The sequence below is a fragment of the Pan troglodytes genome, chromosome 1 (assembly GCF_028858775.2).
Source record: "Pan troglodytes isolate AG18354 chromosome 1, NHGRI_mPanTro3-v2.0_pri, whole genome shotgun sequence".
NCBI lineage: Eukaryota > Metazoa > Chordata > Mammalia > Primates > Hominidae > Pan > Pan troglodytes.
In genome coordinates this window covers 26077-169878 of record NC_072398.2, presented here as the reverse complement: position 1 = coordinate 169878, position 143802 = coordinate 26077, and the positions used below count along the sequence as shown (strand labels likewise).

The 143802-nt window shown below is 43.9% G+C and overlaps 1 protein-coding gene across 3 annotated transcripts; it reads left to right on the top strand.

Moving 5' to 3' along the window:
- Nucleotides 1–61054: 61054 nt before the first annotated feature.
- LOC134807900 (putative protein FAM157B) lies at nucleotides 61055–138468 on the top strand. 3 transcript variants are annotated; one of them, XR_010149491.1, is made up of 5 exons: nucleotides 61055–66201; nucleotides 70713–70814; nucleotides 75636–75831; nucleotides 136305–136392; nucleotides 137048–138468. XR_010149491.1 is itself a non-coding variant. In XM_063789781.1 (4 exons), the coding sequence occupies exons 1-3, from the start codon at nucleotides 66175–66177 to the stop codon at nucleotides 136370–136372; spliced, it is 291 nt and encodes a 96-aa protein (XP_063645851.1). In that variant the 5' UTR covers nucleotides 61602–66174; the 3' UTR covers nucleotides 136373–136392; nucleotides 137048–138468. The 3 variants fall into 3 exon arrangements, 1 of the variants encoding a protein (XP_063645851.1); XR_010149487.1 differs by lacking the exon at nucleotides 70713–70814 and having other exon boundaries at nucleotides 61601–66201; nucleotides 137048–137130; nucleotides 137886–138468; XM_063789781.1 differs by lacking the exon at nucleotides 70713–70814 and having other exon boundaries at nucleotides 61602–66201.
- The last annotated feature ends 5334 nt before the right edge of the window (nucleotides 138469–143802 follow it).

Genomic DNA, 143802 nt, shown 5'->3' with positions numbered 1-143802 from the left:
TGTTGGCTCAGAAATAACCTCTTTAAAATATTCTACGGAGTCTGGTTTTTCCATCAGCAAGTTTTACTCTAAAGTGGACATTGTTTTCCTTTCACAAAGGGCTGGGGCTTCCCAGATGATAATGAAAAAATTAAATTTAAATGTTATTTAAAATACATTTCTTCTTTCATTATGAAAGTAACAAATGGAAGAACATGTTTCCAAAGCCATCATGGTTTGTTAGTTAATTTTTAAAACCAATGAAGATAGGTTAAAAAAGTGAGCAAACATATTTTACATATATTTTTAACTTGAAAACTTATACATATTTACTCATTAATTTCTATAGTAAACTTATTGAGGTATAATTTTCATACAATTGAGAAAAGGAAAGAAATTGTGCTGAGGGATGATGCAAGTCCTTTTAAACGATCAGGCCCAGAGAGGCAGTCAAGTGAGGCGGCAGTGACTTCCCACTCCCCGCCTTGGAGCTGTGTATTCGTCTCTTGAAATGCTGGCTGTTGCCTCAGGTTAACCTAGTGCAGCAGCAGACACTGCAACTCACACCCTACGGCTTAACAATATAGAGCCAAGCAATAGATTATGTTACCTTAACATAAATCCTTGGTCAACAACTTGGAACAGCCTCTTCTTTCCCTTGAAAAACCCACCTGTAACAGCTGCTAATAGGAGGTGTATTCAGGGCAACTTGAATCTACGCTTCCGGGCAGCAGTCCTCAAGCTTCGCCCAAACTCCCTCCTTACATGAATTTTGCCTCAGGTCTTGCCTTTGAGTCCAATTCAATGTGATGTTCAGTTTTCAGTCATACAAGTTGACAAGTTGTGACCAATGTAAGCCATGCATCCACCGTCCTGGTCAAGATGCATGAGGCTTCTGTGACTCCAGAGAGGCCCTCCCACCCCTTCCTAGCCAATGCCCCAGTCCCATGCCTCCAACCCTCCCTCTGGTCGTCATCACCATCTGGCCACTTCTCCATTCATGAATATTCCCACCCCTTCCTAGCCAAAGCCCCAGTCCCAGGCCTCCAACCCTCCCTCTGGTCGTCTTCACCATCTGGCCACTTCTCCATTCATGAATATTCCCACCCCTTCCTAGCCAACGCCCCAGTCCCAGGCCTCCAACCCTCCCTCTGGTCGTCTTCACCATCTGGCCACTTCTCCATTCATGAATATTCCCACCCCTTCCTAGCCAACGCCCCAGTCCCAGGCCTCCAACCCTCCCTCTAGTCATCTTCACCATCTGGCCACTTCTCCATTCATGAATATTCCCACCCCTTCCTAGCCAACGCCCCAGTCCCAGGCCTCCAACCCACCCTCTAGTCGACATCACCATCTGGCCACTTCTGGCTCCATTCATGAATCTAGATATTTCCATATAGGGACAAGCTTGTATTTAGCATTGGTCTGCTGATTGAAGTTCTTCTTCTTCTTTAGTATAAACCCCAGGCTTAACTCTCCTTCCTAGCCATCCAATTTCATATTTTTTAAAGTGGACCAAGAAGTTGGGCACATTTTAAGACAATCTAAGACCAGAATTTCTCCAAACGTTCACCAATTAGTTTTCATTTTTAAGAGTCATCTTGTCTATACCTAATTCAAAAGCAATTTTTACAGCAGCCTCAAGTTACCTTGATCTTGATTTCCCAAATCACTTATCTAGGTTTATGTAGAAACAACTTTCTGTCATTTTGCACTGATATGTAATAGGTTACATAATGTTGAATTACGTTTCATGGTGTTACTGGAACAGGGTCTCAATCCAGACCCCAAGAAGGGGATCTTAAACCTCGTGCAAGAAAGAATTCGGGGCTAGTCCATAAAGTGAAAGCAAGTTTGTTAAGAAAGTAAAGGAATGAAAGAATGGCTACTCCGTAGGAAAAGCAGTGATGTCGGCTGCTCGACTGAATATACTTATGGTTATTTCTTGATGATATGCTAAACAAGGGGTGGATCATTCAAGATTTTGCCGGGAAAGGGGTGGGCAATTCCTGTAACTGAGGGTTCCTCCCCTTTTTAGACCACATGGGGTAGCTTCCTGACATTGCCATGGCATCTGTAAACTGTCATGCACTGGTGGGAGTGTCTCTTAGCATGCTAGTGCATTATAATTAGTGTATAGCGAGGAGTGAGGGTGACTAGAGGTCACTTTCGTTGCCGTCTTGGTTTCAGCCAGCTTCGTTACCATATTCTGTTTTATCAGCAGGGTCTTTGTGACTTGTACCTTGTGCAGACCTCCTACTTATCCTGTGACTAAGAACACTGAACTTCCTGGGGTTACAGCCCACAGGTCTCAGCCTCATTTCATCCAGCCCCTATTCAAGATGGAGTCGCTCTGGTTCAAATGCCTCTGACACTAGTAAGGATCACAGGTAGCATCAACAGGTTTGGAGCAAACCTGAGTGTCTCCTGGTTGGTCATATCTCAACTGACGAAATCCACAACCAGCAGAGAGCAACCTCCTTGCCCCCTGTGCTCACTGAGTCATCCAGCCCATTTTGACCAAGATTATGTGAGTTGCTGGAGCAGAGGTTGGTTGAGGGAGCTCCCACTGTATGTAATCACAGTGTCTTGCACAAAATAAATAGAAAACACAAGAATACACTCTTATGCATGATCCTACAGCCCAGAGGCATCCACTTCCTACATTTTGCATATCAGTTTCCAGTGTCTAACAAATACTTTAATGTACTTACAGTCAACATCATTGCAGGGCTAGAGGGAACCGTAATCTACAAAACTGTCCTCAATTCTGCACCAGTTACAAGGGTAGCGGTCTCCAAGACCACCCTCAGGTTTGATAATTCGATAGAAAAACTCACTGAAAGCTGATATACTCATGGTCATGACTTAGCACAAGGGTAGGACACAGATGACTATCAACCCAGGGAAAGGCGCTCAGGCCGGAGTCCAGGAAGTTCCCACCTGCAGAGGGTCCTTCCCCACAGAGCTGTGGGCAGTGTCACTTGGGGCATCCAGGTGGGATCCCCCGAGTTTAGTGTCCCAGAGCCTTTGCTGGGGCCCCATGGTTGACTTCCCATGCGGATGGAGGTCTCCAGCTCACTCGAGGGTGAGCTCATCGCAACCCCTACCTGAATCACACTTTAGGCCTCCTGGTGTGGTCCAAAGGCCCAGGCAAACCAAGACCATCCCATGTGGCTTAGAGACCACCTCTCAGAAGCTGGGAGAAGAGGCCAGGTCTCTCTGGGCAAGGTTCAATTCTTTATTACACCGTCATATATAAAGGATTTATTTTTCTTTCCAAAAGTTGGATTGCACTACACGCTTTGCTTTGCAATCTGCTCTCAGGCTCTTGGCATGACCGTGTGCCACATGCCACTTTGTTCACTGAGGCGGACTCAGAATTCCTGTCATCGTCCTCTGCGGCTCACCTGGCCGTCCTCAGCACCTGGGTGGGAATGGAATTTGAACACTGGCATGATTGTGGGTTGGTATCTCAGTCTGGGGTTCTAGAAGCAGACCCCAAGACGAGGATTTGTGTGGAAGCAGTGTAAATGATGTGTTCCCTGGAAAACCCCATTGTGGGAATGGGGGGTGGTACTGGGTGGGGAGGAGGCCGCACGCTGTGGGGGTCACTCCGGCTCCATCTCATGGAGGAACTGGGAGGCTGCTTGTCAGTGCTCACAGGTGTGCCCTTTGGTTTGGGGGGTGCTCAGGTGCTCTATGTCTTATCTGTCATTCACTGTCTGAGGGTTATAAATTCCCAGACAGCGTAGCCCTCCAGGAGCTCAGCGAACCCCAGGGAAGAGGTTCCTGTGGCCAGAGGGCAGCCCCTGCAAGATTCAGAAGCCGGATGCTGGGACTGAGAGACCTGGGGCTCGGGGGCCTGCAAGATTCAGAAGCCGGATGCTGGGACTGAGAGACCTGGGGCTCGGGGGCATAAAAATGGTCAGTGGATACAGAGAAATGTGGGCAGAGTCCTCACGGCATCTGCTACGAATAAAGTCTGAAGGCGCCACAGCACTCAGAAGGGCCGGGTGTGATTCTCTCCTGGGTAAGTGTGTGCTCTCGGTGGGGTCAGCTGACGGAGACCGGGACAGAAGCTTAGTGGCCGCTCACCACGGTTTCGTCCCAGCCGCGTTCACCTGGGTGTCAGCTCCAGCAACCTGGGCAAGGATGGGGGAAGAGCATTCTGTCCCGTGGGTGCCGCATATGCTCAGGCCATCAGCTCTACCCCAGTGGGTGCAGGCTCCCTCCTCTGCACTGAGCACCTCGCCCCGTCGTCCTGAGCCCTCCATCATCTCCACTTTGGGCAAAGGCCAGGGGCTGCTTGGCAGGGTCTTGAGCAATGGAAAGGGACCAGCAGGCTGATCGCTTTCCCTCCTCCCTACCTTAGACCAACTCAAGGTGCAGGGGCCCCCACGGCCTCCCTGAGACACCCTCATGAGCCATCATTGGCTGTTTTCTTTGTGATCTGTGATAGCTCAAAATAAATGCATAAATAAATAACACATAAACAGAGCATCACTCTGAATTTGTCCCGTTTCTTCCCTATCTCCGTGCCTAACCCCACTCCTGCTTCCCTGGGCTTGCGGGCCACCCCCCATCCCCACCCTCACCCTCACCCCCACCCCTAACCCCCGACCCCCACCCCCACCACCCTCACCCCCACCCATAACCCCCGACCCCCACCCCCACCACCACCCTCACCCCCACCCGTAACCCCCGACCCCCACCCCCACCACCACCCTCACCCCCACCCCTAGCCCCCAACCCCCACCCCCACCACCACCCTCACCCCCAACCCTAGCCCCCGACCCCAACCCCCACCCTCACCCTCACCCCCACCCCTAACCCCCGACCCCCACCCCCACCACCACCCTCACCCCCACCCGTAACCCCCGACCCCCACCCCCACCACCACCCTCACCCCCACCCGTAACCCCCGACCCCCACCCCTACCACCACCCTCACCCCCACCCCTAACCCCCGACCCCCACCCCCACCACCACCCTCACCCCCACCCCTAGCCCCCGACCCCCACCCCCACCACCACCCTCACCCCCACCCCTAACCCCCGACCCCCACCCCCACCACCACCCTCACCCCCACCCCAACCCCCGCGCCCCACCCGTTGTGCAGATCTGGCTTCTGGACTTCCTTCTGCTGTCCAGCCCACCACTGCCCAGCTCCTCAAGAAAAAGGGCTCCAGGTCTGAATCCTTCCCTCGGGGGCGAGATGTGTGGCTGGACCTGAGGTCAGAAGCGCGGCTGAGGCTGCAGACGTGTGCACAGAGTAAATGTGTTGAAATACTTTACTGCACGTGTTCCCTTTATACTCTCTTTTCACACTAATTTCAGGCCTGCAGTCTTTGTGCATCTTTGCTTACAGGATTTTGCCGTATTGTAAATCAGAATTACCCTGAAGTTTACAGCTAAGCCAGACTCTTATGGAAGAAAAAGCTAGGTGTCAGAGATGGTGGGGGTGGGGGATGCAGGGAGAGGGCTTTTGGGAAGCGCTGGTCTGAAAATCTTTCCAGACACAACCATTTCTTACCTCCACCATCAGCACTCTGATGGAGCCACTGTCACCTGTGACTTCTGTACCTGTTTTGTATGGCTGCCATGCCCCTCCCACCCACCTCCAGTCTACAGACAGAAAGGCACATGGATAGATAGACAGAAGGATAGATAGATAGACAGAGACACATAGATAGATGATAAATAGATAGATAGATAGATAGATAGATAGATAGATAGACAGAGACACATAGATAGATGATAGATAGATAGATAGATGATAGATAGATAGATAGATAGATAGAGATGATAGAGACAGATAGTTGATAGATAAATAGATGGATGATAGATGATAGAGGATAGGTGATAGATGATAGAGACAGATAGATGACAGATAGATAGATAGATGATAGATGATAGATAGATAGGTGATAGATGATAGATAGATAGGTGATAGATAGATAGTGACAGATAGATAGATGATAGATAGATGATAGAGACAGATAGAGACAGATAGATGATAGATAGATAGAGACAGATAGATGATAGATAGATAGATGATAGATGATAGACAGATGATAGAGACAGAGACAGATAGATGATAGATAGATAGATGATAGGTAGATAGGTTAGATAGATAGATAGGTGATAGATGATAGGTAGATAGATAGATAGATAGATGATAGATGATAGATAGATGATAGATGGATAGATAGACAGAAAGATGATGATATAGCTCTCCTTCTCCCGCTTTCTGTTCTGAGGTAGCAGGCCACACTCAGGAATGCTGGAATGTGGGTGTTTGGTGAAAGTGCTCTGTGAATGAACAATATACATGAGCTGTATCTATATCCAGTCTAGTCTCAACACAGCAGCCAGAGGTTTCTTCCAAAAATACATGTCAGCTCAGACCCCTCTCAGCTCCCGTCTCTCCAGCAGGTCCCCATCCAGCTAGGTCAGGAAAAGCCATCTTCACGATGGCTATGGAGGCCCCCAGGGATGTCCCGCTCTCACCCCCAGAAGCTTGAGTGTGATGAGAGGCCGCCCTGAGGCACATTGTTCTCTGGACAGTTGGCCTTAAACGAGGGAGGTTATCCTGGGTTCTGGGGGAGCCCTGACAGCAGAGAGCGTCCTCTGGATGCAGGCGGAAGAGGGTGGCAGAGAGGACTCGGCGTGAGGAGGACTCAGGGTGCCCTTGCTGGCTTTGAGAAGGCGGAAGCAGCCAGCCTTGAGCTGACAGCCCACAGGGGAGTGGGGCCTCTGTCCCTCAGCCACAGGGAGAAGTCCTGTAGCCCCCAGTGAGCCTGAAGCATGTTCTTTCCTCGAGCCCCAGACAAGAGCACGGCCCACTGGCACCTTGACTTTGGCCTATGAGAGCAGAGTACCCCGCTGAGCCAACCCTCTCTGACTGTGATAATACATGGGTGTTGTTCAAGCTGCCACATTGTCCAGGGGCTGTAAGAAATGAATACTGTGGTCTGCAAGTCCCCCTGACAGTCTCCCACCCTCCTCCCTGGTCCCTCAGACACCCTTGTTCCTCCCGTCAGAACCACAGGCCTCATACTCCCTCTGCCAGAGGCCCTTCCCCAAAACAGAGGAGTGAGTGGAGCAGACAGCTGCCAGCTGGGTGTGTTCCAAGCCTCGGCGGATGCTTCAGAATAGAAGCGCCCACGCCGCTTTGCAAAGTGTAAGTGACCGCGTGGCTCACAGACAAGCCTGTTTTCTGTGAGTCCTGGCCCTTCCTGGAAATGGTGGGGAGGGTGGCTTGGTGAGCTGCCCACATGGTGTGTGCAGGAGGTGAGCTGATCACTGGGCCACAGGTGGCTGATGGGGGGCAGCCATTGAGTGGGACAGGAGTAGGTGACCAGCAACTGCAATAGTCAGGAGTGTTTGGCGAGGGCCTTCCTTTGGCTGAGAAAGGAGGCAGATGCTGAGTGTTCAGCAGTTTGGGAGCAAGGAGAGTCCCTTCTCCTCGTCCCCTCCCCTCCCTTTCCCTCCTGGGCCATGCAGTAGGACTGTGAACAGCATAGGAAATGCACACAGAGGAGCTCAGGACGCCCAGGAGGACCTCGAGGGGTACCCAAGCAGAGGAAGCTTGCACCCTGAGTCTGCAGTCGGCTGGGGTGGGGCCCCTGCACTGGAAGGAAGGCTGGGCCCCCGACCCAGTGGTGGCTTCAGGGCCTGGTGAGGGTCACTTTCAGGCTGGTTAGACCTGCAGCCTCCCCAGGTGGTGTGCTCAGGCAGTGCCTCTGGGCCGGCACAAACGGGAAGGTGCTGAGGCCGCATCTACCTGTGGCTTTAAACACTGGCTTCCACCTGCTGGCCTCCGCGTCCCTCCAGCCGGCCGCCTGGAGCTCATTTTGTGAAGCTGGTTGTGTGTGAATTAGGTGATTCCCACTGTGAACAGTGGAACTCTTGCACATTCCTTGTGTAATTTTGTCCTTAGCATTGTGTTCACCTCGTGCGCCAGCTGCAGACCCTCTCAGGACCGCCCCAGAAATGCTGGCAGCTGGTAAGTGAGCATCTTCAGGCAGCTGTGAGCTGTGTGAGATGATTTTACCAATGCCAGCCTCATATCCACGCTCTGAGCATGTCTGAGGTGAGAGGGCTCAGCTATGATGCCCGGAAGATGAGGTGCATTAAATGCATTTTGACCTGGGGTATTTTTTTTCTATTATTATACTTTTAAGTTCTAGGGTACATGTGCACAACGTGCAGGTTTGTTACATATGTATACATGTGCCATGTTGGTGTGCTGCACCCATTAACTCATCATTTACATTAGGTATATCTCCTAATGCTATCCCTCCCCTCTCCCCACCCCACAACAGGCCCTGGTGTATGATGTTCCCCTTCCTGTGTCCAAGTGTTCTCATTGTTCAGTTCCCACCTATGAGTGAGAACATGCAGTGTTTGGTTTTCTGTCCTTGTGATAGTTTGCTCAGAATGATGGTTTCCAGCTTCATCCATGTCCCTGGGGTATATTAAACTTACGATGGGTTGTCAGGATGTGGCCCCACCAGTCCAGGAGCATCTGGGCTATGATTATTTATTTTGTTCCTAGAATTTCTCCAGCTTGGGCATTGGGAGCTCTTGCAGACCCCGTCGACATTCACTCCCTGAAGCCTCCAAAGCCACCGCCCTTCCCTGACATCTTGTGCAAGGCAGGAGGTGTGCGGCCAGTTTCCACAAGGAACAGGGTCTCCTCCAGGCTGTTGGTCCCTGGAGAAGTAACTTTTGCAACTTTTGTAACTTTTCTGTAAGCCTAAAATTATCTCAAAATACACAGTTAAAAAATGAGTCAAGCGATTTCACCCTGGAATCTGCAGACGAACACTAATGATAGCAGCAACAATAATAACAGTGGCCTTTGTTGAGTGTGGCAGGCAGTGTGCTAGCACCTCCTGTGCGTTTTCTCATCAAATCCTCCTTAGGAACCCAGGGTCTTCCCATCAGCATCCTGACCTTGTGCATGAGGCAGCGGAGCCTGGGAGTGCGGCGGGGCAGCCGGGGAAGCGGAGGCGTTCCAGGGACGCCCATCTCTGCCGCTGGCTGGCAGCCTTCGCTCTGTTAGCTCAATGTTTGCCTTAATGCACCCTTTAGAATCGCACTCCATCCTTGGAGCCTTCAGCAGCTGATAAAAAAAGAACCCTTCTGTGTACACATTGGCAACTCTACCACCCTATTCCCAGTGGAGCTCCGGGAGCTGAAAATAACCACGTGCTTTCTGTTTCATGCAGAAAAGAGGACGTGTGCACTTTATTTCGTAACACTTGCCATTTTTGAAACTCTGATTTTTCCCACATGTATTTTTAAAATGTCCTTGGAGGAAAAGACACACTGCGGATTTTGCCAGCTTCCTCTTTTTTTGTAATCCAGCCCAGGTCTATGGGCAGGTCCAGATCTTCAGGGAAGAACTCCTGGCCACCAGATGTGAAGAACGACGGGAAAGAAAGCCTTGAGCCAACACAGATGGCCATGGGGTGGACTTGCCAAGAAGTGCCAGGAGACAGCTCCCTGGGGGTCTGAGGCCGAGGGCCATAGGAGGAATGCCATCCTCAAGGGCCCCCTGTCCCTTGCAACCCAGGCCAGGGAGGAGCAGTGGCCTGCCAGGGTCTCTGCATGGCCTGTTTCCTGTGCAAGGAAAGGCCACTGGCTAAGACAATCCAGGGCTCTGTGTACTGAGACAGGAGCAAGGGTGGTCGTCCAGGGCTCTGCCTTCCCTGAGCTTTCAGCACTGTCCTCACCCCGGCCAAGCACGGCCAACGGAGGGAGGTGTTTGTGTCAGCCTTCCATCTGCGTGATGCTCACTTGCTCCCTTTTAACTGAGTGAGCCCCACAGAGATGCATTTTGGGGAATTTCCAGTGAGCACAGAGCAGGTGGGTCATGGGAGGGTCAGGGCTGAGCACGGCATCAGAGGACGACCCTGCCCTCCGAGGAACACCCTCCTCCAAGGCCACCGGCAGGTTTTCCGGGTCAGCTCTCTCCTGAGGCTGCCAGGCCGTGCCCTTTCCCATCTTGCTGCACTCACCCTGGACCAAGGATCCCAGACTTACCACCGGGCTGATGCTTGGCTGTGAGTGAAATTCCTAGGATTCAGGGCCAGGCTAGAAGGGCAGTGGGAGTGGTGTCTGTGGCTGGAAAAGACCCATGCCTGCCTCCCACAAGGCCACACAGCCAGGAGGTTAGGCAGAGAGGTGGGACATGCCCTTCGACCCCAGTGAATCTGCGCAGTGCTGGAAATACGGCTTGGACTGCACAAACGTACACAGTCGGTCAGCCCTAGTCCTCCCAACTGGGACTGAGAGGAGACCCTCCCAACACCTGCTGTTACGTCGAGGGGAGCCTCTTGCCTTGTGCAGTCACTAGGGCTAGGCTGGTCTCATCTCCTTCAGTGATGCACCCAGCGGGTCGCACTGCAATACGACAGGAAAAGGAAATACACGGTAAAAACAATGACAACATAAATGCATAAAGTGAACACATTTCCTCTATAAAGTCAGTAACAAATTAGAAAATGTAATACGGACAAACTTAGTTCTGTTCTCAATACTAACAACCCACACATGATCTTAGCCGGGAACTGTATTAAGAACAGTATTAAAGCAGAGGCTTCATGTGGGGAAAGGTCCCAGGCTTGCTGAGGTTAAGACAATTTACCTGTGTAGAGACATGTCATCACCCTGGAGACAAAGGCTGATGAGCAAATAGACTAATCCTCCCCTGACTTAAGAACTTATAAAGTTGAAACAAAATTATATTTGGCCCTCTTAAAACATGCTAATGGGATTCAAAAGCTTATCTGGAAAGCAACTGAGCTTGAAGAAGCACGAGCCATTTTAAGAGAAGAATATTAGGAGGGGCATTCCCTGTCAGAAATTAAACCACGGTGTGAAGCTATGATCACTGAAAACATGTGGCACAACTGCAATCATCAATTATATCAGGGAAAACATAGATTACTCTTGAAAGAATTGGAATTTATGAAATAATTGTATATGTTTGCAGCAGGGGTTAATGGTATCACATATCTCTAGAGAAAGATGTATTCAACCAGTGATCTGTGATAAAAATAAAATATGTACAATAAATTAGATCTTCTCATATCATCTTAAAATATGACAAACTCCGGAGGTGCCCAGAAAACAACTCCAATGAATGGTCTCCCCCAGCCCCAGATGAAGGCAGTGCCCTTGGGTGGCCCCAGGGAAGAGCTCTCTGCCCAGGGCCACTCTGTGTGGGTCGTGTGAAGGACTCTGGGTCTGGAGCTGTGTCACCAACTACCCTTTGGACCGGTCACTTTCTAAAGGATCAACATCCACAGATTCAGCAGGGCTGGGTGAGGAGACCCAGGTGCCCACCCAGATGGACGACCTGCAGCGGCACACACCCAGGTGCCCACTCCTCTTGGGGGGAGTCCCCATCACTGGATCTTGTCAGCCCTGTGCCACAGAGAGGCTGTGCTGCTATTGTGCGTTTTGGCAGCAGAGGGTGGACACGTCCAGGGAGGGTGGATTAGCTGAGGAGCAGAGCTGGGGCCGGTGCCTCGGCAGTTCACCCACTCCCAGTCTAGAGCAAGAACAGGGTGGACCCTGCGATCCTCGAAATGAGAGTGTTTCCCTTCCTCAGACACATGAGCCAGGCAGTGGAGTTGGGATGTGTCCCTGGATGGTGGCAGGTTAGAGGGGTCCCCAGGCTCCCACAGGAGCCCAGGCTCGAGGAGGAACCCTCTGCCCCTGGCAGAATGGGCACCTGCATCTTTTATAGTGGGAGCTGGGCCCAGGGAGGGACACACTTCCTTGTCAGATCTAAGACCCAGTTTCTGGGGGGACAGGGGTCTCCAGGCACCCAGGGAAGCTCTCCCAGGCAGAGCCGGGCCCAGAGCTTGCACTCAGGGATGCAGAAGGGATACAGGTAAGGACGTAACTGGATGGAAATTTGTGACTTCAATGCAAAAATTAGAATGTCAGAAAACCTAATAATTAGTAAGCTAAGCATTTGCTGTGAATCAGGTAATAACTAGGAAAATTAATATAATGCACAATGAACAGAATGACTACAGGTAGAAGATTGAGAATAGCAGGTGGTGGCAGAGATGTGGATCAACCAAAACTCCTTCTGTTGGTCAGAGTGGATGTGAACTGTGAGGCTGTAGAATGATTTGGGAAAATTGTCTCTTCATATCTGTTAAAGCTAAATGTACGCCTAGCCTATGACTCAACAATTCTGCTCCTAGGTATATAACCAAGAAAAATCCACAAACAAGTTCACCAAAAGGCATGTGCAATACGCAGAGTGACACTATTCATGACAGTCTCCAAACTGGAAACAACCCACATGTCCACCAATGGATAAACCGTGGTCTGGTCACACCATCAAATACAACAATGGGAGTAAATGAGAAGAATGAATGAATCTCACAAACACAATGTTGAGTGAAAGAAATCAGACGCCAAAGAATGCACACCAAGTGATTCCATTAAAAACAGATCATGGAGGCCGGGCACGGTGGCTCATGCCTGTAATCCCAGCACTTTGGGAGGCCGAGATGGGCGGATCACGAGGTCAGGAGATCAAGACCATCCTGGCTAACACAGTGAAACCCCATCTCTACTAAAAATACAAAAAAATCAGCCGGGCACGGTGGCGGGCGCCTGTAGTCCCAGCTACTCGGCAGGCTGAGGCAGGAGAATGGCGTGAATCTGGGAGGCGGAGCTTGCAGTGAGCCGAGATCGTGCCACTGCACTCCAGCCTGGGTGACAGAGCCAGATTCTGTCTCAAAAAAAAAAAAAAAAAAAAAAAAGATGTTATAATGTCATAATGCCAAAGCTCTGATCTCAGAGGTTATGGTGCCAGAAGCCATGATGCCTGAAGACCTGATGTCAGAAGTCATGATGTCAGAAGTTACGATGTCGTGATGTCAGAAGTTATGATGTAGGAAGTTACGATGTCGTGATGTAGGAAGTTATGATGTCATGATGTAGGAAGTTACAATGTCATGAGGTCAAGAGCCATGATGCCAGAGCCCTGATGTCAGAATTGATGATGTCATGTTCTCAGAAGTGGGGACAGTGGTTATTCTTTGGGGAATGGTGATGAGAAGAGGCACTTGAGGGACTTCCAGGGGCCTGTAGCTTTTTATTTCTTGATCTGAGTATGGCTTACACCAGTGTTTTCAGTTTATGAAGCTCTACATTTATAATATCTGTGTTTTATAATCCCTGGGTATGCCACACACTTTAATTTAAAAGTATGTTTAGAGAAAAGGGTTGCAGTCCTGGCCCTGTGAGGCTCCTCATGTGATCTTTGACAGCCCCCTTCTCCCTCTGGGCCTCAGTTTTCACATCTGCAAAGTGACGATCTGCGTGCAGCTGAAGGAGCATGGAGACTTTACGTCTCGTCCTGATGTCCAGGAGGGTGGAGGCCCTCTTTCCACCGTGTCTCTTTAAGAGGGGTTACCAATGCACTCTGCCAGGAGCCTGGAGGGGAGCAGGGTCTCTTCGAAGCCCACCCCTGGGACAGTGGCCCACACATGCAGGATGCAGACCTTGGTGGATGCCAGCACAGGGTGGAGGGGCCAGGGAGGGAGAGTCAGAGAGGCCACGGGGCCCACCGCCAGTATTAATATTAAAGGCGGTTCTGCACAAATGATCGCATCAGGCCTGGAAAACAGAGCAGCCAGCTTACATGGGAATGTTCTCACCACAGTCAGCCGTGCAGAACTCTCGTCTAGTCAGTACTATTGAAACCTTTAATTTCCCTTATTTTGTGCAAGGCGAGAACTGGATATCAGAGGGATTTCTCCCAGAATCACATCCGCTCTTGCCAGTGTCTCCCCTGGGAGGCCTGATGGCCCCGGTGTGTGAGTGGGAACAGCAGCCCTATCCTCAGCGTTTATTTCCCCTGTGGCCAGTGAGAAAGGATCACCAGCAAGCCTGAGCCCAACCGTCTGCAGGCTGACCTTGACTTTGACCTTGGACCTCAAGGGGCAGGCATGGGAAGCTCATATTCCAGGCATGGGGCTAAGAGTGGAGGCCTGCTGAGCCCCAGAGCTGAGGCCCCTGTCTTTACTGGACCAGCCCGCACTGCCCAGAGGCTCTCTTGGTGCCAACAGTGAGAAGCTGGGTGCCAAAGGCTGCACCACTGCTGCCCTGGGAAAAAGCAGCTAATTTAGCTGAAGGACACCCTGGCCCCTCTTTTCCCACGCTGCTGAGCCCACTCTCTCGCAAGCTGCCTCCTCCGGGCATCACCAGTGATCCCCATCTCCTGAGGCCTCCTCCCAGCCTCAGGGGGGCGGCTGCCTCAAGTCATATTATAAACTAGCACAAAGCCTGTGTAGGACCCAGGAAGCAGGTCCCTGAGCCGGGAGTCCCCATCCCTGCACAGCATGGCCCTGCTGAACCCCAGCTAGCAGGGGCTGTTCCCGCCTGCGCCTGCCCCTTCCCACCGGAGGACACACCTGACAGTGGGACCTGAGCTGCGGTTTCCTGGCGCCCGCCAGGTGGGGCTCTTCATGCGTGTGCACCTGTCCTCAGGCCACGAAGGAGTTACCATCACTGTGTCCATTTCACAGAGGAGGAGACTGAGGCTCAGAGATGGGAAAAGGATCAGGCCAGGAGGTGGGGGAGAAGGATCCTGTGACTTGAGGCCCGCCCGGCACTAGAGTCTGCCTGAAATCATCAGCTGTAAGATTTCGCCTCTCATAACAGTAATAATGATAATAATAGTAACTCATTGAAAATAACTTTATGGTCCTTTTCCATGTATAGAAATACAGATGCTCAATGAAAAAAAAAAAATCCAGTCTTCCCAACTCTGCAATGTGCGTTTTCTAGTCTAAAATCTAAGTCTCCATTTATTGCTTCTAAAATGCTCCTCAGGAGAGTTTTGCCGTTTCCTTCAACAACTCTACCTTTCTCACTGAATTCCCCACCATCAGGATTTTATGTGTCTTTCTGCTATTGTGAATGAGATTTTTCCCGCTTTATTTTCCTGTTTTCTAAGTGGATATCGGTGACTATTGACTAGTGTTCATTTTGTTATGCTAAGTGCTCCTGTTTCTTACAGCCTTGCAGTTGATCCTCTGTGTTTTCCAGATCAATCTCAAACCATCTGCAAAATATGGGAATTTTGCCTCTTTCCCATCTTTGTAGCTCTTATTTCATGATTTTTTGGTCTTCTGCGGAAAGGAACAGGCTCAGGTAAACAGCCAGGCTGGGGCACCCTCAGGGCAGCTGCGGATCACCCTATGCCGTCCCTCCAACCCTGGTACCCACCCCTCTGGGAGTGAAGGCTGCCAGCCGAGATGCACGGTTGCTGGGAAGTGCATGGATGAGGCCCACCCAGGTCTGAGGCATCTCACCCTCCAAGGAGCGGATACTGCCCGCCCCCAGCAGGGGAATGCTGGCTGCTGCCATGGTGGCTGTGGGTGTGTGGTGACCGTCCAGGCCTCCCTGGGCGCTGCTGGGATGGGTGGGCCTGGTTTAGGGTTTATTTCTGGGGTTCTGGGGTCCCCCAGGGGCAGAAGTGTGATGGCACATGGTTCCGTCATGGCTGGCTGCTCTGTGGCTCACGCTGTCTGCCTTTCCTGCCCTGGTGAAGTGGTTGTTTTGTGATGTTTTATTTCATTGAATTATATTGGTAGATTTCCTAATATTGAGCTTGTTTTAAAGTGCTTGGAAACCTCAACTGAAGCCGAGAGGTGGTCGTTACACATGTGAGTCTTTAATCTGCCACATGAAGTAATGTGTGAGGACGTTATTACCGTAGCTGGTATGTTTCATTTCATGTGTATGTGCAACTTTTCAATGTTTTGGTGCAAATATTATGCTGGAATCCTAAGAAGAACACAGGGTTTTCTTTCTTTATGCTCATGAATAGGAAATTTTAATCATATTGTAAAGATTGGTGCACCAGCATTTTGAATTAGTGAATTTGTGATTTATCTGGGCGTAGAATTTCGGAGGTGAGTGGGCTGGGTTTTAATAGATTTCTCAATTTCTTCTGCAGTTAATAATAGTCTGCTTACTTTTCTGTTTCCTTTTGGTCAGTTGGGGCAATTCATATTTGCCTGGGATAATCACCCATATTATTTAGAATTTAAAGTATTTGCATGGAATCTGTAAATTATGCACTTGTGTGTGCTTCTGTCGTAACTGTTTCCCATGTTGTTACACTCGTGTGCATGTGTGTGTCCGTGCCGTCCCCATGGTTCCTGAATTAGGGTAGACACAGGCTCATTCACTGGTGAATTTCAAAGGCCCACCACACGAGCATGATTTGAGTCTCCTGCTTCAAATCACACACTTTTACCATCTTATTTTCTTCTTCTTGGTTCTTACATTTTTCCTGTTCTTTTTATTTTCTTGAGTCTAATTTTGTCAGTTGAATGAATAATTTACTTGTTTGTATTTGGTTGTTGCTAACGTAATTGTTATCGCTGTGAATTTTTCTCTGAGACTGTTTTAGTCACATTGTTCGGGTTCTGATAGATCATATTCCATAATTGTTATTTGTGGTGGTTCTGAAATTTGGACTCTGTTGTCCCACTTGACCCAAGAATTGTTCAAGAGGCATTTTGTTTGCTTACTTGTTATTCAGGATGTTAGGGTTTCTGCTTCTACAATTGCTGTTATTTTCTTCCTTTTGTGGATTTTGGCTGGAGAATATGGTCTAAGTGTTCTTGGGATTTGACATAAGTTCAAGTTAAAGAAGAGGTTTCACGGCTTCTTGAAGAGAGAGGCATTTCCCACTCCAGGTGTGATGTACCTGTCAGGATCCACTCCTGGGTCTCCCGATGCGTGTTTGGGACCCTGGGTTCACAGAGGGCCACTGAGGTCCCCACTGCTGCAGGCCGCCTGGTCATCTTCAAATGATGCTGGAATCTCCACTCACGTACTTACCTCCATTCCTAAAATAGTATCGTGTTTTTCTTCTTTATTGTTTGTGCTATTGGGGAGGAGCCTATTATCAGAGGAAATGGATGCACATCGGACACCCTGGTCTGGCTTTATCAGGTTCGCATGCCCTTTCTTATCACCCCCTTTCCCTGCCCTTCCCCTGCCCCTCTCCACCCCTTTCCCTCCCTCCTTCTCCTTTTCTCCTCCCTTTTACTCCGTCCTCTCTCCTTCCCTACTCCTTCTCCTTCCTTCCTTCCTTTCCTCCCCCCTCCTTCCCTCCTGCCTCTCCTTCCCTCCTCCCTGTCTTTTCCACCCTCTTCCCTCCCTCGGTTTCTCTCCTTCCCTCCTCCCTCCTCCCTTCCTCTCCCCCTCCCACTCCCTCCCTACTCCTCCCTCCCTCTTTCCCATCTTCCCTCCTCTGCTCCCCCAGCCCTTAGCTTCAGAGATCTGAGGTCCTGTTCCTTAGCACCTGGGAAAGCTGGCCCCACAGACCCTCAGGTTCTCTCCACTCACCGACTGGTCCCCTTTCCTGCCAGTGCCTCTCTTGGTTCCCACCCTTCTCCATGGGCAGCCAATTTGCTGTGTTTGACATCTTTTAGTTTGTATGTTTTCTTGAAGAATCGGCCTGACTGTTACCGGTACGGGAGTCACCGTGCTGGAGAGGACCCTCTGTGTGGCCGCGTGCTCGTCCAGGGCAGGGCCTGCCCCACTGCGGAGCCCAGCCTTGAAGCTGCCATCTTTCCACGCTCACACCGAGGGCATTCAGGTTGCCTCCCAGTAATGCTTGGTCCAAGGAGTCCCGGACCGAACAGGAAACTTTAATGCTGATTATACCACATTCATCTTTTTAAAACTTGGTTCTCACTTGCCTCTGATTTGTGCTGTTGACATGTTGTTTAAAAAGCCTTGCCTCGCTCCTTGGCCATGGTTATATTCCCTTATATGAGGTTAAATTTGTAGCTTCACCTGTAGGTGACGGCCGTGCCTGGTGTGGCTGGCTGTTGAGGTGCAGGGCGCCGCTGTCCAGCAGAGGCCAGTCCAGGAGCAGAGTCCAGAGGCAGCCTGCAGCCCCTGTCCAGAGGCCCTGAGGGGTCCGGGCCAGGGAGGTGGCCTGGCTGCAAGCCCAGCAGAGCAGCCACGTGGGCAGGACCTGGCCGCAGTCTCACGGGGCGGGCCCCTCCTTCTTCCCTGACGCTCCCCGCTCCCTCCCCACACAGGCGTGCGGGGCTGAGCCCCCGGTGAGTGTAGTGTTTCCAGCCTATGTGCCGGAGTCACCTAGGAACAAGCTCCTGAACTTGCAGCAGAATGTCGCTGCGGACGTTTTGAACACACCGGGGAACAAGCTCCTGAATTCACAGCGGAATGTCGCTGCGGACATTTTGAACACACCGTGCAATGTTCTCTTTCTTCATTCATCCTTTTGCCAATTTACTTAAAAAATATTGAATTTCCACCATGACTCAGGCACTCCAGAGTGAACCAGGCCAGACCCTGTGCCCAGGTGCCTGTGCCAGAAATAATTGGGCTCTCCTGGGCCTCTAGGTCAGTTTAAAGTTAAGGGTCCGTGCATCATTGCTGTTAGAAAATTCCTAGAAAAAGTATTTGCATGTCTTTGGGGAAGAGAACCGGAGGAAAGGAATGGGTTTTCTCCCTGGACAGTGAGTGCCCTTCCCTGCGAGTGACCAGGACCAATGTGATGTGGCTGGGGCAGTGGGGCTGGAAGAGGAGTGGCAGCTGTGTTTGTCACAGGCCTGGCTGAGGAATTCTCTGAGGCTCTGAGCCCTCGCTCCTGCTCCTCAGGGGCTCCTGGCCCCTCTCCTGCTCAAAGCTTGCTCCCCCAGAGGGTCCAGGCAGCGAGACCTGGGTGTGGGCCGGCCTTCCCTGCCCTGCCAATGATGGCTGGGTGGTGGCAGAACCCCCTAAGGCCCAAGGAGTTCTACTCAGTGCAAGACTCATCATCTGGCCACACTGCAGGTCCGCAGGGGACAAGGCTCCAGGCACAGGAAGACCCAGCTCCCATGGCCTGGCACCCGAAGGCTCGACCCCGGGGACAGACTCTGGGAAACTCTCTCAGCTGGAGGCTTTCCGTGCAGCTGGAGTTTAAACAGCCCAAGGCTCTGGGCTGTCATCTCCGCCCAGGATTAGCTGCTGCTGGAGACTTCCTCTCGTGGGCCCTGTGCTGAGGCTGTACAGCTTCCTACCTCACGCCATCTCTGTGGTCACAGGACGCTGAGTGGAGAAAATAAAACCCACGCAGGGACAGCAACCATCGTGGGGATACATGGGGCTGCGCTCAGGTCTGCAGAGGCCGAGGCCGGACGGGGTGGGCCCTGCTTCCTCGTCAGCAGCGGGAGCCCCGTGACCCCCAGCACGCGGTTCAGAGTGGAGAAACTGCCGGGTGACCACGCTGAGCTTCCCCTTCCTTCCCCTTGTCCAGGCTCAGCAGGGGCTCTGGGCTGATCCTACTCTTCCCACTGGAGGGAGCCGTGGGTGCTGGGGGCTCTGGGGGCCTCCTGGCCTCTGGGTGGTGGTGGGCTGCTGGCTTAGGGTGAGGGCACCCAATGGCCCTTCGAGCTGCCCTCCTGGCCCCCGTGGGGCCACCAGGATCCGGGCTCAGGGACGTCTGTGCCCACCGTTCCCACTTCCCTTCGACCTCCCCCACCTGATTTCTTCTCTGCCCTCCCCTCCCTGCCGCTAAGGAGTCTTTGGCCTCTGCTGATCTTCTTTAAACTCCCTGCTGCAGCGGTTCACGGAAACTTCCCAATTACCACATGATGACACTGGCAATGGCTTCTCACATTCTCTGTGGCCAGACTGTGCTCAACACTCCAACTATTATCTCGTTTACCTCAGAAACATCCCTAAGCTGGGGGCAGGGGCAGTGTCGTGGTGACCGTTCCTCCCTTTTCCAGGCGACTAACCTGGGGTTCCAGAGGTCGGCCCTTCTTTGTCCTGGTGGACGGCCTAAGGCCGAGGTGTACGACCCAGGACCGAGTGTCCCTGTCACAGGAGACTGGCTGACACCTGCATGCAGTTTATTCCAACCAAGACAGCCACGCCAAAGGACCACGCTGACGGGAGGAGAGGTGGGTTGAGGTGTGCCAGTCAGGTGAGACTCAGGTGGCAACTCCACAAAACGCTGGAGTTAACAGCGTGACTCACAGATCCAGAGAGAAGAGGGCAGCCCCCTTGCAGGGCTCGTGGTGGGAACGGGGCGCTGTCTTGGACGCACACAGCCAGAGGGACAGGGGCTGTGGTCAAAGCCTTCACTGGGGTCCAGGGTATTGCCCAAGCAGGTTCCCACAGGAAGCTCTGGTGGGTGCACTCAGCCAGTGGGCCACAGCCCCACGAGGTCACACTGGAACTGGGAGGGGTCTGCTGTGGGACAGCTACACAGTCCTTGCAGGGTGTGGGGTCTGGGCGAGTCCTGTGGGCTGTCCCATAGTGGGGTGGTCACCAGGAGACGTCTGAGTAAGGCAGGTGTCTGGAGGGACCACCCTGAGATACTGGGGGGAGGCAGAGAACTGGAAACTGTGTTAAGGGTGACTGAGCCCCGATTCTGGGAGGACAAAGCCCCAAATGGGTGTTGAGGGAACACGACATCGTAAGAATTCCGCACAGACGCTTCAGTGCTGCTGATGAGAGAGGGCGTCAGGCTGTGAGCGTGTCAGAGTCTGGGGGGTGTAAAATTATTGCACGTAAATAATCAGGAAACAGCTGCCTAGAATAACCTTTATATTGGAAAGTGTGCTTTGAGGTCATTATGCCGGATTTTATGGCCATTTCTTGGCTGAGCCCTGGGATGGCTTATGTCTTTGCAGAAAGGCATCATCACATTTTATGAATGACAGATGGCTTTTATCACACCTTTGCATGATCACTTATGGTAATAGGACTGCGGTACCCTGAGACGTGGGGATCTGCGTGAGTGCCCCCGGCAAAGTCTGCTCTTCCGGCCTCGAATCTGGATCCCAGGTGAGGCCTGAGGATTTTATTTCTTCCTCTGATCTCCCTGCTGGCGGGGCCACTGTGGCAGGACAATTTGGGGCCCCGCCCCCCAGATGTGCAGGTGCAGGCCAGTCTCGGGGGGATCGGCGGCTGCCGGGGGGCTGTGGGATGGTGCCCCGTCCCAGGGCTCCCGCACGGGAGGGCTTTGCACGTCCACCCCTCCTTTCCTTGACCAAACCCGGTTCTTATCCAGTCTTGTCTTTTCCTTTCTTTTTTTCTAAGCCCCCATGACCCAAGTCCGGGCTCTAGGGTGAGGGCTGCGTGTTCTGCTCCATGCAGCTGTCTGGACACTGCTGGACGAGGGTCTGTCTCCTGTGGGCTCCCACCCATTGTGGCGCAGGTTTACCCAGCCCTGCTTCACCAAAACATGACTTTATAAAGAAGAGTTATTTCTCAAACTGGGAGAAATCACTGCATTTGGTCAAACAATGATATATATATATATATATATATATATATTTTTTTTTTTTTTAAGACAGAGTCTTGCTCTGTGGCCCAGGCTTTTTTTTTTTTTTTTTTTTTTTTTTTTAAGACAGAGTCTTGCTCTGTGGCCCAGGCTGGAGTACAATGGCATGATCTCAGCTCACTGCAACCTCCGCCTCCTGGATTCAAGTGATTCTCCTGCCTCAGCCTCCTGAGTAGCTGGGATTATAGGCGTGCGCCACCACGCCTGGCTAATTTTTGTATTTTTAGTAGAGACAGTGTTTCACCATGTTGGTCAGGCTGGTCTCGAACTCCTGACCTCATGATCCACCCATCTCGGCCTCCGGAAGTGCTGGGATTACAGGGGTGAGCCAGCATGCCCGGCCGATTTATATTTGTAAAATCAGCTCTGCTCTGCTAAACAAATAATTAAAGAAAAGGTGAACACAAGACAGTGTAGACTGTTTAGGTGGCACCAAGAGAACCAGGGCCAGGGGTTGAGCCAGGATGAACACCAGGGGTCAAGGCCACAGCCAGGAGGGCCAAGGTGGGTGCCAGCTGTTGTGGGTGAGGCCAAGCCGGAGTGGGATCAGGGGTGACACTAATCCCTGGAGGAGAGACAAAGAGGGGGATGGGGGCTCAGGGAGTTGGGCCTTGAGGGACTTGCTATCTGATGAAAGGACGGACACGACCCACCAGATGAGGTGGACGGGCCTGGTAAGTGTCTGTCAAGGGTGGTGTGGAACAGAGAGGGGGCTCCTATCTCACAGTGGGCAGCAGCCCAGCATCTTTGAGGCGGCGTGGAGATGGGCCTAGATCCTAGATGCTGAGAGGAGGCATCCACACGGCTGAGGCAGGCCAGGCAGAGGCCATAGTGTGGGTGAAGGCCAGAGAATGGGCGAGCTCAGGGAACTGGGGGCCTCTGGGCAGAGCCTGGAGCAGAATGATGGGTGTGGGTGCAGGTGGGGCACAGGCTGGAGGTCTTGGGAAGAAGCCTGCGAGGCTGGTGCTGAGTGCCTGGCCAGCACCGAGTTCACCCGAGGAGCTCCTGAGTGTGGAGGGGAGATGGGGCTGGACTGGGACACTGGTGAGTCCATTCCTGGATGGGCAGAACTCAGCCACAGAGACCAGCCAGCAGGTTATGGGAAAGAGCCCCTGTGGAGGGCAAGGAGGGTGAGGGAGGGAAAAGGGTCTGCTTCGCTTTTTCCCGAGGATGTTGAAGGAAGGGAGAGGGCTTATGGAGAAGAGCAGGCCTCCATGTCCAGAGCAGGAATCCGAAAGTGGAATGCGTTTGCCAGATGTTCTCTCTCCTCTGTCTCTCCCACTTCTCTCTGCCTGTATCTCTGTCTCCTCTTTGTCTCTCCCTCTCCCTCTCTGTCTCCTCTTTGTCTCTCCCTCTCCCTCTCTGTCTCCTCTTTGTCTCTCCCTCTCCCTCTCTGTCCCTCTTTGTCTCTCCATCTCCCTCTCTGTCTCTGTTCTCGCTGCAGGAGCCCGTCCATATCCTGCATCCAGCAAACTCCATGGCCATGCAGGGCTCCTCAGGACACTGCAGTTGTGCCCTGTTTAAAACAATAACTGTTTCTCAAGTTTCTTGGAGTGAAGCCACCATGACCTTTGCAACAGACGAAGCCTACACTTTTTCCAAGTGTGACTCAAAGGACAAAAGGTTCATGCACAAGGCAGTTCTAAAAGTGGATGGGTAATTGCTGTTTCTGCTTCCTGTAAGGATTTTGTAAGATCACACCAAACCCACTCCCTTACAGAAAACAGCTTCAAAATCTGTACACAATGCAAACAGGATGCTTGTGGGTGTTGGAGAGTGAACAGCAAGACGGACCTGGGGTGTACACGGGGGATAAAGGAGTTGCAGGAAGCACATTCTCTTTGACCGTGGCTGTTAGCCTGGGCACTATGTAGTTAGGGCATGAGGAGCTGGGGGTCCTCAGGGAAGACCACAGTCTTCATGGCCTGGAACAGGAGCAGAACGAAATTGGGGAAGCTGTGGCCAGTGGAAGGGGGGAGCGTCCAGAAGGGGAAACTTGGCAGACTCTACTCATGTTTCCGACTGGCCCTGAACTGCACACACCCAAAGCAGATAAAAGAAGCCCAGCTAAAGGCTGGTACAAAATGACCTTCTTTATAATGCTGGTTGTGTTCATTGTTCAATATTAATATAGCTGTTCCCCCCCCTTTTTTTTTGACTACTGTTAGTACAGTGTATCTTTTAAAATCCCATTAGTTTTCATGTATTTGTGAATTTATATTTAAAGTGCGTTTTGGGTAGGCAGCAATTAGTTGGGTCTTGCTTTATTATTAAGTCTGACGAACTGCCACTGAATTAGACCAATGGTTATAGATCATTTTCATCTACCATCACTGTTGATAATGGTTGGACTTAAACCACCATCTTGCTATTTGCGTTTTATTTATCCTGTCTACTTTTTGTTTCCTGTTCCTCTTAGCCAACCTTCTTCTGGACTGGGTATTTTTTAATCATCCCATTTAATCACTTCTGTTGACTTATTCCCCATAACTCTGTTTGTACATATGTATGTGTGCGTGTGTGTGTATACATTTTCGGGTTTATAGTGTGCACCTTCAACTTAATCATAATCTATCTTCAAATAATATTACACTACATCATGATGGTTTAATAACCTTACAGCAGCACACTTCCATTCCCTGCCCTCCTTCATGTCCTTGTGGGCACATATTTTATTTCTCTACATGTTCTATACCCAGCAAAACATGCTTTTCCTTCCTGTGCTTCTATCGGGTCTCCTATAATGTCATTTTCCTCTTGTCCAAAGGACTTTCTTTAATATCTCTTAGTGCTTATCTGCTGGTATGATTAATATTTTATCTTTTATATGTCTGAAAAACTTGATATCTCACCCTGTTTCTACCTTTGTTGCCAGGTACAGAATCACAAATCAACAGGCTTTTCCCGGCAGTACTTTGCAGAGCTTGTTCCACTGTCCTCTAGCTCGCCTCATTTTCAAGGAGAAACCTGTCGTCATCCTTGTCTTTGTTCCTCTGTACCCAGCACGTCTCTTTTCTTCTGCCTGCTGTTAAGATTGTCTCGTTCTTACCCAGTTTAAGCAGTTTGGTTAAGATGTGCCTTCTTCGTACTTCATACTTTTTGGACTGGGATATGTAGCTTTTAAAAAGCAAATTTCAAAAGATTTCAGTCATTATGTCTTCCTTTTTTTTCTGTTTTTTTTTCTTTGTTTTCTTTCTGGGACTCTAAATGTATGAATTTTAGGCCAATTGAAGTTGCCCCCCAATTAGCTTTCTGCTCCTTTTGAAGGGGTCTATTTTCTGTCTGTGTTTCACTTTGGATGGTTTCTATTATATACCTTTAAGTTCATTAATCTTTCCTTTTGTAGTGTCTGTCTAATCTCATCATCTCATCCAGTGAATTTTCTTTATCTCAGAAATGGTTTCATCTCTAAAAGTTAGAATTCAGACTTTTTAATGTCTTTCATATCTCTACTTAACGTTATCATGTGGAATAGAGTGATAATAACTACAGTTCATCTGTGTCTAGGAATGCCCTCATCTGTGCCATTTGTGAATTAGTTTCAATTTGTTGATATTCCTCATGACATGATGTGTTTTCCTGCCTCTTTGCATACTTGGTGATTTTTTACTGTATGCTAGACATCATGTACTTTTCCTTGTTAGATCCTGGATAGTTTTGCACTCCTAAAATTATTTTAAAACTTTTCAGGGATGAAGTTACTTTACTTGGAAACAATTTGATATATTTGAGGCTTGATTTTAAGCTTTTTTGGGTGGGGCCTAAATTAGTCTAGGACTGATTATGCTCTACTACTGAGGTGATACCATGCTGAAAAAGCTTAATAAGGAGAAAAATCAATCAATAAATATTCACGTATATTCACAAAATATAATGAGGAGAAAAATCAATCACTAAATATTCACATAACCCTAAAAAAAAGTTAAGAAATGAGAAACAAAGGGGAAACTGGAGGATATGTATAGAGAGCAAGGCATAAAATTACAGACCCAAACATAACCATGTCAATACTTATTTAAATACGAGTGGACCAAAGATTTCAGGTAAAATGCAGAGGTTGTCAGAATAGATATGAAAACAAGACCCACACACATGCTGTCTTCCAAAATTGCACTTGAAGAACAGAGACACAGGTAGCTTTAAATGACATTAAAGTTAAAGCATAAACATTGGAAAAGGAGAAGACGAACTGCCTCTTTATGCAGATATCATGAATCATGTATGAGGAAGTATCTTAAGAAACTTACAAACAACTAGCATAGGCACTGAGAAAGTGTGGTCTACTCATCAACCACAAACAGGAATGAAGCCCTAACATGCCACAATATGGATGAACCTTGAAATTGAAAACATGATGAGTGAAAGAAGACGGACACAAAGGGCCGCATGTTATGTGATTCCAGTTATACGAAATGGGCAGATCTAAAGAGGCAGAACGCGGATTAGTGGTGCCAGGAGCTGGGGGAAGGGAGGAACAGAGAGTGACACCTTGATTGATGTGGTGTCTCCTTTCGTGGTGATGCGAATGTCCTGGAGCTGACAACGTGGTGAACGCACTGGATGCCACTGAATTGTGCACTTCAAAATTGTGAAAATAATGAATTTTATAATATGTGAATTTTACCACCATAAAAACCAAACTATTAGTACAAATAAAATTAGTTTAGCCAAGTTGCAGCATTTAACTTTCATAGAAAAATCGATTGTATGTCTTTGCTCATCAATATACTACTGTGCCACTTATGGTCCTTTTGAAGAAATGAGACAGCTGATGCTAAGATTTACATGGAAAGACAAAAGGGTTAAAATATCCAGAAACAACTTTGAAAAATAAGAACAAGGTTGTGGGGCCCACGCTACTTGATTTCAAAAATTACTATACAGGTATGGTAATCACGACAGTGTGGTTTTGGCATCAGGAAAGACACAGAGGCCAATTGAGCCGAAGGGGAAGTCAGAAAGACCCACATTTATATAGTCCTTTGATTGCTGGTAAAGGTAAAAATTTAATTCTTTCAGAACTAGCTGTTTCAATAAATGGTGCCAGAATAAGTTGATATCTATATGGAAAAACAAAATAACCTTCAAGCCTTACCTCCCACCACATGCAAAATTATCTTGAGATGGATCATGGACTGAAAATTATTAGAACTTTTAAAGTTCTAGAAGAAAACATACAGAAGAATTTTTATGACTTGGGCTAGAATAAACATTTTTTAGAAACAAGATGTGAAAGCACAGATGATAAAAAATGATAAAACAAATTCAGCAAAATTGAAAAGGTTGCTCAAAATTAAACAGAGATAAGGGAATGCAAAAGCAGACTACAAACTGGCAGAATAATTTTACAAAATTCACATCTGACAATGGGCTTGTACTCAGAATATATGAAGATATCTTATAAATCAATAATTTGAAAACTGCAGTTAAAAATTGAAAAGGACTTGGACGAATACATGATAAAAAAGATATATGACCCATAGGCACATGAAAAAATGATCAACATCACTTGCCATCAGAAGAGTACACATTAAAAGCAGTCTAAAGTTAAAAAGATTGACAATACTAAGTGTTGACAAGGATATAGAACAATGGGAATTTACATACAATTTAAATTGGAATGCATGAAATTTGGTTGGAATTTTAAATGGAAATAATTTGGAAAATGGACTGACACTGTCTAAGAGGTAAAACATTCACTTACCACATGACCCAGCAATTCCAATCCTAAATATTTACCCCAGGAAAATGAAAACATATGTCCACACAAAGACGTGGACACAAGTGCTCACACCAATGTTATTTGTAATACATCCAAACTGCAAACAGCCCAAATGCCCATCAACAGGCAAGTTGGTAACCTACGGTACATGCATATTATGAGATACTACCCATTAATAAAAAATGAACAAAATATTAAGCCTACATGACATGGATGAGTCTTGAAATCATCAAGTTAAGTGGAAGAGATAGAGTACTGTTCCATGTCTATGAGCTTCCAGGAAAGGCAAAGTTACAGGGACAGGAACCAGATCACTGTCTGCCTGGGGCTGGGAGCTGGAGGAGGGAATCTAAAGGGGCAGGAGAACACTTTTTAGGAGAATGAAATGTTCCACATCTTGACTGTGGTAGATGTTACATGACTGTATACAATTGTCACATGAATGGGCTTTACTGTTTGTGAATGAAACCTAAACAAGCTAGGGAAAGAAACAGAAGGAGCATGGGCCGGCTGAAGCCGTGTCTGCAGGTGGGTGCTGGAGGCCCTGGAGCCGCGTGGCACAAGCCACAAACCTCAGGTGTCTCCCGTGGGTGGCTGGGGAAGATTAAGGCAACCCTCAAGAAGCCCACCAAGGCGCCACTGGGGGGCTCCTGTCTTGGGGCTGTGTGGGGCCAGCCTGGGGAGGCGGGAGCCTCATAAGAGTCCCCTGAAAGCTACTTCATTTCCAAGTAGAGAAGGGGGTGGGGGTGGGGGGTGCAACACAGAAGGGTCTTGATGGAGAGGGTGTCTGCACAGCACAGTGATTACAGCCCAATCAGGGGTCAGACTTCCTTCGTGGACAGCCTGGTTCTCACCTGCATTCGCTGTGTGACCTTCAGAAAGTGACCTACCGTCTCTGTGCCTAGTCTGCTCTTTAGTAAAAGATGGCTAATGAAGTGGCTACCTTACTGGGCCCTTGAGAGAATGAGGTGAGAGAATACAGGTACAGCACTGAGAGCAGCACTGGGATACAGTAGGTGTTCATAAATGGCATCTGCTATCATTATTGGTGATCTAGGAATAGGACCTTAGCTTAAACCCCACTGTGGGAAAAAGGGAAAAGCAAGGAGGAGAGGCTTGTCCAAGGCAGCAATCCCATCTTCCAGACACCAGGCCAAGAGTTCTGGAGCCCGAACACAGGCGTGGCAGAGAGCCTTTGCTGCCCTTTCCCTGCCCACGGGGCGGAGGGGAGATCTTGGGCCCCACAGCTCCTGAGCAGGGCTCGGGGGTCACCCTCAGTGCTGGCAGGGAGTGCGGAGTTGCTTTGACTCACTCAGGAGTAGGTTTGAGCCCTGGTTCCTTTCCTTATCACTCAGAGGCCGATGGCGCAGTAGCTGCCTGAGGAACACACAGCCTTTGCAAGTCTTTGGGAAACAGGAGAACTGTCTTCCTTTGTCCGAGAAGCACTCAAGCTGACGGGCAGTGGTGCTGCTACTTGCTGCTATTTCTCTCCAAACTTCGGGACTGCGGCCACAGCGGCGGCCACAGCTGTTATTCCTTGTGTCTGCCAAGGGTCTGAGAGTGGCCTGGCGATTCAGCTGTTCCCTGCCCACAGCCCACCCTACGGGATGGGGCCAGTGATGTCGGATCCCTGGTGGTCCTGGTTCTGGCTATCGCTGGAGGGGACACAGACTCCACCTGCGTTGAGCGTGCTGCTCCCTGTGTTCTCCATCTCCATGTTCCCATCTCTTCCTGCTCTTTTCCCCGTGCTTTCAGCTACCTAAGGGTCGCCACTTACCGTCCCTGCAGAGTGCAGAGATTTCTCTTTGAAGAAAAGGTTCTGGAGCAATCAGAGGGGTGAGTGTGGATGCAGCCAGCCCCAGCCCTATGCTGCTCCTCAGACTAATGGTGCTGAAGGCTAAGAGAACGAATAAATGGTAGTGAGCGTTTTTCTCATTAGGGTTTTAAAATCCTCTAAGTAATAGATCATTTTGTAGCATCTTACATGTCCTGCTTATCCTAATAATGTGTTATTACTGAATCTCAATAATTTTAATGGGGAAATTCTTTATCTTAAAAAATGTGAAGTGGCTATCCATTTAAAAAGTGTTAACGAGGTAACTCCAAGGGTTTCAATGAACCAGGAGGCCCATAGCTGTAGTGACCCAGTGCCCTCATGTTTTAGACACTAGCTGAGATCTGCACACTGGAGCCATGGCCGTGGAGGGAGCAGTGACCAGGACCTGCCTCCCGCAGTGGGGGGCCTTTGGTGCTCAGCCCAGGCTTCTGTGCTGGGATGCAGGGCCAGTCTGTTCATACAGACCAGGATAGGCCCTGGACGCGTGCACAGACAAACCCCCACAGGGGTTCATTTTATCTGGGGTGTGGCAGGAAATCATGAGCTGAACAGAGATGCTGGATGCTGAAAACAGCCTCTGTCCCTGCCTCTCTCTGCCAGGGCTTGCTGTTTGCCTGGAAACAATCCCTCTCCTTCCTTGGCTGCAGTTTTCTCACCCATGAAGACGTGTTCGATGCAGATGTACCGAGTTTCCTCTGGGTCTTCCTGGTTGCCTGGTGTCTCCAAGTGCTCATTTCTCTTCCTTGCCTTGCCCACCCCACTGGCCCTTCCCCCGTGAGCGAGCTTCACAGACACACACAGACACTAGTGGTTTGGGGTCCTTAGTTGAGGCCATCTTAACTGGCTTCCCTCACCTCCCGAGTGGCAGGCTAGGAGGAAGCGGTGGTTTATTACAGGCACAGATCACACTGTGCCAGGGAATGCCAGGAAAATATATTCCCATTTTACTTCCTCTAATAATCTCCTATTTTCATCAGTGGGTGAGTGAACATGGCTTGTTCTTCCCAATGATGGTGCAAATGTATAATTTCTCCCAATGAAATCTGATTTTAATGAGAGACTAAATCAGAGGAAAGAGTAATTATTTAGATAGTATATGCACATGTCAGGTTAATTTAAAATCAGCTTTTAGGTCAATCTATCTTAATTATTCTATTAACCGTTTTTGAGTAGCAATTCCGATAATTGTGTTTGCGTAATACTTGGCAGTGTAATTGCTTTTTGGATTCTCTTCATTGTTTTGTCAGAGTCTGTTCCTGGGCCTCTGTCCCTGGTGAGCTGTGCTTGGGTTGAGTATGTATGCATGGGTGTGCCTGTGTGCACGTGCTTGGGTTGAGTGTGTGCTTGGGTTGTGTGTGTGCACATTCGTGCAACTACACATGTGCTTGGGTTGAGTGTGTGTGTACAAGTGTGCGTGTGTGCACATGCTTGGGTTGAGTGTGCAGATGGACGTGCATGTGCATGCATACCTGGGTTGAGTGTGTGTGCACATGTATGTATCTGCTTATGTGCTCGAGTTGAGCATGCATGGGTGTCTATGTGCACATGTGCTTGGATGGAGTGCATGTGTACATGCACATATGTGCAGAAGTGCTTGCATAGTGTCTGTGCATGGGTATCATGTGCATGTGTGCTTGGGTTGAGTGTGTGTGCACATGTGTGCATGGGTGCATGTGCTCAGGTTGAGTATGTGCATGTGCACACGTGTTTGGGTTGACTGCATGGGCATGGGCATGCAATGCATATGTGTTTGCATCATGTGTGTGCACAGAAGTGCATGTGCTTGCATTGTGTGTGCATGGGTATGCATGTGTGCACATGCTTGTGTTGAGCATGTGTGCATGTGCTCAGGTTGGGTGTGTCATGGGTGTAAGGTGCACACGTGTTTGGGTTGACTGTGGGCACAGATGCACACATGCATGCATGCTTGGGTTGAGTGTGTGTGCACAGGTGTGCATGTGCACATGTGCTTGGGTTGAGTGTGTGCATGGGTGTCATATGCACATGTGCTGGGGGAGGTGCTTCCCTGATTATTAATGAATGTGTTTTCATGGGGTTTATTGATATCAAGGACCCCTGTCTTTATTTTTTATTTTTAAAATAAACTTCATTTTAGAACATTGTTAGATATAAAGAAAAATTGTGATGATAGCACAGAGTTCCTGTATACTCCACACCCAGGTTTCCCTACTCTTACCCTGTCACATTATACTGTACCTTTGTCACAGTGAATTAGCCCATGTCGATACAGTAGTAGGAACTAAAGTCCATACTTTATTCACATTCCCTCAGTTTTCCCTTAATATCCATTTTCTACCTCAGAATCCAAAGTATGATGTTACAGTTGGCCCTCATGTCTCCTTAGGGCCCTCGCAGCTGTGACAGATTCTCAGACTTTCCTTATTTTTAGTGATCCTGACAGTTTTGAGGAGGACTGGTTGGGTATTTTGTAGAATGTCCCTCATTTGGGACTTGTCTGATCTTTTTCCTGTTATTAGTTTGGGGTCACAGGTTGTGGGGAGGATGGAAAGTGACCTTCCCACAGCATCACACCAAGGTCCTTGCTGTCTGCGTGACTTGTCACCGGTGATGTCAACCTCGGCGATGTGGCTGAGGCAGAGGTTTCCAGTTTTCTCCACTGTAAAGTTGCTCTTTTTCCCTTTTCATACTGTATTATTTGGCAGGAAGACACTCTGCAATGCTTATACCTTTAATTGTTTATTGATGCATAACATTTTACATATTTATGGGGTGCATGAGATGTTTGGATATGCGCATGCCATGTGTAATGATGGAATTGGGGTATTTAGGACGTTCATCACCTCGAACGTCTATCCTTTCTTCATGTTGGGAACATTTCAAATCTTTTCTTCTCGCTATTTCAAAATATACAGTATGTTGTTGTTAACTATAATCCCCTCACTGTGCTATCAACACTAGAACTCACCCCTCCTACCAAACTGTTTATTCGTACCCATTAACCACCTTCTCTTCATTCCCTCCACCCGCCCCCCACTATTTTTTAAACAGCTTTACTGGGTTATAATTCACATACCATGCAATTCACCCATTTAAAGTGTACAATGGTTTTCAGTATATTCACAGAGTTCTACAGCCATTACTACAGTCAATTTTAGAAAATTTTCACCACCTCAAAAAGAAACTCCACACCCTTTAGCTACTCTCAGCCACCAGCCCTGCCCCCATCCCCAGCCCTAAAGAACCACAAATCCACTTTCTGTATCTGTGGGTTCTGCACGTTTCTCAAAATGTAAACATATAGTGAGTGGTCTTTTGCGACTGGCTTCTTTCACTTCGCATAATGTTTTCAGGCTCATCCCCCTTGTAGCCTGTGTCAGCACTTCATTTCTTTTTTCTTTTTCTTTTTTTTTTTATAAGTACTTCATTCTTTTTCATGGCCAAATAACATCCTGTTGTACGGATACACCACATCTTCTGTAGCCATTCGCCAGTCACGTGTATCGGGGCTGTTTCCATTGTTTGGCTTTATGAGTGGTGCTGCTACAAACGTTTGTGTTCAAGTTTTTATTTGGATGTACTTTTTTGTTGTTTGGTTGTTTGTTTTGAGACAGTCTCGCTCTGTCGCCCAGGCTGGAATGCAGTGGTGCGATTTCGGCTCACTGCAACCCCTGCCTCCCGGGTTCAAGCAATTCTTCTGCCTCAGCCTCCCGAGTAGCTGGGACTGCAGGCATGTGCCATCACGCCCAGATAATTTTGTATTTTTAGTAGAGATGGGGTTTCTTCATGTTGGTCAGGCTGGTCTCGAACTCCTGACCTCATGATCTGCCTGCCTCGGCCTCCGAAAGTGCTGGGATTACAGGCATGAGCCCCTTAGCCTGGCTGGATGTATGGTTTTAATTATCTGGGATGCACACCTAGGAGGGGATTGCTGGGCCATGTGGTCACTCTATGTTGAACTCATTTTCAGCGCCTTTTCATTGTTTTTTTCTGCACTATTTTCTTTCCCAAAGAAGGTTCCTATTTCTTAAGTCCTTGTCAAGACTATTTTCTGTCTTTTTGAGAATCACCCTCCTAGTGTATGAGGTAGCATCGCCCTGTGGTCTTGATTTGCGTCTTCCTAATAACTAATGATGTTGAGCATCTTTTCTTGCACTTACTGGCCATTCGTACATCTTCTTTTGAGAAGTGCCTATTCAAATCCTTTGCCCATTTTAAAATGGGGTTAATAACCCTTATTTTATTTGAGTTTTAAGTGTTCCTTACATATTCTGGATATGAGTCCCTTATCAGATACAGCAGGTCCCATTTACCTGGTGTCTTGGTTTCCACAGTTTCAGTTACCTGTGGTCAGCCATGGCTTGAAAATACGACATGGAACTGTGCATTGTTCTGAGTAGCACAGTGAGACCTTGCGCCAGCCCAAGCTATCCCTCCCAGCTGTGAACCATCCCTTTGTCCAGTGTATCCACACTGTATAGACTGCTCCTTCCTTAGTCGTTACACTGTCTGCTCCTGACATCCAGCCATTGCTCATCATGGCTTGGTGATCCTCCTTCCGATCATTCATCGGAAGGTCAACAGCATCCTAAGACAATGTCACAATGCCTGCGTGATTCACCTCACCTCACCTCACCTCCTCCCGGAGGCAATTCCGTCATCTCACATGATCACAACAAAGAGGGGTGAGAACAGTACAATAAGGTATTTAGAGGGGTGAGTACAGTACAATAAGGTATTGAGAAAGAGAGATAGAGAGAGGTCACATTCACATAAGTCTTATTACGGCATATTTTTATCATTGTTCAATTTTATTATAGTTATCCTTGATAATCTCTTCCTGTGCCTAATTTATAAATTAAACTTTATCACAGGTATATATATATGGGAAAAAACAGTATATACAGTGTTTGGTAATCTCTGTGGTCTCAGCCATCTACTGGGGGCCTTGAGATGTATTGCCTGCAGATAAGAGGGGATTACTCTAGAAGATTTGCTAATATTTTCTCCTTTTATGTGGGTTATCTTTGCACTTTCTTAATGGCATTGGTTGTAGCACAGAAGTTTTTAATTTTAGTGAAGTGTCATTTATCTCTTTTTTCTTTTATCACTTGTGCTTTTGGTGCCATATTGAAGAAATCATTGCCAAACTCAGGCCATAAGGATTTCCTCCTATGTTTTCTTCTAAGAGTGGTTTTGTATGAATCCATTAATATGCTGTATTACATTGATTGGCTTTTGGATATCAAATCAACCTTGTGTTCCTGGGATAAATCTCATCTGGTTTTGCACATAATTCTTTTTATATGTTGCTGGATTTGATTTGCTAGTATTTTGTGGAGGATTTTTGCATTTATATTCTTAAGGATAATGGTCTGTGGTTTTCTTGTAATGTCTTTCATCTCAAAGTATTTTCTACTTTCCGTTGTGATTTCTTCTTTGATCTGTTGGTTATATAACAGTGTGTTGTTTATTTTACACATTTTGGTGAATTTCTCAAATTTCCTTCTGTTATTGATTTCTAACTTAATTCCATTGTGGTTATGGAGCCCACTTTGTATGATTTCAGTCCTTTGAAATTTATTGAGACTTTCTCTGTGGCCCAACATGTGGTTCTTCCTGGAGCAAGCTCCAGCACACTTGAGAAGTGTGTGTGCTCTGCGGTTGCTGGGTGAAGTGCTCTGCGGATGCGGTTGCTGGGTGGAGTGCTCTGCAGATGCCGTTGCTGGGTGGAGTGCTCTGCAGATGCGGTTGCTGGGTGGAGTGCTCTGCAGATGCCATTGCTGGGTGGAGTGCTCTGCGGTTGCTGGGTGGAGTGCTCTGCAGATGCCGTTGCTGGGTGGAGTGCTCTACGGATGCGGTTGCTGGGTGGAGTGCTCTACGGAAGCGGTTGCTGGGTGGAGTGCTCTGCGGATGCGGTTGCTGGGTGGAGTGCTCTGCGGATGCGGTTGCTGGGTGGAGTGCTCTGTGGTTGCTGGGTGGAGTGCTCTGCACATGCCGTTGCTGGGTGGAGTGTTCTGCGGATACGGTTGCTGGGTGGAGTGCTCTGCGGATACGGTTGCTGGGTGGAGTGCTCTGCGGATGCGGTTGCTGGGTGGAGTGCTCTGCGGATGCGGTTGCTGGGTGGAGTGCTCTGCGGTTGCTGGGTGGAGTGCTCTGCGGATGCGGTTGCTGGGTGGAGTGCTCTACGGATGCGGTTGCTGGGTGGAGTGCTCTGTGGTTGCTGAGTGGAGTGCTCTGCAGATGCCGTTGCTGGGTGGAGTGCTCTACGGAAGCGGTTGCTGGGTGGAGTGCTCTGCAGATGCCGTTGCTGGGTGGAGTGCTCTACGGAAGCGGTTGCTGGGTGGAGTGCTCTGCGGATGCGGTTGCTGGGTGGAGTGCTCTGTGGTTGCTGGGTGGAGTGCTCTGCACATGCCGTTGCTGGGTGGAGTGTTCTGCGGATAAGGTTGCTGGGTGGAGTGCTCTGCGGATGCGGTTGCTGGGTGGAGTGCTCTGCGGATGCGGTTGCTGGGTGGAGTGCTCTGCGGATGCGGTTGCTGGGTGGAGTGCTCTGCACATGCCGTTGCTGGGTGGAGTGTTCTGCGGATACGGTTGCTGGGTGGAGTGCTCTGCGGATGCGGTTGCTGGGTGGAGTGCTCTGCGGTTGCTGGGTGGAGTGCTCTGCGGATGTGGTTGCTGGATGGCGTGCTCTGCGGATGCGGTTGCTGGGTGGAGTGCTCTGCAGATGTGGTTGCTGGGTGGAGTGCCCTGCGGTTGCTGGTGGCGTGCTCTCATGCTCTGCAGATGCCGGCCAACTGATCCAATCTCACATTTCTTTGTTGATCTTTTGCCTACTTGTTCTACTCATAACGAAAGTGTGTTATTGAAGTCCCCAGTTTGTTGCTGAACTGTAGTCTTGCCTTTTTCCTCAGACTTAGAATCTGTGTCGAAACTTCTTGATGGGAAACATGTGATTGGCTCTCAGGTCTCAGCCTCTGCTCTCTCCATTACATGCCTAGAACATCCTGAGGGAGCTCAGAGCAGACAAGGCCCCGGCTTCACGCTTCAGATATGCTTCCATTACTCCCACCTTATAAATGAGGAACTGAAGGGCAGAGGGGTCCAGAGCACTGCTGAGGACAGCTGGCTGGCTCAGAGCTGGACTCGAACCTAAGGCAGCTCAGTCTCAAATTTATGCCCAGCTCCATGTTGGTGCATGCCCTCCTGGGGTAGCCAGAGAGTGTCATGATTACACCAGAGATGAAGTAGTCGGAATATGGACCCACTCCTAAGCTGCTGTGTGGGGAGTTCCAGAAGCGCACTCACCAATGGAAAAATTAAATGTGGATTTTTATGGTATCCCATCTGGCTTCTGCCACCTCCCAGGTGTGGATCTGCTCACAGCCAAGTGACCTCCCATCTGCAGGCTTCTGCCAACGCGGCTCAGTGGTGCCTCATCTGGACCACGAGTCCTCTCCACCCCAGGTGCCCTTCCATGGATGCCCTTGGACTCTCCTGCCTGGTCTTCCCACCGTTCACCCTGGCCTCTCTCCAAAATCCCCCATGGCTGCCTTTCTCTATCATCTGGCCTCAAAACCTCAGTCATTCATTCAAAGCCCTTTGTAATCCAGACCTGACATGGGTCACAAATCAGCAAGTGTATCCATGACACCAGTGACCCTCAGGCCCCACTCTGCGACTTTGGTGAGTGACAGATGACTGTTGAGTGACTAAGCAATGGTGCAATTGAAATTCCAGGGAATGAGACCCATTTGGAATTTCCTGAAGAAACAAACCCCCAGGCACAGGAAAGAGGCATCCGTGCATGTTTGGCTCCCTTTTGCCTTGAAATCCACGGAGCTCCGAGGCTCTTTCCGGCATGCTGGCTGTACACAGGGCCTTTCAAGGGCAAGGAGTCCTCAGCTTTCTGGGCCTGCTTAATGAGCCTGAGGCCTGCTGCCTCCAAGTGCGGCCCCTCTGTGCTTTTGCTGGCTGTTTGTGAAGTCAGCCCTGCCTTTAATAGGCCTGCTTGCAATTAACATGGAATATAATACTGAAGAAAATGCTGTAAAGCACTTGGCCTCTCAGGAGCATAACACTAAATGTTGATGCGCAAAGGCACTAAACAACGTGCATAATTAGGCAAATAACTCTCCCCTAGTTTCCAATGCAGAGAAAGGAGGGAAGTTAAGGAGGGTGTGTGTTCAAGCCTGTTGGATCAGTGATGCTTGGGAGAGGCCTGGAGCTGGCTTCCTAGGGCCCAGGGTCCCGTGAATGACTGGGGTGAAGCAGCCTTGCCATGTGCCTTTGGAACACCCTCAGGGAAGGGTCACAGGGAAAGGGCACACCTCAGTTCCTCAGGCAGGTGCAGCTTACAGCTTTCTAGGCTGATCTCTATCCCTGGTCAGAAGGGAACGGCAGACCCAGAGAGGGAACAGACCTGCCCAGGCCCGCGGAGATGGAAGAGACTCGATTCTCCTGCAGATGAGGCTTGAATCTGTTGGGTCCTTTGGGAAAGTAGGTCTGGAGAACTTCAGGGTGCAAACAGGACACAACCATGCAGAGTTACAGTTTTTCTCATAACAGGGTGTTGAATTTTCTCAAGTCCTTTTTCTCTATCAATTGAGACAGTCCTGTAGTTTTTGTCCTTCATTATGACAGTATGGCAGATTATCTTGATTGATGTTCATATTTTGAGCCATCCTTCAAATCCCACTTGGTCAGTGAGTGTAATCCTTTAATGTGCTACGGAATATGGTTTGCTAGTATTTTGTTGGGGATTTGGCATCAACAGTTATCGGGGAAATCGGTCTGTAGTTTTCTTTTCCTGTAGCTTTCTTGTCTGGGCTTGGTATCAGGATAATGCTGGCCTTATACATTGAGGTTGGAAGTGTTCCTCTTGTTTAGCTTTTCAGAAGAATGTGAGGAGGATTGCTGTTAATTATTTAAATCCTTGGTAGAATTCTCCGGTAAAGCCATCTGGTCCTGGGCTTTTCTTTTTTGGGAGATTTTTGATGACTAATTCAATCTCTTACTAGTTATAGGTCTTTTCAGATAATTGTTTGTTCATGATTCAATCTTGGTAGGTCGTATATTTCTAGGAATTTTTCCATTTCTTCCAGATTACCCAATTTGTTGGTGTATAGCCGTTGTTCATGACATTCTCTTATAATATTTTTTATTTATGTGGCATCAGTTGTGAGGGGCCTCTTTCATTTCTGATTTAATTGAGTCTTCTCTCTTTTTTTCTTAGCTAATCTAGCTAAGAGTTTCTGTTAATTTTGTTGATCTTTTCAAAAATCCAGCTCTTCAGTTTGTTGATTTTTCTATTGTTTTCTATTCTCTATTGTGTTTATCTCTGTTCTAATCATTACCATTTCCTTCTTTCTGCTAATTCGTGTTTAACTTGTTCTTCTTTTTCTAGTTCCTTGAGATGTAAAGTTAGGTTGTTTATTTGAGATCCATCTTCTTTTTAAATGTAAGTTTTCACCGCTATGAATTTCCCTCTTAATACTGCTCTCATTGCATCCTATAAGTTTTGGTATGTTGCATTTTTGTTTTCATTTGTCTTGAGATATTCTCTATTTTTCCCTGTGGTATCTTCCTTGATCCTTTGGTTTCTTAAGAGTCTGTTTTTAAATATTCACTAATTGTGAAGTTTCCAGTTTTCCTTCTGCTGTTGATTTCTAGTTTCATTTCTTTGTGATCAGAACATATATTTTCTATAATTTCAAACTCTTACATTTGTTAAGACTTGTTTCATGGCCGATCATATGGTCTCTCTTGGAAGATATTCCACGTGCCCTTGGGAAGAATGTGTTATATATTCTGCTGTTGTTGTGTAGAGTGTTCTATATACGTCCGTTAGGTCCAATTGGTCTATAGTGCTGTTCAAGTCCTTTGTTTCCTTACTGGTCTTCTATCTGTTTCTTCTATCCATTGTTGAAAGGCGAGTATCGAGGTCTCTTTCCATTGTTGCGTTCCTGTTTATTTCTTGTAGACAGCATATAGTTGGATCTTGTTTTTTTTTTTCTTTTCATTTTTAATCAACTCAATCTGTCTTTTGATTGGGGAGTTTAATTAATTTACATTTAAAGAAATTACTGGTAAGGAAGACTTACTACTGCCAATTTGTTAATTGTTCTCTGTATGTTTTATAGCTATTTTGTCTCCCTTTTTCCTCCTTACTCCTTTCCTTTGTACTTTCAAAATTTTTTATAGGCCAGGTGTGGTGGCTCACACCTGTAATCCCAGCACTTTGGGAGGCTGAGGCAGGCAGATCACGAGGTCAGGAGTTTGAGACCAGCCTGACCAACATGGTGAAAACCCATCTCTACTAAAAATACAAAAATTAGCCAGGCATGCTGGTGCACACCTGTAATCCCAGCTACTCAGGAGGCTGAGGCAGGAGAATCACTTGAACCTGGGAAGCAGAGGTTGCAGTGAGCCGAGATTGCACCACTGTGCTCCAGCCTGGGTGACAGAGCAAGACTCTGTCTCAAAAAAAAAAAAAATTATAGTGACATGCTTTGATTTCTTATTTCCTTTTGTATGTCTTCTATAAAATTTTTTTATAGTCACCATGGGATTACATAAAATATCTTAAAGTTATAATGATCCATTTTAAACTGATAGCAGTTTAACCTCAATTGCACTCAAAAACTGTACTCTTTTACATCTTCATTCCCCTACACTTGGCTATTGATGTCGCAGATTATCTCTTTTATATTGTGTAACCACTGACAGAGTTCTATGATTATTTTAAAATGTTTTCATCTTTTAAATTCTATACAAGAGTTAAAAGTGATTTATATACTAACATTATGATAGTACAGGATTCTACATTTGTCTATATATTTACCTTTTCTAGAGAGTTTTATATTTTCATGTAGTTTGGGATTGCTGTCTAGTGTCCTTTTATTTCAACTCAAAGAACTCCTTTTAGCATTTCTTGTAGGAAATATCTCGTGGTGTTGAATTCTCTCAGCTTTTGTTTATTTGGGATGATTTTTGAAGGATAATTTTGCTGGATATAGTGTTCTTGGCTGACAGTTTTTACTCTGGTAGCACTTTGAATATATCATTCTACTCCCTTCTGGCCTACAAAGTTTCTGCTCAGAAACACACTTATAATCTTATGGGAGCTCCCTTGTACTGATGAGTTGCTTTTCTCTTGCTGTTTTCAAGATTCTTATTTTGTCTTTGACTTCTGACAGTTTGATGATAATGGGTCTCTTTGGATTTATTCTAGTTGAATTTCTTGAACGCTTATGTCCATTCTTTTGCTCAAATTTGGGAAGTTTTCAGCCATGATTTCTTCAAATAGGCCTTCACCTCTTTCTCTCTCTATTCTGGAACTCCCATAATGTGTGCACAGGCATATCTTTTATTATTGTGCTTTGCTTTATTGCACTTCACAGACATTGTGGGTTTTTTTGTTTGTTTGTTTTTTTGAGATGAGGTCTTGCTCTGTCTCCCAGGCTGGCGTGCAGTGGCATGATCTTGGCTTACTGTAACCTCCACCTACCGGGCTCAGGAAATCCTCCCACCTCAGCCTCCCAAGTAGCTGGGACTGCAGGTGTGCACCACCACGCTTGGCTGATTTTTTTTTTATTTTTTGTAGAGACATTGTTTTGCCATGTTGCCCAGGCCGGTCTCAAACTCCTGGACTCCCACAATCTGCCTGCCTCGGCCTCCCAAAGTGCTGGGATTACAGGCATGAGCCACCGTGCACAACTGACATTGTGTTTTTCTTTTGCAGATGGAAAGTCTGTGGCAACTCTGCATCCAGCAAGTCCACCAGTGCCATTTTTCCAACAGCATGTGCTCACTTCTTGTCTCTGTGTCACATTTTAGTACAATTTATAATAATAATTTTAATTTTCATTATTGTTATATATGTTATAGTGACCTGTGATTGGTGATCTTTAATGTTACTATTACAATTGTTTTGGAGTGCCATGCGCCTTGCCCATACCATATCAGATGGTGAACTGAATCGATAAATGTTATGTATGTTCTGACTGCTCCACCAGCTGGCCATTCCTTCACCTTTCTCCCTCTCCTTGAGCCTCCCTATCACCTGAGACACAATAATATTGAAATTAGGTTAATAGCCCTACAATGACCTAAGTGTTCAAGTGAAAGCAAGAGTCACACATCTCTCACCTTAGGTCAAAAGCTGGAAGTGACCTTAGTGAGCTTAGTGAGGAAGGTGTGTCAATAACCAAGATAGGCTGAAAGCTAGGCCTCTTGCTCCAAGTAGTTAGCCATGTTATAAATGCAAAGGAAAAGTTATTTAAGAAAATTAAAAGTGCTCTTCTAGTGGACACATAAATAAGAAAGTAAAACAGCCTTGTTGCTGATACGAAGATAGTTGTAGTGGTCTGTGTAGAAGATCTAATCAACCACAATATTCCATTAAGCCAAAGCCCAATCCAGAGCAAGGTCTTAACGCTCTTCAATTCTGTGAAGGCTGAGAGAGGTAAGGAAACCACAGGAGAAAAGTTTGAAGTTAGCTGTTCATGATGCTTAAGAAAAGAAGCCATTTCCATAACATAAAAGCACAAGGTGAAGCAGCAAATGCTAATGTAGAGGCTTCAGCAAGTTCTCCGAAAGATCTAGCTGAGCTGCTTGATGAAGGCGGCTACACTAAACAACAGATTTGCAATGTAGATGAAACGGCATTCTATTGAAATAAGATGCCATCTCGAACTTTTAGAGCTGAAGAGGAGACGTTAATACCTGGCATCAATTCTGCAAAGGACAGACTGACTGTCTTGTTAATTACTAATGCAGTTGGTGATTTTAAGTCGAAGCCAATGCTTATTTACCATATTGAACATTCTAAGGCCCTTAAGAATTATGCCACATCTACTCTGTTTGCACTCTATAAATGGCACATAAAGCTTTGATGACAGCACATTTGTTATAGCACGGTTTACTGAATATTTTAAGCCCCCTGTTGAGAACTATGCACAGGAAAAAAATGTCTTTCAAAATATTACTGGTTATTTATAATGCAGCTGGTCACCCAAGAGCTCTGATGAAGATGTACTAAATTAATACTGTTTTCATGCCTGCTAACACACTATCCATTTGCAGCCCATAGATCAAGGAGTAATTTTTACTTTCAGTTTTATTATTTAAGAAGTACATTTCTGGCTGGGCACAGTGGCTCACGCCTGTAATCCCAGCACTTTGGGAGGCCGAGTCGGGCGGATCACGAGGTCAGGAGATCGAGACCATCCTGGCTCACACGGTGAAACCCCATCTCTACTAAAAATACAAAAAATTAGCTGGGCGTGATGGCGGGTGCCTGTAGTCCCAGCTACTCGGGAGGCCGAGGCAGGAGAATGGCGTGAACCCGGGAGGCAGAGCTTGCAGTGAGTGGAGATTGCTCTACTGCACTCCAGCCTGGGCGGCAGAGCAAGACTCCGTCTCAAAAAAAAAGAAAGAAATACATTTCTTAAGGCTATAGCTGCCGTAGATAGTGATTGCTCTGCTGGATCCGAACAAAGCGAATGGAATGCCTTCTGGAAGTAGTTCACCACTCTACATGCCATTAAGAACGTTCCTGTTTCATGGGAGGAGGCAAAATATCAACATGAACAGGAGTCTGCAGGGATTTAATCCCAACCCTCACAGGTGACTCTGAGTGGTTCAAGACTTTAATGGAGGCAGGAACTGCAGATGGTGGAAACGGTGAGACAACTGGAATGAGAAGAGGAGCCTGACGATGTGGCTGAATTGCTGCAATCTCAGGGTAAAACTTTAATGAATGAGGAGTTTCTCCTTACGAATGAGCAAAGAAGGTTGTTTTTTGAGATGGAATCTACTGGTAGAGACAAACATTCTTGAAGTGACAGCAAGGTATTCAGAATATTACATAAAGCAGCAGCAGGGTTTGAGAGGACTGGCTCCAAATTTGAAAGAGGTTCTACTGTGGGTGAAATGCTGTGAAACGACATCACATACCGCAGATAAGTCTTTTGTGAAAGAAAGAGTCCATTGAAGAGCAAAATTCATTGTTGTCTTAAGAAATTGTCACGGTTACCCCAGTCTTCAGCAACTGCCACGCTGATCAGTTAGCAGACATCAACACTGAGGTAAGAGCCCCCATCATGAAAAAATTATGACTTGTTGAAGGCTCAGATGATCATTAGCATTTTTAGCCAAAGAAAGTATTTTCATTAAGGTATATACTTTTTTATACATAATGCTATTGCACAATTAACAGGCTACAGTATAGTATAATCATGACTTTTATATGCGCCGGGAAACCAAAATATTTTGTGACTCACCTTACTGTGGTATTCACATTATGGCAGTGGCCTGGGATCAAACCCACAGCGTCTCTGGGGTAAAAAACCTCCATTGTTCTGCCTGATGGTTTCCCGTAAGTCTCACAGGCTCTCATTACTTTCTTTATGCTTTTTTTCCCTCCTCTCACTCAATAATTTCAGATAATTTTTCTTCAAATTTGATGGTTCTTTCTCCGTGATCAACTCTGCTGTTGAACTCCTCTATTGATTTTAAAATTCAGTTATTCTTCAGTTTCCGAATTTCTGTTTTGTTCGGTTTTTATAATTTCTATCTCTGTTGATATCTCATTTTTGTTCATAAGTCGTATTCTGAATTCGTTCAGTTGTCTCTGTTCTTGTTTAGCTCACTGGGCATCTTTAAGATGGTTACCTTGAATGATCAGTTAATTCATCTCTGTGTCTTTACGGTCATTTCCTGAGATATATTTTGTTCCTTTGACTGGGCCTTGGTTTCCTGTTTCTTTGTATGCCTTGTGACCTTGTATTGATATTTGGGCATTTCAAATACATTGTGCTTCCCGCAGTCTTTGTTAACTTGCTTTGTACTTTCACTAATCAGCCCAGGTAGAGATTCTGGAACTTCTCAGCCTTTTCTGGGGATGCATCTTCTTTGGGCTTGCGTAAGTAGTTTCCCAGTTAGAGTTTTGCCCGTGTTTTTCAGGAGGCCTCTGTCCTCTGGTGTCTGTGGCTCCGCAGGATCCTTTGTGCTGAGCGAAGGTGCTTGTCTTTGCTCTCAGCAGCCCCTCACCTGACATTCAAGCTCCGCAAGTTCCCCTCAGTGCTCTGAGTCAGGTGAGGCAGATACCAGTCCCATGGGCAGCCCCCTGAAAAGCGAGAATATTGGATGCATGTTCCACTCTTCACTCTCCCTCTCTAGAGAGCAGCCAAGCATTGAGGGCATTGAGGGTTCCTATCATGCCAGGGAGCAGTAGGCACGAGGGCACAAAATGCTGTGACTTTTTTTCTTATCTGCTCAGATGTGGCCCTTCTGGGCTTTGCACTCACAGGGGGTGCTGCAACCTCCTAATTGGATTCTGGGGTTCTCACACCGGCTGTTCTGTCCATAGATTATTGCTAACCAGTGTCTTGGTGGGGGAACGAGGACTCCTTGGGGCTTCCTAGTTCTCCATCTTGCTGGTGTCCCTGTATTTAATTTGTTCTTAGATTATCTATATTGATTTATAAATTCTAGCTCATTCATTTTAATATTCCATTTAATTAGACCGTATACCATGATTTAGGCATCTATTCTGTGGAGGAATCCACATTCATAACGACAGGTTTTCATGTTTGCTGCATTCTGGGTGTGAGATCGTAACATTCACATAACAAGGCGAAGGAACCTCCAGGTCACACTGAGAGAAGGACAGACCAAGATGGGTCCTAGGCAGCTGGATTTCCTACTTTTAAGTGGCTGAGCTGTCAGAAACCTAGGGCCTAGCAGCGGTGTTCCTGCAGGAAAGTGGGAGGAGAAATAGCCGCTGGACTAGGTGAGAACTGAGTCATGTTTGAGAAGCGCTGATTGCTTCCTGCAGGACGGGAACGGACTGTGTTCCTTTAGCTCGCACGGCTCCTCTCCTGGGTGTGAATTTCAGTGCCTCTTGCTCCTTTACTATAAATCAACCTTGTGTTTTAAGGCAGCCGTCCCCAACCATTTTGGTACCAGTTTCATGGGAGACAATTTTTCCACAGACTGTGGGATGAGGGTGGGGTTGGGGGGATGGTTTTGGGATGAAACTGTTCCACCTCATATCCTCAGGCATTAGTTAGATTCTCATAAGGAGCACGCAACCTGGATCCCTCTCACACGCACAGCTCACGACAGGGTTCATGCTCCTGTGAGAATCGAATGCCGCCGCTGATCCAACGGGAGGCTGTGCGGCCCAGTTCCTGACAGGCCACGGACCAGTACCTGTCCACACTTGGGGTCGGGCACCCCTGTTTAAAGGTACCTTGTTAATCTGCCCAGTCTAGTCCCAGACAGCGCCAAACGCATGTGTTCATGCCGAATTGTGTGTGTTCATACCTGGAGACGTGCCGTGGACACCCCATCCCTGGAGGCAGGGATCAGAATCCTCTGATCTACAGGATGCTTCCAGCAGTCTGAGGGGCACAGAGCTGGCAGTGTTGCGTTCGTGAGGAGCCAGGCCAGCACCGGCCCAGAGCAGCGATGGTCCTGCCAGTTCCCAGGGAATGAGAAGGAGTGAGGGCACAGGATCCTGACCACCCCCGCCGTGCCTGGTGTGGGTGGCCCTTCAGGAGGCAGCCCGCTCTGCAGGGTGCTCGTACCCTGCTGTCCTAGGCATGTCCTGCCCTCAGAGTCCCAGGTTACTGGATGATAAAATCTGTAGTTACTGCATATATTTTCTTGCAGTTCTAACGTACCATTTCCTTCTTACTATCAGATTTTAAATGTAAAAATTAATTCAAGTGAAGACAGTACCTCTGTTTTCTCATCGAGTTCCAAGAAATGAACCGAGGTGGATTTTCCTGTTCTCCCCGGAAGACCAAGAACCTTACGAGGGCCCTGGCTTTCTTCCCTTCTCTTTTCTTTCTTTCTCTTTTATTTTCTCATTTTTGTGCCTTTCTTTCAAGCTCAGTTTCATGATTTAAGACCTCAGTGCTTTCAGGTTCCAAAAATCTGGGCTGGTTCCTTGCTGAACCAACAGGGCTGTCCAGCCAGGTTCCTTCTCTTGGGGCCCACATAATCCCATTGTATGGTCCTGGCAGGTGGCCAGACACTTTTCCTGCCCTGGGGTCTGCTAGTGAGAGGATCCTCAATACAATTAATTCCCTAATCTCTTCATTCCAGCACTTTCCATCTACGTTATTGAAAGATGGGCATTCAAGATGCTTGTTTTTAATGACTTGCTATTTTCACCCACTTGGTCACAGCTCTGTTGGGTTTTATTGTCAGCGGGTAAAACACCTGCCTCTGGGCTGTGCAGATAAACTATGGAAAACTGCGTGCTCCCACTCCCTCATCCAGCAATGAGCCCAGGCAGGCAGGGGAATTAACATGCACAACTTAATTGGATTTTCATCGTGTCCTGCTGGCTGACAGAGGAGCTCCCCTCTCTTCATGATTGCATTCAAATGCCAGGTTTAATTCTAAGACTGCAGCTTGGAAGGTGAAAGGCATTTCGCAGTAAACAGTTCATTAAGAGACACTTCCAGCCTCTCCGCCTCCTCTGAGTGTGGAGAGGGGCTTTCTGTGGAAGGGGGTTTTGATTTAATTGAGAACTCAGTGAATGCCTGGGACTGTGCTGTGGGCCCAGGACCGTTGCCACAGACGTACCGTTGCTCCCAGGACCATTGCCACAGACGCACTGTTGCTCTGCCCCATTTGCACTGGGGTTTCCGAGTGCAGCCAGTTCAGATGCCCAGGACCCAGGAGCCCTCCCCAGTGACTCACTCCACGGCCACCCTGGGCCGCCACCCTGCGCACTGGGTGCTGTTGCCCCACTGAGAGAGGTGGGATCAGAGGCTGGGAGATTCATGAACGTGACTAGGGTCACCTGGCCGAAGTGGTGGAGCTGCACTCCGCTCTGAGGGTGGCTGATGGCCGGGGCCCTTCTAAATGAATGAATGAACTAGTAGCCACAAATGGGGACTCTCCTGCCTGAAGTGATGGTTGGGGTGAGCCCAGGGCTGGAGGTGGGGCGTGCCTGGGAGGACAGAAGAGTTAGGAGCAGGGAAGGTGGGAGCCACAGTCCCTGATGCGCATCCGAACCTGCAGGGTCCTGGCAGAGAATGGGGTGAGGCAGGCACCACATCTGCACGAGACAGATGTGTTACTTGTTGTGTTACTTGCACAACAAGGCTGTTGTTTCCTTGCTAAAACAGTAAGTTGTTTTCCCCAGCAATTCTAACAGGCAGAAAACCCCATCTCAGCACATCAGCATCCCTTCCCTTCCCCAGGAAGGTAAGAGAGGGCTGCAGGAGGAGGAAGGAAATGCTGGAAAGTGGCTCTTCCCCGGGTAGCAGTGGTCAGTCGGTCTGCATCCTCCTGGGAGCCTGGTTCCTGCAGTTCCCACGGCCACGCTGGGTAAAGCTGGCAGGGAAGACAGACCTCTACCGGGGCAGGGCCCTGCAACTTCTTTCTCCTGTGTTAAACCGTTCTCAATGACAGAGGCTGCCACAATGGTGACACTGAAGAGCACTGGCAAACGCACTAGCTGAGTAACAGACACTGTAACCAGCTGGCTGCAGCATTCGGGATGGGCAGGTGCTGCCTGACTGCAGGGGCAGAGGGCCACCTGTCTTCTCTACACCCTCCTGGCATCTCAGAGCCCTGGCTGGAGCCTGCCTTCCTGGCCATGGTTGTGAGCAGGGAGGCCTGGGTGTACACATGTCCATGTGCGGATCAGCAGAGGGGTAGAATGGGGCCTGTGTTTTTTTACCCCATCCCACCCGATGGCCTACGTCGGAAAGTCACGTAGGAATGAGGAAGGTGAAGAGGGTTCTTGCAGCTGACACCAGGCTGCCCAGCTTAGGTTGGGCCTGACCTCAGGACTGAGCCCAGCCCCCAGGGTAGCCCCAGTGCTTGCCGTCATACCCCATGATGCCCTACTGTGTTCACAGGGGAATGAGGCAGCTCCGCACACACAGAGGGCTCCCAGGACAGGTCCTGCCAAGGGTGTGACTGATGACCTGCTCCCCGAGTCCAAAATCCTGGCTGAGGTCCAGGCAGCTGTGTCAGGGAGGGTCACATGGCACAGGCCACGAAGCCCCTGCCCATGGGGCTAGCATTTACCATCCACGAACGCGCTCCCTTTCAGGGTGCCTGATAGTGGTGAGGGTCAGATCGGGGATGATGGAAGTCATGGCCAGGGCAGGAGGTAAAGAGGATGCATGGCCTCCTGGCCTCGGAGAGTTTGCAAAGTGCCCCTCGGATCTGACACGGGCTGGAGAGCAGAGCACGCGGTCACTGCGCTTGGTGGTTCCTACCTGTGGGGGCTCCTCGCCGCTGGACTAGAGACAGCTTTCTGGGGGGCCTTCTGCTGCTCACTGATATGGCCAGCCTGGCCTCTGTCTTAGACTGGGCACCGCAGTCCCCAGACCCAGGTCCTGGCCCCTGACTACCCAACACCTAACATTGCTCTGTGTCAAGTAGCAGAGGCGCCTCTGTTCGTTACTTAAAGAATGGATTTGTTTCTGCTGACTCCAGAAACAGCAGTGCACATGAACCACTGTCATCGAGGACAAGGCCCCCCTTCTTCCAGGCTGACCACAGGTGGGCACTGCCAGGAGCTCTGATCACTGTGTTCTCTGCACATGTAGGACAAGCTGAGCAGGCCCAGCTCTTTCCTCACGACTGCATGCATGGGGTAGTTCAGCACTCTGAGTCCCCTCCTGCAAGACCCTGGTGGTGCCCTGCCATCACGTCAGTGCCTGTGTGTTTCGTGGAGCACGTGGGCAGCCCTGTGATCCCCGTGGGCCTGGCAGCGGTGCCATCTACTTGTCTGCTTATCTCAGGCCATCTACTTTGTGCTGAGCCCTGAAGTGAGCTCTGGGTCCCAGAAAGGAGCTGGAGGGGGGACCCCTACCCTCGAGGAGTACACAGCCTGGTGGGGAAGGGGACACGGACACCTACAAGTCAGACACGGGATCATAGGGTCTTCGAGGAGGAGGCCTGGGCTTCCACAAAGACAGCAGCGCCCCATCCTATTCGTAATCTACCCCCAGGACGCCCCTCCAAGGCTGTGTGGAGGTAGACCTGGAGAGCTGGAAAGAGTCTCCACCCCTTTCCTCGTAGAAGTGGGAACGCAGAAAGGAAAGAGCAAGGACGTGACCCCTCCACAGACCCCAGGCCCCGGGATGGCTGTTAGAGGGCCCTGGCTCAGGGGCCCCTCCTGTCCCTCAGGGAAGGGGGTGCTTTGGACTCCCCAAGCTGCAGAGAGTGGTTGGGCCCCATGAGGGTGGCAGAGGAACTGGTGTGGGGAGGAGGAGAGTGTGGGGGCTGTGCCTGGCCCTGGGGGTGCAAGCAGAACCCTCTGGGAGGGATCACAGGGAGACTTTTAGCCCTGAACGGGGAGTTGCCCAGAAGACCTTTGGGGGGCTTTAGTCTTGGCCTCGGCATCTCCTCTGGTCCCAGCCCTGACCCCAGAGATGGAAGGTGTCCAAGGTCAGCATGTCTCCGGCCTGTGGCCTCTGTTGGGCAGGCCATGCACAAAGAGGCCTCATTTATCCACAAAGACACCCTCTGTCGCCGAGACACAGACTCTTCCCTTCCAAGACCAGTGGAAAGGACTTGGGGACAGCCTCATCGAGCCAGAAAATCCGGTCATTGCAAGGCTGCTCTCAGGCCCAGTGTGCTCAGAGAATTACACCTCAGCACCAAGCTCTTTTCACTAAGGGTCCCTTCCATAACTGGAACTTGAACAAATGGCAGTAAAGTATGCAGGAGCTTGCCTACCTAGAACAGGGCTCTCAGAAGAAAGATAAGCTCCCTCAGGTTCAGAAATGGCAGCAAAGCACATTCCCCCATACTCCAAGGCCGGCACATGGTGGGTTGGCAGTGGGGCCAGGCACGTGGGGGAGGCCCCTCTCTGTGAAGTGAGTCAAGGCAGAAAAGAGGAAATGCCTCTACCTATCCTGTCCGGGGCCAGGGGCCTGGGAGGTGAGGAGGGACATGGGAAGCAGACTGGTGCCGACCCACAGGCATGAGCCTCCCCTACCCAAGGGAGCAGGAAAGCCCCATGGGGGTCTCCTGAGCCCACAGGGTCACGGGTACGTATTCACTGCTAACCAAGCTCCCTTTAGATGGTCAGTGTGGTGACATCTGGAGCTTGCCCTGGAGTTTGAAAGGGCAGGTGCTGGAGAGCGTGGCTATCGAGAGCCGTGGGCAGATTTGTGGAGGGAGGTGGCGTGAGAAATGGCCCTCAAGATCTCTCCACCTGAGGAGGCCACCCTGTCTCCTGCCCATCCTCCACCTGTCTTGCTCCTGGTTCCGCACATTTTCTTCTCTCTTAGCCGGCCCAGCTGACTCACCACCCGTAAGACCAGGCCCACCGTGGGCCCTGCCCTGGGACTTGGCCTCCATGTGCCCCACCTGGAGACAGAGCCACTGCCCACGGAATGAGGCTCCGGACTCAGTCCAGACATTGGCTGAGCAGGAACAACAGCACCCGGCATCAGTGACCGAGGAAGGTGTAAAGACCCCATCAGACAAGGCAGGGACGAGGCTTCTGCCCCAGTGATGGTGTGAACCCAGGGCCTGGGCTTATGCAAAAGCTCCTCAAAAAATAATTTAGAGAAAAATAAAACCAGCAACCTCTTTATTAAGTACCTCCACCTGGGACACTGCCACTCCTCGTGGCCAGCAGGGATAGAAGGGTATCCACTGGTTCCCTCTCATCTCCAGAGGCTGCCTGTGCTGAGCCAACCGTGGTCCCTGAGCCAGAAGCTCTGTCCCTTGGGTGGCTTGACAGGGCACTCATGCTGAGCAAATAAATCCACAAGGAAACGCCGAGAGCCTTGTCCTCCCAGCGCGAGGCTTGCTTCCGCTTGGTGCTTCACGGTCAGTACGAAAACCTGATGCCCAGAGATGTTCCGATTATGTTTCTCTGCTCCCTGCTTCCTCGAGATCAGGCCACTTCGAATGAGGTAATGAGACCACAATTTTCTCCCCAGGAATTGTTCTCAACATCCTCTTTGCTGGTGTCTCCTCATTCATCCCAGCCCTGCTCAGATGCTCCCCCATGAGGTCCCGGGTGCCCGTCAGGGCCCGGCTCAGCCCCGGCATCCTTGTTGACTCAGGTCTCTCAGGATGGACCACTTTCTAGCCAGTAGGGCATGGGTCCCAGCTCTCCCCATGTGGAGTGTAGGGGGCTTCTGGTGGGTTCTACTCCCATGGCAGCGTTAGCCAAGGAGTCTGCATTTCCACCAGGTCTGGGGGAGCTTGGAGTCATCAAAGGAAGCTTCTGTGAAAATCTTGGAGTTGCTGTTACTTTGTCTGGGGTTCCAAAAACAGCATTACCCGAAGAAGCAACCTAGACTGAGTCTGAGCTCCATAAATTAGCTGCCCCTGTGTGGGTAAGAACAGATTTATTGAACTCGATTTTTGCATTACATTTGCATAATACTCTCATTTAAATAATGACAGGAGAAGGTATGGAGATGGGAGGTGGGAGGGACGTGGGCTCTGAGCCTGAGGGCTCCCGGTAGAAGGAGCTCAAGAACAGAGCTGCCCCTCCCACAGTACGACCTCCACTGCCCAGAGATCACACGGCAAATGGTGTTTTCTGGTGGGGTCAGGGGTGCGGGGGAAGAAGCGTGCCGCATGGCCCAGTCTCTGTTGCCCATTGTCACCGCGTGGAGAGGTGGAGAAGTCCCAGGAAGGCAGAAGGCTTGGACCAGTGTGAGGTCTGAACGGCATCCCCAAAACCCCATATGCTTCCTCCAAGTTGTATTAATCATACTTTTTTAATTTCTGTATTTTATGATGCTCTGACATCCTGGGGCCTCACTGACCAGAGAAGGAACTGCCTCTCCCAGGGGTAGCTAATTCCTAGGGACTCCCTGGTGAGTGTGCCTTTCATGTGCAAACCGCCCAATCCAAGCCCTTGGCTCCAGCCACCTCCTATATGGGCTCCTGCACTCCCAGGCCAGTATTTCCCTACCCAAAATCACCCAGGGCCAGGAACCAGACAACTAGAGGCCACACCTGCAGCCCAGAGCCCTCCAAAATTGCTGAAACGCCCAGCCCTAGGCCTGCTCAGCTGATCACCACACCTCCCCAGCTCCTTCCCACGATAAAGGCTCTGGGCCTGCTCACCCCTCACTCCTGCTGCCTCCTGGCTGAGCTGGTGCTTTCCCGCATGGCCTTGCCTGGTATGCCATGCCCCCTCCTCTTGGGAACCTTAAGTAATAAACTCTCCTTTCAAGACAGCTGTCTCCATGTTTGTCATCTTATCATACCTAATTAAAATAAACCATCGGTACATCGCAAAACACAAGGCTCTGTCACCCTGGCAGCCTGGAATGAACAGGAGATGCCTTCCAGGTGCCCAAGCACTGGGCTGATAACGCTGATGGGCACAGAACAAGCTGAAGGTGCCACCCCCACGAAGACTGCAGGAACTCTGAGAGGAGTAGCTTGTTCAGGGCCCCCCTGCCAGGGATTGAAATAATTACCACTAACACCATCTTCCAAAATAGCATCTTGCATCTAGATCAGGGGTGTCCAATCTTGTGGCTTCCCTGAGCCACATTGGAAGAAGAAGTGTCTTTAGCCACACATAAAATACATTAACACTAATGATAGCTGATGATGAGCTAAAAAAATCGTGAAGAAATTCTCATAGTTTTAAGAAATGTTACGATTTTGTGTTGGGTCCCATTGGAAGCTGTGTCTGGCTTCACGCAGCCCGCAGACTGCAGGTTGGAGAAGCTTGGTCTAAGTAGTAGCCCATGTGGGGACAGCTGCTCTATTTGCAGAGTGACTGTTCCACGTCACACATAGTGGGCTGTTTGTACATAAGCTAGCCTGCCTGCACATACGCTGTGCCCTATGCAGAAAGGCTGGCCTATATGCAGATCAGCTCACTTCTGGTTCCCCCAAATGCAAAAATGTTCTAATAAACATGCTACTCAGATTGGCTGATCAGAGGCAACTCACAGATCTGACATCAATTAGTTGCTCTGGACCTGACCTCAGTGTCCATCCTGAGGACAGCTGCTGGTCCAGGACACATACATGCCAATTCTCTCACCGTAGACCCCACCAGCTAAGTGGGACACCACCACAGGGTGTGGTTCATTTTCATGCATGTTAGTGCTGTTCTCTGTCCATCCTTGCAAAGCAGGCAAAGCAGGTGGTCAAGAGGGAAGCAAATGTCAGAACTGTCCTAGTTGTCTGTGGAGTCCCCCAGGCCTCAGCCTGTGGCTCTGAACCCGTTTTCCTGCCATGATGCTGGGCAGCATCCAGGATGTGCATCTGGGCTTCTGCCAAGCTTCCTGCAGGATAGTGTGGGGAAACTCTCCTTCCGCTTCTGAAATGATGCTGCTAAACGCCTCTGCCTACCCAACAGATAAACTGGTACTTGCAATATGCTTGCAGCTTTGGTGTGGGAATGGGGTTGCCTATTATGCATAGTTATATTTAATAAGAAACTAAACTGAAAGCTCACTGCAGTAAACAAGCATTTGGATTCTCATCCTGGCTCTGAAACGACTGGGAAATCGTTGGAGATTGACGCATCCCTAGAGGCATCTCTTGAACCCGGGGTCATCTGGCCTCCATGTGGCTGTGTGTGCACAGACGATTCTTCTCCAAGATGATCCTATGGGTCCTGAAAGACCTTGGCACAGGGGCCTCCAGACTGCGGTAACACCATCCTCCCTTCTGAAACCCAGGCAGAGAGGCTTGGAGAGTGGCACTGGGGAAATACCAGGAGTGGCCAGCAAGAGGAAGAGACCCTCTGCCTGCCCAGTCACTGTGTGCCCAGAGAGAAGTGTGGGTGTGTAGGGAGGGACACAGCCCTGCCGCTGCTAAGGGAGAGATCTCCAAGGCCACTGCCTATGGGGGCTGTGTGGAGGTACAGCCCCCACCTCTGCCCTGGGCCCCCAGCACCCAGCCTGCCATGGTCAGTCACAGCCTTCCCATGCCTTGAGTGTCTGGGGAGGGCTTGGAAGACCAGGAGGCACAGGGATGGAGTCTGGGGCTGATCTTCCTTGGAGATGCCCCAGCTTGTGGCCTCGCATTGGGCCTCTCCACGTGGCCTGTGTGTTGGGCCTGGCTCACCCCAGCCATCCTCACATTGCACAAGAGACCCTTGTCCCCACCGCATTGCACCGCGTGTGGCACCCTGGGTAGAGGCCCAGCTCTGGAGTCAGACTGGGGAAAAATACGTTGGCTCTGCCAATGCTCACTGTGTGCTCCTGGACAGGTAACTAAACCTATCTGTGCTTGTTTCCTCCTGTTAAAATGGGGACACTAATCAGATATACTTTAAGATTTGTGCTTATTTTGAATTACACAAGAAACAGAGCTGGAGTCAAGGATTGTTGGCACTAATCATTTGAGAGACTATCCAAGGAAGAGCTGGGAATGAGTGGTGATGTCATGATCCGGCGCTGCTGAGCCTGAGGAGGTCTGAGAAGGCCCAGCACAACCCTCTTGGGGGCCAGCACTCACAGCACAGGGAAATTCGGAGACCGGGCCAACCCCGAAGGACTCTCCCTCCAGAGTTTGTTCATTGTTCACTCATTCATTTAGCAGTTACGTGTGTCGCCCGGCGCTGCTCTCATGGATGGACTCTCGGCCTTTAATGTGCTCTCTCACCAAAGGGAGATGAGGGCAGCTGACAAAGGCCCCCTTCTGAGTTCCTGCCAGGGCCTGGATTCCAACGGTGAAACTTTCCTGTGGGATTAACCACATGGTGTTCAGGCATCTCAGAATCGTTCAGTAGGAGGCAACACCTTGGCCATGGAGCACAGTGACTGGGAAGGTCACAGGAGAGGAGGGCTGCAGGTCCCGGGTTCTTCATGGAGGACAAGGTGTTTGTATGGGGTCCTGGAGGAGAGGCACGAGGACCTCTGCTTTATCCTAGCTTGCAGCAGGCTAGAAACACCCAACAGATAACTCCCCAAAAGGGAATAACATGGGCCAACTTTGCCCGTTTGACCCTACAAATAGGTTTTATTTCCAGTACGATGAGCAAGCACGCTGAACTGTCTTGCAGTTGCCCGATGGGTTCTTCCCACCCACTGTACAGACAAAACCAATTCACCGAGACTGTGGTACTGCACTAAAGAAACAGTTTAATTGATGCAGCTAGCCACGTGGGAGAAGGAGCTGCTACTCAAATCAGTCTCCCAGAAGAATGGGAGGTTTGGGTTTTTCAAGGATTGTTTGTGGGCAGAGGACCAGGGAGTGGGTGCGGTTGATTGGTTAGGGATGCAATCATAGGGTGTAGAAAATGATCCTCTCACTGAGTCTGCCTCTGGATGGGGAGGTGGGAGTGCATAGGACCAGTTGAGTCATGAGCCATGAGTCTGGGTAGGGTCAGTCAGTTGGCAGAATGCAAAAATCTGGAAAACAGCTGAAAAAACCAAACTCAGGCTCTACAATAGTGTTGTTATCTACAGAAGCAATTGGAGAAGGCACAAATTGTGTGACTTCTAGCCATATGACTTCTGAACAATAAGGAATTACGGAAACTATGTCTACATTTTAGCAGAGTTCAGGCTCCTCCCGAAATCCTAATCACGTGGCCTTTCATTCGTTTTTGGTCCTCAAGGAAGGAGGGCTTTAGTTTTAGAGAGGGACTAGTATTGTTCTATAACTAAATTTCTCCCTGGATTAGTTTAGCCTGTGCCCAAGCATGAGCAGGACAGCCCGCCTGTGAGGCTAGAGGTAAGGTGGAGTCAGTCATGCGTGACCTCCCTCGCTGTCATAAGCTTTGCAAAGGTGGTTGCAGTCTTTCTCTGGTCAGAACACATGGTGCAGCCATCTGAGATCTTTGCAAATGGACAGTAGCAAGAGAAGTGGAGAAAGAGGCCAGAGTGTGGTGAGTTCCACCTCACTGAAGGCCAGCAAGGGGCGTGGATTGGCAGGATAGTATCCAGTGTGGAACACAGGAGGAGCACCTGTGAAGGGAAACCAGGTCGGGAGCATCAGCCGTGGGAAATCATAGAGGGAATCCTTGTTCTCCTGCTGCTTCCTGGGGTCTGCAGTCTCCCTGTCCATCAGACGCTGGCCCTCCTCGTGGCTTGCTGACTGTGCTTTATGAAATTCACGCTCACATTTCCCCATATTTTCTGAAGCAGTGGTGAGTCTGGTTCTTGACTGGTTTTGTTTCCAGACAGGTCCCTTCTGTCTTTTTACTCCCCACTTCCAGTGGGCACGTGGGTTTCCCAGGGCTTCAGGCCTTCTGTCTGCTCTAGGGGAAGCTGGGGACGTCTGGACTGTCCTCATAGAAGCGGAGACGTTTTGCTGCGCCTTAGGGAATGGGGAGCAGTGGGGAGTCTTATGGAATCCCTGGTCTCTACTCCACCCCCGAGCTCCTGCTGAGAGTCTTGCTGTGCCTGTGCCCTCCCTGGGGGTGGCACAGTCCAGGATCTCCCCACCTGGCATCCTCTGAGATGGATGCTCCTGCCTCTGAGACAGGCAGCCCTCTGCTTGCTGGCTGCTCCCCAGCATCTGTTTCTGACTCACTGCATAAAACGGACAGGAAAGTTGAGGGTTCCTGCCCAGTGTCTGTCTCCAGGCACAGAGTCTCAGTACCAGCTCTCAAAACTCTGTCTGCTCACCTGGGCAGCTCCAGGAGGCGGGGGAGGAGTCAGGAGCGCAGCAGCCCCTTGAAACTTCCCAGGATGGCTGGTTTTGGGGGTTTATCACATTATTTTTCTCCCTCTGGTTTTAGCCACTGTAGGCCAGTTTGTTCACAGGTTTTTACCAACTTTGGCTCATTTCATTACCTTATCAGAGGTGGGAATTCTGAGGTCCCTAAGCCAGAGGCTTTCAGGGATGTGGCTCCCACTGCCGCCCTGGCAGGGAGGGCGCAGGAGCCCCAGGTGGAGCCTCTGACCTAGAGCCTTTGGCTCTAGAGCCTGGAGCCTTACTGCAAGGCTGCCTGTGGGTTTGGCGTGGGGAAACAACCCAGCCTGGAGCCCAGGCTGCTGGTTATCTGGAGACAGCCTCCCGGTAAGATTTCTCTGAGACAAGAAACAATTATGCAAATTATCCTAATTCTGTTTTAAAGAATAGAGAGATTGTTTGCAGAGACAAACCATTTAGGCAGGCAATGTAGAAGGTGTTTCCATGGCTAATCTGCCTTCAAAGGAGAGGGATTTTGTTTGTAAACTTCAGACCCAGAAAATTGATTGTTCTGTCAACTTTAGATAATTATCTGTCCTCCCTGAGGCCCTAAGCTTAGCAGAAATGTTCTTTCTCTGAATCAGTACTCAGCTTTGGATCTCTGTTGGGTTCCCTGTGGAGTGCTAAATCAGAGATTCCCCCAAAGCAGTGGATCAGGAGCCTTCCTCCAGCCACACAGTGCCCATCCTGCCTGCAGAAGAATGGACAGAGATCCGGATGGGAGGGCTGCAGAGCTGGCACTGTGTCCCTGGAGGGGCTGGTGGGGACTCACTTTTCGGTGGACAGGGGAGGCAGAGTCCACACTCAACTGCTGTGTAGAGATGGGCATGAAGGGCAGGCAGGTCTGGCCTTGGCCTTGCGGTTTGTTTCCATTAAAGACCTTCAAGACCAGAAGGGACCAATAGGGCCGGACTATGCAGGGAGAGAAGAGGTTCTAGGGAACTGAGTTCCGAAGTCTCCGTCTTCTCACTGTGCCATGAGGTTCGCCTATAAAGCAGGCTGCTTGTCCTCGGGAGAGCTCATTGTGGAGAAACATCAGTGGACAGAGCCCCTCCTTATCTGCATCAGACTCCTCTGGTCTCCCCGGTTGCCTTTTTCTCTGCCCCTAAGGGCATCTGTCCCTGGAGAGGCTCTCAGGACAGTATACTGGACACCCCTTGCCTGGCAGCCCTCCTCTCCACAATGTCATCAGAGAGCTCCACCTGCCCTTCTAGCCCCCTGGTCCAGCACTGCTGGTCATGAGGTTTGGGCCCTGTGACCTGCCCAGATCCAAGCTGTGGGGAAAGTTTGCTGAGACCAGTTTGGGGAACAGAGGGGCCTTGTTGTACCATTTGTTCTGGGCACAGGGGACCTCCTGCATCATCTATCTCCTCCATGAGATGCTAGTTTCAGGGATTCCTTGGGGACACTGGAGAGCAGGGCTGGCTCAGGCAGGGGCCTGACCATAGTCCAGACAGTGCAGACCCTACCTGAGGTGCCACATGGGCCCTCATCAGTCTTCTCTTCACACAGTGGAGTCACTCCTGTGCCTCCCCTGTCTGCACTCCATTGAGCCGGGAAAGGCCTGCAGTAGCCAATGCCCACATTTGAGTTTCAAATGTGAATATACCCAGGGATTGCAATTTACCAAAAGATGAAGGAAAAGGCCTCTCCCAGTACTTGGTCAACATTATTCTGTGGTATTTTTCAGATGAAATTAGCATTTAAGCCAGTATACTTTTAGTAAAGCAGATTATGCTCCATAATGTGGGTGGGTCTCATCCAATCAGTTGAAGGCCTTAAAGGAAGAAATACTGACCTCCCAGGGGAAGAGGGAATTCTGCCCCTGGACTCAAGCCACTCTTCCTTGGATTCTAGCCTCTGTAATCACACGAGACAATTCTGGACATCTCCTCTCTTTTCTGTTTCTCTGGAAAACCCTGACTAATGCAATTCTTGTTAAGCTGCTTTTAAGAAGTGTGAAGAAAATATTAAAAAGGTGTAACTAAGAATTTTGAGTGGACGATCTAATTATTTCACACTGGCTGAGATCTCCCTGATGTTGACATTGCAATGACACTGTGCACTTCTTGGAGTAAGAAAAAGTGCAGTCTCAGTATCCCTCCCACTAAATAGGAAGGCAAATTGCCATTTCCCAAAAAGTCCAGAATACTAAGTAGGTTGACGAGTAACTCTTGAAATTACATAAGACAAATCAGTTGCAACAGAGGATCATAAACCCCTCATGTACGGAAGGAAAACAAGTTTGTCAATGTGCAAACTGTAAGTCTAAGTTCCTACTTCTGTAAAAAGTAGAGTTTCCTCTTCAAAGACTTTCCTTCCCATCTCATTAGAAATAAATAGTAACTTCTCTTAGAAGCAAAATTTATTCAAAGACCGGTGCTAACATTCTTAAATATCTGCTAGCCCTAATAAAGAAATCAATGTACTTTATGTTCTTAGCTCCCACAATTTAGCCTAAATATTTGCCCTGGCATGCTTATGCTAGTCCAAGCAAGCTTTAGGTCATTGCCTGTTCCTCTTCTTTATTCGAAGGTGTTTTTACTTTTTTCAGCATTCCACAAGTTACTTCCTCCTTCCTTTGTTCTCCTCTGCCTTTTCCTCTCTAAAAAAGTTCTAAGTTGCTAGCCAATCGGGACAAATACAGAATGTGAGGTCCCGTTCCAGCCACTGGAAACTGGACACAGCAGTAGGGTGGATGCATCAGGTTATAAATGACCCTGTCTCCTTTGCTCGGTATACTCTTGTGGCAAAACTGCTGGTGAGTGTACCCTTTCTGCAGAAATTAAAAAAAAATAAAAATGGCCTTGCTGAGGAAATTAAATTTACATTCAAGTGCTATTTCTTTACCGCACTGGGAACAAGCATGTCAAACAATTTCAACCCTGCTGGACCGCATCAAGTGAGGGCCGGGATGGAAAAGCGGCCGTGCCGAGGTGCCCCGGAAGCAGCCTCCGGAGTGTGCCTCAGAGTTTCTGGCCATTTCAGCTAAGACTTTTGTTCTGACAGACTAGAAGTGAAAAAAAGAATTATTTACTTTGTTGGGAAATGTGACAAAAGGTTAAAATTCTACTAGTTCATAAAATATTTGAAGCTAACTTTGTTTTTATAAATAAAATTGTATTTACAATTTAAGTTTTAGTTCTCATCCTTGCTGTTATAAAAGTTATTCTAAGTTATGTCAGTCTTTGAGGGTAAATGTAGAGTATTTAAAATAGCTTATATTTGGAAAACTGAACAATGTTTGTTGTCATGATTTTACTTTGTTCTTGACCATATTGGTCCCAGAGAAAGTCAAGGTCTTCACCCACGGATTCAAGATTCTTGTGGCAGCTGCTGAATTCTTTTCCAACAATGCTTGGGCCTCATCAGCGTCATGTTTACGCACTACCCCAGCCCCAACCACAGACATGGGCAGGAGGAACGGAGCTCTACGGTGCAGCGTCACTGCCAGTAAGAGTCTGGCTCTCCCATGAAGCATTACTCTTCCTCTGCATGTATTTTAGAGTTTCAAAAGCCATTTGGCCTCCATTTCTTTAGATTGTGGATAAAATCCATAAACTTGTACTGGGGTCACTGTTCCTCCAGCCTCTTTAGCACGTATCTGCAGTCTCATTTCCAGGCTGTTTCCTCTATGGGCCACTGCCTGCAGAATTCCCAGATGAATCCATTGCCCATTCCCTGTAGCCACATCTCCATACCCACAGCCGTTCTCAGCAGCTGCCTGCACACTCACATCCCAGAGGTCAAGTTGCCACAGCTGGTGTGTGTTTCCAGCCACTAGGCAACCCCAGGTCTTCATCTGAGCACCCAGGGCCAGAAGTCTCACCCTGTCCCCCATACCATCCCTTCCCAGCCAGCCAGAGTTTCCTTCCTTCTGTTGCTCACACAGTGCTCTCAGCCCCAGATGCCCTTCCTGACACTTCCTCCCAAGGAAACCCAAGTCATCCGTCAGGGTCCACCCAAATATCCACACCCTCTGGTAGCCTGCCCAGCCCCAGAGGTTCCCCTGAACTCCCTTCCCCTATTAGAGCCTACAGAGGCAGTGCTGCCCAGCAGACATCTCGGCTGGGAGTCAAACAGAGCAAGGCTATTTTGGTCCCTCTCTCCACTCTATGTGACCCTGAAATGTGCCCTGGCCTTAGGAAACATTCAGCTACATCAGAGAACGTGAGTATGCATGTGGTTTGTATAACACAGGCAAGACATGGTTTTTAGATACGTTCAGAATAGATAGTTACAGAGAACAGGTATGTCACATGTGGGAAGGAAGAGACACAAGGGCCAAGAGATACTTAATATGCATGAGGCTCCTGGGCACTAAATGTTCAATTCACAATGTGCCTTTATACAAGAGACACCTAAACATGCAGAACCATGGGGCCTTCGTTCACCACCATTCCTGGTGCCCATTCTGGTCCCATGCGTCCTCTGCCCAAGAAACACGTAGAACCCATGACAGTGCGACAGCTGCTTCTTGGCAACTCCACCATGATCAGGCACACTTGTCCCATGTCTGTCCCATTGAGCCGGTGTGTGTCATAAGCCCTTCAGCTGTGAGCACTCTTGCCCAGGTCTGGTCCTCGTGGTCACACCTGAGGGGGTGAGGTTGACTAGCAGAGAAAGAAGAGAACCGGTGATTGTTGACAGCACAGGAATCAGGTCATACGGCCCTCCCATCTCCTTCCCTCAGCTTCTTGCTGTGTTTTACGAATGGATTTTATAAACCTGTGATTCGAGCATCCTCAGTTGCTTCTCGAGCCTTTCCGCTCCATGAACTCTGGGACAGCTTGCCTGGTACTGCAACTGGAGGACATCATTGCATCCAGAGAGCTTCCCACATGACAGTCTGTGAGCAAGGGACTTCGCCTCCCTGGATGGTGGTTTTCTTTTATGTAAAAGATGTGATCGTAGTCTCTATTTCTCAAGGGTGCTGTGAGAAACACACAGAATAAGGCCACGTGAAAGTGTGTGGCAGGTAGCGGATGCTCAGTAACGTGAAGCCTGCCCTTCCCGTAGCCTTTCTCTTCCTCCACTGGGTCTAGACTTCACATTGTCCCATGGTTCAAGATCCTTGGTTCATCCCGAGTCTTATCATCATCCCAGAAGCTTGGAGGGAGCTCCTGGGGAAATCCAGCTTCACGGTCCCACACTGATCACTTCCCCTGGGCATGGCCTGGTAAATGCAGCTCAGATCCGCTCCCCAGGCAAGTCAAGGAAGTTGCTGCCCAGAAACCAAGTGAGGACATTTACAAGAACCGGCAGCAGCAGCAGCAGCAGCAGCAGAAACTGGATTTGCTTTTTCACCAGAGGATCCAGATTTCCCTGTGGCCTCGCAAACAAAAAAGAAGGAAGACGGAGCAGCACAGTCATCCCTTTGTGAAAAAGGCATTCAGGTAACTGAGTGACTCAGCAAGCCTGGGTCTTGGGGAAATTACGAATACCTGGTTGAAGGGCAGTCCTCAGGCAGAGCCCCTGAGACCTGTTGAACTCTAGAGTGTGGCAGCAGAGGAGATTCATGGCCTGCCCAGGGGCAGTGTCCACAGGGGCAGAGTGCCCCCAGGACTCGCCCTGGCTCAGTTAAGGACTCCCCTCAGAATCTGCAGAGGTGCAAGGCAGGGTGCAGCTCTGCCTGGACTGAGCTGGAAATGCAGCCATGTGGCTGAAGTGGCCACTTCCTGCTTTCTGTAAAGCAGCCACGCGGACCTGTGAACAGGTAAGACCCTTACTCTTGATTACTGAAGAACTAGAACCCAGGCTCCTTTGACCTTCTCTCCAAAAACCCAGATGACACGAGGACCCTCTCCCAGCTGAAGGGGCAGATTCATGCTTTAGAGTGTGGGGAGTCAGCGTGGGGGCACGTGAGTGTTTAGCTTAGGTGTGGGCCTCACAAAAGAGTCAAAACAAGTCAGCCAGGACTCCAGCAGCCTTCATTGTGTGAGAGATGCCAGCACTGTGGCCACAGCCTGACAGCTGCGCAGGCCACATAATGTGTGGGGCCGAGTGGAAAACGTGGGGTTTTTTTTGTTGTTGTTGTTCAAAATCATGAGCTTCCAGGGGCGGCAGCAGAACTTTAAACTACTCTGGGGCCCTTCTGAGCACAGGACTTGGTATGACTGCACAGGGATACTTGGCAGGCCAGGTGCAGGGACAGAGCGGTCTGCCCAGAGGCCAGCAGGTCCCCAGTCAGTGTCTGGCACCAGCTCCCTTCATGACCTGGGCTGGCTCAGTTCCACGGGACTCCCAAGGCTGGAGGCTTCCCCGGAACATCATCCTCAGGGATTTTCCAACAGGAGCAGCCTCTGGCTTCAGATCTGTCCTTGTTTGACTCATAAATTATCACTCAGACTGAGAAAATTAACACTCAGTGATTCCTGAAAGGGTGCCCAGTGCAATAGATAATTTTCAAAGTGAGTTCATCGGGGGATTTAATAGCCAGGCAATGTCCATTAAAACAGCGACAAACATGGGGAGAAAAGGAAAAGTTCCGACTGGAAACTCATGCTGGCTTGACAGTTGTTCTCAGGGAGCAGAACAGAAGTGGGCATTTTCATTCTGGTTACACCATCAGCGATACCTCCACGGAGCCTCTCAGCTGGTTCCTCCTGGGTCTGGGCCACAGGCCTCCCAGTATTGCCGGTCTCGGAAGACATCTGTGGGCAGGTTCTGTAGAGGGAATCTGAGGCTGTGTGGGATGAGCTGCAGGACCCCACGTGGGGAAAGGCAGGAGGCAGCACCAGCTCCTTCACCAGGACCTGAGGGTACTGTGGCTCATCAGGGGCCATCGAGGACATGGAGACCCTGCACAGTGTTTGAGGAGTCCTGCTACATCAGTTTATTCTGGTTTAGGTGGTTGAGGGGAGACTCAGTGAAGCCTTGGGGGTTCAGGGCTACGCTGCCAGCCTCTGGGACAGCAGCCCCAGTGTCCCCCGACCCAGGCCTTGCTCCTCCCTGCTGATGAACGGCCACTCTGCTCCCAGAGGCACACCTGTCCCGAAGACACCCGGTTCTCATGCTCTTCTCTGCAGCACCTGAATTGGGCATTCCTGGGTAAAGCAGTTTAAGTTACTTTCACTTTTATCCACCTTGTTTCCATTATTTCAACCATGCATGTCCCTTGTGTATGTAGGATAAAGGTGTCTAAGAATAAAGGTCCATGATTTAAAGTTTTTTCCTCTTCTTTCCCTGTCCTGACCACCTGATCATAAACTTGTAGAAATAAAGTGGATCTCATGTTGTGTATCTTTCGATGCATCTAGAGAGATGGTTATATTCATATAAATAAACGGGCACATCCAGCACATTATTTCTAGTTGTCGTCTGCTAATAAGTTTACATCTGGTAAATGCCAGTGTTTCATTAAATGGCTGCATTGCACATGAGTCAATCTGTGTGACAAAGAATATGGCAGGCTTTGTACAGCCTTTGTAAAGACATTCTTCAATGTTGCCTTTTAAAATAGAAATGTTAAATCCTGTAACTAATCAACCTATGCCTTGTTAGAGGGCTGACATTTTCAATAATTCCTTTACAAAGGGTAGTGAGATGCATCAGATCCCCCAGTGGCCCCCAAGTAGGGACAGTGACAGTCAGCAGTTCTTTACGGACCTCTGCTCCATGGCAGGTTCTCCGCCGGCCCTGGCTGCGGGCGGCCATCATCTAACAAGATGCTTCGGTCCATGGGTGGAGGACAAAGGCCTATGAGCTTGGGGAGCGAGTTCTTTCGTCTCCTACATGACCTTCATCTGCTCACGTTTCCCACGAAGTGCATCTGGGTTGGAAGGAGATGGTGGTTTCCCACGGAAGTCTGGTCCCTAAGTGACGCCTCTGCTGCCTACATCAGAATCTCCCAGGCTTGCTCCACAATGGTCCCGTCACGTGGTGCAGACTCAGGCGCGGTCTTGTGTGTGCAGAGGCAGGCTTGGTCTTGTGTGCTCTTGATCATGCACCTAGTCACATCTGTTCTACAGTGTTGCATTCTTCTAATTTCCATGCACATCTTTGTATAGGCGTGTTCCCATTGTTCCCATGCCAATAAGTGGTGTGCAAGGTTCCAGAGTGCGCCAGTATTTCTTTAGTCGGTGTCATGCTGTTGGATATTCAGGTTTTTTAACCTAGTGTAAATAACATTCACATTTCTAAAAACCAGAAGAGTGTTTGTGATTAAGATATCATCTTAGTGGATATTAAATTGCTACATCTGATTTCATTTCTCTTTCCCAAATAAAGAGTCAGTTGTGTGGGCTAGTCTCATTCTGAAACTGCACACTCCCATCCCAGAGGTAGAAAGCGAGATCTCCTGCCTGCATTTCATGGAGCATGTGATTATGGAGGTGTCCAGTTCCAGCAAACAGACCCCACATTCTTTTCCTTCAGTGACTCAGACGCAATATGTGGACAGTCCCAGACAGTATCGCTCCCTCACGTTCATTAACCTCCAGAGATTAAACATCACCTGATACACAGAACTGTGGGCTCCCCGTTTGGCTAAGCATCAGGTGCAGCCAGGTTCTTACCTAGGTGCACGTGACAAGGTGCTGCCAGATGCCACCAGCGCAGACAGTCAGTGAGCCCACCTCATCAGAGGGCACATGAGATCCCCAAATGAGAAAGAACTCTAAGGAGCCAAAATCTGCCAAGATGGGTACATTAAAGCTTGCAACTTTGCACGTGAGTGCACCCTCAGACTCAGCCAGTTTATTCTCCTTTGCAGTCCGTTCTGAAAAGTCCAGCCAGATGACGGCTAAAGAGTAGAGAATGGAAGGTGGAAGGCGGTTGCTGCTTGCAGAAGAGGCACGCTGGCAGCATTGGCAGGGAGGAAGAGACTGGAAACTGAGTAGCAGATCCGAGAAACCAAAATGCTCAGCAAATGAGGGCAGGTGGCATGGAGCTACTTCCCTGGGTCCAAGAGCCTAATTACGTTATTGTTCCATAAGTTCATGGCCTGCGGTCATCAGGGAAAATAAAACACTGACTGGGGGTCGGTCTTTTCTGTTTAGAGGAGGCTCCCTGAAACCTCCCCCTCCCGGGTTCAAGCGATTCTCCTGCCTCAGCCTCCCGAGTAGCTGGAACTATAGGGGCCCGCCACCACTCCCGGCTAATTTTTTTTTGTTTTTTTTTTTTTTGTTTTTTTGTAGAGACGGGGGTTTCACCGTGTTAGCCAGGATGGTCTCGATCTGCTGACCTCGCGATCCGCCCGCCTCGACCTCCCAAAGTGCTGGGATTACAGGCGTGAGCCACCGCGCCCGGCCTCAGCTGGTTTTTCAAAAGTCATGGCGTGTAATTGTCAGAACAGTGAACTTCGGAGATTCACCGGAGGGGCGAGGCCACAGCTTGACCGCGAGCACCTGAGCATCCTGCACCGCCTGCGACGGCCGTCAGGGGGCGCGATGCCGCCTCACAGAACCTCAAGAGGCGCCCGGGTTCCGGCACAGACGCCCTGCGGCTCCAGGGGGCGGAGCCGAGCCGCCTCCTCAGGACCTACGCAGGAGACGCCTCCATCCCTACAGGGACACCTGAGAGGACCCAGCCTCCTCCTCCTCAGGACCCACTCGGGAGACGCCGCTGGCTCTATAGGAACACCTGGGGACCGTGGCCAGGGACGACCCAGCCTCCTTCTCCTCAGCTCCTCAGGAACGACTGGGGAAGCTGTGGCTTCATGGTCCCCGAGGCTGCCCGAGGAAAGGTGAGGAAAAAGCTTTCTGTCCCGGCTCAGTGTTGAGGAGGCCGCGCTGCCTCGCGCTCCACTTTCTCAAGTTGTATTTATTTTATTTTACAAAGTGGCCCATCATTAAGTGGCTTTGTTATTCATTATTACAGCATACCTGAGTTGTTTCATTTTTTAATTTTTGACCAATTTGGGTTTGTTTGGGGTGGATCCGGGACAGAGAAGGGAGAAACCCTGAGGGCAACATGGAGAGCCCCAGGGAGACGCGCACCCCACGACTTGCTTTTATTTGCGCTCCAGTGGCTCGTTTTTCTTAGAGTGTTAAAGTACTTGAAAAATATTGAAGAGCAGATGTAGATGTGAGTTTTCACAACCGTATTTTAAGTGTAAATACTGGACTTTGTCTGTTAAAAGGATTTTAGGTAAAATAAATTTAAGCGGAGTTTATTTCAGCAAAGGAATGGTTCATGAATCACGCAGGAAGCACCAGAACGGAAATCGGCTTGGGGCTTTGAGCTCTTAGGGTGGCCCCTAAGTGAGGCTCCTCAGTGGCTCCAGCCAGGTGACCGCCTGTTATGGGGATGGTTCCCTCAGCGTCCCTAGTCATACAGCCAACTGGCTGCTGAGCTTTTTGGCATTGACTGTGGTTGGTTTGTTAATTTTTTTAAGTCAGTTCAAATGCCTCCAAGTTCGGTTTCTGTTTGCTTAGGGAAGGCCTCAGGCTAACCCCCGCCTTATTTGCTTTAACATGTCAAAACCATAATTTATTTTTCATTTTACTTTCCTGGCATTAATAGAAGTAAATTCACATTTGTGTGTTATTCAGAAAGTCGGTTTAATTGGCAACCTATTTGTGATGGTGCATAAAATAATGTTTTTTAATCATTGGCATCTTCGATTAGATGAACTATGTTAACTCTCTTAAGCTTTGTTATTAACCCATAACAAGAGTTAAGTTTCTTTTTTTCTCCTAGGCTTTGACCATTTAAAGTACACTCAGGCATCTCGTAACGATGTTATACTTTCTGAGAAATCTATCCTTAGGTGATTTCATCTTTGTGTGAACACTGTAGAGTGTCCTTATAAAACTTAAATGGTGTAGCCCACTCCACACCTAAGTTACATAGTATAGCCTATTGCTCCCAGGCTACGAACCTGTACAGCATGTCTCTGTACTGAATGCTGCAGTCAACTATAACACCATGGTGATTGTAGATTGTGATCCCAGAATATCTGAGACAGGTCTTAGTCAATTTAGAAAGCTTATTTTGCCAAGATTAAGGACACACCCTTGACACAGCCTCAGGAGGTCCTGACGACATGTGTCCAAGGTGGCCAGGGTAGAGCTTGCTTTTGTACATTTTAGGGATAGATGAGACGTGTAAGATATACAGTCATTTGGCCCAGTAAGGCGGGACAACTGGAAGCAGGAAGTGGGGGTGCTTCCAGGTCAGAAGTAGGTTGGAGACAAAAGGTTGCATTCTTTTGAATCCTTGATCAGCCTTCCACTGAATACACAATTTAGTCTGGCTCAATGAATCTGCATTTTTACATAAATAATAGGGCAGAGGAAGCAATCAGATATGCATCTGTCTCAGGTGAGGGATGACTTTGAGTGCTGTCTGTCCTTTGTCCAAAAGGAAATTCTTTGTGGGCAAATTGTGAGTGAGGTATGTAGCTTTTTATCTTTGTAGCTATCTTAGTTAGGAATAGAATGAGGGCAGGTTTGCCTGACATAGCTCCCAGCTTGACTTTTCCCTTGGCTTAGTGATTTGGGGGTCCTGAGATTTATTTTCCTTTCATGGTATCAAAACAGAGAAAAGGTAATGCTTTGAGCCATGAGCTTATGACAAGATGGGTAGGAAGGAATTTTTCAGCTCCATTTTTATCTCATGGGACCACCATCATATGTATGCAATGCATGAGTGTAAAATCACCATTTAGTTAAGTCAGCTTACACTAAGCTATGGACCCAGATGGTCCTGGGGCCTTTTTCCACTGGGAGATCTTTAAGGACCTTTCTTAGCTTTTCTATGCTAATTGGTATATTCATAGTTGCCTTATTTCAGTGCCCATTTTGTTAATGTGTATTTTTACTAGGAAATCACCCATTTTTTCTAGGTTTCCAGTTTGATGCAATTATTTGACTTTTAATTTCTCCTCTGTTTTTAGTTTTGTACATAATTTTCCTATCTACTTTTGCACTCTTTTTTCCATCAACAATATTTTTAAAAAATACTTTTTAGCTTTTTTTGAAGAATTGTTATGTTTGACAATTTTTTATGACCTAATCATGACCGTAAATGATTTTTGATTAATTTCAGCTTAATGTCTTTTGTAGGGCACAACTGTTAAAATACAAAATTACAACAAATGTGGGTTTGCAGATCTTAATTGGCTTTTTTTTTTGTGGTTCTAGAATCAGGCAGCAGTCCAGACCAAAAATGGTTCAGAATGATCTGCCACACAATATGTGCAGGTTAAATTTATAGCCAGAGAAAAAAAGTGACATACAGAAAACAGAAGTGAGGTATAGAGGTGGCTGGATTGGTTACAGACCTGGTTACAGCCCGGATTTGCCTTCTTGGAACTTGTTTTGAACAGCTGGCTACCAGCCATTGACTGACACTCGGCTGATGTGATTGGCTGAACCGCCGCTATTTGTTACAATGATACATTCCCAAGTCAGGTTTTCAGTTGCGATTCTTCTTCTTCTTCTTCTTCTTCTTTTTTTTTTTTTTAGGCGGAGTCTCGCTCTGTCGCCCAGGCTGGAGTGCAGTGGCGCGATCTCAGCTCACAGCAAGCTCCGCCTCCCGGGTTCATGCCATTCTCCTGTCCCGGCCTCCCGAGTAGCTGGGACTGCAGGCTGCCGCCACCAAGTCCCGCTAATTTTTTTGTATTTTTTTTTTTTTTAGTAGAGACTGGGTTTCACCTTGTAAGCCATGATGGTCTCGATTTCCTGACCTCATGAGCCACCCGTCTCGGCCTCCCAAAGTGCCGGGATTACAGGCGTGAGCCACGGTGCCCGGCCGCGACTCTTTACAAGGACTCCTTGGGAGGCTTCTAAAGCCCAAATGTTGTTTGATGTAAGAATTCCTCCCTTTTGGTCAGCCTCTCAATTTTGAGATATTGATCAAAACTTTGGGCATTGGTGTCGCTCTTTGTTATCGTTGTAAGTTGAGTTATTAGGACTTATTTGCTTTCAGTGTGGCATTTTCAAGTTTTATTTGGTCTCAGTGCCCTCTGGGCAATAGCAGAACACTGTGTTGTGTAAGGCGGAAATAGAGCAATAGAAAATAACAACTGATTTGTTAATATCAGATTACTTGAAGTTACTTGTTTTGGTAAGAATTAAAGCAGAGGGGACTTCTTTATGCTGACTCAGGTAGACTGGAGTCTCTTCAGGGAAAAAGGGAGCTCTTTTGGGATCTATCTACTTCCTTAAAGTTTCAGCTTCGTTGTGTGTCATTCAGCGTGAGTGTCTCCATTCTGGTTTTGCCTGCTCAGTGTGGCCTAATGCCGGAGTTGTGACCAAAACAATGACCTCCCGTAATTTGTTCAACAGTTCTCCCCTTTTGGTTAGGTTCCTACCTAGGTGAGGGTGTGACTAAAAACTTAGGGCATTAGCACTATTCTCAGTAACTATCATTTTAGGTTTCCGGTCTCAACACATCATTTAAGAAGTCAGTAAAGCTTTCTTCTATTGTGACAGCATATTTAATACTGAGAAGGAAAAGAAAATTTTTATCTTGCAAATGTGAGCTTCCTCTAAATTATCAGGTCCAGAGAGACGTGGGAATGAGGCAGCAGTCACGTCCCATTTCCCGCTTAGCTAAATAATCATATCTTGAAGCTGCTTGCTATGGAGACTAGACTGACTGTCATCAGCTATAGATTAACCTAAGAGTGTCTTTGAATATTTTTTCCAGTGGCAAATATTTGCTTCTGTTGTATCGTAGCTGAAAGAAATGCTGGGAAACAAAATAAAGGCAAGCATTCATTAGAGTAAGTGATCCAGTCACAAGGAATCAATTTGAACTTTTTTTTTTTTCACAAAGTCATACTTTGAAAACATCCAGCCGTAAATTGAAATAGTCTCCAAAATGTGAATTTTTTTCCCTGGTTCTAAGATGACCAGCTTTCTTAGAGAGTGAACTACACCATAAGAAAAATGATACGACCATGTTTACACATATATGTTATCTTAACATAAAACATGTAAAAGGGGCATTTCTTTGAAAGTATGTATTAGTCTGTATAATTTACTTTGCAGTATCATGAATGCTCTTATTTTTAAAAGTAGGAGTAGTTACTGCCAATTACTAATTTTTAGTAGAAATAATTTAGCAGATATCTGAAAAAATTACAATTTTTAAATAGAGGTTTTATTTTAAATTAGTTTTAGATTCATACAGAAATTGGGAAGAAAATGCAGATTTCCCATGTAGACGCAACCTAGTTTCCCCTCTTTTTAACATATCAACATGTATCAGATAGGTTTAACATCTTTTTTTTTTTTTTTTTTTCAGACAGAGTCTCAACCAGGCTGGAGTGCAGTGGCGTGATCTCGGCTCACTGCAACCTCCGCCTCCCAGGTTCAAGCCATTCTGCCTCAGCCTCCTGAGTAGCTGGTATTACAGGCGCCTGCCATCACGCTCGGCTAATTTTTGTATTTTTAGTAGAGATGAGGTTTCACCACGTTGGCCAGGCTGGTCTTGAACTCCTGATCTTAGGTGATCCACCCGCCTCAGCCTCCCAAAGTGCTGGGATTACAGGCATGAGCCACCACTCCTGACCAACATCTTATATCATTTCTTGTCATAGTTAATGACTGGATATTACTATATTATTAAATAAGCTCACATCTTATTTGGTTTCCCTTAGTTCTGCCTTTTTCTCTCCCAGGATCCTATCTAGGATCCCATAGGACATTTAGTCATCATGTCAGGCTCTTCTTGGCTGTGGCAGTCTCTCAGACTTTACTTCTGAGGACCTGGAACAGTGTTAGGAGGATTGGTCAGGTATTGTGTAGAATGTCCTCCATTGTGGTTTACTTGGGGTTTTTCTCATAATCAGCCTGGGTTTAGGGGTTTGGGGGAAGCAGAGCAGATGTGTAGTGTGTCCGCAAAAAGAGTCAAAGACTGTAAAATATTTGAAGAGATGTATTCTGAGCCAAATATGAGTGACCATGGCCCATGACACAGCCCTCAGGAGACCCTGAGAACATGTGCCCAAGGTCGTTGGGGTGCAGGTTGGTTCTATACATTTTAGGGAGATAGGAGACATCAATCAAGTGTATTTAAGATATATATTGGTTTGGTCCAGAAAGGTGGGACAACCCAAAGGATTAGGGTGGGGTGGGGCTTCCAGGTTATAGGTACATTTAAAATTTTTCTGATTGGCAGTTTGTTGAAAGACTTACTATCAATAGAAAGGAGTGTCTGGGTTATGATAAGGGGTTATGGAGACCAAGGTTTTATCATGGAGATGAAGCTTCCAGGTAGCAGGCTTCAGAGAGAATAGATTGTAAATGTTTCTTATCAGATTTAAGGTCGTGTTGATGTTAAATGCTGATTGGCTTTTCCTGAATTCCAAAAGGGAGGAGGGCATACTGAGGCATGTCTGACCACCTCTTTCCCATCATAGCCTGAACCAGTCTTCCAGGTTAACTTTGGTGTCCCCTGGTGGAGAGGTGGTTGTGGGAAAGATCTTTGAATTTTATTTTTGGTTTGCAAGTGCTAGTCTAGTCACTTCATGCTCTCAAGATGTGTTATCACCATTAATGTTAACTTTTATCACGTGGTTGAGGCAGTGTTTTCAGGTTTTTCACTGTGAAGTTACTTTTTTCCCATGTCTATATTGTATGTATGCTTTTGGAGGAAGTCATCATGCAGAGCTCATACTTAAGGAGTGGGGAGTTAGCCCCACCTCCTTGATGGCTGAGTGTCTATATCAGGTATTTGGAATTCTTCTGTATAAGAGATTTCTATTCAGCCCATTTGCATATCTGTTTAATCATTTATTTATACCAGTATGGATCCACAGATAGTTACTTTAATCTTTTGGTTGTTATCTAATTCTACAGTATTTTGTTGCTCTTTGTTCATACCTGTGGCCATTGGTAGCTCTTTCCACTGGCTCCTTTTACATAATTTCATGTTTTTTTTATAATGTATTTCTGTTACTTCAAAAGTACCCTGGCTCATATATTTTCTGTCCCAGTCCTAGTTTCAGCTATTTCTTCTAATAGCCCTGATTTCTTTTATTAGAGAATGGTATGAAAAACTTACATCTGGACACTAAATGTGGTCATTGCATCATGACACTTACAGCTGACAGTGCAAAGAAATATATGTGTGTCTTCTAACTTATATGTACCCACTTAATTATAAAGGTTTCTATGTGGAACCATCTGTGTATATGTTAAGCTAAATGTGAGTTTATACTTATGTTGTATATATATATTCTGACTCATTATGACAGAGATCATTCTAGGCTTCCCTATTTTTTATCTGTAACTTCTCACTGTAATAGTGAGGAACCTGGCTCCTACTATCTATCTGCCATTTATTTCATCCCTTGTACCATTGGGAACAAGGAATTCATTCTTGATCAAGATTCCAGGTTGGGACTTAATAAGAAATATATGTTTGGTCTGTGTCTGCAGTTCCTGGTACAGAGCTCCTAAAACTATTACAATTTCCTGAACAGTAGGAGCATCTTGTGTTCTAATATTTGGTCTTTGGCCCGGGTTCCTGACGCAGAGTTCCTAAATCTCTTGGAATCTCCTGGATAATAGGAATGGCTTCTGTTCTAATAAGGACACTCTGTGGGTTCCTGGATGGTTTCAGGATGGGGATGGTCACCAGGAAGACCAAGCCATGATAAGAAGGTTGTAACTTTTAGCTTAACATGCAATCCTTTGAGGGTGTGAAGGGACTGGAAATTGAGTTAATAATCTGTCATGTCTACATGATGAAGCTTCCATAAAAATTCCTAAAATATGGAATTTGGAAAGTTCCAGATCAAGGCTGACAGATTTGATGTCTAGTGAGGGCTCATCTATCATAGATAGTGCCTTCTAGCATGTCGTGACATGGCAGAATGGGGAAACGGGCTCCTAGACGCTTTTATAAGGGCACTGGTTTCATTCATGAGGACAGCACCCTTATGATCCGATCACCTCTCGGTTACCTCTGAATACCATCCCTTTGGGGATTACATTTCAAAATAGGAATTTGGGGTGGGGGTGTACACACATTGAGACCATAATAACTGGTAAACATAAGTAAGTATTTCCTAGTTCCATAAGCCATCATAGCAAATTGTCAAACCTGAAGAGGGGGTGTAGGAATGCCTAGTTTCTAGCCAAGTCATATAGAAGTTTGGGTAAACTGGGGATTCATTACTTGTGATTGGCATCTGAGGTTGTGGACAGTCTGGTGTTACTAAGCCCTTAACCTGTAGGGTGTATACTAACTCCAGGTAATCAGTGTCACAGTTGAATTACAGGATACCCAATTGTTTTCCAGAGAGTTGGAAAATTGGTTGGTGTGGGAAACACCCACCCCACCCCCCCACAATTTGCTGTTAAAAGTGGAGTGTTGATAGTATAGAGGAAAATCATGGTTATTTTTCTTTTTACAGATATAGTGGTTTCAAAATTAACTATTATCCCTATGGGAAATAACTTTATAAAATAGAGTCCACTGTTCATGTATATAGTACATTTTGTTTTTAGTCTATGGATTCTACTCATTTCCAGCTCAGCACCTTTGGCCCACCACTTGCAACATACATTGGTAATACAGTTAGATTCTTGGTTGCACTCTGTATTTTGTCCTTAGATACTTCCACATCCTAAATAATTTAATTTGTGTAGATTGTGATTTGTTCTTTGTGCATTAAAATTCTGTGGGTTTTATCAAATGCATACTGTCAGATATCCACTACTGAAGTAGCATACAGAATACTTCAAATCCCCACCCCAGACAGTCACTGATCTGACTATCATCTCTTTGGTTGTGCTTTTTCCAGAATGTCATAGGAATGGAGTCATATAATGTATAGCATCTTCATACTGCCACCCTTTACTTAGCAACATAGATGCAAGATTCATTCATTTCTTTTCATGGATTGACAGTTCATTCCTTTCTGTTGGTGAATGGCATTCCATTGCATGGTTGTACTTCAAATTGATTATGCATTCAGCTATTGAAGAATGTTCTGATTACTTCAAGTTTTGGCCATGATGAGTAGAGTGGCTCGTATATAATTACATGCTAGTTTTTGTTTGAACATAATTTTTCAAAGCAGCTGTCTAAACATACACAATTTAGGGGTGCATTTGTTGGATTTTAAGGTAAGACTTGTTTATCTTTGGGAAAAACTGTCAAACTGTTTCCCAAAGTGGCTGTACCCATTCATGCATTCTGCCAGTAATGAATGGCCGTACCTATTGTTCTTCAACCTCCAATTGTTACTGTTGAGCTTTTTTAAGAGTCCCACAGTTGTACTAGGTGTGCAGTGATATCTCAGCATTATTTTAATTTCCAGTCTCCTAATGAGATATATTGAGCATCCTTTTGTGTGATTATGTGCTATCTGTATATTTTCTTTTTTTTCTTTTTTCTTTTTTTTTTATTGAGATAGAGTCTCGTTCTGTCACTCAGGCTGGAGTGCAGTGGCGTGATCTTGGCTCACTGCAACCTCCACCTCCGATGTTCAAGCAATTCTCTTGCATCAGCCTCCCAAGTAGCTGGGATTACAGGCACCCACCACCATGCCTGGCTAATTTTTTTGTATTTTTAGTAGAGAGAGGGTATCACTGTGTTGGCCAGGCTGATCTAAAATTCCTGACCTCAGGTGACTCACCCGCCTCAGCCTCCCAAAGTGCTGGGGTTATAGGCATGAGCCACCACACCTGGCCTGCTATCTATGTATTTTATTTGGCTGGATGTCTGTTCAGATATTTACCCAGTTTTATTTGGGTTTTTAGTTTTCTTAGTGTTCGTTTGAAGAGTTGTTTGTGTATTTTCAATACAGTTTTAAAAATCACGTTTGTATTTTGTAAATATCTTCTCACAGTGTGTCTTGTCTTTTTGTTCTCTGAATAGGGTTTTTCATAGTAGAAAATTTAGTTTTATAAAGTCTGTTCTCAGTATTTTCACGAATTGACACTTGATGCTGTGTGTTAAAACTCAACACCAAATCCAATGTCTCTTAGGTTTTCTTTTAGATTATTTATAGTTTTGCATTTCAAGTTGTAGTCTCTGGACTATTTTGAGTACGTTTTTGTGTTTTAATTTGTGTATAGAGTCACTTCATTCTATATGGCTTCCAAATAATTCTTCCATCACCATTTATGGGAAAGGTATGGATATAGTGGCCTTTATTTCGGTTTGAATTTCCAAAATTATGACACTGAATAAACTGAATATTGAATTTTATAGGTATTTCAGGAGAGCCAGGAGGGGGCGCACATGCGCCGAGAAACTGTGAGCAAGAGCGTCTGTGCTGAACCATGGCTCCACCAGAGGGCGCGCGATCCCGCCCCAACCAACTTCCCGCTGAGGTGCCAGAAGCAGCGAGGAGCTTCAACTTCCTCAGGGCAGCACGAGGGTCATGTTAATTTGGTGTTCTTCATTGGTGAGTAAAAAGCTCCTGTCCACGGCCCTGAGTGCCAAGGAGTGAGTCTTTAGAGTACTTAGCAGAGGAAGAAATTAATCTAGAAAAATAAAACCCCCAAATCTCACTGTTTGGAGTATACCCTAGTATCATGGTCAACGTCCAAGACACAGTGGCTGCTAATATATATTCTTACAGTGGCCTCTAATATAATAATCACACTGTGCTCTACATTACTATGATATCGACACCGTGCCCTAACACCCATATAATATTCGCACCATGCCCTAATACTGATGTAATCCACACCATCGCTTCCAATACTAATGTAATAATATCCACAACATGCCCTATCACTGATCTAGTCCACACCATCGCTTCCAATACTAATGTAATAATATCCATACCATGCCCTATCACTGATCTAATCCACACCATCGCTTCCAATACTAACGTAATAAAATCCACACCATGCCCTATCACTGATCTAATCCACACCATCGCTTCCAATACTAATGTAGTAATATCCACATCATGCCCTATCACTGATCTAGTCCACACCATCGCTTCCAATACTAATGTAATAATATCCACACCATGCCCTATCACTGATCTAATCCACACCATCACTGCCAATACTAATGTAAGAATATCCACACCATGCCCTAACACTCATCTAATCCACACCATCCCTTCTAATACTAATGTAATAATATCCACACCATGCCCTATCACTGATCTAATGCACACCATCGCTTCTAATACTAATGTAATAATATCCACACCATGCCCTACCACTCATCTAATCCACACCATCCCTTCTAATACTAATGTAATAATATCCACACCATGCCCTATCACTGATCTCATGCACACCATCGCTTCTAATACTAATGTAATAATATGCACACCATGCCCTAACACTGATCTAATCCACACCATCGCTTCTAATACTAATGTAGTAATATCCACACCATGCCCTACCACTCATCTAATCCACACCATCCCTTCTAATACTAATGTAATAATATCCACACCATGACCTATCACTGATCTAATGCACACCATCGCTTCTAATACTAATGTAATAATATCCACACCATGCCATATCACTGATCTAGTCCACACCATCACTTCCAATACTAATGTAATAATATCCACACCTTGCGCTATCACTGATCTAATCAACACCATCGCTTCCAATACTAATGTAATAATATCCACACGATGCCCTAACACTCATCTAATCCACATCATCGCTTCTAATACTAACGTAATAATATCCACACCATGCCCTAACACTGATGTAATCCACACCATCGCTTCCAATACTAATGTAATAATATCCACACCATGCACTATCACTGATGTAATCAACACCATCGCTTCCAATACTAATGTAATAATATCCACATTATGCCCTAACACTCATCTAATCCACACCATCGCTTCCAATACTAATGTAATAATATCCACATCATTCCCTATCACTGATCTAGTCCACACCATCGCTTCCAATACTAATGTAATCATATCCACACCATGCCCTATCACTGATCTAATCCACACCATCACTTCCAATAGTAATGTAATAATATCCACACCATGCCCTACCACTCATCTACTCCACACCATCCCTTCTAATACTAATGTAATAATATCCACACCATGCCCTATCACTGATCTAATGCACACCATCGCTTCTAATACTAACGTAATAATATCCACATCATGCCCTATCACTGATCTAATGCACATTATCACTTCTAATACTAATGTAATAATATCCACACCATGCCCTAACGCTCATCTAATCCACACCATCGCTTCCAATACTAATGTAATAATATCCACACCATGCCCTATCACTGATGTAATGCACACCATCGCTTCTAATACTAATGTAATAATATCCACACCATGCCCTACCACTCATCTAATCCACACCATCCCTTCTAATACTAATGTAATAATATCCACACCATGCCCTATCACTGATCTCATGCACACCATCGCTTCTAATACTAATGTAATGATATGCACACCATGCCCTAACACTGATCTAATCCACACCATCGCTTCTAATACTAATGTAGTAATATCCACACCATGCCCTACCACTCATCTAATCCACACCATCCCTTCTAATACTAATGTAATAATATCCACGCCATGCCCTATCACTGATCTAGTCCACACCATCGCTTCCAATACTTATGTAGTAATATCCACATCATGCCCTATCACTGATCTAGTCCACACCATCGCTTCCAATACTAATGTAGTAATATCCACACCATGCCCTATCACTGATCTAGTCCCCACCATTGCTTCTAATACTAAAGTAATAATATCCACACCACGCCCTATCACTGATCTAGTCCAAACCATCGTTTCTAATACTAATGTAATAATATCCACAGCATGCCATAACACTCATCTAATCCACACCATCGCTTCTAATACTAACGTAATAATATCCACACCATGCCCTAACACTGATCTAATCCACACCATCGCTTCCAATACTAATGTAATAATATCCACACCGTGCCCTAACACCCATCTAATCCACACCATCGCTTCCAATACTAATGTAATAATATTCACATCATGCCCTATCACTGATCTAGTCCACACCATCGCTTCCAATACTAATGTAATAATATCCACAGCATGCCCTATCACTGATCTAGTCCACACCATCACTTGTAATACTAATGTAATAATATCCACAGCATGCCCTATCACTGATCTAGTCCACACCATCGCTTCTAATACTAATGTAATAATATGTACACCATGCCCTATCACTGGTCTAGTCCACACCATCGCTTCCAATACTAATGTAATAATATCCACACCATGCCGTATCACTGATCTAGTCCACACCGTCGCTTCCAATACTAATGTAATAATATCCACATCATGCCCTATCGCTGATCTAGTCCACACCATCGCTTCTAATACTAATGTAATACTATCCACACCATGCCCTATCAGTGATCTAATCCACACCATCACTTCCAATACTAATGTAATAATATCCACACCGTGCCCTAACAATCATCTAATCCACACCATCCCTTCTAATACTAATGTAATAATATCCACACCATGCCCTATTACTGATCTAATCCACACCATCGCTTCCAATACTAATGCAGTAATATCCACATCATGCCCTATCACTGATCTAGTCCACACCATCACTTCCACTACTAATGTAATAATATCCACACCATGCCCTAACACTCATCTAATCCACACCATCACTTCCAATACTAATGTAATAATATCCACAGCATGCCCTATCACTGATTTAGTCCACACCACCGCTTCTAATACTAATGGAATAATATCGACACCATGCCCTATCACTGATCTAATCCACACCATCGCTTCCAATACTAATGTAATAATCTCCACACCATGCCCTATCACTGACCTAATCCACACCATCGCTTCCAATACTAATGTAGTAATATCCACATCATGCTCTATCACTAATCTAGTCCACACCATCGCTTCCAATACTAATGTAATAATATCCACACCATGCCCTATCACTGATCTAATCCACACCATCACTTCCAATACTAATGTAATAATATCCACACCATGCCCTACCACTCATCTAATCCACACCATCCCTTCTAATACTAATGCAATAATATCCACACCATGCCCTATCACTGATCTAATCCACACCATCGCTTCCAATACTAATGTAATAATATCCACACCATGCCCTATCACTGATCTAATCCACACCATCACTTCGAATACTAATGTAATAATATCCACACCTTGCGCTGTCACTGATCTAATCCACACCATCGCTTCCAATACTAATGTAATAATATCCACACCATGCCCTAACACTCATCTAATCCACACCATCGCTTTCAATACTAATGTAATAATATCCACACCATGCCCTATCACTGATCTAGTCCACACCATCATTTCTAATACTAACATAATAATATCCACAGCATGCCCTAACACTCATCTAATCCACACCATCGCTTCTAATACTAACCTAATAATATCCACACCATGCCATATCACTGATGTAATCCACACCATCGCTTCCAATACTAATGTAATAATATCCACATCATGCCCTAACACTCATCTAATGCACACCATCGCTTCCAATACTAATGTAAGAATATCCACATGATGCCCTATCACTGATCTAGTCCACACCATCGCTTCCAAAACTAATGTAATGATATCCACACCATGCCCTATCACTGATCTTGTCCACCCCATCGCTTCTAATACTAATGTAATAATATCCACAACATGCCCTAACATTCATCTAATCCACACCATCGCTTGTAATACTAATGTAATAATATCCACACCATGCCCTATCACTGATCTAGTCCACACCATCGCTTCCAATACTAATGTAGTAATATCCACACCATGCCCTATCACTGATCTAGTCCACACCATCGCTTCCAATACTAATGTAGTAATATCCACATCATTCCCTATCACTGATCTAGTCCACACCATCGCTTCTAATACTAATGTAATAATATCCACACCATGCCCTATCACTGATCTAATCCACACCATCGCTTCCAATACTAATGTAATAATATCCACACCAAGCCCTATCACTGATCTAATCCACACCATCGCTTCCAATACTAATGTAGTAATATCCACATCATGCCCTATCACTGATCTAGTCCACACCATCGCTTCCAGTACTAATGTAGTAATATCCACACCATGCCCTATCACTGATCTAATCCACACCATCACTTCCAATACTAATGTAATAATATCCACACCATGCCCTACCACTCATCTAATCCACACCATCCCTTCTAATACTAATGTAATAATATACATACCATGCCCTATCACTGATCTAATCCACACCATCGCTTCCAATACTAATGTAATAATATCCACACCATGCCCTATCACTGATCTAATCCACACCATCACTTCCAATACTAATGTAGTAATATCCACGTCATGCCCTATCACTGATCTAGTCCACACCATCGCTTCCAATACTAATGTAATATTATCCACACCATGCCCTGTCACTGATCTAATCCACACCATCACTTCCAATAGTAATGTAATAATATCCACACCATGCCCTACCACTCATCTAATCCACACCTTCCCTTCTAATACTAATGTAATAATATCCACACCATGCCCTACCACTCATCTAATCCACACCATCGCTTCTAATACTAATGTAATAATATCCACACCATGCCCTATCACTGATCTAATGCACACCATCGCTTCTAATACTAATGTAATAATATCCACACCATGCCCTATCACTGATCTAGTCCACACCATCGCTTCCAATACTAATGTAGTAATATCCACATCATGCCCTATCACTGATCTAGTCCACACCATCGCTTCCAATACTAATGTAGTAATATCCACACCATGCCCTGTCACTGATCTAATCCACACCATCACTTCCAATACTAATGTAATAATATCCACACCATGCCCTACCACTCATCTAATCCACACCATCCCTTCTAATACTAATGTAATAATATACATACCATGCCCTATCACTGATCTAATCCACACCATCGCTTCCAATACTAATGTAATAATATCCACACCATGCCCTATCACTGATCTAATCCACACCATCACTTCCAATACTAATGTAATAATATCCACATCATGCCCTATCACTGATCTAGTCCACACCATCGCTTCCAATACTAATGTAATATTATCCACACCATGCCCTGTCACTGATCTAATCCACACCATCACTTCCAATAGTAATGTAATAATATCCACACCATGCCCTACCACTCATCTAATCCACACCATCCCTTCTAATACTAATGTAATAATATCCACACCATGCCCTATCACTGATCTAATGCACACCATCGCTTCTAATACTAATGTAATAATATCCACACCATGCCCTACCACTCATCTAATCCACACCATCCCTTCTAATACTAATGTAGTAATATCCACATCATGCCCTATCACTGATCTAATCCACACCATCACTTCCAATAGTAATGTAATAATATCCACACCATGCCCTACCACTCATCTAATCCACACCATCCCTTCTAATACTAATGTAATAATATCCACACCATGCCCTAATACTCATCTAATCCACACCATCGCTTCCAATACTAATGTAATAATATCCACACCATGCCCTAATACTCATCTAATCCACACCATCGCTTCTAATATTAATGTAATAATATCCACACCATGCCCTATCACTGATCTAATGCACACCATCGCTTCTAATACTAATGTAATAATATCCACACCATGCCCTATCGCTGATCTAATCCACACCATCCCTTCCAGTACTAATGTAGTAATATCCACATCATGCCCTATCACTGATCTAGTCCACACCATCCCTTCTAATACTAATGTAATAATATCCACACCATACCCTATCACTGATCTAGTCCACACCATCGCTTCCAATACTAATGTAATAATATCCACATCATTCCCTATCACTGATCTAGTCCACACTATCGCTTCTAATACTAATGTAATAATATCCACACCATGCCCTATCACTGATCTAGTCCACACCATCGCTTCTAATACTAATGGAATAATATCCACACCATGCCCTACCACTCATCTAATCCACACCATCCCTTCTAATACTAATGTAATAATATACATACCATGCCTTATCACTGATCTAATCCACACCATCGCTTCCAATACTAATGTAATAATATCCACACCATGCCCTATCACTGATCTAATCCACACCATCACTTCCAATACTAATGTAGTAATATCCACATCATGCCCTATCACTGATCTAGTCCACACCATCGCTTCCAATACTAATGTAATATTATCCACACCATGCCCTGTCACTGATCTAATCCACACCATCACTTCCAATAGTAATGTAATAATATCCACACCATGCCCTACCACTCATCTAATCCACACCATCCCTTCTAATACTAATGTAATAATATCCACACCATGCCCTATCACTGATCTAATGCACACCATCGCTTCTAATACTAATGTAATAATATCCACACCATGCCCTATCACTGATCTAGTCCACACCATCGCTTCCAATACTAATGTAGTAATATCCACATCATGCCCTATCACTGATCTAGTCCACACCATCGCTTCCAATACTAATGTAGTAATATCCACACCATGCCCTGTCACTGATCTAATCCACACCATCACTTCCAATACTAATGTAATAATATCCACACCATGCCCTACCACTCATCTAATCCACACCATCCCTTCTAATACTAATGTAATAATATACATACCATGCCCTATCACTGATCTAATCCACACCATCGCTTCCAATACTAATGTAATAATTTCCACACCATGCCCTATCACTGATCTAATCCACACCATCACTTCCAATACTAATGTAATAATATCCACATCATGCCCTATCACTGATCTAGTCCACACCATCACTTCCAATACTAATGTAATATTATCCACACCATGCCCTGTCACTGATCTAATCCACAACATCACTTCCAATAGTAATGTAATAATATCCACACCATGCCCTACCACTCATCTAATCCACACCATCCCTTCTAATACTAATGTAATAATATCCACACCATGCCCTATCACTGATCTAATGCACACCATCGCTTCTAATACTAATGTAATAATATCCACACCATGCCCTACCACTCATCTAATCCACACCATCCCTTCTAATACTAATGTAGTAATATCCACATCATGCCCTATCACTGATCTAATCCACACCATCACTTCCAATAGTAATGTAATAATATCCACACCATGCCCTACCACTCATCTAATCCACACCATCCCTTCTAATACTAATGTAATAATATCCACACCATGCCATATCACTGATCTAGTCCACACCATCACTTCCAATACTAATGTAATAATATCCACACCTTGCGCTATCACTGATCTAATCAACACCATCGCTTCCAATACTAATGTAATAATATCCACACGATGCCCTAACACTCATCTAATCCACATCATCGCTTCTAATACTAACGTAACAATATCCACACCATGCCCTAACACTGATGTAATCCACTCCATCGCTTCCAATACTAATGTAATAATATCCACACCATGCCCTATCACTGATGTAATCAACACCATCGCTTCCAATACTAATGTAATAATATCCACACTATGCCCTAACACTCATCTAATCCACACCATCGCTTCCAATACTAATGTAATAATATCCACATCATTCCCTATCACTGATCTAGTCCACACCATCGCTTCCAATACTAATGTAATCATATCCACACCATGCCCTATCACTGATCTAATCCACACCATCACTTCCAATAGTAATGTAATAATATCCACACCATGCCCTACCACTCATCTACTCCACACCATCCCTTCTAATACTAATGTAATAATATCCACACCATGCCCTATCACTGATCTAATGCACACCATCGCTTCTAATACTAACGTAATAATATCCACATCATGCCCTATCACTGATCTAATGCACACTATCACTTCTAATACTAATGTAATAATATCCACACCATGCCCTAACGCTCATCTAATCCACACCATCGCTTCCAATACTAATGTAATAATATCCACACGATGCCCTAACACTCATCTAATCCACACCATCGCTTCTAATACTAATGTAATAATATCCACACCATGCCCTAACACTGATCTAATCCACACCATCGCTTCTAATACTGATGTAGTAATATCCACACCATGCCCTAACACTCATCTAATCCACACCATCCCTTCTATTACTAATGTAGTAATATCCACACCATGACCTATCACTGATCTAATGCACACCATCGCTTCTAATACTAATGTAATAATATCCACACCATGCCCTATCACTGATCTAATCCACACCATCACTTCCAATACTAATGAAATAATATCCACACCTTGCGCTATCACTGATCTAATCAACACCATCGCTTCCAATACTAATGTAATAATATCCACACCACGCCCTAACACTCATCTAATCCACACCATCGCTTCCAATACTAATGTAATAATATCCACGCCATGCCCTATCACTGATCTAGTCCACACCATCGCTTCCAATACTAATGTAGTAATATCCACATCATGCCCTATCACTGATCTAGTCCACACCATCGCTTCCAATACTAATGTAGTAATATCCACACCATGCCCTATCACTGATCTAGTCCCCACCATTGCTTCTAATACTAAAGTAATAATATCCACACCATGCCCTATCACTGATCTAGTCCAAACCATCGTTTCTAATACTAATGTAATAATATCCACAGCATGCCATAACACTCATCTAATCCACACCATCGCTTCTAATACTAACGTAATAATATCCACACCATGCCCTAACACTGATGTAATCCACACCATCGCTTCTAATACTAATGTAATAATATCCACACCATGCCCTATCACTGATCTAGTCCACACCATCGCTTCCAATACTAATGTAATAATATCCACATCATTCCCTATCACTGATCTAGTCCACACCATCGCATCTAATACTAATGTAATAATATCCACACCATGCCCTATCACTGATCTAGTCCACACCATCGCTTCTAATACTAATGGAATAATATCCACACCATGCCCTATCACTGATCTAATCCACACCATCGCTTCCAATACTAATGTAATAATATCCACACCATGCCCTATCACTGATCTAATCCACACCATCGCTTCCAATACTAATGTAGTAATATCCACACCATGCCCTATCACTGATCTAATCCACACCATCACTTCCAATACTAATGTAATAATATCCACACCATGCCCTACCACTCATCTAATCCACACCATCCCTTCTAATACTAATGTAATAATATACATACCATGCCCTATCACTGATCTAATCCACACCATCGCTTCCAATACTAATGTAATAATATCCACACCATGCCCTATCACTGATCTAATCCACACCATCACTTCCAATACTAATGTAGTAATATCCACATCATGCCCTATCACTGATCTAGTCCACACCATCGCTTCCAATACTAATATAATATTATCCACACCATGCCCTGTCACTGATCTAATCCACACCATCACTTCCAATAGTAATGTAATAATATCCACACCATGCCCTGCCACTCATCTAATCCACACCATCCCTTCTAATACTAATGTAATAATATCCACACCATGCCCTATCACTGATCTAATGCACACCATCGCTTCTAATACTAATGTAATAATATCCACACCATGCCCTATCACTGATCTAGTCCACACCATCGCTTCCAATACTAATGTAGTAATATCCACATCATGCCCTATCACTGATCTAGTCCACACCATCGCTTCCAATACTAATGTAGTAATATCCACACCATGCCCTGTCACTGATCTAATCCACACCATCACTTCCAATACTAATGTAATAATATCCACACCATGCCCTACCACTCATCTAATCCACACCATCCCTTCTAATACTAATGTAATAATATACATACCATGCCCTATCACTGATCTAATCCACACCATCGCTTCCAATACTAATGTAATAATATCCACACCATGCCCTATCACTGATCTAATCCACACCATCACTTCCAATACTAATGTAATAATATCCACATCATGCCCTATCACTGATCTAATCCACACCATCACTTCCAATAGTAATGTAATAATATCCACACCATGCCCTACCACTCATCTAATCCACACCATCCCTTCTAATACTAATGTAATAATATCCACACCATGCCATATCACTGATCTAGTCCACACCATCACTTCCAATACTAATGTAATAATATCCACACCTTGCGCTATCACTGATCTAATCAACACCATCGCTTCCAATACTAATGTAATAATATCCACACGATGCCCTAACACTCATCTAATCCACATCCTCGCTTCTAATACTAACGTAATAATATCCACACCATGCCCTAACACTGATGTAATCCACACCATCGCTTCCAATACTAATGTAATAATATCCACACCATGCCCTATCACTGATGTAATCAACACCATCGCTTCCAATACTAATGTAATAATATCCACACTATGCCCTAACACTCATCTAATCCACACCATCGCTTCCAATACTAATGTAATAATATCCACATCATTCCCTATCACTGATCTAGTCCACACCATCGCTTCCAATACTAATGTAATCATATCCACACCATGCCCTATCACTGATCTAATCCACACCATCACTTCCAATAGTAATGTAATAATATCCACACCATGCCCTACCACTCATCTACTCCACACCATCCCTTCTAATACTAATGAAATAATATCCACACCATGCCCTATCACTGATCTAATGCACACCATCGCTTCTAATACTAACGTAATAATATCCACATCATGCCCTATCACTGATCTAATGCACACTATCACTTCTAATACTAATGTAATAATATCCACACCATGCCCTAACGCTCATCTAATCCACACCATCGCTTCCAATACTAATGTAATAATATCCACACGATGCCCTAACACTCATCTAATCCACACCATCGCTTCTAATACTAATGTAATAATATCCACACCATGCCCTAACACTGATCTAATCCAAACCATCGCTTCTAATACTGATGTAGTAATATCCACACCATGCCCTAACACTCATCTAATCCACACCATCCCTTCTATTACTAATGTAATAATATCCACACCATGACCTATCACTGATCTAATGCACACCATCGCTTCTAATACTAATGTAATAATATCCACACCATGCCCTATCACTGATCTAGTCCAAACCATCGTTTCTAATACTAATGTAATAATATCCACAGCATGCCATAACACTCATCTAATCCACACCATCGCTTCCAATACTAACGTAATAATATCCACACCATGCTCTAACACTCATCTAATCCACACCATCGCTTCCAATACTAATGTAATAATATCCACACCATGCCCTAACACTCATCTAATCCACACCATCGCTTCCAATACTAATGTAATAATATCCACATCATGCCCTATAACTGATCTAGTCCACACCATCGCTTCCAATACTAATGCAATAATATCCACAGCATGCCCTATCACTGATCTAGTCCACACCATCGCTTGTAATACTAATGTAATAATATCCACAGCATGCCCTATCACTGATCTAGTCTACACCATCGCTTCTAATACGAATGTAATAATATCTACACCATGCCCTATCACTGGTCTAGTCCACACCATCGCTTCCAATACTAATGTAATCATATCCACACCATGCCCTATCACTGATCTAATCCACACCATCACTTCCAATAGTAATGTAATAATATCCACACCATGCCCTACCACTCATCTAATCCACACCATCCCTTCTAATACTAATGTAATAATATCCACACCATGCCCTATCACTGATCTAATGCACACCATCGCTTCTAATACTAACGTAATAATATCCACATCATGCCATATCACTGATTTAATGCACACCATCACTTCTAATACTAATGTAATAATATCCACACCATGCCCTAACACTCATCTAATCCACACCATCGCTTCCAATACTAATGTAATAATATCCACACGATGCCCTAACACTCATCTAATCCACACCATCGCTTCTAATACTAATGTAATAATATCCACACCATGCCCGAACACTGATCTAATCCACACCATCGCTTCTAATACTAATGTAGTAATATCCACACCATGCCCTAACACTCATCTAATCCACACCATACCTTCTTTTACTAATGTAATAATATCCACACCATGACCTATCACTGATCTAATGCACACCATCGCTTCTAATACTAATGTAATAATATCCACACCATGCCCTATCACTGATCTAATCAACACCATCGCTTCCAATACTAATGTAATAATATCCACACCATGCCCTAACACTCATCTAATCCACACCATCGCTTCCAATACTAATGTAATAATATCCACGCCATGCCCTATCACTGATCTAGTCCACACCATCGCTTCCAATACTTATGTAGTAATATCCACATCATGCCCTATCACTGATCTAGTCCACACCATCGCTTCCAATACTAATGTAGTAATATCCACACCATGCCCTATCACTGATCTAGTCCCCACCATTGCTTCTAATACTAAAGTAATAATATCCACACCACGCCCTATCACTGATCTAGTCCAAACCATCGTTTCTAATACTAATGTAATAATATCCACAGCATGCCATAACACTCATCTAATCCACACCATCGCTTCTAATACTAACGTAATAATATCCACACCATGCCCTAACACTGATCTAATCCACACCATCGCTTCCAATACTAATGTAATAATATCCACACCGTGCCCTAACACCCATCTAATCCACACCATCGCTTCCAATACTAATGTAATAATATTCACATCATGCCCTATCACTGATCTAGTCCACACCATCGCTTCCAATACTAATGTAATAATATCCACAGCATGCCCTATCACTGATCTAGTCCACACCGTCACTTGTAATACTAATGTAATAATATCCACAGCATGCCCTATCACTGATCTAGTCCACACCATCGCTTCTAATACTAATGTAATAATATGTACACCATGCCCTATCACTGGTCTAGTCCACACCATCGCTTCCAATACTAATGTAATAATATCCACACCATGCCGTATCACTGATCTAGTCCACACCATCGCTTCCAATACTAATGTAATAATATCCACATCATGCCCTATCGCTGATCTAGTCCACACCATCGCTTCTAATACTAATGTAATACTATCCACACCATGCCCTATCAGTGATCTAATCCACACCATCACTTCCAATACTAATGTAATAATATCCACACCGTGCCCTAACAATCATCTAATCCACACCATCCCTTCTAATACTAATGTAATAATATCCACACCATGCCCTATTACTGATCTAATCCACACCATCGCTTCCAATACTAATGCAGTAATATCCACATCATGCCCTATCACTGATCTAGTCCACACCATCACTTCCAGTACTAATGTAATAATATCCACACCATGCCCTAACACTCATCTAATCCACACCATCACTTCCAATACTAATGTAATAATATCCACAGCATGCCCTATCACTGATTTAGTCCACACCACCGCTTCTAATACTAATGGAATAATATCGACACCATGCCCTATCACTGATCTAATCCACACCATCGCTTCCAATACTAATGTAATAATCTCCACACCATGCCCTATCACTGACCTAATCCACACCATCGCTTCCAATACTAATGTAGTAATATCCACATCATGCTCTATCACTAATCTAGTCCACACCATCGCTTCCAATACTAATGTAATAATATCCACACCATGCCCTATCACTGATCTAATCCACACCATCACTTCCAATACTAATGTAATAATATCCACACCATGCCCTACCACTCATCTAATCCACACCATCCCTTCTAATACTAATGCAATAATATCCACACCATGCCCTATCACTGATCTAATCCACACCATCGCTTCCAATACTAATGTAATAATATCCACACCATGCCCTATCACTGATCTAATCCACACCATCACTTCCAATACTAATGTAATAATATCCACACCTTGCGCTGTCACTGATCTAATCCACACCATCGCTTCCAATACTAATGTAATAATATCCACACCATGCCCTAACACTCATCTAATCCACACCATCGCTTCCAATACTAATGTAATAATATCCACACCATGCCCTATCACTGATCTAGTCCACACCATCATTTCTAATACTAACATAATAATATCCACAGCATGCCCTAACACTCATCTAATCCACACCATCGCTTCTAATACTAACCTAATAATATCCACACCATGCCATATCACTGATGTAATCCACACCATCGCTTCCAATACTAATGTAATAATATCCACATCATGCCCTAACACTCATCTAATGCACACCATCGCTTCCAATACTAATGTAAGAATATCCACATGATGCCCTATCACTGATCTAGTCCACACCATCGCTTCCAAAACTAATGTAATGATATCCACACCATGCCCTATCACTGATCTTGTCCACCCCATCGCTTCTAATACTAATGTAATAATATCCACAACATGCCCTAACATTCATCTAATCCACACCATCGCTTGTAATACTAATGTAATAATATCCACACCATGCCCTATCACTGATCTAGTCCACACCATCGCTTCCAATACTAATGTAGTAATATCCACACCATGCCCTATCACTGATCTAGTCCACACCATCGCTTCCAATACTAATGTAGTAATATCCACATCATTCCCTATCACTGATCTAGTCCACACCATCGCTTCTAATACTAATGTAATAATATCCACACCATGCCCTATCACTGATCTAATCCACACCATCGCTTCCAATACTAATGTAATAATATCCACACCAAGCCCTATCACTGATCTAATCCACACCATCGCTTCCAATACTAATGTAGTAATATCCACATCATGCCCTATCACTGATCTAGTCCACACCATCGCTTCCAATACTAATGTAGTAATATCCACACCATGCCCTATCACTGATCTAATCCACACCATCACTTCCAATACTAATGTAATAATATCCACACCATGCCCTACCACTCATCTAATCCACACCATCCCTTCTAATACTAATGTAATAATATACATACCATGCCCTATCACTGATCTAATCCACACCATCGCTTCCAATACTAATGTAATAATATCCACACCATGCCCTATCACTGATCTAATCCACACCATCACTTCCAATACTAATGTAGTAATATCCACGTCATGCCCTATCACTGATCTAGTCCACACCATCGCTTCCAATACTAATGTAATATTATCCACACCATGCCCTGTCACTGATCTAATCCACACCATCACTTCCAATAGTAATGTAATAATATCCACACCATGCCCTACCACTCATCTAATCCACACCATCCCTTCTAATACTAATGTAATAATATCCACACCATGCCCTACCACTCATCTAATCCACACCATCGCTTCTAATACTAATGTAATAATATCCACACCATGCCCTATCACTGATCTAATGCACACCATCGCTTCTAATACTAATGTAATAATATCCACACCATGCCCTATCACTGATCTAGTCCACACCATCGCTTCCAATACTAATGTAGTAATATCCACATCATGCCCTATCACTGATCTAGTCCACACCATCGCTTCCAATACTAATGTAGTAATATCCACACCATGCCCTGTCACTGATCTAATCCACACCATCACTTCCAATACTAATGTAATAATATCCACACCATGCCCTACCACTCATCTAATCCACACCATCCCTTCTAATACTAATGTAATAATATACATACCATGCCCTATCACTGATCTAATCCACACCATCGCTTCCAATACTAATGTAATAATATCCACACCATGCCCTATCACTGATCTAATCCACACCATCACTTCCAATACTAATGTAATAATATCCACATCATGCCCTATCACTGATCTAGTCCACACCATCGCTTCCAATACTAATGTAATATTATCCACACCATGCCCTGTCACTGATCTAATCCACACCATCACTTCCAATAGTAATGTAATAATATCCACACCATGCCCTACCACTCATCTAATCCACACCATCCCTTCTAATACTAATGTAATAATATCCACACCATGCCCTATCACTGATCTAATGCACACCATCGCTTCTAATACTAATGTAATAATATCCACACCATGCCCTACCACTCATCTAATCCACACCATCCCTTCTAATACTAATGTAGTAATATCCACATCATGCCCTATCACTGATCTAATCCACACCATCACTTCCAATAGTAATGTAATAATATCCACACCATGCCCTACCACTCATCTAATCCACACCATCCCTTCTAATACTAATGTAATAATATCCACACCATGCCCTAATACTCATCTAATCCACACCATCGCTTCCAATACTAATGTAATAATATCCACACCATGCCCTAATACTCATCTAATCCACACCATCGCTTCTAATATTAATGTAATAATATCCACACCATGCCCTATCACTGATCTAATGCACACCATCGCTTCTAATACTAATGTAATAATATCCACACCATGCCCTATCACTGATCTAATGCACACCATCGCTTCTAATAGTAATGTAATAATAGCCACACCATGCCCTACCACTCATCTAATCCACACCATCCCTTCTAATACTAATGTAATAATATCCACACCATGCCCTATCACTGATCTAGTCCACACCATCGCTTCTAATACTAATGTAATAATATCCACACCATGCCCTATCACTGATCTAATGCACACCATCGCTTCTAATACTAATGTAATAATATCCACACCATGCCCTATCGCTGATCTAATCCACACCATCCCTTCCAGTACTAATGTAGTAATATCCACATCATGCCCTATCACTGATCTAGTCCACACCATCCCTTCTAATACTAATGTAATAATATCCACACCATGCCCTATCACTGATCTAGTCCACACCATCGCTTCCAATACTAATGTAATAATATCCACATCATTCCCTATCACTGATCTAGTCCACACTATCGCTTCTAATACTAATGTAATAATATCCACACCATGCCCTATCACTGATCTAGTCCACACCATCGCTTCTAATACTAATGGAATAATATCCACACCATGCCCTACCACTCATCTAATCCACACCATCCCTTCTAATACTAATGTAATAATATACATACCATGCCCTATCACTGATCTAATCCACACCATCGCTTCCAATACTAATGTAATAATATCCACACCATGCCCTATCACTGATCTAATCCACACCATCACTTCCAATACTAATGTAGTAATATCCACATCATGCCCTATCACTGATCTAGTCCACACCATCGCTTCCAATACTAATGTAATATTATCCACACCATGCCCTGTCACTGATCTAATCCACACCATCACTTCCAATAGTAATGTAATAATATCCACACCATGCCCTACCACTCATCTAATCCACACCATCCCTTCTAATACTAATGTAATAATATCCACACCATGCCCTATCACTGATCTAATGCACACCATCGCTTCTAATACTAATGTAATAATATCCACACCATGCCCTATCACTGATCTAGTCCACACCATCGCTTCCAATACTAATGTAGTAATATCCACATCATGCCCTATCACTGATCTAGTCCACACCATCGCTTCCAATACTAATGTAGTAATATCCACACCATGCCCTGTCACTGATCTAATCCACACCATCACTTCCAATAGTAATGTAATAATATCCACACCATGCCCTACCACTCATCTAATCCACACCATCCCTTCTAATACTAATGTAATAATATACATACCATGCCCTATCACTGATCTAATCCACACCATCGCTTCCAATACTAATGTAATAATTTCCACACCATGCCCTATCACTGATCTAATCCACACCATCACTTCCAATACTAATGTAATAATATCCACATCATGCCCTATCACTGATCTAGTCCACACCATCACTTCCAATACTAATGTAATATTATCCACACCATGCCCTGTCACTGATCTAATCCACAACATCACTTCCAATAGTAATGTAATAATATCCACACCATGCCCTACCACTCATCTAATCCACACCATCCCTTCTAATACTAATGTAATAATATCCACACCATGCCCTATCACTGATCTAATGCACACCATCGCTTCTAATACTAATGTAATAATATCCACACCATGCCCTACCACTCATCTAATCCACACCATCCCTTCTAATACTAATGTAGTAATATCCACATCATGCCCTATCACTGATCTAATCCACACCATCACTTCCAATAGTAATGTAATAATATCCACACCATGCCCTACCACTCATCTAATCCACACCATCCCTTCTAATACTAATGTAATAATATCCACACCATGCCATATCACTGATCTAGTCCACACCATCACTTCCAATACTAATGTAATAATATCCACACCTTGCGCTATCACTGATCTAATCAACACCATCGCTTCCAATACTAATGTAATAATATCCACACGATGCCCTAACACTCATCTAATCCACATCATCGCTTCTAATACTAACGTAACAATATCCACACCATGCCCTAACACTGATGTAATCCACTCCATCGCTTCCAATACTAATGTAATAATATCCACACCATGCCCTATCACTGATGTAATCAACACCATCGCTTCCAATACTAATGTAATAATATCCACACTATGCCCTAACACTCATCTAATCCACACCATCGCTTCCAATACTAATGTAATAATATCCACATCATTCCCTATCACTGATCTAGTCCACACCATCGCTTCCAATACTAATGTAATCATATCCACACCATGCCCTATCACTGATCTAATCCACACCATCACTTCCAATAGTAATGTAATAATATCCATACCATGCCCTACCACTCATCTACTCCACACCATCCCTTCTAATACTAATGTAATAATATCCACACCATGCCCTATCACTGATCTAATGCACACCATCGCTTCTAATACTAACGTAATAATATCCACATCATGCCCTATCACTGATCTAATGCACACTATCACTTCTAATGCTAATGTAATAATATCCACACCATGCCCTAACGCTCATCTAATCCACACCATCGCTTCCAATACTAATGTAATAATATCCACACGATGCCCTAACACTCATCTAATCCACACCATCGCTTCTAATACTAATGTAATAATATCCACACCATGCCCTAACACTGATCTAATCCACACCATCGCTTCTAATACTGATGTAGTAATATCCACACCATGCCCTAACACTCATCTAATCCACACCATCCCTTCTATTACTAATGTAGTAATATCCACACCATGACCTATCACTGATCTAATGCACACCATCGCTTCTAATACTAATGTAATAATATCCACACCATGCCCTATCACTGATCTAATCCACACCATCACTTCCAATACTAATGAAATAATATCCACACCTTGCGCGATCACTGATCTAATCAACACCATCGCTTCCAATACTAATGTAATAATATCCACACCACGCCCTAACACTCATCTAATCCACACCATCGCTTCCAATACTAATGTAATAATATCCACGCCATGCCCTATCACTGATCTAGTCCACACCATCGCTTCCAATACTAATGTAGTAATATCCACATCATGCCCTATCACTGATCTAGTCCACACCATCGCTTCCAATACTAATGTAGTAATATCCACACCATGCCCTATCACTGATCTAGTCCCCACCATTGCTTCTAATACTAAAGTAATAATATCCACACCATGCCCTATCACTGATCTAGTCCAAACCATCGTTTCTAATACTAATGTAATAATATCCACAGCATGCCATAACACTCATCTAATCCACACCATCGCTTCTAATACTAACGTAATAATATCCACACCATGCCCTAACACTGATGTAATCCACACCATCGCTTCTAATACTAATGTAATAATATCCACACCATGCCCTATCACTGATCTAGTCCACACCATCGCTTCCAATACTAATGTAATAATATCCACATCATTCCCTATCACTGATCTAGTCCACACCATCGCATCTAATACTAATGTAATAATATCCACACCATGCCCTATCACTGATCTAGTCCACACCATCGCTTCTAATACTAATGGAATAATATCCACACCATGCCCTATCACTGATCTAATCCACACCATCGCTTCCAATACTAATGTAATAATATCCACACCATGCCCTATCACTGATCTAATCCACACCATCGCTTCCAATACTAATGTAGTAATATCCACACCATGCCCTATCACTGATCTAATCCACACCATCACTTCCAATACTAATGTAATAATATCCACACCATGCCCTACCACTCATCTAATCCACACCATCCCTTCTAATACTAATGTAATAATATACATACCATGCCCTATCACTGATCTAATCCACACCATCGCTTCCAATACTAATGTAATAATATCCACACCATGCCCTATCACTGATCTAATCCACACCATCACTTCCAATACTAATGTAGTAATATCCACATCATGCCCTATCACTGATCTAGTCCACACCATCGCTTCCAATACTAATATAATATTATCCACACCATGCCCTGTCACTGATCTAATCCACACCATCACTTCCAATAGTAATGTAATAATATCCACACCATGCCCTGCCACTCATCTAATCCACACCATCCCTTCTAATACTAATGTAATAATATCCACACCATGCCCTATCACTGATCTAATGCACACCATCGCTTCTAATACTAATGTAATAATATCCACACCATGCCCTATCACTGATCTAGTCCACACCATCGCTTCCAATACTAATGTAGTAATATCCACATCATGCCCTATCACTGATCTAGTCCACACCATCGCTTCCAATACTAATGTAGTAATATCCACACCATGCCCTGTCACTGATCTAATCCACACCATCACTTCCAATACTAATGTAATAATATCCACACCATGCCCTACCACTCATCTAATCCACACCATCCCTTCTAATACTAATGTAATAATATACATACCATGCCCTATCACTGATCTAATCCACACCATCGCTTCCAATACTAATGTAATAATATCCACACCATGCCCTATCACTGATCTAATCCACACCATCACTTCCAATACTAATGTAATAATATCCACATCATGCCCTATCACTGATCTAATCCACACCATCACTTCCAATAGTAATGTAATAATATCCACACCATGCCCTACCACTCATCTAATCCACACCATCCCTTCTAATACTAATGTAATAATATCCACACCATGCCATATCACTGATCTAGTCCACACCATCACTTCCAATACTAATGTAATAATATCCACACCTTGCGCTATCACTGATCTAATCAACACCATCGCTTCCAATACTAATGTAATAATCTCCACACGATGCCCTAACACTCATCTAATCCACATCCTCGCTTCTAATACTAACGTAATAATATCCACACCATGCCCTAACACTGATGTAATCCACACCATCGCTTCCAATACTAATGTAATAATATCCACACCATGCCCTATCACTGATGTAATCAACACCATCGCTTCCAATACTAATGTAATAATATCCACACTATGCCCTAACACTCATCTAATCCACACCATCGCTTCCAATACTAATGTAATAATATCCACATCATTCCCTATCACTGATCTAGTCCACACCATCGCTTCCAATACTAATGTAATCATATCCACACCATGCCCTATCACTGATCTAATCCACACCATCACTTCCAATAGTAATGTAATAATATCCACACCATGCCCTACCACTCATCTACTCCACACCATCCCTTCTAATACTAATGAAATAATATCCACACCATGCCCTATCACTGATCTAATGCACACCATCGCTTCTAATACTAACGTAATAATATCCACATCATGCCCTATCACTGATCTAATGCACACTATCACTTCTAATACTAATGTAATAATATCCACACCATGCCCTAACGCTCATCTAATCCACACCATCGCTTCCAATACTAATGTAATAATATCCACACGATGCCCTAACACTCATCTAATCCACACCATCGCTTCTAATACTAATGTAATAATATCCACACCATGCCCTAACACTGATCTAATCCACACCATCGCTTCTAATACTGATGTAGTAATATCCACACCATGCCCTAACACTCATCTAATCCACACCATCCCTTCTATTACTAATGTAATAATATCCACACCATGACCTATCACTGATCTAATGCACACCATCGCTTCTAATACTAATGTAATAATATCCACACCATGCCCTATCACTGATCTAGTCCAAACCATCGTTTCTAATACTAATGTAATAATATCCACAGCATGCCATAACACTCATCTAATCCACACCATCGCTTCTAATACTAACGTAATAATATCCACACCATGCCCTAACACTCATCTAATCCACACCATCGCTTCCATTACTAATGTAATAATATCCACACCATGCCCTAACACTCATCTAATCCACACCATCGCTTCCAATACTAATGTAATAATATCCACATCATGCCCTATAACTGATCTAGTCCACACCATCGCTTCCAATACTAATGCAATAATATCCACAGCATGCCCTATCACTGATCTAGTCCACACCATCGCTTGTAATACTAATGTAATAATATCCACAGCATGCCCTATCACTGATCTAGTCTACACCATCGCTTCTAATACGAATGTAATAATATCTACACCATGCCCTATCACTGGTCTAGTCCACACCATCGCTTCCAATACTAATGTAATCATATCCACACCATGCCCTATCACTGATCTAATCCACACCATCACTTCCAATAGTAATGTAATAATATCCACACCATGCCCTACCACTCATCTAATCCACACCATCCCTTCTAATACTAATGTAATAATATCCACACCATGCCCTATCACTGATCTAATGCACACCATCGCTTCTAATACTAACGTAATAATATCCACATCATGCCATATCACTGATTTAATGCACACCATCACTTCTAATACTAATGTAATAATATCCACACCATGCCCTAACACTCATCTAATCCACACCATCGCTTCCAATACTAATGTAATAATATCCACACGATGCCCTAACACTCATCTAATCCACACCATCGCTTCTAATACTAATGTAATAATATCCACACCATGCCCGAACACTGATCTAATCCACACCATCGCTTCTAATACTAATGTAGTAATATCCACACCATGCCCTAACACTCATCTAATCCACACCATACCTTCTTTTACTAATGTAATAATATCCACACCATGACCTATCACTGATCTAATGCACACCATCGCTTCTAATACTAATGTAATAAGATCCACACCATGCCCTATCACTGATCTAATCAACACCATCGCTTCCAATACTAATGTAATAATATCCACACCATGCCCTAACACTCATCTAATCCACACCATCGCTTCCAATACTAATGTAATAATATCCACGCCATGCCCTATCACTGATCTAGTCCACACCATCGCTTCCAATACTTATGTAGTAATATCCACATCATGCCCTATCACTGATCTAGTCCACACCATCGCTTCCAATACTAATGTAGTAATATCCACACCATGCCCTATCACTGATCTAGTCCCCACCATTGCTTCTAATACTAAAGTAATAATATCCACACCACGCCCTATCACTGATCTAGTCCAAACCATCGTTTCTAATACTAATGTAATAATATCCACAGCATGCCATAACACTCATCTAATCCACACCATCGCTTCTAATACTAACGTAATAATATCCACACCATGCCCTAACACTGATCTAATCCACACCATCGCTTCCAATACTAATGTAATAATATCCACACCGTGCCCTAACACCCATCTAATCCACACCATCGCTTCCAATACTAATGTAATAATATTCACATCATGCCCTATCACTGATCTAGTCCACACCATCGCTTCCAATACTAATGTAATAATATCCACAGCATGCCCTATCACTGATCTAGTCCACACCGTCACTTGTAATACTAATGTAATAATATCCACAGCATGCCCTATCACTGATCTAGTCCACACCATCGCTTCTAATACTAATGTAATAATATGTACACCATGCCCTATCACTGGTCTAGTCCACACCATCGCTTCCAATACTAATGTAATAATATCCACACCATGCCGTATCACTGATCTAGTCCACACCATCGCTTCCAATACTAATGTAATAATATCCACATCATGCCCTATCGCTGATCTAGTCCACACCATCGCTTCTAATACTAATGTAATACTATCCACACCATGCCCTATCAGTGATCTAATCCACACCATCACTTCCAATACTAATGTAATAATATCCACACCGTGCCCTAACAATCATCTAATCCACACCATCCCTTCTAATACTAATGTAATAATATCCACACCATGCCCTATTACTGATCTAATCCACACCATCGCTTCCAATACTAATGCAGTAATATCCACATCATGCCCTATCACTGATCTAGTCCACACCATCACTTCCAGTACTAATGTAATAATATCCACACCATGCCCTAACACTCATCTAATCCACACCATCACTTCCAATACTAATGTAATAATATCCACAGCATGCCCTATCACTGATTTAGTCCACACCACCGCTTCTAATACTAATGGAATAATATCGACACCATGCCCTATCACTGATCTAATCCACACCATCGCTTCCAATACTAATGTAATAATCTCCACACCATGCCCTATCACTGACCTAATCCACACCATCGCTTCCAATACTAATGTAGTAATATCCACATCATGCTCTATCACTAATCTAGTCCACACCATCGCTTCCAATACTAATGTAATAATATCCACACCATGCCCTATCACTGATCTAATCCACACCATCACTTCCAATACTAATGTAATAATATCCACACCATGCCCTACCACTCATCTAATCCACACCATCCCTTCTAATACTAATGCAATAATATCCACACCATGCCCTATCACTGATCTAATCCACACCATCGCTTCCAATACTAATGTAATAATATCCACACCATGCCCTATCACTGATCTAATCCACACCATCACTTCCAATACTAATGTAATAATATCCACACCTTGCGCTGTCACTGATCTAATCCACACCATCGCTTCCAATACTAATGTAATAATATCCACACCATGCCCTAACACTCATCTAATCCACACCATCGCTTCCAATACTAATGTAATAATATCCACACCATGCCCTATCACTGATCTAGTCCACACCATCATTTCTAATACTAACATAATAATATCCACAGCATGCCCTAACACTCATCTAATCCACACCATCGCTTCTAATACTAACCTAATAATATCCACACCATGCCATATCACTGATGTAATCCACACCATCGCTTCCAATACTAATGTAATAATATCCACATCATGCCCTAACACTCATCTAATGCACACCATCGCTTCCAATACTAATGTAAGAATATCCACATGATGCCCTATCACTGATCTAGTCCACACCATCGCTTCCAAAACTAATGTAATGATATCCACACCATGCCCTATCACTGATCTTGTCCACCCCATCGCTTCTAATACTAATGTAATAATATCCACAACATGCCCTAACATTCATCTAATCCACACCATCGCTTGTAATACTAATGTAATAATATCCACACCATGCCCTATCACTGATCTAGTCCACACCATCGCTTCCAATACTAATGTAGTAATATCCACACCATGCCCTATCACTGATCTAGTCCACACCATCGCTTCCAATACTAATGTAGTAATATCCACATCATTCCCTATCACTGATCTAGTCCACACCATCGCTTCTAATACTAATGTAATAATATCCACACCATGCCCTATCACTGATCTAATCCACACCATCGCTTCCAATACTAATGTAATAATATCCACACCAAGCCCTATCACTGATCTAATCCACACCATCGCTTCCAATACTAATGTAGTAATATCCACATCATGCCCTATTACTGATCTAGTCCACACCATCGCTTCCAATACTAATGTAGTAATATCCACACCATGCCCTATCACTGATCTAATCCACACCATCACTTCCAATACTAATGTAATAATATCCACACCATGCCCTACCACTCATCTAATCCACACCATCCCTTCTAATACTAATGTAATAATATACATACCATGCCCTATCACTGATCTAATCCACACCATCGCTTCCAATACTAATGTAATAATATCCACACCATGCCCTATCACTGATCTAATCCACACCATCACTTCCAATACTAATGTAGTAATATCCACGTCATGCCCTATCACTGATCTAGTCCACACCATCGCTTCCAATACTAATGTAATATTATCCACACCATGCCCTGTCACTGATCTAATCCACACCATCACTTCCAATAGTAATGTAATAATATCCACACCATGCCCTACCACTCATCTAATCCACACCATCCCTTCTAATACTAATGTAATAATATCCACACCATGCCCTACCACTCATCTAATCCACACCATCGCTTCTAATACTAATGTAATAATATCCACACCATGCCCTATCACTGATCTAATGCACACCATCGCTTCTAATACTAATGTAATAATATCCACACCATGCCCTATCACTGATCTAGTCCACACCATCGCTTCCAATACTAATGTAGTAATATCCACATCATGCCCTATCACTGATCTAGTCCACACCATCGCTTCCAATACTAATGTAGTAATATCCACACCATGCCCTGTCACTGATCTAATCCACACCATCACTTCCAATACTAATGTAATAATATCCACACCATGCCCTACCACTCATCTAATCCACACCATCCCTTCTAATACTAATGTAATAATATACATACCATGCCCTATCACTGATCTAATCCACACCATCGCTTCCAATACTAATGTAATAATATCCACACCATGCCCTATCACTGATCTAATCCACACCATCACTTCCAATACTAATGTAATAATATCCACATCATGCCCTATCACTGATCTAGTCCACACCATCGCTTCCAATACTAATGTAATATTATCCACACCATGCCCTGTCACTGATCTAATCCACACCATCACTTCCAATAGTAATGTAATAATATCCACACCATGCCCTACCACTCATCTAATCCACACCATCCCTTCTAATACTAATGTAGTAATATCCACATCATGCCCTATCACTGATCTAATCCACACCATCACTTCCAATAGTAATGTAATAATATCCACACCATGCCCTACCACTCATCTAATCCACACCATCCCTTCTAATACTAATGTAATAATATCCACACCATGCCCTAATACTCATCTAATCCACACCATCGCTTCCAATACTAATGTAATAATATCCACACCATGCCCTAATACTCATCTAATCCACACCATCGCTTCTAATATTAATGTAATAATATCCACACCATGCCCTATCACTGATCTAATGCACACCATCGCTTCTAATACTAATGTAATAATATCCACACCATGCCCTATCACTGATCTAATGCACACCATCGCTTCTAATAGTAATGTAATAATAGCCACACCATGCCCTACCACTCATCTAATCCACACCATCCCTTCTAATACTAATGTAATAATATCCACACCATGCCCTATCACTGATCTAGTCCACACCATCGCTTCTAATACTAATGTAATAATATCCACACCATGCCCTATCACTGATCTAATGCACACCATCGCTTGTAATACTAATGTAATAATATCCACACCATGCCCTATCGCTGATCTAATCCACACCATCCCTTCCAGTACTAATGTAGTAATATCCACATCATGCCCTATCACTGATCTAGTCCACACCATCCCTTCTAATACTAATGTAATAATATCCACACCATGCCCTATCACTGATCTAGTCCACACCATCGCTTCCAATACTAATGTAATAATATCCACATCATTCCCTATCACTGATCTAGTCCACACTATCGCTTCTAATACTAATGTAATAATATCCACACCATGCCCTATCACTGATCTAGTCCACACCATCGCTTCTAATACTAATGGAATAATATCCACACCATGCCCTACCACTCATCTAATCCACACCATCCCTTCTAATACTAATGTAATAATATACATACCATGCCCTATCACTGATCTAATCCACACCATCGCTTCCAATACTAATGTAATAATATCCACACCATGCCCTATCACTGATCTAATCCACACCATCACTTCCAATACTAATGTAGTAATATCCACATCATGCCCTATCACTGATCTAGTCCACACCATCGCTTCCAATACTAATGTAATATTATCCACACCATGCCCTGTCACTGATCTAATCCACACCATCACTTCCAATAGTAATGTAATAATATCCACACCATGCCCTACCACTCATCTAATCCACACCATCCCTTCTAATACTAATGTAATAATATCCACACCATGCCCTATCACTGATCTAATGCACACCATCGCTTCTAATACTAATGTAATAATATCCACACCATGCCCTATCACTGATCTAGTCCACACCATCGCTTCCAATACTAATGTAGTAATATCCACATCATGCCCTATCACTGATCTAGTCCACACCATCGCTTCCAATACTAATGTAGTAATATCCACACCATGCCCTGTCACTGATCTAATCCACACCATCACTTCCAATAGTAATGTAATAATATCCACACCATGCCCTACCACTCATCTAATCCACACCATCCCTTCTAATACTAATGTAATAATATACATACCATGCCCTATCACTGATCTAATCCACACCATCGCTTCCAATACTAATGTAATAATTTCCACACCATGCCCTATCACTGATCTAATCCACACCATCACTTCCAATACTAATGTAATAATATCCACATCATGCCCTATCACTGATCTAGTCCACACCATCACTTCCAATACTAATGTAATATTATCCACACCATGCCCTGTCACTGATCTAATCCACAACATCACTTCCAATAGTAATGTAATAATATCCACACCATGCCCTACCACTCATCTAATCCACACCATCCCTTCTAATACTAATGTAATAATATCCACACCATGCCCTATCACTGATCTAATGCACACCATCGCTTCTAATACTAATGTAATAATATCCACACCATGCCCTACCACTCATCTAATCCACACCATCCCTTCTAATACTAATGTAGTAATATCCACATCATGCCCTATCACTGATCTAATCCACACCATCACTTCCAATAGTAATGTAATAATATCCACACCATGCCCTACCACTCATCTAATCCACACCATCCCTTCTAATACTAATGTAATAATATCCACACCATGCCATATCACTGATCTAGTCCACACCATCACTTCCAATACTAATGTAATAATATCCACACCTTGCGCTATCACTGATCTAATCAACACCATCGCTTCCAATACTAATGTAATAATATCCACACGATGCCCTAACACTCATCTAATCCACATCATCGCTTCCAATACTAACGTAACAATATCCACACCATGCCCTAACACTGATGTAATCCACTCCATCGCTTCCAATACTAATGTAATAATATCCACACCATGCCCTATCACTGATGTAATCAACACCATCGCTTCCAATACTAATGTAATAATATCCACACTATGCCCTAACACTCATCTAATCCACACCATCGCTTCCAATACTAATGTAATAATATCCACATCATTCCCTATCACTGATCTAGTCCACACCATCGCTTCCAATACTAATGTAATCATATCCACACCATGCCCTATCACTGATCTAATCCACACCATCACTTCCAATAGTAATGTAATAATATCCATACCATGCCCTACCACTCATCTACTCCACACCATCCCTTCTAATACTAATGTAATAATATCCACACCATGCCCTATCACTGATCTAATGCACACCATCGCTTCTAATACTAACGTAATAATATCCACATCATGCCCTATCACTGATCTAGTGCACACTATCACTTCTAATGCTAATGTAATAATATCCACACCATGCCCTAACGCTCATCTAATCCACACCATCGCTTCCAATACTAATGTAATAATATCCACACGATGCCCTAACACTCATCTAATCCACACCATCGCTTCTAATACTAATGTAATAAAATCCACACCATGCCCTAACACTGATCTAATCCACACCATCGCTTCTAATACTGATGTAGTAATATCCACACCATGCCCTAACACTCATCTAATCCACACCATCCCTTCTATTACTAATGTAGTAATATCCACACCATGACCTATCACTGATCTAATGCACACCATCGCTTCTAATACTAATGTAATAATATCCACACCATGCCCTATCACTGATCTAATCCACACCATCACTTCCAATACTAATGAAATAATATCCACACCTTGCGCTATCACTGATCTAATCAACACCATCGCTTCCAATACTAATGTAATAATATCCACACCACGCCCTAACACTCATCTAATCCACACCATCGCTTCCAATACTAATGTAATAATATCCACGCCATGCCCTATCACTGATCTAGTCCACACCATCGCTTCCAATACTAATGTAGTAATATCCACATCATGCCCTATCACTGATCTAGTCCACACCATCGCTTCCAATACTAATGTAGTAATATCCACACCATGCCCTATCACTGATCTAGTCCCCACCATTGCTTCTAATACTAAAGTAATAATATCCACACCATGCCCTATCACTGATCTAGTCCAAACCATCGTTTCTAATACTAATGTAATAATATCCACAGCATGCCATAACACTCATCTAATCCACACCATCGCTTCTAATACTAACGTAATAATATCCACACCATGCCCTAACACTGATGTAATCCACACCATCGCTTCTAATACTAATGTAATAATATCCACACCATGCCCTATCACTGATCTAGTCCACACCATCGCTTCCAATACTAATGTAATAATATCCACATCATTCCCTATCACTGATCTAGTCCACACCATCGCTTCTAATACTAATGTAATAATATCCACACCATGCCCTATCACTGATCTAGTCCACACCATCGCTTCTAATACTAATGGAATAATATCCACACCATGCCCTATCACTGATCTAATCCACACCATCGCTTCCAATACTAATGTAATAATATCCACACCATGCCCTATCACTGATCTAATCCACACCATCGCTTCCAATACTAATGTAGTAATATCCACACCATGCCCTATCACTGATCTAATCCACACCATCACTTCCAATACTAATGTAATAATATCCACACCATGCCCTACCACTCATCTAATCCACACCATCCCTTCTAATACTAATGTAATAATATATATACCATGCCCTATCACTGATCTAATCCACACCATCGCTTCCAATACTAATGTAATAATATCCACACCATGCCCTATCACTGATCTAATCCACACCATCACTTCCAATACTAATGTAGTAATATCCACATCATGCCCTATCACTGATCTAGTCCACACCATCGCTTCCAATACTAATATAATATTATCCACACCATGCGCTGTCACTGATCTAATCCACACCATCACTTCCAATAGTAATGTAATAATATCCACACCATGCCCTGCCACTCATCTAATCCACACCATCCCTTCTAATACTAATGTAATAATATCCACACCATGCCCTATCACTGATCTAATGCACACCATCGCTTCTAATACTAATGTAATAATATCCACACCATGCCCTATCACTGATCTAGTCCACACCATCGCTTCCAATACTAATGTAGTAATATCCACATCATGCCCTATCACTGATCTAGTCCACACCATCGCTTCCAATACTAATGTAGTAATATCCACACCATGCCCTGTCACTGATCTAATCCACACCATCACTTCCAATACTAATGTAATAATATCCACACCATGCCCTACCACTCATCTAATCCACACCATCCCTTCTAATACTAATGTAATAATATACATACCATGCCCTATCACTGATCTAATCCACACCATCGCTTCCAATACTAATGTAATAATATCCACACCATGCCCTATCACTGATCTAATCCACACCATCACTTCCAATACTAATGTAATAATATCCACATCATGCCCTATCACTGATCTAGTCCACACCATCGCTTCCAATACTAATGTAATATTATCCACACCATGCCCTGTCACTGATCTAATCCACACCATCACTTCCAATAGTAATGTAATAATATCCACACCATGCCCTACCACTCATCTAATCCACACCATCCCTTCTAATACTAATGTAATAATATCCACACCATGCCCTATCACTGATCTAATGCACACCATCGCTTCTAATACTAATGTAATAATATCCACACCATGCCCTACCACTCATCTAATCCACACCATCCCTTCTAATACTAATGTAGTAATATCCACATCATGCCCTATCACTGATCTAATCCACACCATCACATCCAATAGTAATGTAATAATATCCACACCATGCCCTACCACTCATCTAATCCACACCATCCCTTCTAATACTAATGTAATAATATCCACACCATGCCATATCACTGATCTAGTCCACACCATCACTTCCAATACTAATGTAATAATATCCACACCTTGCGCTATCACTGATCTAATCAACACCATCGCTTCCAATACTAATGTAATAATCTCCACACGATGCCCTAACACTCATCTAATCCACATCCTCGCTTCTAATACTAACGTAATAATATCCACACCATGCCCTAACACTGATGTAATCCACACCATCGCTTCCAATACTAATGTAATAATATCCACACCATGCCCTATCACTGATGTAATCAACACCATCGCTTCCAATACTAATGTAATAATATCCACACTATGCCCTAACACTCATCTAATCCACACCATCGCTTCCAATACTAATGTAATAATATCCACATCATTCCCTATCACTGATCTAGTCCACACCATCGCTTCCAATACTAATGTAATCATATCCACACCATGCCCTATCACTGATCTAATCCACACCATCACTTCCAATAGTAATGTAATAATATCCACACCATGCCCTACCACTCATCTACTCCACACCATCCCTTCTAATACTAATGAAATAATATCCACACCATGCCCTATCACTGATCTAATGCACACCATCGCTTCTAATACTAACGTAATAATATCCACATCATGCCCTATCACTGATCTAATGCACACTATCACTTCTAATACTAATGTAATAATATCCACACCATGCCCTAACGCTCATCTAATCCACACCATCGCTTCCAATACTAATGTAATAATATCCACACGATGCCCTAACACTCATCTAATCCACACCATCGCTTCTAATACTAATGTAATAATATCCACACCATGCCCTAACACTGATCTAATCCACACCATCGCTTCTAATACTGATGTAGTAATATCCACACCATGCCCTAACACTCATCTAATCCACACCATCCCTTCTATTACTAATGTAATAATATCCACACCATGACCTATCACTGATCTAATGCACACCATCGCTTCTAATACTAATGTAATAATATCCACACCATGCCCTATCACTGATCTAGTCCAAACCATCGTTTCTAATACTAATGTAATAATATCCACAGCATGCCATAACACTCATCTAATCCACACCATCGCTTCTAATACTAACGTAATAATATCCACACCATGCCCTAACACTCATCTAATCCACACCATCGCTTCCAATACTAATGTAATAATATCCACACCATGCCCTAACACTCATCTAATCCACACCATCGCTTCCAATACTAATGTAATAATATCCACATCATGCCCTATAACTGATCTAGTCCACACCATCGCTTCCAATACTAATGCAATAATATCCACAGCATGCCCTATCACTGATCTAGTCCACACCATCGCTTGTAATACTAATGTAATAATATCCACAGCATGCCCTATCACTGATCTAGTCTACACCATCGCTTCTAATACGAATGTAATAATATCTACACCATGCCCTATCACTGGTCTAGTCCACACCATCGCTTCCAATACTAATGTAATCATATCCACACCATGCCCTATCACTGATCTAATCCACACCATCACTTCCAATAGTAATGTAATAATATCCACACCATGCCCTACCACTCATCTAATCCACACCATCCCTTCTAATACTAATGTAATAATATCCACACCATGCCCTATCACTGATCTAATGCACACCATTGCTTCTAATACTAACGTAATAATATCCACATCATGCCATATCACTGATTTAATGCACACCATCACTTCTAATACTAATGTAATAATATCCACACCATGCCCTAACACTCATCTAATCCACACCATCGCTTCCAATACTAATGTAATAATATCCACACGATGCCCTAACACTCATCTAATCCACACCATCGCTTCTAATACTAATGTAATAATATCCACACCATGCCCGAACACTGATCTAATCCACACCATCGCTTCTAATACTAATGTAGTAATATCCACACCATGCCCTAACACTCATCTAATCCACACCATACCTTCTTTTACTAATGTAATAATATCCACACCATGACCTATCACTGATCTAATGCACACCGTCGCTTCTAATACTAATGTAATAATATCCACACCATGCCCTATCACTGATCTAATCAACACCATCGCTTCCAATACTAATGTAATAATATCCACACCATGCCCTAACACTCATCTAATCCACACCATCGCTTCCAATACTAATGTAATAATATCCACGCCATGCCCTATCACTGATCTAGTCCACACCATCGCTTCCAATACTTATGTAGTAATATCCACATCATGCCCTATCACTGATCTAGTCCACACCATCGCTTCCAATACTAATGTAGTAATATCCACACCATGCCCTATCACTGATCTAGTCCCCACCATTGCTTCTAATACTAAAGTAATAATATCCACACCACGCCCTATCACTGATCTAGTCCAAACCATCGTTTCTAATACTAATGTAATAATATCCACAGCATGCCATAACACTCATCTAATCCACACCATCGCTTCTAATACTAACGTAATAATATCCACACCATGCCCTAACACTGATCTAATCCACACCATCGCTTCCAATACTAATGTAATAATATCCACACCGTGCCCTAACACCCATCTAATCCACACCATCGCTTCCAATACTAATGTAATAATATTCACATCATGCCCTATCACTGATCTAGTCCACACCATCGCTTCCAATACTAATGTAATAATATCCACAGCATGCCCTATCACTGATCTAGTCCACACCATCACTTGTAATACTAATGTAATAATATCCACAGCATGCCCTATCACTGATCTAGTCCACACCATCGCTTCTAATACTAATGTAATAATATGTACACCATGCCCTATCACTGGTCTAGTCCACACCATCGCTTCCAATACTAATGTAATAATATCCACACCATGCCGTATCACTGATCTAGTCCACACCATCGCTTCCAATACTAATGTAATAATATCCACATCATGCCCTATCGCTGATCTAGTCCACACCATCGCTTCTAATACTAATGTAATACTATCCACACCATGCCCTATCAGTGATGTAATCCACACCATCACTTCCAATACTAATGTAATAATATCCACACCGTGCCCTAACAATCATCTAATCCACACCATCCCTTCTAATACTAATGTAATAATATCCACACCATGCCCTATTACTGATCTAATCCACAACATCGCTTCCAATACTAATGCAGTAATATCCACATCATGCCCTATCACTGATCTAGTCCACACCATCACTTCCAGTACTAATGTAATAATATCCACACCATGCCCTAACACTCATCTAATCCACACCATCACTTCCAATACTAATGTAATAATATCCACAGCATGCCCTATCACTGATTTAGTCCACACCACCGCTTCTAATACTAATGGAATAATATCGACACCATGCCCTATCACTGATCTAATCCACACCATCGCTTCCAATACTAATGTAATAATCTCCACACCATGCCCTATCACTGACCTAATCCACACCATCGCTTCCAATACTAATGTAGTAATATCCACATCATGCTCTATCACTAATCTAGTCCACACCATCGCTTCCAATACTAATGTAATAATATCCACACCATGCCCTATCACTGATCTAATCCACACCATCACTTCCAATACTAATGTAATAATATCCACACCATGCCCTACCACTCATCTAATCCACACCATCCCTTCTAATACTAATGCAATAATATCCACACCATGCCCTATCACTGATCTAATCCACACCATCGCTTCCAATACTAATGTAATAATATCCACACCATGCCCTATCACTGATCTAATCCACACCATCACTTCCAATACTAATGTAATAATATCCACACCTTGCGCTGTCACTGATCTAATCCACACCATCGCTTCCAATACTAATGTAATAATATCCACACCATGCCCTAACACTCATCTAATCCACACCATCGCTTCCAATACTAATGTAATAATATCCACACCATGCCCTATCACTGATCTAGTCCACACCATCATTTCTAATACTAACATAATAATATCCACAGCATGCCCTAACACTCATCTAATCCACACCATCGCTTCTAATACTAACCTAATAATATCCACACCATGCCATATCACTGATGTAATCCACACCATCGCTTCCAATACTAATGTAATAATATCCACATCATGCCCTAACACTCATCTAATGCACACCATCGCTTCCAATACTAATGTAAGAATATCCACATGATGCCCTATCACTGATCTAGTCCACACCATCGCTTCCAAAACTAATGTAATGATATCCACACCATGCCCTATCACTGATCTTGTCCACCCCATCGCTTCTAATACTAATGTAATAATATCCACAACATGCCCTAACATTCATCTAATCCACACCATCGCTTGTAATACTAATGTAATAATATCCACACCATGCCCTATCACTGATCTAGTCCACACCATCGCTTCCAATACTAATGTAGTAATATCCACACCATGCCCTATCACTGATCTAGTCCACACCATCGCTTCCAATACTAATGTAGTAATATCCACATCATTCCCTATCACTGATCTAGTCCACACCATCGCTTCTAATACTAATGTAATAATATCCACACCATGCCCTATCACTGATCTAATCCACACCATCGCTTCCAATACTAATGTAATAATATCCACACCAAGCCCTATCACTGATCTAATCCACACCATCGCTTCCAATACTAATGTAGTAATATCCACATCATGCCCTATCACTGATCTAGTCCACACCATCGATTCCAATACTAATGTAGTAATATCCACACCATGCCCTATCACTGATCTAATCCACACCATCACTTCCAATACTAATGTAATAATATCCACACCATGCCCTACCACTCATCTAATCCACACCATCCCTTCTAATACTAATGTAATAATATACATACCATGCCCTATCACTGATCTAATCCACACCATCGCTTCCAATACTAATGTAATAATATCCACACCATGCCCTATCACTGATCTAATCCACACCATCACTTCCAATACTAATGTAGTAATATCCACGTCATGCCCTATCACTGATCTAGTCCACACCATCGCTTCCAATACTAATGTAATATTATCCACACCATGCCCTGTCACTGATCTAATCCACACCATCACTTCCAATAGTAATGTAATAATATCCACACCATGCCCTACCACTCATCTAATCCACACCATCCCTTCTAATACTAATGTAATAATATCCACACCATGCCCTACCACTCATCTAATCCACACCATCGCTTCTAATACTAATGTAATAATATCCACACCATGCCCTATCACTGATCTAATGCACACCATCGCTTCTAATACTAATGTAATAATATCCACACCATGCCCTATCACTGATCTAGTCCACACCATCGCTTCCAATACTAATGTAGTAATATCCACATCATGCCCTATCACTGATCTAGTCCACACCATCGCTTCCAATACTAATGTAGTAATATCCACACCATGCCCTGTCACTGATCTAATCCACACCATCACTTCCAATACTAATGTAATAATATCCACACCATGCCCTACCACTCATCTAATCCACACCATCCCTTCTAATACTAATGTAATAATATACATACCATGCCCTATCACTGATCTAATCCACACCATCGCTTCCAATACTAATGTAATAATATACACACCATGCCCTATCACTGATCTAATCCACACCATCACTTCCAATACTAATGTAATAATATCCACATCATGCCCTATCACTGATCTAGTCCACACCATCGCTTCCAATACTAATGTAATATTATCCACACCATGCCCTGTCACTGATCTAATCCACACCATCACTTCCAATAGTAATGTAATAATATCCACACCATGCCCTACCACTCATCTAATCCACACCATCCCTTCTAATACTAATGTAATAATATCCACACCATGCCCTATCACTGATCTAATGCACACCATCGCTTCTAATACTAATGTAATAATATCCACACCATGCCCTACCACTCATCTAATCCACACCATCCCTTCTAATACTAAGGTAGTAATATCCACATCATGCCCTATCACTGATCTAATCCACACCATCACTTCCAATAGTAATGTAATAATATCCACACCATGCCCTACCACTCATCTAATCCACACCATCCCTTCTAATACTAATGTAATAATATCCACACCATGCCCTAATACTCATCTAATCCACACCATCGCTTCCAATACTAATGTAATAATATCCACACCATGCCCTAATACTCATCTAATCCACACCATCGCTTCTAATATTAATGTAATAATATCCACACCATGCCCTATCACTGATCTAATGCACACCATCGCTTCTAATACTAATGTAATAATATCCACACCATGCCCTGTCACTGATCTAATGCACACCATCGCTTCTAATAGTAATGTAATAATATCCACACCATGCCCTACCACTCATCTAATCCACACCATCCCTTCTAATACTAATGTAATAATATCCACACCATGCCCTATCACTGATCTAGTCCACACCATCGCTTCTAATACTAATGTAATAATATCCACACCATGCCCTATCACTGATCTAATGCACACCATCGCTTCTAATACTAATGTAATAATATCCACACCATGCCCTATCGCTGATCTAATCCACACCATCCCTTCCAGTACTAATGTAGTAATATCCACATCATGCCCTATCACTGATCTAGTCCACACCATCCCTTCTAATACTAATGTAATAATATCCACACCATGCCCTATCACTGATCTAGTCCACACCATCGCTTCCAATACTAATGTAATAATATCCACATCATTCCCTATCACTGATCTAGTCCACACTATCGCTTCTAATACTAATGTAATAATATCCACACCATGCCCTATCACTGATCTAGTCCACACCATCGCTTCTAATACTAATGGAATAATATCCACACCATGCCCTACCACTCATCTAATCCACACCATCCCTTCTAATACTAATGTAATAATATCCACACCATGCCCTATCACTGATCTAATGCACACCATCGCTTCTAATACTAATGTAATAATATCCACACCATGCCCTATCACTGATCTAGTCCACACCATCGCTTCCAATACTAATGTAGTAATATCCACATCATGCCCTATCACTGATCTAGTCCACACCATCGCTTCCAATACTAATGTAGTAATATCCACACCATGCCCTGTCACTGATCTAATCCACACCATCACTTCCAATACTAATGTAATAATATCCACACCATGCCCTACCACTCATCTAATCCACACCATCCCTTCTAATACTAATGTAATAATATACATACCATGCCCTATCACTGATCTAATCCACACCATCGCTTCCAATACTAATGTAATAATTTCCACACCATGCCCTATCACTGATCTAATCCACACCATCACTTCCAATACTAATGTAATAATATCCACATCATGCCCTATCACTGATCTAGTCCACACCATCACTTCCAATACTAATGTAATATTATCCACACCATGCCCTGTCACTGATCTAATCCACAACATCACTTCCAATAGTAATGTAATAATATCCACACCATGCCCTACCACTCATCTAATCCACACCATCCCTTCTAATACTAATGTAATAATATCCACACCATGCCCTATCACTGATCTAATGCACACCATCGCTTCTAATACTAATGTAATAATATCCACACCATGCCCTACCACTCATCTAATCCACACCATCCCTTCTAATACTAATGTAGTAATATCCACATCATGCCCTATCACTGATCTAATCCACACCATCACTTCCAATAGTAATGTAATAATATCCACACCATGCCCTACCACTCATCTAATCCACACCATCCCTTCTAATACTAATGTAATAATATCCACACCATGCCATATCACTGATCTAGTCCACACCATCACTTCCAATACTAATGTAATAATATCCACACCTTGCGCTATCACTGATCTAATCAACACCATCGCTTCCAATACTAATGTAATAATATCCACACGATGCCCTAACACTCATCTAATCCACATCATCGCTTCTAATACTAACGTAACAATATCCACACCATGCCCTAACACTGATGTAATCCACTCCATCGCTTCCAATACTAATGTAATAATATCCACACCATGCCCTATCACTGATGTAATCAACACCATCGATTCCAATACTAATGTAATAATATCCACACTATGCCCTAACACTCATCTAATCCACACCATCGCTTCCAATACTAATGTAATAATATCCACATCATTCCCTATCACTGATCTAGTCCACACCATCGCTTCCAATACTAATGTAATCATATCCACACCATGCCCTATCACTGATCTAATGCACACCATCGCTTCTAATACTAACGTAATAATATCCACATCATGCCCTATCACTGATCTAATGCACACTATCCCTTCTAATACTAATGTAATAATATCCACACCATGCCCTAACGCTCATCTAATCCACACCATCGCTTCCAATACTAATGTAATAATATCCACACGATGCCCTAACACTCATCTAATCCACACCATCGCTTCTAATACTAATGTAATAATATCCACACCATGCCCTAACACTGATCTAATCCACACCATCGCTTCTAATACTGATGTAGTAATATCCACACCATGCCCTAACACTCATCTAATCCACACCATCCCTTCTATTACTAATGTAGTAATATCCACACCATGACCTATCACTGATCTAATGCACACCATCGCTTCTAATACTAATGTAATAATATCCACACCATGCCCTATCACTGATCTAATCCACACCATCACTTCCAATACTAATGAAATAATATCCACACCTTGCGCTATCACTGATCTAATCAACACCATCGCTTCCAATACTAATGTAATAATATCCACACCACGCCCTAACACTCATCTAATCCACACCATCGCTTCCAATACTAATGTAATAATATCCACGCCATGCCCTATCACTGATCTAGTCCACACCATCGCTTCCAATACTAATGTAGTAATATCCACATCATGCCCTATCACTGATCTAGTCCACACCATCGCTTCCAATACTAATGTAGTAATATCCACACCATGCCCTATCACTGATCTAGTCCCCACCATTGCTTCTAATACTAAAGTAATAATATCCACACCATGCCCTATCACTGATCTAGTCCAAACCATCGTTTCTAATACTAATGTAATAATATCCACAGCATGCCATAACACTCATCTAATCCACACCATCGCTTCTAATACTAACGTAATAATATCCACACCATGCCCTAACACTGATGTAATCCACACCATCGCTTCTAATACTAATGTAATAATATCCACACCATGCCCTATGACTGATCTAGTCCACACCATCGCTTCCAATACTAATGTAATAATATCCACATCATTCCCTATCACTGATCTAGTCCACACCATCGCTTCTAATACTAATGTAATAATATCCACACCATGCCCTATCACTGATCTAGTCCACACCATCGCTTCTAATACCAATGGAATAATATCCACACCATGCCCTATCACTGATCTAATCCACACCATCGCTTCCAATACTAATGTAATAATATCCACACCATGCCCTATCACTGATCTAATCCACACCATCGCTTCCAATACTAATGTAGTAATATCCACACCATGCCCTATCACTGATCTAATCCACACCATCACTTCCAATACTAATGTAATAATATCCACACCATGCCCTACCACTCATCTAATCCACACCATCCCTTCTAATACTAATGTAATAATATACATACCATGCCCTATCACTGATCTAATCCACACCATCGCTTCCAATACTAATGTAATAATATCCACACCATGCCCTATCACTGATCTAATCCACACCATCACTTCCAATACTAATGTAGTAATATCCACATCATGCCCTATCACTGATCTAGTCCACACCATCGCTTCCAATACTAATATAATATTATCCACACCATGCCCTGTCACTGATCTAATCCACACCATCACTTCCAATAGTAATGTAATAATATCCACACCATGCCCTGCCACTCATCTAATCCACACCATCCCTTCTAATACTAATGTAATAATATCCACACCATGCCCTATCACTGATCTAATGCACACCATCGCTTCTAATACTAATGTAATAATATCCACACCATGCCCTATCACTGATCTAGTCCACACCATCGCTTCCAATACTAATGTAGTAATATCCACATCATGCCCTATCACTGATCTAGTCCACACCATCGCTTCCAATACTAACGTAGTAATATCCACACCATGCCCTGTCACTGATCTAATCCACACCATCACTTCCAATACTAATGTAATAATATCCACACCATGCCCTACCACTCATCTAATCCACACCATCCCTTCTAATACTAATGTAAGAATATACATACCATGCCCTATCACTGATCTAATCCACACCATCGCTTCCAATACTAATGTAATAATATCCACACCATGCCCTATCACTGATCTAATCCACACCATCACTTCCAATACTAATGTAATAATATCCACATCATGCCCTATCACTGATCTAGTCCACACCATCGCTTCCAATACTAATGTAATATTATCCACACCATGCCCTGTCACTGATCTAATCCACACCATCACTTCCAATAGTAATGTAATAATATCCACACCATGCCCTACCACTCATCTAATCCACACCATCCCTTTTAATACTAATGTAATAATATCCACACCATGCCCTATCACTGATCTAATGCACACCATCGCTTCTAATACTAATGTAATAATATCCACACCATGCCCTACCACTCATCTAATCCACACCATCCCTTCTAATACTAATGTAGTAATATCCACATCATGCCCTATCACTGATCTAATCCACACCATCACTTCCAATAGTAATGTAATAATATCCACACCATGCCCTACCACTCATCTAATCCACACAATCCCTTCTAATACTAATGTAATAATATCCACACCATGCCATATCACTGATCTAGTCCACACCATCACTTCCAATACTAATGTAATAATATCCACACCTTGCGCTATCACTGATCTAATCAACACCATCGCTTCCAATACTAATGTAATAATATCCACACGATGCCCTAACACTCATCTAATCCACATCCTCGCTTCTAATACTAACGTAATAATATCCACACCATGCCCTAACACTGATGTAATCCACACCATCGCTTCCAATACTAATGTAATAATATCCACACCATGCCCTATCACTGATGTAATCAACACCATCGCTTCCAATACTAATGTAATAATATCCACACTATGCCCTAACACTCATCTAATCCACACCATCGCTTCCAATACTAATGTAATAATATCCACATCATTCCCTATCACTGATCTAGTCCACACCATCGCTTCCAATACTAATGTAATCATATCCACACCATGCCCTATCACTGATCTAATCCACACCATCACTTCCAATAGTAATGTAATAATATCCACACCATGCCCTACCACTCATCTACTCCACACCATCCCTTCTAATACTAATGAAATAATATCCACACCATGCCCTATCACTGATCTAATGCACACCATCGCTTCTAATACTAACGTAATAATATCCACATCATGCCCTATCACTGATCTAATGCACACTATCACTTCTAATACTAATGTAATAATATCCACACCATGCCCTAACGCTCATCTAATCCACACCATCGCTTCCAATACTAATGTAATAATATCCACACGATGCCCTAACACTCATCTAATCCACACCATCGCTTCTAATACTAATGTAATAATATCCACACCATGCCCTAACACTGATCTAGTCCACACCATCGCTTCTAATACTGATGTAGTAATATCCACACCATGCCCTAACACTCATCTAATCCACACCATCCCTTCTATTACTAATGTAGTAATATCCACACCATGACCTATCACTGATCTAATGCACACCATCGCTTCTAATACTAATGTAATAATATCCACACCATGCCCTATCACTGATCTAATCCACACCATCACTTCCAATACTAATGAAATAATATCCACACCTTGCGCTATCACTGATCTGATCAACACCATCGCTTCCAATACTAATGTAATAATATCCACACCACGCCCTAACACTCATCTAATCCACACCATCGCTTCCAATACTAATGTAATAATATCCACGCCATGCCCTATCACTGATCTAGTCCACACCATCGCTTCCAATACTAATGTAGTAATATCCACATCATGCCCTATCACTGATCTAGTCCACACCATCGCTTCCAATACTAATGTAGTAATATCCACACCATGCCCTATCACTGATCTAGTCCCCACCATTGCTTCTAATACTAAAGTAATAATATCCACACCATGCCCTATCACTGATCTAGTCCAAACCATCGTTTCTAATACTAATGTAATAATATCCACAGCATGCCATAACACTCATCTAATCCACACCATCGCTTCTAATACTAACGTAATAATATCCACACCATGCCCTAACACTGATCTAATCCACACCATCGCTTCCAATACTAATGTAATAATATCCACACCATGCCCTAACACTCATCTAATGCACACCATCGCTTCCAATACTAATGTAATAATATCCACATCATGCCCTATCACTGATCTAGTCCACACCATCGCTTCCAAAACTAATGTAATGATATCCACACCATGCCCTATCACTGATCTTGTCCACACCATCGCTTCTAATACTAATGTAATAATATCCACACCATGCCCTATCACTGATCTAGTCCACACCATCGCTTCCAATAGTAATGTAATAATATCCACACCATGCCCTATCACTGATCTAGTCCACACCATCGCTTCCAATACTAATGTAATAATATCCACACCATGCCCTATCACTGATCTAGTCCACACCATCCCTTCTAATACTAATGTAATAATATCCACACCATGCCCTATCACTGATCTAATGCACACCATCGCTTCTAATACTAATGTAATAATATCCACACCATGCCCTATCACTGATCTAGTCCACACCATCGCTTCCAATACTAATGTAGTAATATCCACATCATGCCCTATCACTGATCTAGTCCACACCATCGCTTCCAATACTAATGTAGTAATATCCACACCATGCCCTGTCACTGATCTAATCCACACCATCACTTCCAATACTAATGTAATAATATCCACACCATGCCCTACCACTCATCTAATCCACACCATCCCTTCTAATACTAATGTAATAATATCCACACCATGCCCTATCACTGATCTAATGCACACCATCGCTTCTAATACTAATGTAATAATATCCACACCATGCCCTACCACTCATCTAATCCACACCATCCCTTCTAATACTAATGTAGTAATATCCACATCATGCCCTATCACTGATCTAATCCACACCATCACTTCCAATAGTAATGTAATAATATCCACACCATGCCCTACCACTCATCTAATCCACACCATCCCTTCTAATACTAATGTAATAATATCCACACCATGCCCTAATACTCATTCAATCCACAGCATCGCTTCCAATACTAATGTAATAATATCCACACCATGCCCTAATACTAATCTAATCCACACCATCGCTTCTAATACTAATGTAATAATATCCACACCATGCCCTATCACTGATCTAATGCACACCATCGCTTCTAATACTAATGTAATAATATCCACACCATGCCCTATCACTGATCTAATGCACACCATCGCTTCTAATACTAATGTAATAATATCCACACCATGCCCTACCACTCATCTAATCCACACCATCCCTTCTAATATTAATGTAATAATATCCACACCATGCCCTATCACTGATCTAGTCCACACCATCGCTTCTAATACTAATGTAATAATATCCACACCATGCCCTATCACTGATCTAATGCACACCATCGCTTCTAATACTAATGTAATAATATCCACACCATGCCCTATCGCTGATCTAATCCACACCATCCCTTCCAGTACTAATGTAGTAATATCCACATCATGCCCTATCACTGATCTAGTCCACACCATCCCTTCTAATACTAATGTAATAATATCCACACCATGCCCTATCACTGATCTAGTCCACACCATCGCTTCCAATACTAATGTAATAATATCCACATCATTCCCTATCACTGATCTAGTCCACACCATCGCTTCTAATACTAATGTAATAATATCCACACCATGCCCTATCACTGATCTAGTCCACACCATCGCTTCTAATACTAATGGAATAATATCCACACCATGCCCTATCACTGATCTAATCCACACCATCGCTTCCAATACTAATGTAATAATATCCACACCATGCCCTATCACTGATCTAATCCACACCATCGCTTCCAATACTAATGTAGTAATATCCACATCATGCCCTATCACTGATCTAGTCCACACCATCGCTTCCAATACTAATGTAGTAATATCCACACCATGCCCTATCACTGATCTAATCCACACCATCACTTCCAATACTAATGTAATAATATCCACACCATGCCCTACCACTCATCTAATCCACACCATCCCTTCTAATACTAATGTAATAATATACATACCATGCCCTATCACTGATCTAATCCACACCATCGCTTCCAATACTAATGTAATAATATCCACACCATGCCCTATCACTGATCTAATCCACACCATCACTTCCAATACTAATGTAGTAATATCCACATCATGCCCTATCACTGATCTAGTCCACACCATCGCTTCCAATACTAATGTAGTAATATCCACATCATGCCCTATCACTGATCTAGTCCACACCATCGCTTCCAATACTAATGTAATATTATCCACACCATGCCCTACCACTCATCTAATCCACACCATCCCTTCTAATACTAATGTAATAATATACATACCATGCCCTATCACTGATCTAATCCACACCATCGCTTCCAATACTAATGTAATAATATCCACACCATGCCCTATCACTGATCTAATCCACACCATCACTTCCAATACTAATGTAGTAATATCCACGTCATGCCCTATCACTGATCTAGTCCACACCATCGCTTCCAATACTAATGTAATATTATCCACACCATGCCCTGTCACTGATCTAATCCACACCATCACTTCCAATAGTAATGTAATAATATCCACACCATGCCCTACCACTCATCTAATCCACACCATCCCTTCTAATACTAATGTAATAATATCCACACCATGCCCTACCACTCATCTAATCCACACCATCGCTTCTAATACTAATGTAATAATATCCACACCATGCCCTATCACTGATCTAATGCACACCATCGCTTCTAATACTAATGTAATAATATCCACACCATGCCCTATCACTGATCTAGTCCACACCATCGCTTCCAATACTAATGTAGTAATATCCACATCATGCCCTATCACTGATCTAGTCCACACCATCGCTTCCAATACTAATGTAGTAATATCCACACCATGCCCTGTCACTGATCTAATCCACACCATCACTTCCAATACTAATGTAATAATATCCACACCATGCCCTACCACTCATCTAATCCACACCATCCCTTCTAATACTAATGTAATAATATACATACCATGCCCTATCACTGATCTAATCCACACCATCGCTTCCAATACTAATGTAATAATATCCACACCATGCCCTATCACTGATCTAATCCACACCATCACTTCCAATACTATTGTAATAATATCCACATCATGCCCTATCACTGATCTAGTCCACACCATCGCTTCCAATACTAATGTAATATTATCCACACCATGCCCTGTCACTGATCTAATCCACACCATCACTTCCAATAGTAATGTAATAATATCCACACCATGCCCTACCACTCATCTAATCCACACCATCCCTTCTAATACTAATGTAATAATATCCACACCATGCCCTATCACTGATCTAATGCACACCATCGCTTCTAATACTAATGTAATAATATCCACACCATGCCCTACCACTCATCTAATCCACACCATCCCTTCTAATACTAATGTAGTAATATCCACATCATGCCCTATCACTGATCTAATCCACACCATCACTTCCAATAGTAATGTAATAATATCCACACCATGCCCTACCACTCATCTAATCCACACCATCCCTTCTAATACTAATGTAATAATATCCACACCATGCCCTAATACTCATCTAATCCACACCATCGCTTCCAATACTAATGTAATAATATCCACACCATGCCCTAATACTCATCTAATCCACACCATCGCTTCTAATATTAATGTAATAATATCCACACCATGCCCTATCACTGATCTAATGCACACCATCGCTTCTAATACTAATGTAATAATATCCACACCATGCCCTATCACTGATCTAATGCACACCATCGCTTCTAATAGTAATGTAATAATATCCACACCATGCCCTACCACTCATCTAATCCACACCATCCCTTCTAATACTAATGTAATAATATCCACACCATGCCCTATCACTGATCTAGTCCACACCATCGCTTCTAATACTAATGTAATAATATCCACACCATGCCCTATCACTGATCTAATGCACACCATCGCTTCTAATACTAATGTAATAATATCCACACCATGCCCTTTCGCTGATCTAATCCACACCATCCCTTCCAGTACTAATGTAGTAATATCCACATCATGCCCTATCACTGATCTAGTCCACACCATCCCTTCTAATACTAATGTAATAATATCCACACCATGCCCTATCACTGATCTAGTCCACACCATCGCTTCCAATACTAATGTAATAATATGCACATCATTCCCTATCACTGATCTAGTCCACACTATCGCTTCTAATACTAATGTAATAATATCCACACCATGCCCTATCACTGATCTAGTCCACACCATCCCTTCTAATACTAATGGAATAATATCCACACCATGCCCTACCACTCATCTAATCCACACCATCCCTTCTAATACTAATGTAATAATATACATACCATGCCCTATCACTGATCTAATCCACACCATCGCTTCCAATACTAATGTAATAATATCCACACCATGCCCTATCACTGATCTAATCCACACCATCACTTCCAATACTAATGTAGTAATATCCACATCATGCCCTATCACTGATCTAGTCCACACCATCGCTTCCAATACTAATGTAATATTATCCACACCATGCCCTGTCACTGATCTAATCCACACCATCACTTCCAATAGTAATGTAATAATATCCACACCATGCCCTACCACTCATCTAATCCACACCATCCCTTCTAATACTAATGTAATAATATCCACACCATGCCCTATCACTGATCTAATGCACACCATCGCTTCTAATACTAATGTAATAATATCCACACCATGCCCTATCACTGATCTAGTCCACACCATCGCTTCCAATACTAATGTAGTAATATCCACATCATGCCCTATCACTGATCTAGTCCACACCATCGCTTCCAATACTAATGTAGTAATATCCACACCATGCCCTGTCACTGATCTAATCCACACCATCACTTCCAATACTAATGTAATAATATCCACACCATGCCCTACCACTCATCTAATCCACACCATCCCTTCTAATACTAATGTAATAATATACATACCATGCCCTATCACTGATCTAATCCACACCATCGCTTCCAATACTAATGTAATAATTTCCATACCATGCCCTATCACTGATCTAATCCACACCATCACTTCCAATACTAATGTAATAATATCCACATCATGCCCTATCACTGATCTAGTCCACACCATCGCTTCCAATACTAATGTAATATTATCCACACCATGCCCTGTCACTGATCTAATCCACAACATCACTTCCAATAGTAATGTAATAATATCCACACCATGCCCTACCACTCATCTAATCCACACCATCCCTTCTAATACTAATGTAATAATATCCACACCATGCCCTATCACTGATCTAATGCACACCATCGCTTCTAATACTAATGTAATAATATCCACACCATGCCCTACCACTCATCTAATCCACACCATCCCTTCTAATACTAATGTAGTAATATCCACATCATGCCCTATCACTGATCTAATCCACACCATCACTTCCAATAGTAATGTAATAATATCCACACCATGCCCTACCACTCATCTAATCCACACCATCCCTTCTAATACTAATGTAATAATATCCACACCATGCCATATCACTGATCTAGTCCACACCATCACTTCCAATACTAATGTAATAATATCCACACCTTGCGCTATCACTGATCTAATCAACACCATCGCTTCCAATACTAATGTAATAATATCCACACGATGCCCTAACACTCATCTAATCCACATCATCGCTTCTAATACTAACGTAACAATATCCACACCATGCCCTAACACTGATGTAATCCACTCCATCGCTTCCAATACTAATGTAATAATATCCACACCACGCCCTATCACTGATGTAATCAACGCCATCGCTTCCAATACTAATGTAATAATATCCACACTATGCCCTAACACTCATCTAATCCACACCATCGCTTCCAATACTAATGTAATAATATCCACATCATTCCCTATCACTGATCTAGTCCACACCATCGCTTCCAATACTAATGTAATCATATCCACACCATGCCCTATCACTGATCTAATCCACACCATCACTTCCAATAGTAATGTAATAATATCCACACCATGCCCTACCACTCATCTACTCCACACCATCCCTTCTAATACTAATGTAATAATATCCACACCATGCCCTATCACTGATCTAATGCACACCATCGCTTCTAATACTAACGTAATAATATCCACATCATGCCCTATCACTGATCTAATGCACACTATCACTTCTAATACTAATGTAATAATATCCACACCATGCCCTAACGCTCATCTAATCCACACCATCGCTTCCAATACTAATGTAATAATATCCACACGATGCCCTAACACTCATCTAATCCACACCATCGCTTCTAATACTAATGTAATAATATCCACACCATGCCCTAAGACTGATCTAATCCACACCATCGCTTCTAATACTGATGTAGTAATATCCACACCATGCCCTAACACTCATCTAATCCACACCATCCCTTCTATTACTAATGTAGTAATATCCACACCATGACCTATCACTGATCTAATGCACACCATCGCTTCTAATACTAATGTAATAATATCCACACCATGCCCTATCACTGATCTAATCCACACCATCACTTCCAATACTAATGAAATAATATCCACACCTTGCGCTATCACTGATCTAATCAACACCATCGCTTCCAATACTAATGTAATAATATCCACACCACGCCCTAACACTCATCTAATCCACACCATCGCTTCCAATACTAATGTAATAATATCCACGCCATGCCCTATCACTGATCTAGTCCACACCATCGCTTCCAATACTAATGTAGTAATATCCACATCATGCCCTATCACTGATCTAGTCCACACCATCGCTTCCAATACTAATGTAGTAATATCCACACCATGCCCTATCACTGATCTACTCCCCACCATTGCTTCTAATACTAAAGTAATAATATCCACACCATGCCCTATCACTGATCTAGTCCAAACCATCGTTTCTAATACTAATGTAATAATATCCACAGCATGCCATAACACTCATCTAATCCACACCATCGCTTCTAATACTAACGTAATAATATCCACACCATGCCCTAACACTGATGTAATCCACACCATCGCTTCTAATACTAATGTAATAATATCCACACCATGCCCTATCACTGATCTAGTCCACACCATCGCTTCCAATACTAATGTAATAATATCCACCTCATTCCCTATCACTGATCTAGTCCACACCATCGCTTCTAATACTAATGTAATAATATCCACACCATGCCCTATCACTGATCTAGTCCACACCATCGCTTCTAATACTAATGGAATAATATCCACACCATGCCCTATCACTGATCTAATCCACACCATCGCTTCCAATACTAATGTAATAATATCCACACCATGCCCTATCACTGATCTAATCCACACCATCGCTTCCAATACTAATGTAGTAATATCCACACCATGCCCTATCACTGATCTAATCCACACCATCACTTCCAATACTAATGTAATAATATCCACACCATGCCCTACCACTCATCTAATCCACACCATCCCTTCTAATACTAATGTAATAATATACATACCATGCCCTATCACTGATCTAATCCACACCATCGCTTCCAATACTAATATAATAATATCCACACCATGCCCTATCACTGATCTAATCCACACCATCACTTCCAATACTAATGTAGTAATATCCACATCATGCCCTATCACTGATCTAGTCCACACCATCGCTTCCAATACTAAGATAATATTATCCACACCATGCCCTGTCACTGATCTAATCCACACCATCACTTCCAATAGTAATGTAATAATATCCACACCATGCCCCGCCACTCATCTAATCCACACCATCCCTTCTAATACTAATGTAATAATATCCACACCATGCCCTGTCACTGATCTAATGCACACCATCGCTTCTAATACTAATGTAATAATATCCACACCATGCCCTATCACTGATCTAGTCCACACCATCCCTTCTAATACTAATGTAATAATATACATACCATGCCCTATCACTGATCTAATCCACACCCTCGCTTCCAATACTAATGTAATAATATCCACACCATGCCCTATCACTGATCTAATCCACACCATCACTTCCAATACTAATGTAGTAATATCCACATCATGCCCTATCACTGATCTAGTCCACACCATCGCTTCCAATACTAATATAATATTATCCACACCATGCCCTGTCACTGATCTAATCCACACCATCACTTCCAATAGTAATGTAATAATATCCACACCATGCCCTGCCACTCATCTAATCCACACCATCCCTTCTAATACTAATGTAATAATATCCACACCATGCCCTGTCACTGATCTAATGCACACCATCGCTTCTAATACTAATGTAATAATATCCACACCATGCCCTATCACTGATCTAGTCCACACCATCGCTTCCAATACTAATGTAGTAATATCCACATCATGCCCTATCACTGATCTAGTCCACACCATCGCTTCCAATACTAATGTAGTAATATCCACACCATGCCCTGTCACTGATCTAATCCACACCATCACTTCCAATACTAATGTAATAATATCCACACCATGCCCTACCACTCATCTAATCCACACCATCCCTTCTAATACTAATGTAATAATATACATACCATGCCCTATCACTGATCTAATCCACACCATCGCTTCCAATACTAATGTAATAATATACACACCATGCCCTATCACTGATCTAATCCACACCATCACTTCCAATACTAATGTAATAATATCCACATCATGCCCTATCACTGATCTAGTCCACACCATCGCTTCCAATACTAATGTAATATTATCCACACCATGCCCTGTCACTGATCTAATCCACACCATCACTTCCAATAGTAATGTAATAATATCCACACCATGCCCTACCACTCATCTAATCCACACCATCCCTTCTAATACTAATGTAATAATATCCACACCATGCCCTATCACTGATCTAATGCACACCATCGCTTCTAATACTAATGTAATAATATCCACACCATGCCCTACCACTCATCTAATCCACACCATCCCTTCTAATACTAATGTAGTAATATCCACATCATGCCCTATCACTGATCTAATCCACACCATCACTTCCAATAGTAATGTAATAATATCCACACCATGCCCTACCACTCATCTAATCCACACCATCCCTTCTAATACTAATGTAATAATATCCACACCATGCCATATCACTGATCTAGTCCACACCATCGCTTCCAATACTAATGTAATAATATCCACACCATGCCCTATCACTGATGTAATCAACACCATCGCTTCCAATACTAATGTAATAATATCCACACTATGCCCTAACACTCATCTAATCCACACCATCGCTTCCAATACTAATGTAATAATATCCACATCATTCCCTATCACTGATCTAGTCCACACCATCGCTTCCAATACTAATGTAATCATATCCACACCATGCCCTATCACTGATCTAATCCACACCATCACTTCCAATAGTAATGTAATAATATCCACACCATGCCCTACCACTCATCTACTCCACACCATCCCTTCTAATACTAATGTAATAATATCCACACCATGCCCTATCACTGATCTAATGCACACCATCGCTTCTAATACTAACGTAATAATATCCACATCATGCCCTATCACTGATCTAATGCACACTATCACTTCTAATACTAATGTAATAATATCCACACCATGCCCTAACGCTCATCTAATCCACACCATCGCTTCCAATACTAATGTAATAATATCCACACGATGCCCTAACACTCATCTAATCCACACCATCGCTTCTAATACTAATGTAATAATATCCACACCATGCCCTAACACTGATCTAATCCACACCATCGCTTCTAATACTGATGTAGTAATATCCACACCATGCCCTAACACTCATCTAATCCACACCATCCCTTCTATTACTAATGTAGTAATATCCACACCATGACCTATCACTGATCTAATGCACACCATCGCTTCTAATACTAATGTAATAATATCCACACCATGCCCTATCACTGATCTAATCCACACCATCACTTCCAATACTAATGAAATAATATCCACACCTTGCGCTATCACTGATCTAATCAACACCATCGCTTCCAATACTAATGTAATAATATCCACACCACGCCCTAACACTCATCTAATCCACACCATCGCTTCCAATACTAATGTAATAATATCCACGCCATGCCCTATCACTGATCTAGTCCACACCATCGCTTCCAATACTAATGTAGTAATATCCACATCATGCCCTATCACTGATCTAGTCCACACCATCGCTTCCAATACTAATGTAGTAATATCCACACCATGCCCTATCACTGATCTAGTCCCCACCATTGCTTCTAATACTAAAGTAATAATATCCACACCATGCCCTATCACTGATCTAGTCCAAACCATCGTTTCTAATACTAATGTAATAATATCCACAGCATGCCATAACACTCATCTAATCCACACCATCGCTTCTAATACTAACGTAATAATATCCACACCATGCCCTAACACTGATCTAATCCACACCATCGCTTCCAATACTAATGTAATAATATCCACACCATGCCCTAACACTCATCTAATGCACACCATCGCTTCCAATACTAATGTAATAATATCCACATCATGCCCTATCACTGATCTAGTCCACACCATCGCTTCCAAAACTAATGTAATGATATCCACACCATGCCCTATCACTGATCTTGTCCACACCATCGCTTCTAATACTAATGTAATAATATCCACACCATGCCCTATCACTGATCTAGTCCACACCATCGCTTCCAATAGTAATGTAATAATATCCACACCATGCCCTATCACTGATCTAGTCCACACCATCGCTTCCAATACTAATGTAATAATATCCACACCATGCCCTATCACTGATCTAGTCCACACCATCCCTTCTAATACTAATGTAATAATATCCACACCATGCCCTATCACTGATCTAATGCACACCATCGCTTCTAATACTAATGTAATAATATCCACACCATGCCCTATCACTGATCTAGTCCACACCATCGCTTCCAATACTAATGTAGTAATATCCACATCATGCCCTATCACTGATCTAGTCCACACCATCGCTTCCAATACTAATGTAGTAATATCCACACCATGCCCTGTCACTGATCTAATCCACACCATCACTTCCAATACTAATGTAATAATATCCACACCATGCCCTACCACTCATCTAATCCACACCATCCCTTCTAATACTAATGTAATAATATCCACACCATGCCCTATCACTGATCTAATGCACACCATCGCTTCTAATACTAATGTAATAATATCCACACCATGCCCTACCACTCATCTAATCCACACCATCCCTTCTAATACTAATGTAGTAATATCCACATCATGCCCTATCACTGATCTAATCCACACCATCACTTCCAATAGTAATGTAATAATATCCACACCATGCCCTACCACTCATCTAATCCACACCATCCCTTCTAATACTAATGTAATAATATCCACACCATGCCCTAATACTCATCTAATCCACACCATCGCTTCCAATACTAATGTAATAATATCCACACCATGCCCTAATACTCATCTAATCCACACCATCGCTTCTAATACTAATGTAATAATTTCCACACCATGCCCTATCACTGATCTAATGCACACCATCGCTTCTAATACTAATGTAATAATATCCACACCATGCCCTATCACTGATCTAATGCACACCATCGCTTCTAATACTAATGTAATAATATCCACACCATGCCCTACCACTCATCTAATCCACACCATCCCTTCTAATACTAATGTAATAATATCCACACCATGCCCTATCACTGATCTAGTCCACACCATCGCTTCTAATACTAATGTAATAATATCCACACCATGCCCTATCACTGATCTAATGCACACCATCGCTTCTAATACTAATGTAATAATATCCACACCATGCCCTATCGCTGATCTAATCCACACCATCCCTTCCAGTACTAATGTAGTAATATCCACATCATGCCCTATCACTGATCTAGTCCACACCATCCCTTCTAATACTAATGTAATAATATCCACACCATGCCCTATCACTGATCTAGTCCACACCATCGCTTCCAATACTAATGTAATAATATCCACATCATTCCCTATCACTGATCTAGTCCACACCATCGCTTCTAATACTAATGTAATAATATCCACACCATGCCCTATCACTGATCTAGTCCACACCATCGCTTCTAATACTAATGGAATAATATCCACACCATGCCCTATCACTGATCTAATCCACACCATCGCTTCCAATACTAATGTAATAATATCCACACCATGCCCTATCACTGATCTAATCCACACCATCGCTTCCAATACTAATGTAGTAATATCCACATCATGCCCTGTCACTGATCTAGTCCACACCATCGCTTCCAATACTAATGTAGTAATATCCACACCATGCCCTATCACTGATCTAATCCACACCATCACTTCCAATACTAATGTAATAATATCCACACCATGCCCTACCACTCATCTAATCCACACCATCCCTTCTAATACTAATGTAATAATATACATACCATGCCCTATCACTGATCTAATCCACACCATCGCTTCCAATACTAATGTAATAATATCCACACCATGCCCTATCACTGATCTAATCCACACCATCACTTCCAATACTAATGTAGTAATATCCACATCATGCCCTATCACTGATCTAGTCCACACCATCGCTTCCAATACTAATGTAATATTATCCACACCATGCCCTGTCACTGATCTAATCCACACCATCACTTCCAATAGTAATGTAATAATATCCACACCATGCCCTACCACTCATCTAATCCACACCATCCCTTCTAATACTAATGTAATAATATCCACACCATGCCCTATCACTGATCTAATGCACACCATCCCTTCTAATACTAATGTAATAATATCCACACCATGCCCTATCACTGATCTAGTCCACACCATCGCTTCCAATACTAATGTAGTAATATCCACATCATGCCCTATCACTGATCTAGTCCACACCATCGCTTCCAATACTAATGTAGTAATATCCACACCATGCCCTGTCAGTGATCTAATCCACACCATCACTTCCAATACTAATGTAATAATATCCACACCATGCCCTACCACTCATCTAATCCACACCATCCCTTCTAATACTAATGTAATAATATACATACCATGCCCTATCACTGATCTAATCCACACCATCGCTTCCAATACTAATGTAATAGTATCCACACCATGCCCTATCACTGATCTAATCCACACCATCACTTCCAATACTAATGTAATAATATCCACATCATGCCCTATCACTGATCTAGTCCACACCATCGCTTCCAATACTAATGTAATATTATCCACACCATGCCCTGTCACTGATCTAATCCACACCATCACTTCCAATAGTAATGTAATAATATCCACACCATGCCCTACCACTCATCTAATCCACACCATCCCTTCTAATACTAATGTAATAATATCCACACCATGCCCTATCACTGATCTAATGCACACCATCGCTTCTAATACTAATGTAATAATATCCACACCATGCCCTACCACTCATCTAATCCACACCATCCCTTCTAATACTAATGTAGTAATATCCACATCATGCCCTATCACTGATCTAATCCACACCATCACTTCCAATAGTAATGTAATAATATCCACACCATGCCCTACCACTCATCTAATCCACACCATCCCTTCTAATACTAATGTAATAATATCCACACCATGCCCTAATACTCATCTAATCCACACCATCGCTTCCAATACTAATGTAATAATATCCACACCATGCCCTAATACTCATCTAATCCACACCATCGCTTCTAATACTAATGTAATAATATCCACACCATGCCCTATCACTGATCTAATGCACACCATCGCTTCTAATACTAATGTAATAATATCCACACCATGCCCTATCACTGATCTAATGCACACCATCGCTTCTAATACTAATGTAATAATATCCACACCATGCCCTACCACTCATCTAATCCACACCATCCCTTCTAATACTAATGTAATAATATCCACACCATGCCCTATCACTGATCTAGTCCACACCATCCCTTCTAATACTAATGTAATAATATCCACACCATGCCCTAATACTCATCTAATCCACCCCATCGCTTTTAATACTAATGTAATAATATCCACACCATGCCCTATCACTGATCTAATGCACACCATCGCTTCTAATACTAATGTAATAATATCCACACCATGCCCTAATACTCCTCTAATCCACACCATCGCTTCTAATACTAATGTAATAATATCCACACCATGCCCTAACACTAATGTAATATCTGCAGCATTCCCCAACACCAATACAATATCCACACCATTCCCTAACACTAATCTAAATGTCCATACCATGCCCTAACACTAATATATTGACACAATGGCCTCTAATACTAATAAATATAATAATATCTAGTAAGTGGACCCTGTTGACATTGAGACTTTTTTAACGGTTTTACAGCTTTGGCTGAACTATAGCCTCTGTAATGGATTTTGATGATGTGTCTGCTTTGCTGGCATGGTATTGACATGGTTGTTTTAAAAAGTAACTTACTTTCCAACAATGTCATATTTCTAAGCAACTTCCAGTAGTAGTACAAAATACAACTTGTTTCTTCCCTTAGATTCCCCAACAGTTATTGCCGTACCAGATTTGCAGTGTCGCACAAAATACTGCGGTATATTGGACTGAAAGCATGGACACTCTCCCAGGTAACTACCACATAACCCCTAGATCAGGAAATCAGCATTTTTCCTACATGATAATTCGGTCCACAAACTCACTTCACTTTTACCTCGTGCCACACTTGGGAGTATAATGTGTTTTTTTTTTTTTTCATTCGGATCCAGTTTTCTTTTCCTGGAACTGTTCCCCAGACTTTCCTGCATATTTATGACCTTGACACATTTAAAGGGCACACAGGTTTTTGTTTGAACAGCTGTTTTCAGGTCTTTGGGCTATATACCTAGGAATGGAATCATTGAGTCATATGGTAAATCTATTTGTAACTTTATGAAGAAACATCAAATTATTTTACACGTAGGCTGCACCATTTTGTCACATATTGTCACATATTGTCACAAGCAGTGTTTAAGAGTTCAAGTTTCTGCACATCTTTGTCAACACTTGTTATTTTTTAGTATAACTATTCTTGTGTGAGTTAAGGGTTATCTCTTTATGGTTTTAATTATGGTAATGATGTTAAGCATCTTTTCATGTGCTTGTTGGTGAAGTGTGTATTAAAGTCTTTTGTCAATTTTTAGATTGGGTTGTCTTTGCTGTGGAGTTGTAAAAGTTCTTTATATATTCTGGATAACAGACACTAATGAAGTATCTAATGTGCCGACATTTTCTTCCATTTTATAGGTTGTTGGAACGTAATAAGAGTTAATGTGTGGTCTCTGCTGCAGTGTCCTGAAACAGAGCGCTAAGCCTCGGGAATGTACGAAGTAATGTGTCTTTCGTATGCTAATGAAATGATTGATGGCTGGGGGCACCTGGATAGCCTCAGTGGGGCTGGCTGCCAAGGGAAGCAACCTTGTCATTAGAGGATTTGAAATTTCTTCCCCCGTCCCGTCTCTGTGAAGGGGAGAGGTGCTGATGGTTGAGTTGATCACCTATGGCCACAGACGTAACCAATTTGCCTGTGTAATAAAGGACAGGGTTGGGAGAGCATCTGTGTTGCTCTCCCAACACAGGAGATACTGGGAGAATCATGTCTGGTGAGGGCATGGGAGGCCTGCATTCCTTCCACATACCTCACCTTGTGCATCTCTTCGTCTGGCTTTTCATTTGTAGCGTTTAAAAGATCCTTGGTAATAAGTCAGGAATAGTAAGTACACTGCGTTCATGGGTTGTGCAATGTGATGTAGCAAATTGCTGAACCCAATAAGGGTGTTGTGGGAGCCTCCAATCTGTAGCAAAGTCAGACAGAAGGTAACCTGGGAACCTACTGTTTGTGGTTGGCACCTTAAGTGGTTACAGTCTTGTAACGGAGTACCCATATTTTCTTACAGAAGAAATGAATTAGTTTTACCATTTTGCTGTTCCTGCACTTAGCTCTTTAGGAATGCAATTATAAGCTTTACTGTCTCTCCACCAGACACTTCCTATACTGCAAACTTTTCCAACTGTGTGATAACTTAAAAGTTCCAGGGACCAAACCTTGAAACAAACTGGCACTTCCATATCTCTCCCCCACCAGGAGATTGGCAGCAGACAACAGTCAATTTACAACCTGGCTCTGCCCATGGTGGTGCTAGCAAGATCACCTAATGGAGAAAACATCAGAGCATGTCCCATAGACCCTGCACCTCCTCACCTCATCCCCTGCGTGCCATTCTGGCAAGTCCGAAAGCCCTGCTTTCTGCCCAGAAAGTGGAAGCGCTTCCCTTAAGGCAAGAGCCTGTATGTTCCCTTCAGCTAAGCTCTGGCATAAAGTCACTTTCTTTTTACCATCCTTGTGTTTGTCATTTAAATTTGCAAGCAACAAGGGGCATGACGTGTATTCCTAGGACTGAGTCCTTAGCCTGTGGGGTCTGATGCTTTCTCCATTTACTGTCACAATTGGGTTGCACTGTAGGACACCCAGCTGGTACCCAAGATTTGGTCTGTGTGGGGAAAAAACCGATGTATCTGGTAACAGAAGTGTTCTGTGTTGAGTGTTGAGAGTATACTATAAGACAGTTGTTTTTCCTATTATAACATTTTGTCTTTCAACTTTTTTCTTCATGTCTTCTGAGACGTAAAAGTTGTAAATTTTGAGGAAATAAATTGATTTATTTTTCCTTTTGTGGTCTGTGCTTTTGGTGTCAGATGTAAGAAACTATTGCTACATGTAAGGTCATGAATGCTTAACTGTATGTTTTCTTCCAGAGTTTTTAGTTTTCACCTATTTTTGTCTTTGAGCCATTGTAGGTTAATTTTTTATGTGGTATGAGGTAAGGATACAATTTCATTTCCCTTTATGTGGATAGCAAGTTGCCTTACATCACTTGTTGAGGACAGGATTCTTTCCCCAATTTACTGGTAATGGACCTTGTCTAAAATCAGTTGAGCATAGAGGTATTGTTTTCTGTCTGGACTCCCAATTCAATTCAGTTGATCTTTCTGTTTATTCCTGTGCGAGGATCCCACTGTTTTTATTACTGTTCCTTTGTAATAAAATTTGAAATTGGGATGTGATCAGGATCAGCTTATCCACTTCTGTCCCAAGGCCTTTGGGATTTTTGTAGGAATAACATTGAATCCACGGATTGCTTCGTGTACTTTGGGAAACTTAACAATGTGGTCTACAAATCCACAAATAAGATAAGTTTTTACATTTATTGGGAGTTTAATTTCCTTAAGTAATGTCTTATAATTTCCCTCATCTAAGTCTTGTCATTTCATTCCATTTATTCCTAAGTATAATATTGCTATTGGTTTAGAGATTATTCATTCCTAGCATATGCATATAAAATGGAATGTTTGGCCAGGCACCGGGGCTCATACCTGTAACCCAAGCAGGTTGAGAGGCTGAGGAAGGGTTAGGGTTAGGGTTGGGGTTGGGGTTGGGGTTAGGCTTAGGGCTTAGGGCTTAGGGATTAGGGCTAGGGCTAGGGCTAGGGTTAGGGTTACGGTTAGGGTTGGGTTAGGGTAGGGTTAGGGTTAGGGGTTAGGGGTTCGGGTTCAGGTTAGGGTTCGGGTTCGGGTTTGGGTTTAGGGTCCATGTGTTCTTTTGGAGCAAGTCACTATGCAGAGCCCACAGTTATGGAGTGAGGAGTTGGCTCCACCTTCTTGGTGGCTGAGTGTCTACATCAATTATTTGGAATTCTTTTGCAAAGGAGATTTCTATGCAACTCCATTTGCTTATTCACCTAGGTATACAAATACAGACACCTAGATAATTACTTTAAGCTTTAGTTATTATTCAACACTACAGTATTATGTTGCACAATTCATTCCTGTGTTGGCCATCAGTAGCTGTTTTTATTGGCTCTTATTTTTCTTTGATATATTTTAAATTTTTTAGTACTTACTTACTTTCTGATACTTCCAGATTATCCTGGCTCCTATATTTACTGTCCCAGTTCTAGTATCAGACATTTCTTCAAAGAGCCTGATTCCTTTCAGAATGGTAGGAAAACTTACATCTGGCTGCTGAATGAGCACATTGTATCTTGTCCCTCATTGGCAATGCTAGGAAGTATATGTGTGTGTCTAACCTACCTATACACACCTAATTATAAAGTTTTCTATGTAGAACTGTGTGTATCTATATTAAACTAAACATAAGTTTACGTTGATGTCTCCACCTCTGATCTACTATCACATGAATCATTCTAGCCTTCTTGCCTTGCTAATTTGTAATCTCCCACTTCAACAGTGAGAAACCTGGTTCCCACCATCTGTGACTTATGTAAGTCATTGTTTTATTCCAGATACAGACACTGTGGTTTTACAATTGTTCACAATTGCTTTTGTTGGAAAGAACTTTATAAAGTGGAATCCAATGATGAAGTATAGTTCATGTGCCTTCAGCCTACAGATTCTGTTCCTTTTCAAAGTGACTTAGGTCAACACCATTTTCCCTACACCTTCAGTGAGTTTTTACCTACATTTGTGTCTTAGTCCATTTCGTGGTTCTGTAACAGAATACCTGAGGCTGCGTAATTTATAAGTAAAAAAGGTTCATTTGGTTCACAATACTGGTGGCTGGAATGTCTGAGATTGGGCAGTTGCATCTGGCGGGGCCTCAGTCTTTTTCACCTCATGGTGGAAAGTGGAAGGGGAGCAAGGGGTGCCCCAGAGATCACATAGCAGAAGTGAAAGCAAGAGGGAAGCCAAGGAAGCCAGACTCTTTTTAATTACCTACTCCTGCAGGAATTATCTATTCCTGTGAGAACAGAACTCACTCACCCCCATGGAGGACATTAATGTATTCATGAGGGATCCGTCCCCACGACCCAAACACCATCCACTAGGCCCCACCACCCCACACTGACACAGTGGGAGTCAAATTTCAACATGAGTTTTTGCGGGGACAAACCACATCCAAACCATAGTAATTTGTAGCATAAATTCTTTTTCACATGATGTATTCTGTCCTGGGATACTCCACATCCTGAGTAATTCTATTTAATTTGAATAGAGTTTGCTTTAACCATTTGGCTGTAAAATTCTGCATATTTCGACAAATGCATTGTGGCAGATATCCCACTATTAAAGTATCATATGGAATGCTTCAAACCCCCACCCCATGGAGCCAATGGCTTCCCATCTGTATAGTTTGCCTTCTCCAGTGTCTCATTAAATGAGATCACATTGTGTGTATCCTCCTCAGACTGTCTTCTTCCATTTAGCAATGTGCATGCAAGATTCACTCATGTCTTTGTGTCAGTTGATAGCTTGTTCCTTTCTATGGCTAAATAGTATTCCATTACATGAATGTACCACAATTTGGTTATGCATTTTGGGGAGCAGAACCTTCCTCTTCTAACTTTGTTCCAGGGTTGGAGACCTTCAAATTAACTGACAATAGATACATTAGTAGGAGAGACAATACTTGGCTTCTTGTTCCCCAAGTATCATTGTGGGACAAAATTCATCAGATGGCAGGATCCAGTTTACAAAGGGGTAAAAATAGCCCAGAAACAAGAAACAAGCCTAGAATCTGATAAGCTATAATGGCTATAGTTTTCCTTTAAAAAAATTTTTTTTGAGACAGGGTCTGGCTCTGTCATCCAGGCTGCAGTGCAAAGGTGCAATCTCAGCTCATGGCAACCTCTACCTCCTGGGTGCAAACGATCCTCCCTCCTCAGCCTCCTGATTACCTGGGACTACAGGCAGATGCCGTCATGCCCATCTAATTTTTGTATTTTTGTTAGAGACGGGGTTTCATGGTAGCTTTTGATTGGAAATAACATCAAAGTAGTTGTCAAAATACTTAGGAATGTTATTTTTGGATTGTAAGGTGAGACTTGTTTAGCTTTGGAAAAAATGCCCAATTTGTAATAGGGGAGGAAAAATAATTTTTTGTTTTCGGAATTCTTAGATGGGATGCTCTGTAAAAACTGACAGATTAAAATGAGAAAAACAGAAAAGTTTAAAAACATGTATACCTTATGGTTACATGGGAGATACTCAGGGAAAAATGAGTAAATCTCCAACAGGTGGCTTTCAGTTCAAGCATAAATACTGTCTTCAACTTAAAGAAAGAAGATTTGAGGTGCATTAGTGGGGAGTTAACTAGCAAAAGCACATTAGACAAGGGTAAGGTTCGTTATACAGACTTAAGTCCATGCATTCTCCATTGATAAGACTCTTTAGTGATTTAGTTATCGTTCTCTTCTTGGTGTCAAGAGAGGTAGCTCAAAAACCTGCAGACAAATGTTTATAGTAGCCAAAGGGGATCAGACTATGTCAGCCCAAAATATGCCACTTCGGCATAAGTATTCATGGCAACCTCTACCTCCAGGGTGCAAACGATCCTCCCTCCTCAGCCTCCTGATTACCTGGGACTACAGGCAGATGCCGTCATGCCCATCTAATTTTTGTATTTTTGGTAGAGACGGGGTTTCATGGTAGGTTTTGATTGGAAATAACATCAAAGTAGTTGTCAAAATACTTAGGAATGTTATTTTTGGATTGTAAGGTTATTACAATGGTTTATTACAAAGGTTATTACAAAGGTTATTAAATGGTTATTTCCTTTATAGATGTAAATTTTCCTTACACAAGTAATTTCTACTGTGTTTTCACAACTTCCTTTGTTAGCATTTTTTTTCCCAAAATAATTAGCTTGGAATAATTCTTAAGCCAAAGGGACATATTTTGGGGTTGCATATTCTGGTTTCCTACCATTATATTTTGGGGTGGCATATTTTGGTCTTATATTTGGTCTTATATTTGGTCTTATATATAGACCAGCTGTGCTTTTTATGGTTTTCAGGTCTCTAGTATGTTGAGCATCTTTTTGTAAGTGTACTTGCCATCTGTAGATCTTCTTTGTTAAGGTGTCTGTTCAGATCTGTGTGCATTTTTAATTGGGCTGTTTAACTTATTGTTTCGTTTTAACAATTTTTAATATATTTTGAATACAAATTCTCAGATCTGTATTTTGCAAATATTTTCTTCCATATGTGGCTTGTCTTTTGGTTCTCTTAACAAGGTCTCTTCCAGAGTATAAACTGTAAATATTAAGAAATCCACATTGTCATTTCTTCTGTGTATATCAACCTTGTGTGTCATTTGTTAAAATTCATTACCAGACGCAAAGGCACATAGCTTTTCTTCTGTAGTTTCTTCTAGAAATTGTATAGTTTTGCATTTTTAGTGTAAGGATGATTTTGAGTGATTATTTGTGTAAGTTGTAAAGTTTTCACCTACATGCATATCATTTCTTATGGTTTCCAATTAATCATTCCCTCACTATTTTTGGGAAAGACACAGGATAGTGGGCTCTGTTAGAGTAGATAGCTAGCTAGACATGAACAGGAGGGGGAGCTCCTGGAAAAGGGAAAGTCTATGAAGGCTCACCTGGAGGGACCCCCAAAAATGCACATATTAGTAGCATCTCTAGTGCTAGAGTGGATGGGCACTTGTCAATTGTGGTTAGGAGGGAGAAGAGGTACCTACGCAGAAACACCCTAGAACTTCTCTTAAGATGCCCCAATCATCATTCACTCTGCAATAAAAATGTCAGAATATTGCTAGCTACATGCTGATAAGAAGGACAAAGGGGACATTCTTAAGAGAAACCTGGCACCATAAGTACAGATTAGGGCAGAGAAAGACATTCAAAAGAGGAAGGTGCAGTAGATACAAACGTGACCGCTGTCAGCCTGCCTGGGATGGCGGGAAGGAGGCTGGTGCCAGAGTGGATTCGGATTGATCACCACACATGTACCTCAATCAACAGTAAGGAGGTCCCACAAGCCTAAGTGGGGCAAGTTGGGGACCTAAGGCAGTAGCAGGAGAACCAAAGAAAACAGGCGGAGACTTGAGACAGAGGCAGGAATGTGAAGTCCAAAATAAAATTCCCCGCACAGGACTCTTAGGCTGTTTTCATGCACTATCAGCCCACTCCTCCCTATTTTTCTACAATAAGCTCTTTACACTGTATTTCTTTTGAATGAAGT

Bases quoted from the DNA above. Each gene is read 5' to 3' on its own strand.
- LOC134807900 (XM_063789781.1), top strand. From the start codon at position 66,175: ATGGTCCCCGAGGCTGCCCGAGGAAAG. The intron at 66,202-75,635 runs GTGAGGAAAAAG...TGAATTTTATAG, and splicing joins CCGAGGCTGCCCGAGGAAAG to GTATTTCAGGAGAGCCAGGA. The intron at 75,832-136,304 runs GTGAGTAAAAAG...TTCTTCCCTTAG, and splicing joins TAATTTGGTGTTCTTCATTG to ATTCCCCAACAGTTATTGCC.